At 47.5% G+C, this 121,896-nt stretch overlaps 4 protein-coding genes and 1 long non-coding RNA gene across 10 annotated transcripts in view; 2 read left to right on the forward strand and 3 right to left on the reverse strand.

Annotated features, from left to right (window-relative positions):
• The window catches only part of IA-2 (tyrosine phosphatase IA-2), a 663,183-nt gene extending 622,789 nt beyond the window's left edge, over window positions 1–40,394 (forward strand). For all 3 annotated transcript variants that reach the window (XM_070532244.1, XM_065429889.1, XM_070532245.1), the window contains 9 exons: window positions 2,491–2,638; window positions 6,656–6,729; window positions 8,122–8,199; window positions 10,982–11,101; window positions 19,327–19,493; window positions 34,426–34,479; window positions 35,657–35,721; window positions 35,809–35,882; window positions 39,279–40,394. In XM_070532244.1, coding sequence (XP_070388345.1) covers window positions 2,491–2,638; window positions 6,656–6,729; window positions 8,122–8,199; window positions 10,982–11,101; window positions 19,327–19,493; window positions 34,426–34,479; window positions 35,657–35,721; window positions 35,809–35,882; window positions 39,279–39,350 — 852 coding nt within the window. In that variant the 3' untranslated portion in view covers window positions 39,351–40,394. The remainder of the gene's footprint in view (window positions 1–2,490; window positions 2,639–6,655; window positions 6,730–8,121; window positions 8,200–10,981; window positions 11,102–19,326; window positions 19,494–34,425; window positions 34,480–35,656; window positions 35,722–35,808; window positions 35,883–39,278) is intronic.
• Window positions 40,395–50,380: 9,986 nt separating this feature from the next.
• On the reverse strand, window positions 50,381–93,859 carry LOC135900396 (uncharacterized). Of its 2 annotated transcripts, none has more exons than XM_065429887.1 (8): window positions 92,078–93,859; window positions 89,136–89,628; window positions 86,721–86,883; window positions 85,367–85,469; window positions 84,207–84,337; window positions 55,291–59,153; window positions 54,819–55,179; window positions 50,381–50,955 (listed from the first exon to the last, which is right to left on the reverse strand). In XM_065429887.1, the coding sequence occupies exons 1-8, from the start codon at window positions 92,979–92,981 to the stop codon at window positions 50,467–50,469; spliced, it is 6,507 nt and encodes a 2,168-aa protein (XP_065285959.1). In that variant the 5' UTR covers window positions 92,982–93,859; the 3' UTR covers window positions 50,381–50,466. The 2 variants fall into 2 exon arrangements, with proteins under 2 accessions (XP_065285959.1, XP_065285958.1); XM_065429886.1 differs by having other exon boundaries at window positions 85,367–85,529.
• Window positions 62,597–65,602, forward strand: LOC135900441 (uncharacterized). The gene is made up of 5 exons (XM_070532697.1): window positions 62,597–62,754; window positions 62,814–62,921; window positions 63,007–63,081; window positions 63,874–64,340; window positions 65,531–65,602. Exons 1-5 carry the CDS (start codon window positions 62,688–62,690, stop codon window positions 65,600–65,602), a joined length of 789 nt encoding a protein of 262 aa, XP_070388798.1. The 5' UTR covers window positions 62,597–62,687.
• On the reverse strand, window positions 74,064–80,366 carry LOC135900395 (uncharacterized). 2 transcript variants are annotated; one of them, XR_010563858.2, is made up of 4 exons: window positions 79,878–80,366; window positions 76,905–77,083; window positions 74,862–74,958; window positions 74,064–74,202 (listed from the first exon to the last, which is right to left on the reverse strand). It is a non-coding gene; the product is annotated as an uncharacterized lncRNA (long non-coding RNA). The 2 variants fall into 2 exon arrangements; XR_010563857.2 differs by lacking the exon at window positions 74,064–74,202 and having other exon boundaries at window positions 74,720–74,958.
• A 5,019-nt stretch (window positions 93,860–98,878) lies between the features above and the next one.
• Window positions 98,879–120,714, reverse strand: LOC135900394 (uncharacterized). Of its 2 annotated transcripts, XM_065429884.1 has the most exons (6): window positions 119,249–120,714; window positions 118,256–118,440; window positions 116,117–116,373; window positions 109,128–112,876; window positions 103,465–103,828; window positions 98,879–99,954 (listed from the first exon to the last, which is right to left on the reverse strand). In XM_065429884.1, exons 1-6 carry the CDS (start codon window positions 120,472–120,474, stop codon window positions 99,427–99,429), a joined length of 6,309 nt encoding a protein of 2,102 aa, XP_065285956.1. In that variant the 5' UTR covers window positions 120,475–120,714; the 3' UTR covers window positions 98,879–99,426. The 2 variants fall into 2 exon arrangements, with proteins under 2 accessions (XP_065285956.1, XP_070388348.1); XM_070532247.1 differs by lacking the exon at window positions 103,465–103,828 and having other exon boundaries at window positions 99,758–99,954.
• Window positions 120,715–121,896: the final 1,182 nt, after the last annotated feature.

Genomic DNA, 121,896 nt, shown 5'->3' on the forward strand with positions numbered 1-121,896 from the left:
GCGGTGCTTGGCACGCGCGGCGCCCACAGGCCTCAGAAAACAGAAAAACCCTGTTCTGTTTCTACAGCGAAGCTGCCTATGGCTATGATCCTGGAATTTCTTCGTGGCGTAACGTCGACAGAAAACAATGGCGGGCCGATCCCGTCGGCAGTGCAGGGCAGAGCAGTGGCTCATATCCCCGTAGGCTAAAAGCAGTGACTCATCAATGGCTCATACTCCCGTAAGCAAGCAAAAATGCAACGGCTCATAACACCGTAAAGCAGAGGTTACAAGCACTCTGCAGAGTGAAGCGAACAGTGCATGCATTCTTTGGAATCGCGCATGCAACATACAAAACCGCCTACATTTCTATAAAGAACAAACTCAAAACAAGCATCCGTACCGCATAACTGGCGATAAGGCGCTCCTGATAACAATGCGAAGTACGTAGCGCTTCCCGCATACGTTTCCCGATTACTTTTGCGCAAGCTGCCACCGCTACGGCAACTTGCGACGTGGGAAGTGACGCCTCCAGCCTTTCGTATATAAAAAAAAACATCGCAATCACTTTATCATACGCCAAAGAGGGTGAAGGCTAAAGCTTGCGCGCTCAAGAGACATTCATTAAATTACTTGACATTCCCATTCTAATGCGTTGTTACTTACTACTTGTTTTCGCCCACCAAAGGTCGTAGGTTCGAGTGTCTTAATTAACGCTACATTAATTAACGGTGCCTTAGTTAACTTCACCTCAACATCAAACGTAGAGGGTTCGACTTCCACATAATTTCGAGGGTTCAACTCCTACCGAAGGTCGGGGGTTCGAGGGCCTGAATTAAATCTATCTTAATTAACTCTGCCTTTTTTCGGCATGACGAGCGGCATCGGAGCGAGCAGTGGAAGAAGACGGCGACGAGCGCGTGTCTGCGCGAGACAAGCTCACGTGACTTTTTGCACCGCAGGCCGCGTTTTCCAGGCCATCGGGAGTACAAGCCACTTAAGGCTTTCGCCTTAGTAACCAGCCTAGCAACCGATTTCAATGTAGTTGCAACCTCACTATGGGCGGCAGCGTGTTGTCGAGATTACCATTACTCTCATTGCTACCATTACTCTAAAATAGCATTACTTCCATTACTCTAAAGCCATAAGACATTGCACAACTCCCTCAGCTTTCGTAATGGTGGTTTTCAACAGCTTCGCTGGACATCCGCTCTCGCAGGGCCGAAACGGCGAGTCAGTTTTTTTAACCTTAGCTTGCCGTTCGGCATGTAAATGTTTGCGGCGTGTGATTTTGAAGCCCTGTCTCCCGCTTCGAGTTCAAGACAGAGCAGAATTGTGGACAGTGTTAAGCAGATCTAGCGGCAGGATGACGTGATGACCCACACGGTTTAGACGACATCTGCAGATGGCTTGCAGCGCGGGACCTGCACCACAGAAGGTAGTGCAGGTCTGTATTCCGTATCGATGCAGCCCATAATGGTCAACTTGAAATCGACGTCGATATAGTTCCTCTGTGCGCGGTTGAAAACGCGCTGCAATGAATAGCCTACGTTGGTTATGACCGTGTATTCAACGTTGTCCAATGCGCAACCGGAAAGGCGGAAAATTGGAATATGCATTCCGACGTATAAAACAGTGCATTCTTAAAGAAAAAAATCATTTTTTTATTGCTTTACGTATTGGGCCGCACCGTTTGTTGTAACTTAGGGCGACAGTGTCCGATGCCAGAAAAACGTTTGTCAACTGGTGTCCTCTGTGAACAAATTGAAAAGTTCGGTGTAAGTAAAGTTAACAGGGAATTTCATGTATTTGCTCCCTGATACGGAGTAGCAACAAGCTATTTCAAAAGCCACGCTGCAATTTTTTAGATTCCATTACACGATATGTTTATGTAACGTCGGGCTAATGAAACAACAAAACTGACAGGAAACACGTTTTGCCTAAGAGAATGGACCATCTTGAATGCTTACCACCGCGAAGTAGTAAGTATACTCCGTGGACAACATATTTTTGAAGTCTATTTTACGGTATCTGTATGAAACGGGTCTACACGATCATATTCAATTTCATTCTGAGGTTATGCCGCATGTCTATCCGAGCGGGAAAAAAAAAACGAACCCGGCGCTGATCGACCTCCAACACGCTTTCGAAGTTTGCCAAACGGCTAACCAACCTTAGACATACTAAAGCAGCTACAAAAAGAAGCACGGTCAAGATTACTGTGGACGTGTTAGACTCAGACTTAACCTGACTAATGAAGCTAGCAGCATAGCTGCTATAAGCACGGGCTCTATAAAGATGAACTATAACATGAAATACTTCGGAAAAAAAAACGACGCATTAAGTTATAACTTCATTCCAGTCACTCCAACCAGAGGCCATCTATACCCTCTGTAGGAAGAGCAAATAGACGCTTAAGGCGCGTTCGGGTTGACGTATGAAGGTTACCGTACGTGAACAGCTTCAAAAACGAGCTGGCCCCAAAGGCTACCTTGTGATTTTGCCCCACAGTCTTACATGGAGGACCACCTCAAGTGCAAGGACCGGCTCGACCGGGAGTGGGAGGCGCTGTGCGCCTACGAGGCGGACCCCTGCTCCACGGCGATCGCCTCGCTGCCTGCCAACATGAAGAAGAACCGCTACCCGGACGTCCTCACTTGTGAGTATGCGTGCATAAGCCGCGCCTGGATTTGCTGTACATAGCGATGTAAGGCATCCTGTGTACATAGTGTATGTGATTTCGAGGAGGGTCTTGTGCATCTCTGTGAAGAAAGCTCAAAGGCACTTCCGCAAGCAAGACCAACTAGAGTAATTGCTACCAGTTTATACGTGTGGTCATTTAAAGCAATAAAATCCTCAAGAACGAGCTCACACACAAATCACGAGTGCGGAAAGGCAGCCTAAAAGCAGTGCTGTGAGTTGCTGTAATTTGTTATAGCTTGGCACCACTAAAGTACTGACTCACACGTGTGTTGCTATGCCCATTATGTTGTAGAATAGCATGAATGCCCGTATTTACTATTCTGTTGTTAGATGTCGCTATGGTAACCGGAGCTGCAAAATCGGACACACTAAGGCAGTCGAGCACGCATGCATCTCGCAATGTTGAGCTGAATTCAAGCACCTTTGATCCGTTCATTTTGACCGAGGATCGCTCACTTTTATGCACTTTTTTGACCAATGACGCGTATTGACCGTAACACTGGCTGAACTATAATAATAAATTTTACCGTACCGCGGAGCGATTAGAAAACGCTCAGTTAAATAACGTGAGTTACTCTTCTCGTATACAGCGCTGAAAAACATTACGACGACATACAACAGTGTGATCGGCAACTGGACGGGTTGCTACACTTGCATCCTGAATAAAGCAGCGTGGAATGCGCAACGCCACGGGTAGAAGAAGAAGACAGGCGTCGAGCTCAAAACTGAGGTTTTACTTAACACGGAGCGTGATTGCACATACACAACAAAGATAACAAAAGCTAGAAAACAACGGAAGTTCTGTTTTTAAGGGAACTTCTCGACTTCATCCACCATACGAAGAGCTTCCGCGGGGCGTCAACGCTGCCCAAAGCGATTTCTTGCCCGTTTTCGGAGCACCTTACAATGGGCACGGTGTGTACGACCTGTTGCTTCGGCCACGCGAGGCTGACAGAAGGCAGTGCGGTCTCCCCTTCGTCCCCGTGACAGAGAAAGAAGTCAGTGGCTGCAGCAAGGAGTCGGACGACGAGAAGACCGATGGAACGATGGTCATCAGCGCGCGCAGGCCAGACGTACGAACCGTACGCGGCTCCGCAATAGCGTGCAGTGTTAGGAACTTGATTCTCGAGAAACTGCTGGCCGCTTATATGTTCACGGATGACCGCGGACCATCCCGAAAAGCGTGGCAGCGCCGACCGCACCATTCTTGGGCGATTAGTTGCACCGAACTGCCACCGCTGCAGAGGAAAACGCTTGAGATCATTCCTCGGCACAGTCAGAACACCGCGAGCAAGAGCTGCCAAACTTGGAAGTATTGTTACGAGGCATTTGGGCGTGCACGCGACGACAAAGCAGCAGTATAGCGTGCAGCGCCAAGAAGGCGAGGTATGGAGACGCAAACGCTGCGCGTGCTCCTGGTCGGCCATCCTGTTTTAAAAGCCTCGTGTGTATCGTAAGATGGACAGTCTGATCCTTCAGGCGCGCCCGTCCCACTTTAGTGGCGGCGCTAGGCAGCATGTTTAAGCCGCAAGACGTCTCGCGTCTTTTCTCCATCGTGCACGCGGCTTCGGCGTTCAGGTCGCTGCACGAAAAGCACCGGCGCGCAGCCAATACGTGGGCGCCGGCCCCGGAGTGGCAAGCTTCTCTGCATCGCTTCCGCTGCTGATGTTGCCGTCACAGAGGCCGCTGCTCGCTAGCTGGCCCGGACGATGGCGCTAGGGTGATGCGCACCCACGTTGGTAAGCGCGCTACGCTGTTGGGCGTCGGTCGGGGGGGAGTTGGGGCGGATGGACGGGCCGGGAAAGGACGGGATTAGACGTCGTTACGCGCGGCTTTGTCCCCCCGACTCTGCTGCGTCCGGGGCAACTGCGGGATCGGAGCAGCAGCCGGGCGACAGGGTCACTGCGATCGATTCTTTTCCAGCACCGCTCACTCCGGATCCTCTTGCTTTGGCTTCGTGTACTTTCCAACTCTCGCTCTCTCTCTCTCTCTCTCTCAATTTCGCGCACTTGTTTTGTTTTTGTCTTCTTCGATTCCGTCGTGCCCATCTTCTTCGTCCGACAGACAGCTCGAGCTGCAACAGGGTCGAGCCGGCGACGAAGGGACACTCCGACTTTAGCAGAGAACAGGAGAAGTTCGGCACGTGTAAGCGACAGTTTCACCTGAAGGCTTCGTGGCGTTCGTTTTGCTCCATCGTTTATTGTTTTTTTGTTGTTTCTACAATTTAAGCTGAAAGAGAGAAAAGGAGCCCTTCAAACGGTGCCCCGCTGGCCACTGCGAAGCATTGTCGCGCCTATGGGTTTCGTTTTGTCTTGCTTCGTCTCGTTGTTGGGATGAGCATGAGAAATATTCAACCGATAAATTGTTCGTACACTCATGCTGCCTTGGAACGTTTTTTTTTTCTTGTTTGTTTTCTTTCTTTTTCTTTCGGCTGCCAGAGGAACGGCAGCACTGTGCTCGCAGTTTTCGCATTTCGAGTACAACAGGACTGAGTGACCGATCGATATCCCCAGTGGACTTCCTGTTCTTCTTTTAACCTTTCCCTCCCCTCTTCCCTTTTCCCGGTGTAGGGTAGCCAACCGGGCTCAGTCCCGGTTAACCTCTCTGCCTTTCATTTATAATTTGCTTTCTCTCTCTCGAACAACACGAAAATCTGAGCAGCTAAAGTATTCATGTTAAAATAATAAATAAAGTTTTGCATCGCCAAGTATCCTTATCCTCATTGCCTCGTAAGTATCTCCCGTCAGGTATACACGACTCTTCCGCCGATTCTGCTGGCTCGTCCAAGGCCAAATTTATCGCAAAGGAGGCATTTCTTGGTGGGTGCAATTTAAAACCCCGTTTGAGAGCACTGCTTACATATTTCGTTGAGAATAAATTATGAGCACGCGTCGTTAGCGGTGACGCCAGACAAGAAGCGTATAATTTGCCGGGGCGGAACAGTGGCGCCATCTCCCGCTGTAACAGCGAAGCATGACACGTGCCGAGTTTTTTATTATTATTATTATTATTATTATTATTATTATTATTATTATTATTATTATTGAGAAAACGGGTGAGTAATGTTCACAAATCTTGCATTAAACCTACATCCGCTACAGTATGCTACCTCCAGGCTAAATTTGAGCGCGAACGAGACAACGATTTAGCCGGAAAAGTCATGCATAACAGCTCCACCTACTTACGCTACATTCGCCAGTCTTTAATCCCTTGCCGGCGCTGTCAAATTCTAAGTTCCGACTAACTTAGATGACTTGAATCAGCCATTGCACGTGAACACTTTGTCGCGTTTTATTCTCGTCACACTCTAACAGTGGCTGGAGCTTTCGCTTTAATATTGCTTTAACTGTAGTTATTGCGTGCCTTCTATCCTATGGTTGAGCTGCTGTGTAGTATACAAATTGACGACGTGAACTTCTTTATCTCTTACGTCCTGCAGTTCTCGCTTATTTGTCTGTAATTGAAGTCGCCAGCCCTGATGCTCCATAAGACTTGGCCAAGCTGCGTCATGAGAACTTGAATGTTCAGGGCCATTTCTTTTCGCGGCAAGACGAACACGGAGGAAAAGCCTCAAGTTGCGGAATGTGGTGACTAATGTACACAGACATGACAGTCGGTACGTGAATTGCCTTGGAGAGGCCACGTGACTTTCAGTTTACATGAAATTGCCCACGGTACAGGCATGTAGTACTGCACCGTACTACATGTATATATTCACGTGCAAGGTTCGAACCCATACAACACTGGCAGTGATGAGATGTTCCAATGTTTATTCAGCGGCGTTACTTTCGTATTTTCTTGATGCGTGAACATGGTTCAGCGATATCAGCAACGCATAAAACTTGCTGTGTTTTATATTTTTCTGCGGCCACCGTGCAAATTGCGATCGTGCCTGTCTTTCCGCGACCTAGAGTACGCAAAGTATGTATTTGTACTTAACACCTCGGCATTTTCCTTTTCCACCTATTTATAGACGACCATTCACGAGTGATCCTCAACGACGTCTCCAACGCGAACGGTTCTGATTACATCAACGCCAGCACAATCGTAAGTCACTCAAATGTTATCTAACCATAACTTCGTTTACGTTAAGTTAAACTTAATAAGTATGGAGTGATCTTTAAGGACGCGTGAGTCATTCTGCTGTACATCATGTAAACATTCTCCAGTGGTTGAAATGTCGTACCTTACTAAAATCGATTAGGTGTTGTTGTAGTGATTCTCCAGCTAGATATTTTGTAATGTTTGAACAATAGAAGGAATGAAAAAAAAGCAATATCGACCACCAGTGTGTGTACCAGAAAACCATTTCAATCGCTATAACTTTCGATATGTTTTCTTTATCATACATAGTGTCAATGTCATAGTGTCAATGTCATAGTGTGTTTATGTCATAGTGTCACAGAGTCAATGCGCCGGCGGAGCTCCGTCATTTGTAAGCGTTGAGAACTTGCGCCTCTATTCGCAAAACTTATTTTGCGTAATGTATTTTCGTGATTTGCTATCACCACAGTGGTTGTCTCCTTATCGCGCCTATCTTCATCATGAGTCGAGGGTAGCACGGTCACCGGCCAATGAAGAAACGCTGCCGTGTTAGAGAAGCTTACTCAAAAGAGCTCTGCAACACCACTCGCTGACGCAGCTGTAATTCTTCTCCCTGCTATTGAGAGACAGAAAATGAGCTACCTTTAATGGCGTTTGTTGCTGCTAGTTGAATGTATTTCTCGCTGTCAGAAACGGTCTATTTTTCGACCCTCCATAAAAAAGGACAAAAGAAAAAAAAAGGCACTACAATGAGGCCTTACCAACCTGTCACCACTTTAGAGTCACCGTTATTCTAATTTCTCTTTTTTTGTTCTTTTTTTTCTTTCAGCCAGCGCGTATACACGATGTCGTGCGTGCGTCTATTATGAGAATACGCTGGATATGTATAGAAGAGCAGCAGCGCAAAATAATATTTCACACGCGGCCTAGACTGAATGACTCTGTAGCGTGCACGTCTGCACTGTACATCTCTGAGGATAACTATAGGGGCCTGTTGGTACGGCATATGTTATATTCTTGTAGCGCAAGCTGAACAAGTACAACAGAAAGGCACATCTGACACACACAGCGCTAACTTTCAACAACATATTTATTTCCCGTTCTCGTCGCTATATGTAGACCCTCGAAACGTCATACAGCGCGTGTAAACTTCACCGAAATTTTACACATGCTGTATGACGTTTCGAGGGTGTATATATAGCGACGAGAACGGGAAATAAATATGTTGTTGAAAGTTAGCGCTGTGTCAGATGTGCCTTTCTGTTCTCTTGTTAGCTTGCGCTACAACGAAATAACACTGTACGTCTCACAAGCGGAGCAGGATCACTGCTAGGCTTGTTTTTTTTCGGACACATTGCTTTCTTGTGACTTACCCGTTCGCGCATCTCCTTACAGACGGACCATGACCCACGAAACCCGGCGTACATCGCCAGCCAGGGTCCCCTGCCTCACACAACGGCTGATTTTTGGCAGGTGCGGGATGTATTCGAAATTATTGTTATCTTTTTTTTTTAGTGCATTCACTTTTCGACTCTGTTTTCTACCAGATTCCTGCAAGAGTCTGTACTGAATCTTATGTAACCTCTGGCTTACAACCTAATCATAAAAGCGAGGTCAAAAGTCACAGTGACAGCTTGACACTCCTAAGCCAGCTGCACGCCAATCACTTTCTCTTGTTTCGGTGCCCACAGTGCAAATGTAGACAAACTAGCCGTTAGGGTGCCTCAGTACGTTCAGGCCAACTAGATATAGTAAATAAGTTGTTAGCTGTTACGCTGTTTCAGAGTGATCAGTGATTCGCTTTACTTAACGCAATGTGAAGCAGCCAAGCGAAGCCCGAAGCGCCAACCTAACTTCTTGTACAGGACGCGCACAAATAATTTTGCCTATTTTGTCGTTCTCTTCGGTTCGTGGTAACAAACGTAACTTATAGAAATGCGCAACAGTAAAAAAGGGATTACCCTCCAAGTTTCATTACACTCCGCCACGACTCCGTGCACGTGACATTTTACCGCCGAGCGCGTAGTTGCGGTTTCAACCTATAGCAATGGCGCCTATATCAAGGCTTGAATGCGCAAGCACCGTGGTCACGAGTTTAATCCGCAATGTAGAACACGTGAAGACCCAAATCACCAATGCGGCTTTCCTAGTTGCTCAAACACTGGACGTGAGCGTTTCATGAGAAACGCCACTTCGGTTCCAATAAAACAAAAAAATATTTTTTCAAGGTATCGTCTCAGTTCTGAACTAATTTATTGCGACAGCAGTCACCCACCACCTCTCTCCTTCATTCCAATGCCTACAACTCTACGGGAAGATGGCGATGGCTGCGGCAGCACGACGGCACGAGAACGGCACGACGACGCATGCCGCGGCGTGACCAAATGAATGCCCCGATCGAGCATTTCACTGCCTCCGCAGTGAAATCCTGCATGAAGTATCCGTATGCCGGTTAAGCGACGTATGAACCAGCGGCACCCTGAGGCAGTTTGGCGTAACGGAATGCATCAAACTTTCTTTGGAGTCATTGACTACCATCGTGGTAACATCAAATAGCTAATGGCAGCCACCCTGAAGGACACACCACCTGGCACCCATACGCAAAACGCATACGCAAGACGCAAGACGCATACGCGTGACAGTTTTTATTGCTCGGCGATACCAAGAGAAGGGCGTTTTTAACGGAAACCGGAGGTGTTAGCCCCGGCTACAGGTGTCGCTGCTTGCTTCACGTGGGTGCGCTGGAGCGGGAGAAGAGACGAGCGTTCATACGCATGCACTAACAAGCACACAGGAACAAACGCGTCAACATAGAGCACTTACAGAGTGTACGTAAACAGACACTAAATAGACAAAAAAACGTAGCCTAGTTGCATTGATAAATTACCTTTCTGCAACACCAAATAAGGCACTCTCACCGTTAGATTAGGCTTGCTTCTAAGTCACAAAATACGCAAAAAAAAATGAAAGACGGGTGGCGACACCCCCTTCAATTTCTAGCACCGGCACACCATGACGTCACCGATTTTGACGGCCCGTCTGCTCGGGCCTAGTTTACTTGTTCCTAATGAATATAGACTATACCGTATATCAAAGGAGCCAGAAACGAAACTTAGCAAGTTTCGAGACCCAGATATGAAAAAATCAGTTTTAATACGTGGCGTCACACAGACGCGCGGGCGCTGGGATGCCGGCGTGAAAAAAAAAAAAAAACATTAACAGAAGGTAATCTTTGCTTTAGTAATGAGAATCAACGTCTAACAAGCAAATTGTCGAAAATACAGTTTTGAATGTATACTTAATCAGTATAAGCTGGCTAAGCGTTCCTCTTTAGTGTCTTATAATCTAGAAGAATATAATACGCGAATCTATAGCGCATGCCGCGAAGTAAGCGCGTAGTCGCAGCACGACGATATCCCATAGCTAGACGCGTAAGCTATGACGTATGTTCAAAGATGTTTTCGTATTGTTGTTGTGTCTGCGAAGAGCCAGCAAATGTAAGGGGCCTGCCTTGCGTCCTCGTTAATGTTTCAACATGTGGCTACATTGTTCTATTGGAAAAGTGTGTTTTAAACAAAAAGCGAGACATTTAGGCAAGCATCAGAGGAACAAACTTCTCATCAATTGTTAACTTTTTTTGAAGAACGAGATGCAAAAGTATCTGAAGGAAACGTTTATTTTTCATTTCGTTTCATTTCAAACGTTTATTTTTCAATAAAAACACTCAACGCGAAAAAAGAAATAATATATATATATAGTTAGCGATCACTTTTCTCAGTAATAGGTTGGCAACACCAGGTAGAATACTGGTATCGAGCTTCGCCCCAGGCCCCTTGTCGCGTCTTTCGGAACTTCTGCAGACAGTTCTCGTCACGTGTGACACGGAGGTGTACATTGCAACTTCTTCTGTACATTACATGTATTCTACCACTGCAGCCGGGAATTTTGCACCACTGTTGTTTTTTTCTCTCTCTCTGACACTACTTGCAAAGAACGCGAGTCCCGGAGCCAAACTTGTTCTTCGTTCCCTGTTCCTGCTCTAATCCGTCAAATAACGCTCGCCGCATATTATTTAGTGTTGGCCGAATAAATTGAGACAGAGATATCCGTACCTAAAACGAAACTCGGCAAAAAATATATATATATTTTTCTGTTGTGTTGTCTCTATATAGGCAACAGTCGTCGATGAATGGTTTATATACGTGTGCCATTATTACATATTAAACTTGCTCGAAAAAAATTTTTTTTCTCGCAGATGATCTGGGAACAAGGCAGCGTTGTGATCGTGATGCTGAGTCGCCTGATGGAGAACGGGGTCGCCATGTGCCATCGCTACTGGCCCGAGGAAGGGAGCGAAGTCTACCACACCTACGAGGTAACGATGAGAACACGCGTTTACTTCGCTACATTCTTGGTAATACTTCTAAGTATTCGTTCCTTGTACTTTCTTCTGCCCTCGTTCTGTCTCCTCTGATGCCACCCCCTGTTTAGGGTAGCAAATCAACTGTTTATCTTCGGCTAACCCTCCTTCCTTTCCCATCTTGTTTATCTGCGGCTCTTTCGCAATGTCGTGAATTTTTATGAACAGAGGTTTTGACCAAAGAGTTCACCAAAAGCGCGCCCTGTTGGACTATGTTGTAATTTTCGTTTGGCACAGTGTGGCACGAATACGGCTTGCGAGAGAGACAGAAAAGTTCCGCCGTGCTAATATTTTCTTTGTACACTGAGCGGTGTCCTCGTTCTTCCGTTGCCCGGCACGCAGCGCACTGCAACCATCATAATAAGCTAGAATAAAACTATTTTCTACGTCCAGCACATGCAGCAAAACTCTAACGGTCAAGTGCGGATTAAACTAGTTTCAGTACTTAATTAGGTGCAGTCCATCAGTGTCTGAATTTAACTTCGGAATATCTCCTCAGTGACGGCGCTGTGTTGCCTTTTCGTCTATTATACACTGTGGTTGTAAATAATTCACAGGCCCCCGTGCATACTGGAAAGGCACATTTATTTAATTAGCTGCGGTCTTCCACACACTTTGTTATTTATTGTAAAGGTGTTTATTAGTCACCAGCGTTTGGGCCGACTGTCAGAGCAGGGCACGGACTCCCAGCACGAGCGGCGTTACCCGAGCAGAAGTGCTGGAGAGGATGGCCCACTATAGCGTTCCTGTATTACAGCGAAGCTGTACATGGCTAGGGTTCCATGCGTTTTTCTTCTCCGTGAACATTAACTATCATCATCAATGGCTCATACCCACGTAAGCATTCATAGCACGTAAGCATTCATACCCACGTAAGCATTCATACTCCCATAAGCAAGCAAAAAAATGCAATGGCTCATAGCCCCGTAAGACAGAAGCTACAAGCACTCAGCAAAGTGAAGCGTACAATGCTTAAGTTTATTGAATACATTTAATGAATACATTGTTGCGCCAAAAGGAAAATAAAGACTTAGGAGGGAGAGGAAGACAGGTGAAGAAATGTTTAAATTATTTGTAATCACGCATACAACATACTGAACAGCATGTCAAAAACTGCCGTCATCAATGACTCATACCGCCGTGAGCAATGGCCCATACCCCCCGTAAGCAAGCAAAAAATACAATTAGCCATAGTCCGGTAAGGTTCATGGCTACTCGCTTTGCGTGAATTAGCTGCGATGATACTACCCCTGTTGTCGTTGTCAGTTATTTTCAATGTGGATGTGTCGGTACCGAAAAGGGAGCGATTTACGCTTTCCGCGTTGCAGACATATCGCTTGCGATGCCACACCGATTCGCTCCAACCGACCACCCAGCGGCGTACGTGCATCGATTTGACATAAAAACATGTGATTGCAGTTTCGAGTGAAATAATGACTACCGATCAAGTCAATAAATGAATGTGCATACGTTTCGTCGCGATGACCACCCATCAAGACAGTGAATGAGTTCAATCCTTTGTTCAAAATTATGTGTCGTATGCTAAACAGCTCCGCTGGTCAACCACCTTCACAGAGTGGAATGGCTCATGATTTTTTTTCGCTACAATTCTCAACGTAGCTGGTAGATTATTCATCCGGTCCCTGTGCACGTTCTCAGAAACGCGATTCCGCACGCAGCTTGCGCACAGCAGGGCGACCAAACACAGCCAATAAAGAGGTCTCGAACGAGGACCACGTCGGTTTCGTCGTTGTTGTACCAGAAACCGGCCACAACCGCGAGGTAGAAGAGCACGTTGCTCAGTTTTGCGAGGTAGACCCATTCATAGTGGGCGCTTACCCTCTCATACTTCGTCAGCCAATCCTCCACGTCGGTGTCGTCCGCGCCTCTGAAAATGGGAGGCCTGTGACGAGGCACCCAAGAGCACCTGACTGTCTGAGGAGGTGCCGACACGGATGAAGTAGGAGGTGTTTGCTTGGGTGCGTTTTTAGGCATGGTTGAGCGCAGGGTACGGGATTGAAATTCCAGGATTGACGTTGTAGGCCGAAGCACTCTTCACCGCTTGTAGAGGTGTTCACTAGTCACCAGCCTTTGGGCCGACCGTCATAGCAGGGCACGGACTCCCAGAGCAAAAACGGTGGAAAGATTGACACACTAGAAACCACCCGACAGGATGGCCCACTATAGCGTTCTTCTTCATCCCTACAATATGAATTCCTTCTCTTTTACGCAAAGCCTTTTGCAGGCCAGTCAGCTTGTGGAATGTGTTCTTCGTTTCCCTAACTGAACTTTCGAGATGAGTACTATGCAGTTTGGCTCTAAGACACACCCTCGGAAAAGTCGCACCTTTGTTTCGTCATGGCCCTCGCTCGTTTTTCACTTCGTTTGCATCGTGTCCAAAACTTTGCCCGACGCAAGAGGAACGCAACGACGTTGCTTTCGCACTCCGCCCCGCGCACGTATTTACCCTGCACAGTGGCGACAAAGCGACTTTCGCACCACCTACCCGCTTCCGGGCTTCCGCCGACTACAGAAGGCCTCAGAAAACTCGTTCGCGTGCTTGAATGCGTCTAACTAGGAAGGAAACTTCGTCAATGCGGGCAGCCGTCATCCAACTCGTCGCAGATTTCCAGCGGTGGTTTGCGGCTACACGCTGCGTTCTTCGCTCCGTACTCCTCCCTTATTTACTCGCTCCCGAGAGGCGCACGCACCACACGAGACAAGCCTTCACAGGTGGCTCGCGCGGAGGCAGCGAGCGGTTTGTCTAACAAGTAGCGATGCCGACTCGGTGTCAGGGCTGGCACAAAGCAGTCTCCAACGAAGGCCGACTGCATCGTCGCTCCACGCGACGAACGGGTTGCGGCGCCGCCCTTATTTGATCCATTCATTCGCGCCCACCCGCCCGCCCGCTCTCGGTTTGAGTGAGACGGAATGGCAAACACGCGTCGTCGGTGCCGGATTGAGAGACAGCTTGGAGCTCGCGAAACGAAACGAGCTGTATGCGCACGCGTGCGGGCTCGTCGACAAATCTCGGGCGATCCATTTCGTTATTCGTTCGTTTACATTTCAACCGCGCCTGCTGCCAAGCACCGCCCCCCCCCCCCCCCCCCAGCGTGGCTTTCTTTCTCCTTGTTTCTTGCTGGAAACTGCGCGAGTGCGTCCAGAAGCGAAAAGAAGCGGGGTGGCGGAGACGGCAGGGAGACGGGAGGGGGGGGGGGTGCAGGAGATGAGGGGGGAGTTTCGATGGGACGCTCCAATTTCTCATTAGTGTGGCCGCCGGTCCGACGTCGTTCTCGGGGACGGGCGGAATTTCAACATCATCGTTCCTACCTCTCTCGCTCTTCGCTCCACTCGCTCTCACCCTCTCTCTCTCTCTCTCTCTCTCGCAACGCGTCCCTCTCGCTCGCTTTCTCTCACCAACCTTCAGCTGTAAGCATGCGGCCTTTGCTTCATCTAAGCCTTACTTGTGCGCAGCTTCTGCTCTCCACCACATATCTTTTATGTTTCCATCGACGTTTATTTTTCCCGGCGCGCTAGTTTTGACTACCAGCGCAGCTCTCCGCTTTTTCTTTACTTTTCCCATTCTAACCCGGCTGCTATACGTTTCTCCCGCTCTCGTCACCTCCTCCTCGCCCTTACTCATCGACGGGACGAAAGGAATAAGATACCCCGCACTTTCGCCGCCAGAACGTCCACTCTCTCGCTCTCCTATGCGGGATTCCAGTTTTCTCTTTTCTTTTTTTTTTCGCGAAAAAAAAATCATGCGTGTGCAATGCAGGAGCCATCGTCTTTAATTAAGACGAACTCATAGTGGTTAAGCGCTCACACGCCGCACCAGACGGGCGGGAGATGGCGTGAAAGGCGGCTGCCACCACGAAAGCGCGCTCTACAGGACGGTGTTGAGATAGAAATTAGAAGCGAGGTACAGTGAGCGATGGAGAGAGAAGCGCTTTAATATAAAAAAAAGAAAAGAAGAGAGAGAACGGTGCGACACGAGAGAGACTCGAAGCCCGTCCGACGACGAGGAGTGAGAAGAGAGAGAGAGAAAGTGAAGCAAGAAATGAAGTTCCGGCTTAAACGACGCGTCGTACTTTAACTTTGTGTACAGAGCCATAAAAGGAGGGCATGTCCTGAATGCAGCTGTAATGACGCCAGTTTCAGGGAGGACGTACGTTTGAATAGAAAGTAACGTTTCCCGTTGGTTTGTTCCCGCCCTGATTTTCTTTTTTTTAGCTTCTTCGCTCCCACGAATGATGATGTCTTCTTCGAGCGCCGAAAGCGTATGGTTTCTAAAGAAATTTTACTCCTTCCCTTGTTTTTTTTTTTTTTGAGTGTTCTTCTTCCGCGTTGCGAGAAGTCATTTTGCTGTAGGTTTAGCAATAGCATTCACATCGCTACTACGTCAAATTAAGCGCGTCCGCAATGCCCAAAAGAAAACAAAATATCTTTGTGCTCTGGTGATCTGAAAAGAAAATATAGTTCAATTAAGCTTCCCCATTACATGCGCATTATGTGCTAAATATCCTGACTGTGAGAGTGTTAACACTGCTGTAGTTTCCGAGTGTATGGTATGTATCGCAATGCATGAAAGCTATCAAATGCGGTAGCTTGAATACGAAACTTTGTGAATTCAAGTAAGCATTGTTCGCTCGTTACCGGAAGAACGAATAGTATACGAGCAGAACAAAAGGTGTTTGTTTGTTAGTCACTGTCCCAAAGTATTCCAAATGCGTAGCATTTAAAAGCCTTCGTTGCGTTCCGATTGAAGGATACATTTCGTAGCGTTCGCGGTGAACTTCTGCTCGGCAAACCCTACCTACGCCACGTTTAGCGCGAGGTTTCTGTTTGTTTTAGTGAACTGGGCGGGCCTTCCCATAAATGACGTCACGGTTAGAGCGAACACTTGCAGAGCACTGTGTAGGAAGTTCTATTTTGACCAAGTCATGCTTCGCGGAACCATAACAGGTGCCTGACACGCAGCAAAACTAACTCATAGGCCTTCACATATGCAACTTTTCTCTTTAAACCGTGGCGTATATTCTGTCTCCTTTATTCGGCAAAACGCTACGACGCCGTTCACAGACGCGGGCGCACGCACTCTTTGTCGGCGACAGATTACATCTTGTGTGCGTTCTTCGATTTCACGTAGGCTCGCCTCTTCTATTTTTTTTTCTTTTTCCACATACGCCGAACCTTAAGACAAAATGATAACCTAGCGATTCCGCTGCTAAATGCTACCGTCTCAACAAAAAGAAAAAAGAAGCGTTAGAATGGGCACGGACACGTACGTGCTCGAAACGGAACAGCGCAATATTTCGCTCTTCCCGATTGCTCGACATAACTGGATGAAGGGGAACCAGCCCTTCAGGAGTAGGGTTTCTCGTCGTCAACTCCTAGCCCACGACCTTCCGTTTCGAGAAAGCCGCTCCAGTATACGGAGATTTCTCCTTCACCTCGCTCGAAATTTCATACGGGTCGCCCACCGCCGCACTTCGGCGAGTGCGTGAGGGGCAGCCCTGTGCGTCGCCTCCGCATTACATTTTCCTTCCGTTCTTACCTCTCCTCCTTCTTTTCCTTCCCTCTCTAATTTGTCCACTCCTTTTTTTTCTCGTCTAGCAGCAGTCTCTCGCTGCGCTAAACTTCGTCGCATGTCGTTTGTGAGGCCATGCCGCGTTCCTCCACCACCACCACCACCACGGTTTTTCAACCGCCGGAGTGTATGTGTGAGGGGGAGGGGGGGGAGGAGAGGTGGGGACGGCGTTGGCTTACCACTTCCACTCGCACCCTTGCACTTCCAACTTCCACATTTTCCTTCTTCTCGGGCTCCTTTCGTCGGGCACTCTTGTCCCCAAATTCTATTCCCTGCGTTTTTCTTCCTCTTTCCGTTTCGAAGCAATGGCACTCGTTCTCTTTTCTTTCTTTTTCTTCTCCTTTCTTCCGTTACCCACCAACCAACCCCTATGCCGCTTCGTTTCACCGCTCTGGAAGACCGTGCTCCTTCTTCTCCGCTGAGCGAGTAATTTAAATCTCGTTACTCGAGACGCCCAATGTTTCTCTTCCGGCCACTTTCTCCTCCCCTCCGTCTCTCACCTCCTCCTTTCAGCCGTTTATGTTTCTTTTCTTTCACCCTGCCTCTCTCCGTTCGTTCTCTATGCGCCAAGTTATTTGTGTTTCCCACACACTTTACATGTTCCCGCGCTTGTCAGTCGTTTATGTTTACTTTATTTCTTGCTTATTCAAATAGTCTTTCTTTTCTGCTCGCCTAAATGGATTCTACTCTCTCGAAAGAGGAACGTAAAAAAATATTAAGACGGACTTGGCGAGCTTCTTTTCAACACAACAGCGCGAATGAGGCGAGAATGTCACCGCATGAAGTAACTGTACATATGAACGCAACGATACGAAGCGTGCGCGTTGGGTTTCGTAACCGTGGTCCGCCGCGTCCAGCTTGCGAGCTTCGGGGATTGAGTAGAAATGAGGAAGGGGACATTGATTCCAGCTTTTTACCACTGCCATACTTTCGAGCGACAATGAAATATATTAATGAACCGGTTTCCACACAATGTCATAATGCCATTTTGTGCTTAAAATCTGATAAATTATCAGGGTTGGAAGTTAGCCAAAGATCGGTCGGCTGGTTGGCCTTGAGAGGCCACACTTTTGTAACCTTGGTCTACCACGTCCAGCTAGCGTGTTTCGGGCATTGAGTGGAAGTGGGGAGGACATTGATTTCAGCATTTTACCGCTGCCATACATTTGAGCGACAATAAAACATATGAATGAACTGCGTTCCACAGAATGGCCTAATTCCATTCTGTGCTTAAAACCTGATATATTGTCAGGGTTTGAAGTTAGCCAAGGATCGCTAGGCTGGCTGGCTTTGAGGGGCCATGGTAAAACCCCGAATGAGGCAGTGCAGGGTGACATGGCTTGGGCCTCTTTTGAAGTCGGGGAAGAGCACAGCAAAATTAGTTTTGGAGGAAGACTCGGGAACATGGGTGAAAATAAATGGGTGGCTAAAGTGGACGAGATTATCTAAGTGGACACAGAATGGAGGAAGAGGTCAAGAAAGCTGTCAACCAAGTTCAGGGTAATTGAAAGTGTAAATAGACAGCCAGGAGTCATGAAAAAGAGAGTGAGAGAAACATAGACAATGAAGTGGATGTAAAAAAATTGGAACAAGACCACAAGATTTACAAGAATTTCCAAAAGCGCTTGAATATAAAGTGGATGGAAGCATCAACCGATCAGCAGTCGATGTAAGGGAGAGACGTTTAGAGTACTGAGGGGGAAAAAAGTAAGGAAGAGATTGATATGACCGGATTCGTTACAGGCATAGGTAGTGGTACAAAGTAGATATAGATGTTTTGAAGAGAATAATGATAAAGGAGATGTACACAATACGCTGTAATAAGAAGCTAGTATAGCATACCTGATTAACTCGAGCATGCTCGGTGAATATTGTTACAGCCATGTTTCAATTGCGATGCCAATGAATCATCATCGTAATCATCATCATCAGGGTCGAGAGAGTGTAAGCGTGAGTTACCGAAACCCAGTGCTTTCCATCGTAGAAGTGTGATGTGGCGAGCAAGTGATTGAATCTGTTACGCATTATCTGTTCTCGAAAGTGGTATAGGCACCCGCTGTTTTCGATTATCCCAGCGCGCAGCTTCAGTTGCGCTGTCACTGCCGACAATTCCGCAATGGCTCGGCAACCATTTAAATGCAATGTCGTGTCCTTTCTCGAGAGCTTGGTGATGAGCGTGTCTCATTTCGTGCCGTAGCTGCTCGTGTAACCCATGACGTAGTTGAAACTGCGCAGTTTGTAAGGCTGCTTTTGGGAGTTGAAGAAAACGGCCCAACGATTTGATGGTTGCTGGAGCACGCGGTTGATTGCACTTGGGAGTGCCGCAGAAAGAGAGAGAGAGGAGAGGAGGGAGGGAGGAAAGGCAGGGAGGTTAACCAGCTGTTGTCGACGTGGTGGTGTGATAGTGTCTGAACTACAAAGAGGTGGCATCTGACGGAACAACCACTGGGGCGGTAGGGCTGATGGGATTGGTGGAACCATCCGTGTAAATTTCGATGCAGCTGGAACCTCTTGCGCCTTCATTGGCCAGGGCGGATGAACGAAGTGGCGCTAGTTTGTAACAACGGTCGATTTCCGCGCTCCATCGCAGGTGCACCTCGTCTCCGAACACATCTGGTGCGACGACTACCTGGTGCGCAGCTTCTACCTCAAGAACCTCAAGACCAGCGAGACCCGGACAGTGACACAGTTCCATTTCCTTTCGTGGCCAGACAACGGTATCCCGGCTTCCATCAAGGCTATCCTGGAGTTTCGAAGGTCAGAGACGCGCTCGGTGGGCTCAGTCCTCCGACGTAGCGTTTGTAATACGTGTCCAGTTTATTTTCGTTCTTACGCACCAGGTTGACGTCATATAACCTACTGTCTCTGTCGTTAGCTTGAGAGACGTCAATCGACTTTGTGTGTAAATACCTCCCGTTACGTAAAATAAATACGAACATTTCCACTTAAGGTGCGCCCTCTGAGGCCCCGACATTTTCATTATTGACAGCGTCCTACTGCGACACATTAGCAGATGAAAGATGCTCACCTAGTCTCACTCACAAACGATTGGTTACGCTACAAAGATTGCGTTTACAAAGGTGCACATGCTGTTCCCAGGCAGCACCGTGTGGTACCGGTGCAATCCCGATACACAGGAGGACCGGGTGGTCCGAGCGTACTCCGCCGGCCCTCTTATATGGGCTATTTGGTCAGCAAGTATCCGCACCGAGGCGCAGCGGTACCCTATCGGAAAAACCCACATGCGCCGTATTCAATATGTACAAATGGCGATCCCAATTTAAAAACCAGTGTGTTCACATATGAGACATGGGACGCCCCAATAAAAAAAAAAGTCACCATCACCTTCATATGCAATGCAGGAAAATTACAGGATCTCGTATAAAAGCACGTATGTTCCTGTACCATGTGCCCCAGATAGCGTTAGCCAAGCAGCTCAACGGAAAAGATGATTTCAAAAAACACTGCGCCAGATACATTTGCAAAACTTACAGGGTTTGGTCGTCACATGTCTGTCTACCGGACACCGTAGGTCTTATGATAGTATCTTGCACTGTCTTTTACAGCGAAGCTGTTAGCCTCTAGTTGGTCGGGATTTCTCGTGTCTGTCAGCAAAAAAGAAAAGAAAGAAAGAAACTGAAACGAAAAAAGTGCGCATCTCCTTTGGAATCGGGCACACGTACAACACACAGCTCAGTGTTCATTTCAATAAAGAAAATTACAAAACAAGCGTCAAAACCGCATGATGGATAATAAGGCGTCTGCAAACAATGTGAGGCACGTTACTTCTCCCCGCGTGCTTCCCGGTAAAGATTACGGTTGCATAAGCTGCTCCGGTGGGAAAGGGGCAACAGCAGCATACGAATCATTGAGTGACGTCACCAAACTTCATATATAAAAGGGAGACCTGCCTGGCAACTCATTCGGTTCACTGCAAGACCGCTATGGGTAGACTACGCAAAGACTCCCGAAGAGCAGCGTGAACACGATGAGCGTCGAAGAGTAATAAATCGCAATGCTCAACAGCGCTGTCCTGCTAAGACTAGGCATAACAATAAAACATTTCATATCCCCATCGACGGCATTTGAGCGGTTTTCTAACACCTTCGCTGGCCACCAACTTTCGCAGGGTCGGGATGGCGATTCAATCTTTAAACGTTCTTTATTTTTTGAGTTGAACAGCTTGGCTAAAATTAGTTGGGACACTCTATACAGGGTGTCCCACGTAACTTGAACCAAGAATTTAAAAATGAAAGGCGCGTAGGAAGTGAATTGAACCGAACGCATACTATTCCCAATAACTTATAATAACTCAGACATTTTTGTTTTGTTTTTCCCATAACTCATAATTAATTAGGTTGATTAACCCAATTTATCTTTCATTATTGGCTAGGACCCCAAGTATGATACGCAGATTTGTAGAGCACCTTCAGAAACCGCCCATCGAGTTGTTTCCTTTACGATATGTCTCACGTAGTCGTGTTTTCCGGGTCGCAAAGAAAGCCCCGCGAAATTGAAGAAAGTCGCGTGAGGGAGCGCTTGCACAGTGGTATCCTGCTGCTCTCGAGCGTGCGTTCGGTGAACAAGGTCGGCTGCATCGTGACTGGCGACGGGGAAGCGGCAGGGCATTCTCTATCTCCTCGGCAGCGCTCGACCATCAACATGCATTTTTGGCCGTCATCCTACGGGACCCAAACTTGCTCACCGAACGAACGCTTGAGAGCAGCACGATACCACTGCGCAAGCGCCCCGTCACGTGTTCTTTTTTTTTTCATATTGCGCGGGCTTTCTTTGCAACCCGGAAAAAACGACTACGTGAGACGTATCGTAAAGGAAACAACTCCATCGGTGGTTTCTGAAGGTGCCCTATAAATATGCGTGTCATACTTGGGGTCCTCAGCCAATAAATAATAAGTTGGGTAATTAAATGTAAATAATTAGTGAGTTATAGGGGAAACAAAAATTGTTTGAGTTACTATATGATATTGCGAATAGTATGCGTTCGGTTCAATTCGCTTGAGTCGCGCCTTTCATTTTTAAGTTCTTCGCTCAAATTATGTGGGACACCCTATATATCATACGGGGTATGGCCCATGTATGGGACATGCCCCATATGTTATATGGAATCATATGGCCCATCCTCATATAGTTAGGGGATTATATCTGCCGAATGTAATCTTTGATCCTATAATATATGGGAACATACAGAGGTTTTGTTTGTTGTACCCATATATTCCTTTATGGGACATGGAACTTATCGGGTATATGATTCTTTTTTTCTCGATAGGGTGCCGGATATGACGTAAGGAAGCATACGGGCTTTTATATTGGGTCCCCGTGTGTTCATGTTAGACTATTGGACACGGGGCATACAGGTTTCTTGGATAGGGTGGCCCATGTGACATATGGTAACATGTTTTTATGTGGGATCCATACATGCTTATATAGGATTATTGGACACGGGTCAAATGCGTTTCTTTCTTCGATAGGATGTTCAAATACGTGCTACATATATTGAAGGAATTACGCGGAATCGTGCCCCATGGCAGCTTGCTTTCTACGTGCTGGCTTCCAGAACCCCAGTTATTGCTGAAGTGCATTCTCTGATCGCTTTGTGAAAACGCCTCCGGGCGAAAATGTGAGAAACCAAGAAAGTGCTCTCAATGACAAAGCACGTGGCTTTCAGCGTGTTGCTACAGAAGACGGTGCTTCTTTCTTAAAAACGAATGTAGAGAATTTTCCCGAGTATCCTGGCGCCGAATGGCACGTCACCGATGCATTTTAGCGGCAGTCGCTTTTCAACGAGGCGTCACTCGCCAATTCACCAGCGTGTTGTTACGTGCGATAAGTGCTTACGTGTGCGTTTGCACGCCAGAGCTCTTGAACTGTATGGGTGCATTCACATTTTATGCTTCCTCGTGTCACGTCAACTCACGCTTGCTACCTCAACACTGTTGACATGTTCGCTCATATATCACTTACCACTGTTCCCACTTCATTCGCAAGTGTTCGCCCTTGAATGATTTTCTCTTTTTTCGCCTTGAAATGTCAATGCTGTATGAGCGTGTTTCTTGTCGTGCTGGTATCTGATGCTTGTTGTCAAACCATTGTCGCGAGTGTGCTGCCTTCCGATTTGCCAATTTATGTTTAACGTGAAACCGTTTTACGTCTTTTTGGGCTGCTATCATTGTTTGCCCAGAAGAGCTAAATCAGTAATGCGACGAAAACATGAGAGGGTGAATTCTACCTTTAAACAAACTTAGTGAGCTCCATACCGGCACTTGGGTGCACTGTGTGATTAATATTAGCGACCACTCGGATATTGCACGCTGAATTAGTCAAGCGTCGATAACAGCCGATGGAAGATTTACATGTTCTGCCGAACCTTAGATTCAGCATCCTGTCAGGGCGGATAGAACAGCTGCAGGGGAGTGATATGCATCACGCTGCATCTCGCGGGACTCAAAAATAGTCATGCGTGCATATTTTTTTAATCTCATGTTGTTCAGTATAAATTATTTCGATCACGCACCTGTAGCATTCCTTTAATGACAGCGCCCCGTCGATACCGAGTTCCGTCGATGCACAAATAATAAAATTTCCTAACTTCTGCCAATTGGCCACTGTAAAAATAATGCCTTAACCCGAGTAGTCAGAATACTTGGCAGAAGATGCTGCTCTATAGAGTAATCAAATTCTCTCAAGGTGCTACACCCATAGTTATATTATTATTATTTTTGGGTCAGCAATATTGGCTTTTTAGTTTAGCTGACATTCCAGCACATTGCCAGATAAGGAAACCTCCCCGGAATTCTGAAAATCTTCAGTGTGCATGGGGACATGAGTTTCCCTCGATATACATTATGACACACTTCCTTTCCGTGATATCGTTTCGTACTTCAAAGGCAGTTTGCTCGAAACAGAGAACCCCGGCATTCACATTTTTCATGTGTCACACGTGTCGTCTGCTCACTGTTCTGAAGCTTACGCCAGAAAATACTGGTCGAGTCATAAGTTTGCTGTCACACTTTTCCACTAAGTTGAACAAAGTCTACTTTTTCTTTGTTTATTTTTCTATATAATAAGAAGAACCGGGGTAGCCGAGCATTCTGTAGCTCAATATCTGGGCGGCAACCGATTTATACCAAAGCAGAAATTAAGCAGTCGTTAAGCAACGCTTGTGCTTGCCGCCTCCTCTGTCGCTGTTCTCCCTCTGCGTTGGAATGCTCAAGGCACATATGTGCTTCCTTATTTGGCACATGAAGTTCACACAGGGCTGTCCGCAGGTCGTAGTCGAAGCATTTTAGCCTTTTAGAACTGAGGTTGAACAGTGCGAATATGACAAGGAGACGAGGAAACAAATACCACAGACAGCGCTTGTCTGTGGTATTTGTTTCCTCGCGTTCTTGCCTTATTGGCGCTCTTCGACCCCGGCTCTAAATATGAACCAACTAGCCCCCATCGAGATCTTACTAATGCATTTTAGTTTATTACAACGTGTCTTGTTACGGTTTACTTATCACTTTTTTTCGTTTTTTTTCTCTTTTCGGAAACAATGCTCAGAAGCATCTCTCGGCGGAAAAAATATGAAAGCACAGAGAAACACTTAACATCAGGCTTACCCAGAGCATTCGGATGTCGGGTGGGTTGCGAGCCTCGGCCGTGAAAAGAGAGAGAGGGAGAAATCGGTGAGGGGGAACGAAAGCTCCCTCGAAGAAAGATGCCACGTCCGCCAATAGTTGCGGCGGTTCCCTCCAGCAGCAGCAGTGCAAGAAAGCAATGCAGGTTCCACGGATGCCAGAAAATAACAAGCGCGAGTACTCGCCATTCTCGTGAAAGCGCCGTCTTTTCTGGCTGGCATAAGCTCCGGTCGGCGTAACAGGCATGTAGGCGGGCTGGTCGGACGGTCGGTCGGTCGGTCTGCCGGAGCGAGCGCACGCGCTATTTTCTGTTCGAGAGCGCAGTCATTAATGAAAGGCCAATTCCGCTCGCATTAGCGCGAACCTCCCCACACAGACTCGTTGGCGAAACTTCGCTGCTCGTTCCTGCAGGGACCGCTCTACAAGAAAGCAGAAGAAGAAGAAGAAGAAAGCTGGAAAGATTAGAAGAAAGAAAAATTGGGCGTGCTGGAGCCATTTAAGAGGAGAAGCAAAAAAACGCCGGCGCCGCGGCGGCATTCGGATATAGCGAGGACTGGGCCAGCGCAACAGGCAGCGAAGGCGCGTAGCATGAGCGGCGGCGAGCAATCCTCGTTTCTAAATCGACGCTAATGAGGTCTGCTGCGCTTGTAATGAGTGCTCGCGCGCGCTTTCAGCGGCAGCGGAAGCGCTACTACTGCTCGCCTATGCGTTTGTGCGCGTCGAGCGGCCGGGCGAGCCAGCGAGAGCGCCCTGAGCCTGCGCTGCCGCCGGCGCTCGCCCGCCTGCTGTTTTTAAGGCACTTAAGGCATCTTTGAACTGTGCCCGGGGATTAACATATCTCATTCATTTTGGAAGCACCCGGGAGAAATGTTGTCATGGCGACAGACGATTCGCCGCGGCTACCTTTTATTCCGTCGTCTTTCTCCCTCTCTCTCTCCCTCTCTCTCTCCCTCTCTCTCTCTCTCACACACACACACACAACACACACTCTCTCTCTCTTCATCTGCGTGCTTTGCCCGCACAGAGCGTGCGTCCTCTTACAGGAACAAGCAAAGTGCGGAGCCAACATTTCTCCTCTCTCTCTCTGTATCTCGCTCAAGCTTGCGTGTTTGAAAACTGCGAGATTAAGTTCCGGCGCGCGCGCGCGCGAGGGCCGGTGAAGGTGGGGCTCGGTGGCCCGCGATAAACGAACCAAGTACCGGAAATATGATTAATCGCGATGCATAAATTATCGAGGCTGTGCGAGTGGTTCGTTAAAAAACCTTGCGGCTCTTTCACGTGCTCTTGTCAATAAAAGCTGCGCTGTGTGATTATCACCAGCGAGTGTAGCGCGCACTGGCTGTTGTTACGTTGTAAAAGCGAGCACCACCCCCTTCTCACGCTCCCCCCCCCCTCCGCTGCATTTATGCTGATCGCTCCCATACTTATTTTAGTTAACTGGTCTTAATCGGCATTTTATTTGCACTTAGAACAGTTGGCGAGGGCTCACTAGGAGAAGTCCACTTCCCACTTTCTAGAGGTCGTTAGTGGTGGAATATTATCGCAGTGCAGGGTTATCGCATTAAACGTGTGCAACGTAGTGGAAATATATCAAACTGTGATTAGGTGATCAAGATGTGTCAAGTTGCCTTGGGCCGTTGGTTCTATTAGAGTGGGAGTAGCTTTATAACGAGTCATTCGGGGACTCACTCCTTCACGCTTTCAGCGCTATAATACCAGATTGCTAATACTACCTTGCCAATAGCATGAGAATAATAACAATATGTGTTTCCAGCCTTTAACGAAATTAACGCACCCTGTTCGATTTACTGATAAATCACGAGATATACGATCAACAAGAATCGTATAGGTTACGTATTTCGAACACACACTTCACGTAGTATTTGCCGCAGCGGTTGGTTCAGAAGAACCGTTTAAGAGAAAAATTACGTCAATACATTACATGGCATTGTTCTTTCTATTTACAAAATCTCGAAGTGCTGTACATGACGTAAGCATGACATTTCTTTCAATTTTATGTGTATGGTACCACTAGGCCCGTCACCTGACATGCAGAGCCGACTCCTGTAAAGCGTGTTGCGCCTTTATTGAAGGTATATCAAGGCAGAGCCAACGACCAGGCTGAAAGAAGAAAAGGCCTTGATTGCACAGGAAAATGGGGCTTCTGAAGAACGTCCAGAGCTAAAGGAGAATTGTATAACGACAGCATAAGAAACCCTTCTCCGCTCCCGCCTACAACCACAAGCGCACGCACAAGCGCGCGCACACACACACAAAGACGCATGCACACACGCACGCACACACGCACGCAAAGTGCTTTCGTTATATCGTGTGCTTTTTTTTACTATCAAGCACTAACAACTGGTCCGAATGACTTGTTTAGTGACACACGTTTTCATATAAAACTACACGCACAACAATTTCACCAAAGCACCTTTACCGCTCTTCCACTAGAGTTCTGATTGTTTCCTTACCCTTCTTTCGGCACGCATTCATCACGCTTTCAATTTGTTATAATGTTTCTCTTCGTGCCGCTGCTCCGTTTTCTTAATCCATCCGCGCGCGCGCGGCGATTGTTTCGTTTCCGTTGAGAATGAGGCGGCGGAAAGACAAAAAGAATCGTTCAACGAAATCCTGCTCCCTTCACTGGTATCCTTTCTTTATGCCTTTTTCTGATCCGCAAATGTCGAGGAAAAAGAGATTAACAAATTCCGCTTCCCGCCGGCACTGCCCGCTTTATCTGTCTCCGCATTTGTTCTCTTTCTTCTTTCTTTCTCACTTTTTCCTTTCTTTTCTTTCGCTTCTCGCGTGCGCCTCACCGCTCGCAACGTTTCCCGAGAGTTAGAACAGCAACTCGCGCGAAAGAGCAAGAGGAAGAGGAGAAAGAGAAGGAGGAGGAAAAGGCGCAAAAGGGGGCGGGGGGGGGGGGTGGAGTCTGGTTAAGAGCAAATAATTTTCAGCCTCTTGAAACGCGGTCGCGTTTGTTTCTGCAATCTTTTCTCTCTTTCTTTCCGACAAATTTTGGAATCCTCCTCTCCTGGCTCCTTCTACAACTTCATTTCCTTTCATCTCTTCGTTCTCGCTGTCTTTCCCAGGCCAGCTTTACCCGCCGACGCGACGGAAGACGACGCGCTGCAGTGAGAGAAATTAACATCGAGGAAAACGTCTGCGGTGTATTCGGGACAGACAGCTGCTACAAAGAAACGATGATTAACGAATGTTGCACCCGAAAGATTTGGTTCTCTTTGTTCCTTGTTCTTCTCCCTTCCTTGCAATCTGCTACTTCTCTTTCTATTTCTTTGTTGAAGCTTTTCGTTCTGTTTGATTCGTTCTCCCCGCGCCGTACTGCTCGCTTTTTGCGCTGGAGCTGCGTTTATCTCGAGCATGCGTAGTACCTTTCTTTTTTTTCTTCCTCCTTCCTACGCGTCTTGCTGCGGTGCCGTCGCGGCTTGCAGCAGCACCGGAACTACCCGCGCCGGCGAGCCACGATTCATCCTCTCGCGCAGTGTGCACGCGTTGCCGCTGTGCGGAGTTCTCACAGCCTCGTTCCTTCTTACTCCTGTTCTCTCCCACACGTTCGGGTCGGGTACGCGTGTAAAAGAGGGAGAGGGGGGAAGCACGCTGGCTCCTGCGCAAACAAGAGCACTTAAGTGCGCGGATTTTCGTCGCCGACAAAAGGTTTATGCTTAATTCCGAATTCAATCTTATTCCCTTCCTCCTTATCCTCCCCCTTCCACACACACCTCCTCCTCCTCCTCCTCATCCTCCTCCTCCTCCTCCTGCTCCTCCTCCGTCTTACTCATCTCGCGCCGTCCGTCGGTCCCGCTGTACGGTTGCGCTGAGTGCTTGTTGTTTCTTTTGTTCTTGCTTCGCTCGCAGCGGCTCGCTCGCTTGCGACTCCCGATTCGAGCGTTCTTTGCCTCTCGTGAGTGCGCGAAACGCAACGTTCGTGTGTTTCTGTGGATGTGAACGCAACGCGTTGCGACTATACGCGCCGTCGTCAGCGGGCGCGCGACTGAAGCGACAAAGCGAAACCATTGCGTCGGTCCGTGCTTCTTGGTGGTGAAGCATAGTAGGAGAAAGGGCTTGAGCGAGACGAGGCGGAGAGGGGGGCGTGGAGGGGGGAAGGAATGCGGAGGCGGCTTCGACCGTGCAAGCTCGGTGACCAGCCTGCTGCCGGCACGCTCTTCAGCAAAAGATCGCTTGCCTGTATAATTAATTAGGGGATTTTACGCGCTAGCTCCGTCAAGCGATTTCGCGCAACGGCGCGAATGCGCTGACTACTGCGTGATTGCGTACTTCTCTCTTCGTTATTCTTTTTTTTTTTCGCGAACGCGTTGGCTCATTGAGGCGGTGTTCTGTGACAGCTGTACTTACGATATGCGACGGGAAAAAGCGTTGCGTTCGGCGCCGTCGCGCAAATTGTGTGCGCTGCAAGACGACTAGTAAGTTTTTATTCACCGAAACGCTGAGCATGTGCACTTCGCGCTCGCGCGACTGTTGCATGGAGCACAAAAAAAAAGAAAGAAAGGAGTACGAGGGGCGGGTCTTCCGTCAAGCCTTCTTCGTAGCTTTTCCCGCGACGATCCCCTTTCGTGCCTGACTGGGCAGCAGCTGCGTCGTATATATTACACAGATTTGCCCGTGCGCCGAGCACGGGAAAATGACGCCTTAATAAAGATCTCGTTGCGCTCTGCTTTGTCGTTCTATTGTGATGAAGCCGTCTGCGAAGCGCGAGCGTTTCGATTGCAGGAATTCAGTTTTGGCGTACTGTACCTTGTAAATTTCTTTTTTTTTCATTTGTTTGTTTGTTTGTTTGTTCTGCTTAGTTCTGCTTTGTTTGTTTGTTTCTTTGTTTGCTTGCTTGTCTGTTTTTCTGCTTTCTTTGTTTTTACCTGGATAGCTGTATGCTCTGTTCCCTCTAGCTCACTCGTTTGCTGAAAGTTTCGCCGTTAAAAAGGACGCTGAACTTGTCTGACATCCGTTATTCCAATTCGCTTTTTGTTGTGAACAGTCAAGCCATTCTGCTTGAGGAATGTCACGCGTCTTAAACAGTCAGTTTGTGCATTCACTGATGGGTGGAACCAATACCATAGGGCTCTGGGTGGATTGGAAGCGGTATAAGTTTTCCCAGCAACGAAAGCTTCCAGCTGAGGATGCCTCGAAAAACTGTATACCCTATTTGGCTTCGCTGGGACGAGCTCAGAAATGATTAGTAACAGCGCAGACATCTCGATGGGTGCAGTTATCAGATAACTGCGCAATGCGTGTCGTCGTGCGGTTCGCGCAACTTGTGAAAGAGGAGTGCAATCGCTTCACATTTACAAACGACTCACCAAAGAACAGTCGACCTACTATTTTTCCTGTTCCTTCTCCCATGCGCTATTGATACACTCGGGTACAACATCTACCAGCCAGCCCCATGTCAACACATTTTTTTTAAAAACCTTGTTCTTTTTCTTGTACTTTTCATGTACCTTCCCCCCCCCCCCCCCCCCCGCTTTTTTTCTTTATCTGCTGCTTTCGGCTTTCACGTTCTCGTTTCAAGCAAGGGGGATCATTTGTCTTTCTTTTTGTTTGTGCGTGGTGGTAACAGCAAAACATAATTTGACCCAGTAGAGAGGTGCGTTGAACGAAAGCAATACGCACATCGTTAAGCGGTCCTACGCGTTACCGTTTATGTTGTGATTGCTACTATTGTGTTTGTGTACGGTAACACGACGCTGTCTAGATATTGTGTGATCGAAAGCAAAATGTTGGTATTCTACGTATGTCAAAACTATGCCTTTCTGTGAGCATGTAAAGCTGTGTATCCCGTATTCTGTATCTATGAAACGTCGCTTCTTATTTGATTGTTGCTGGTTTCATGAAAAGACTCTTGTAGTATGACCTTCCTGAGAAATGGAAGAATTTACCTAGTCCTTTTTTTTCTCGTGTGCTTTTTTTTTATGTTTTCCGTTGCGGTGTTTCCAAGGCACGCCGATTAGACCTTTCTTCGAAAGTTCTCGCCCAACAGATCGTGTCACCGGATCTGATTACGTGTTGTGAATTGGGTTTATATCATGCACTTGCATTGCCATTACATCGGACACAATAAGGAACGCCAGGAGCTGTCGTCCTCTTTGCCCAAACATTTCAACTGAAATAATTTTCACTTATGCCCTACCACGCACACGGCTTTATGGTAATTCTACGGTCGTATTCTGGATCGATCGTTCTATAGAACTTTTTTTTTTCACTTTTTCGTGAAGTCTTGTCTAAAGTGAGGTCACACTGAAGCAGCGGGCATACTGTCAATCCACTGGACAAATACATGACCGGGGACTGACGCTGTTGGAGGGTATGCCGTTTTTTTCATCGCACCCACTTCGGCTGACTTATGCGACTAACACGTAGTGATAGAAATCTTGCAGAAACTGATCGATCCAGAATACCGTTCAACGTTCATACCTGCAGTGGTCCGGTAACTTCATAGAGGGGTATACTAAGGAAGCACAGTAAATCAGTATTGGCTGGCAAACTATTCTTTCAATACTTTATTTTCGCTAATATTGGGGCAGGGTGGTTGGTTTCCAGAAGAGAAAATGTTTCTATTTCTGGAACTTCGCACCGAAAACTTAGTGTCGGTACGTCACTGTGATGTCAGAGACTTTAAAGTATTTTATCATATCTTTGGCCGTTGTGGCGCTGGGAAAGTTCCCGCAGCTTGCAAATTTCTATCTATGACTCCTCTAGAGACAAAATTCGGGCCTATCTTACCGATGAAAATTGGCCAAATATAGTTCGCCTTGGGCTACGTGCATACACCCTTTCATTCTTAAACTGTCACAAACTTTTCTGTTCACTCTCTCTCTTTAGGCATTCGTGGATGCCATGAAATCCATGAGTACGAGCAAATACTTTGAAATCCGTGACGCCACATTGACGTGCCAGCGACGGTGTTTCGACGCGAACTTAAAAAAAGAAAATGAAACTTTGGCCTTCATACTTTTTTCTCTGATAATCAACTTGTTACCGCGAAATTAAAACAAAGGAACTATGTTTTGAAAGAATAATTTATCAGTCCAGACTGTGTGTCGCTTTAGGCTGCACATCTCCACACAAGTGGCGAGGTTCGTTTAACTGAACCAAAGCTTGATCAGTGTTCTGACTGAACAGTATAGGATGCACTGTGTAACCATCTGGTACGTGAACGCTGCGCTCTCGTGTCATCACGCGCTGTTGTCGACGCGAGCGCCCGCGTAACTTTCTTTATTTTCCGTCCCTCTGTGCTTTCTCTATGCCTGTCCCTGTCTCTCACGCTGAACCTTTTTCCTACTGGGCCGGTGCCCGTTCTGTCGTCTCCGGCGGACGGTGACGCGGCGTCGGTTCTTCCTTCTGCTGCGGGAGGCCTCGCCCGACTCCTCTTTCCCCTCCGTTGCGTTCATCATTTTTGTGATTGGTGCAATTGTTCACCGTGCGAATTGCATAGTCACAAAAGTGATGGGTGCGGCGGAGGAGAGCCACCGCAAGCGCCTACTCTCTGCGCCTCCTTCTTCTACTTCTTCTTCTGCTTCTACGGCCTGGCTGCAACACACTACGTGTGGAAGACGGAGCCCGCGTGTTTCTTGCTTTCTTGTTATTTCCTCCACTCAATTGTGTGCCCTGCTTTCGAACCTGTTGTAAGCCCTCCCTTCACTTTCGTGCACCGTTTCCTTCTTCCTGTTACCTATCTTTTCGTATCATTTCTTTATATCTTTCTCACCTGTTCTCAATCACCTTTATTTCTCTCTCTCTCTCTCTCTCTCTCTATATATATATATATATATATATATATATATATAATATGAGTCTCTCATTCTGTTGTTTTCTCCTTTACCATATCATGGCATTCCCTTTCTGAGGTATGCCACTTTGCGCTCCCCAAGTGTGTACGGTTTGTTGGTTCCTTGAAGACCGACATCAGCTTGGAAAGTTTGTGATGAAACTGTCGAGTGCAACCTGTAATACCCAATGCATATGTTATCTTTGCCTCCAGTCTCCGAAAATGTGAATCAATTTCTTGGTGTACATGTGAACTATGTGTAGAATATGTAACTTGAGAGCACGGTGCTGATATCTAGTATCTAGATGTGCCATCTGGCTTAGTACATCTCACTTTGCAACGTACGTACGCATAAACGCGTAAGTGTGCTTCTATGTTTTTTAGAGGGTAATCAGGAGTGCTAGCGTAGCTCTTTTATACGTAATCACCAGAAGAGACAGGAAATGAGAACGCGAAAGAAAAAAACCGTTACAGCACTACCCTGCCTCTGTTAATCTTTCGCTTTGTTTTTGTAGCTTTATGCTAAAGACATGTTTCAGACCTTTACGAAAGTGACGGCTGGGAAAAGAACAGAGTAATGCTGGCACCCGTTCTCAACGTGGCTGGTGTTGTCGTTAAGAGGGTTGTGATTTTTTTTTAAATCTTTTACTGTGAGTGCTCTATGAAGATAACGAAGGGGACTAACAGCCTCACATATCTGTATGGCTCTATGTTGTGCCCTGTATAGTAATTTATTATCCGGCTACTCGGCTGTGACGTTAGGCGGGATGATTTATTCACGCGTGCCTGAACTGGTGCACTGCAACTGATTGTATTAAATTGTCGCGTCATTTCCCTCTTTGCAGGTGCTACCGCTTGGCTTGACTGTGTGTATGTCTTAACATTCAGATCTCTTAACTGTGTGCTGGGAGCTACTTAACTGTATGAAGTGTCCTATGTTGTCCAATGTATGTTATCTAGCGTTTCGTGACGGGAAACAAGATGTGCGTGATTTTCCCGTGCACATACATGAATCGGAGCTTCTATGTTACTTTAGGGTGCGAGAATGTGACCCCTACAGCTTGCGCATAACTTCTTTACGAGATACCATTCATCATCAGAAGCTCGCTCCATATTGTGGGAAAGGGTCGAGAAATTGCAACCTGCTGCGCCTAATTCATTTACATGCTAAGTTGCAGGTATTCAACACACCATGGAAGTTCCACCATGTTCATTGTAGGACAATTCGATGCATCTCGGTGGTAAAAAAATTATAGCGCAGCTGGACAAATAGAATATATCTTTTAATACTGTCGATATGTACAAACTTTCCCTTCAGTAATCGTGTTTTTTTTATACAATGGGCCTTATGTCTTGTGTGTCTTGTGTATCTCGATATTCCCCTGAAAAGAGTACTTGATACCTATTTTCGAAGATTTAGGCACACTACCACGTGTCGCTCGCACGCTAAAACGCTCACACTCTGCGAATGCGCAGGTTGCTAGACGTTTATACAGTATTTTAATTCGATACTAAAGTTGTTCTCCCAAGGGTGAACCTAGAGTCGTAGATATTATCGTGACATCACAGCACTGAGCTTTTCATCTCGCTCCCGAATGGCACCTGCGGCGATAGCGAGACTGGATCGAGCCAACGTATCATGACGTCATGAGAAATCCACCAAGTGGGAACCGAAACCGCAACAGCTCCCGCATTCACACAAACACACACAAAAAAAACGGGGAGGCCTTACGCTAGATTTCTCCTTAAGGAGCAAATACCGGGCCACTCCTGATGCGGGACCTAGATTCCTCCGTAAGGAACAAATACCGGGCCACTCCCGATGCGGGACAAATCATTACTGAAGGCTACTGGTGGTTGCGTAAGAGCAGTTTCGAACAAATAGCTTTGTAAATTCGCCTTCTGGTTAGTAGAAGGAAGCATTATAGTAACTAACTTTAGACGCTCCGACGACTGTCAATATTTTTTTTTTAGGCTTTAGAGTACTCGTGTGTTCATTAGGCGCGAGAAAATGACAAGTTGAAAATGTCGTGTCAATACTTCTTCAATACTTCGTCAGCCACATTGCTATGGCAGTTAGCGCCCGCATCCCATCTGTTTCTAGTGTTTTGTCTAGCTGCGCTATACTTCAGTACTGATGTTAGACTCCATCTCGTTCCTCAAAACTCCACTCGAAAGTGCGTGTTTACACGGTGACAGTACTGGTGCAGCGACAATATATTCCTGTGGGTGTTGCTCAATGCAGGAAGGTGAACAAGTCGTATCGTGGACGCTCGTGCCCCATTGTCGTTCACTGCAGGTAAGAACTCGCATGCTGCACGCAACTAATTGCATTGACCGCGGAGTTCACGACGGGAGAGACAATGCGAAAATGTCATATTCGCGCTTTCCACGTTACGAGGCATTCCATGCGTTTTCTTCTCTTTTTTTACCGCGACAGCAGTTAAAAGCTTTGAACTGGGTTTTCTGTATCCACACACCTCTTACGTTACGCTGATGATGATGGCCATCCTCGTCATCGGAAGAATACCTTGTCCACGCCACAAAGATTTGAAATGATAAATATACGGCAATGCGCATTTAGGAAACTTGGGCGAACTAATCCCTGCGCTGCTGTTCTACTCGCTATTACGTAGAGTTACGTTAGCAAACCGAAGGGGGTCTGTGTCTCCCTGATGTTTCTTTTTCTATATGATTTCCTTTCTGTTTGCTTGCATTCACCTGCATAACAGCATGTACCAACTCTTGCAACAAGACACTCTTATGAACTTGTTCTACACCAGTTCTAACCAGCCGTGGTTGCTCAGTGGCTATGGTGTTAGGCTGCTGAGCACGAGGTCGCGGGATCAAATCCCGGCCACGGCGGCCTCATTTCGATGGGGGCGAAAACACCCGTGTACATAGATTTAGGTGCACGTTAAAGAACCCCAGGTGGTCAAAATTTTCGGGATCATCCACTACCGCGTGCCTCACAATCAGGAAGTGGTTTTGGCTCGTAAAGCCCCATAATTTAATTTTTTACACCAGTTCTACCGCCTTCATTCTACTCGAGTTGTTTAGAACTTCGCACAACTCCTCCTCAGGCAATCAAGCATTTCCTCTCAAATAGAAGCTTTAAAAGAAACCCCTTTGTGGGGTATGTAATCCCTAACGGCATTCAGGCCTTTGTCGCACTTCTCGACAAGCATCATACATCCCCTTCGTCCCAGTCACATTGCTGCGTCGACGTCTCACACTGTGCATCCTCGTGATTTGGCGTTTGCATTGCGGCATAGCTTGTGAACGGTGTAATGCATAAGCATGAAACGTTGCACGAGGTTACTCTTTGCACAGGTTGAAAACAATATAACAATTACACGCATCGCATTTAGATGCGCGTAATTTCCTTGACCGCTTCGCGCGAGTGCCGTTCCACATAGATTTCAACAAATGCGTTGGATCTGCTGAATTTTTATACTTATTTTCTTCACTTGCAGTGACGGCATCGGAAGAACGGGGACCTACTGCCTGATCGACATGGTCCTGAACCGAATGGCCAAAGGTAAGAAATATTTTTTTTCCCAGTGGACTTATTGTTGCGGGCACCTCTCGTGGATGCACATTTTGACGCGATTTGTCTTGCCAACAGGAGCAAAGGAAATCGACATCGCAGCCACTCTGGAGCACATGCGTGACCAACGAGCCGGTATGGTAAAAACCAAGGTAAGTTGCATCTTTTTTTTTTCTTTTTTGTGGTGCATTTGACAAACAAACAAGTCCACACAATGTTAAAGCAATAATTTCAAACTTGAGAACCTTACACCTCCAGAGCGCATTAGTGTTGTCGAAAAATGTCAAGAACAAGGTGTTGTATAAGAAATACAGAATTTCTTTTCTACTTTTCTTTTAGCATTGTTTTTATCATGTTAAACAAAAGGTCGGGAAGCCAGACCTGAAGCAGTGCCTTCCTGGTGTTTCTTCCGCCTCCTGTCATTCGCAAGTGTAATTAAACTTTCCTTACATGCGCATCAAGTGTACAGTCGCCTTCACAATTAACCAGAACATTGCTTAAGCGTAATTTTGCCTCTCCATTGGAGGGTGCTGGAGAATTATGGCTAGGTGCCCTGAATGTGCTATAGCTTAATTTGTCCTACTTCCAATGTGTCCTACTTCCAAAGCACTCGATGTTTGCTCATTACAGCACGCATTGGTTAAAGTTATGCTTTCATCGTTGTTCGGGCTAAGTCTGATGGCATGCGTTCGCATAGGACGCGAAGCAGCAGCAATAACCTGCTAATTAAGAAGACGTTGGTGACAGTATTATGGCAAGCAAAATTTATAATCCTGAGAAATCGGAGCTCTGTACAAATGGTGACAGTTGCCACTTTTGTTGGTCCTTAAGTGCATGTCGCGCTCTAAGCGTTGACGGCGTGTCTGGCAACCTGTACTGCGAGTCATGTTCTGAAATTCGAAATTCACGGTTAAGTTATCGCACATAGCCGCGTACAGCCACAAAATGTAAAGCTTTTGTGAACCGACAATGCAGAGTCCATGTTTGAATTCCTGGAAGGGAAGCTCTTGGCTGAGAGGTGGGCTCAACCTGACCTGTATCATTTCCAAATGATGAAGCTTTGACGCAGTGCTGACGCCAGCGTCAGCAACTACGCAACTTTGACGTCGTGTTGAAAAGAATAAAATGCGAAAGGAGTCGTTACAAAACATCGCCCATTTTTGGTTTTTGCCTCTCACACATAAAATTATGTTTTGTTCTTTTTCTGTTTCATTTTTACGTACCAATGCGACTCGACTCTTGATGTTTTGCGCTCAATTACTGCTGTAGGCAGCAGCTTGCGCTTCCTCGAATTACAATGCACGAAGAAAAATCGGTTTGTTTCGTAAAGGGATGCCCGAATGAAGGGCTCACCAACGCCTTTTCCCATCGTCTGGCACTTTGCGCAAGCTGCAGAGAATATGGAAAAGCTGAAATTTTAATAAAGGCCTTGCTAGAAGCAGCGATTGCGGCCTCTTACAAAGCTGTGGTAGAAGCCATAGATATAGCGATGGTCAAACACAGCGTCGGTTTCTTGGAAATCCGTTGACCGAGCTGGCGCCGCAGATCCCCGCTGAGCGCGCATCTCTCCTCCTCACGTGATAACGCTTCTGCAAATGGCGAGTTCATCCGAAAGCGCGCGATTTCCTTCTCTCACTACTATTTGGCGCTCAGCCAGTGAACTCTCACTTTGTTTCCTTCACACTCTTCCCTTCCCTAACCACGTTCCTCACACACCTTCCGACTCCTGCATCATTTTCCCTCTCACGCTCCATTCACAAGCCACTCACTGCTTTTCACTTAACGCACTCTCTCACCCCTTTCACCACATTCTCTATCACACTTAACGCTTGGCACTACACCCTCTCCAGCTATAGACCCTTTTCACTGCGATCCCGTGGGCGCCGCCATGTTCGATCACGTGTTGAGCGTCCGTTACTTGCCTTAGCTTCCTCCGCTGCCTCTGTATTTATAATGAACGCACATGACGCCCGAATGAGGCTCAGCAAACCTTTGTTTCGGCAGATATCGTAGACGGTTACTGTGTGGACTGCACGAAGCTTTGGCCACAGCATCATAGGACTTGTCGAAAGCGCTTTTGCAGCTCATTTCACCTTGTCCAATGGCGATAGCAGCGTGTAGGATGATTGTACTCGAAGGGGGACTCGAAATGTATTCCAAGCTGTCCAAACTCTCCGCTTCTCGACTAAATCAGGATCAGTGTATTTTGTTCTTCGTTCTTTATTTCCCAATTAATTTAAAGCAGCAGCTTGTAATGTTTCTGACTCAGTAATGTTCTTCCGTGTGGTCACTATCTGTAGAATAATCAATTGCTCATCTAGTTGGCCTGATTGCTGATTGCTGAGTTTTGTTGCGCAAGTTTTTCTCGTCAACAAGGTCACTATCTGATTGTTTATTTCCTGCCTGATCGATCGTGGATGTGCTCAGTTCTTGCCGCGCACAAGGCACGGTAGTTAAATGTTCTGTACTTTGTTGTAGCTTGTAGCAAAGACGTATTATCGGTGTAGTCGCTCGCTCACTCTGTGGGCTGTCACAAAGCATTCATCTTCGAAATATCTGCGCTGTCGGTGTAGTCGCCGTCACCTATGCTTAGGCGCGTTGATTTAAGAGCGCGCTCTTTCACTTATTCTCGATACGTGCGCGATGCCGTAGGCATAAGCTCGGGTGTGACTTGGGGTGGATGTGTGTAGATGAAACTTACTGTGCCAGGAAGCGGCGCTGTTCCCTTTGTCACTGTGTAACGAGTTGTCTTGCCGACGTTCTAGCGTTGACGTTCTTGCTTTTGAGGTTAGCGATACAGCGCGGCCAGATGGGAGAATATTTTTATCCTCGAGGAAAAACGCGCGTCGCGAAAAGTCGGCAACACAGGCAGTCCTTGTGTATAGCGGCGGTCTGTGAGCTTGGCCACACAGATTAATTACATTCTTTCATACTGCATTCACTATTTTTGCAGTCAACTAATGCACATGTCTTCCCTCTGCCGTTCCACATTTTTGCAGTGATGATGAGGCACACTCAAGCAGAGAAGTGGTAATGACATCGCATTCGCATGTTTTCGGTCTATTCTATCTATTCGCCATCTTGTTCCTCTCTACTCCACGAGAACGGTCTGTATGGTCAGAACCGCTACTGACCATGCGCGTTGGAAGAACGTGTGTTGAAATATTGAACTGTTGCAAAGTAGCTAACGGTTAGAAACTAAATAATACGCAAGTCCGGCATAATGCACCTAAAGTACGAACTCCCTTTAAAACGAAGCTTTTCTTTTTTGAAAACGCTCCCGGATTTTCCTGACCGTGTCTGCTGCTGCTTTTCTGAGGAATGGCTCATTAAAAGAAATTAATTACGCGCGCGCTTGTGGGATCAAACCTCAGTCATCCATCGCAGCAAACCTTGATGCTCTAACCACTAGGCCATAATCGCATATTTCCAATGCTGCTACAAGCCACTGCTTCTTCGAACACGCCTTTCACTTTCGTCCTACGACCGATTCCTCTGAAAGACGGATCAACCGTTCTTTTTTCTTTTTTTTTTACTTGTTACTGCAGGCCCAGTTCGAATTCGTCCTGATGGCCATAGCCGAAGAAGTGCACGCCATCTTGAAGGCGCTCTCACACTGAGACGCCTGTCCCCACCCCGGCACGCACGAGGACCGGCACCAGCGGATTCCGCACCAGTCCCAGACGATCACCTCACTCGTTGCAAGCCTGGTGACGTGCCTCCCCTCTTCGACTGAAGGACGAATGTCGACGCGCTGATTTGATAGGCGTGTCTTTGTCTGCTTCCTTGTACTTCTGCTCTGTTCGTGATCTCTAGGTTTCAAGAGACGGCGCTGCAGCGACGTGATATCTTGTATTTCTCTTTGTCGTACGCTGGTCCGCACTCTGCGTTCGCAGAGTACGGTGCAGTGTGATGCGGCTGTCATTTACGTCGCCTGCTCTTTTGATGCCTTTTCCATTTTGTACTGCTTTACTAGCGTGGACGAGGCTTCACCACCGCTTCAGAGCTAACGACGAAATATTCCCAGGTGTTTAAGATACCTGGTAACTTGTAGAAAATATGGGTCATCTGCAAGTAAATTTAGCAAATTTCAAATCATCGCAACTTGCGTTGTCGCGCTACGCCCACTGTCGTCGTGAAAGAAATAGCAGTGGCTCACAGAAGGGCCATTTAACGAAGTCTGCATATGATGTCGCTTCCAAATGCGCGTGTACTTATGACGCTCCAAAGTATTTGAATGCGAAAAACCGTTTAAAGGCTTTGTCCACAATGTGGCCTGCTTCTATGCCTTGTTTGATCAATTATTAATTTGAAACATAATTTGCGCGCAGTCATGAACCCACAATTTCGTTTCTGACGCCTCTATTCACGCTGGGCACGCCAAAGAGCTCTCTAAACTCTGGGCCACTTGCCTAACTACTGCGGCGGCGGAAATGACTTGGTTGACGCCGCAGTACTGGGCAAATATCATATTTGTTCGTTGTCTTGTTTCTTCCCTCCCTCGCTATTAACTTTCTAAAGTTAAACTTGGTGCTCGGGGCACAAATTCATCTCTTTGCACGAGTAGTTTTTCTCTGTTTCTGCTGCTATATCTTTCTCACTTTCGAAAGCACGTTGTATTGCCAGAAAGCTTTCATTTACGCCCACCTATATCCTCGCGTTGAGAGGCAGACAAAGTTGAGAGGCAGACAAAGTTGTACGAACGTTGCGAGAACGTAAAATAGACGAAACGTGACACCGCACACGCTACGGCCCGACAGACAGGCAGGTTGGTCGGTGCTCACCGTTGTAGGTGGTGTTCAAACCCCACGCCCAAAACGGTGGATTAAAATAGAGAATCTTAAACGTCGTGCTTTCGCAGGCCGCATTCGGTGGAAGATATTGCCAGAGCGAGAAACACGCCACATGCGTTGGTTTTTCTGAACACCACTTATTCGAGAAAGCCTCCGAGACTCGTGAACGAGTGTGTGCACGGATGGCGTCGAATCGGGAGAAGCCAGCCGGCGCCGCGCGTTTCAGCCGCCAACTTCGCGTCTCCTTTGTCCTCCTGAATTTGTTTTCTTTCTTCTCCACAGCAGACGTCCGCATTTGAACAATCGCGACATGTGTGTGTGTGTGTGTGTGTGTGTGTGTAAATCTCAAGACGGGAACCTGAGGCATTCGCTCGGGGAACGCCCGCCGTGTCAGCCGATGTTGTACTGTGAGCGCCTTCACGCACATGCATATTTCGCCGTCGCTGCGATTCTCCTGCGTATGCAGTCCACCTGTGTTCAACTTTCCGAAGGAGTCGACCAAGCGTTTATTGGTGTGTAACGTACTTACCCAAAGCCAGGTCCCCCTAGCACAACTCCCCACCCCCAGCCGTTTGTTTTCCCGCTCTCTTGATCTCGCACTTTCCCCCCGTTCCACTACTAGCCAAATTTACGTAGCTTTGAGAACTGGACATATTTGTACTCGTATTGCGCAGCAACCGACCAACAAGAAAAACAAAAAATACAAAAAAAACATGAATGCTGTAAACACGTGTGTCTGTAGTGTGTATACTTAGTGTTGCGTGTACAAACCCAGCTCTCTCGGAGCGTTTCCAGGAGTCGTTGTATATGTCTCATGATTACTAAGTATTCAATTTCCCATGCTTGAAGGAAAGAAAAAAAAAGAAAGAAACAGTTGGACGCTGACATAAATGTACGTAACGCATATATTTGCTGATGTACAAACTATTTTGGAGCACCCTAGTGAAAAAGAAAAAAAAAGGACTATTTTTGGCCCCCTCCGGGGCGCTTGTCGGGTGTGGATATGCGTCATGCCTCTGTTAGTGCTGCTGTGTGCGCGTGAGTGTTTCTGTTAAAAAAATAGAAAACACAAAATGTGTTTTTACTCCCAAAGTCTCGTGCGGAGTTTGACGCTGCACGCGGGGAGCAAGGTGAACATGTGATGCAGAGTTTTATCGAGCGTTGTCATTCTGGAACGTAGCTTGTAGGAATACTTGCGGGGTTACATAGAGAGAGAAATCTAAGCTATCTTGACTGTTGAGACGTTTCTGAGAGATTTCAAACGAAGGATAGTGATTCAGGCACGTGAGGACGCATAAAAGAAGGCATTCTAACAATGCCTGTAAGAATCCGACCAGGCAGAGCCAATGAAGTTACTACTGTCCAAATAATGCAGCGGAAGAACACTGTGCATTAATATCAAAAATGACGTAAACAGAAGAACATGGAAGACAAAAGGCATTGTAGTCACTTTAGTATCTTGCCAGGTTTTTCCAGCTGATGGTTAGCTTAAAAATGTAAGCAACATGGACAGCTCTTTGTCTTTGAAAGGCGCCCTCAGTGACGATAATCGCTAAAGAATAATTTAATCGTAATCGCAGGCTATCGCTGCAAGTGAAGAACTCTCGTGAGAACATCCGCTTCAATCGAATGGAGATTTTGTCTTGTTGGTATGCATAACGTTATGCACAAATGTCAAATTTATAAGCTCTGCTTAACCGAAGAAAACGCATTGCAAGTTTGCCACTGGGCGTTCGAGACGTCTTCCCTCGGATACGAAAGCGGGTTAACGTTTGCTTCGCTTGTTTAGTTGTTGAATGCACTTCTTAAGCACATCACCTGAATGTCACATAAAGCAGTTTATATTTACCTCGAGAGAACTATACTCACGAAGCGGGCAGCGAGCCGAAGTCGGACATCTTTTTGTTTCCTAAGTGTACTAGCGCACCATTAACGAACAAAGTTTGCTTCGTTGCAGCTGAATTTGCATACTTTCAACATCTCGCAGCATATCAGCAGACAGGAAGCTTCCCGTCACAAATTGTCTCGACAAAAATTTTTCTTTTCGTGCGACAGCACTGCATTGTCGTCTACCTAATGAAGGAAATGCACATTTTTTTCGTCCTGAAGAAGAACGGCAAATGAACAGCTGAACGAGGTCTGGGCAAGTGCCAACGTCTTATCAAACAGCGCAGTTACCGGTGAGCTGTCGACAGGTTAGCCAACACTGTAGTTCGAAGCGTTTCCTCAGTCTTTGCTCCCTGCCGTCAATGAATAAAACGGCAACCCACTTGAGGCTATGGTAAAACGAAAAAAAGAAAGAACGGAACTAGACGCCGACATCACGTCGACATCGTGCAACCTTAATCGGACAAGTCGGTCCATGTACTCGCGCTCGTTTCTATGCATACGGCCACGGTCACTCTTGACGTCATAGCTCGTGCAGCTACGTAATGCAACACTACCATGCTGTCATAGCAGGGCCGTGTCAGCCAAGTACGTCCGTTTCGAAAACGAGTGGCTGCGCTTGCTTCGGCGATGGTGCGAAGCCGCCAACCCGAGGAGACTTCCCTCACATAATCGGGTGCGTCAAGTCTGACGGTTGCCGTAGGCATGATCTATCACTCTTAATCGGGCCCGATATAATCAAAACGAAACTCTTCTGTTCGCGCAGTAGAGAGTGAATTTTAAGAACAAGAAAAAAAATGAAGAAAACGAAACTGTGTGCAATGATGAATCCGACACTTGTTCCATCGTAGCACTGTCGAAACGTCCTCACCCCATAGACCCTCCCACATATTACCCTTCAATAAAAGCTAACCTCATAAGCTTTGCGTGTCTTTCTCAATTTCTCTTTTTTTTCTTTTTTTTATCCCTCAGGCGAGGAATGTCTTGGCCTCGCCAAGGAATGTCATGAATGATGAGTGGAATGTCATCGGGAAAACGGCGCGTCAGAATTCAGTTACGTGGTTGCGGGCGTCGGCTTCGTATGACTGCGCACTGATCCTCCTGGTGGCCGCATTGCGTATTGCAAGCGGTCGTGCCCAAGCGACGTCGACTGCAAAACAATAGCAAAATATCTAGACTGGTGCGTAATGCTGCTATCAAAGGTCATGGAATCGTTTCCCGGCCTTGCCTCACGTAACCTTTCGAACTCGCTCGTCATACGAGAGAAACGACTCGGAAAATGAAGAGTTGATGCAGCCGCTCGTGTCCGCGGAACTGCTGCTGCGCTGAAAACTGTAGACCTCGTCCAACAATATTTATTGGTTTTAATAGTTAATATGCGCGTCACCCATTGAGCCTACATGGCACTCGTAGTATGACGAAAGAAAGAAGATATCTCGTGTCCATTCTCATAACTCCTACCCCGGTGAGTGGATACGCCATAGCCGAGAATCAGAACTCCGAGAGACATTGCACGTTCCTCGACAGCTTTCCAAGAGCTATCTGAGGAGCGCGTCGGTAGCGGCTTCTCTGTACCTGATTCCTCTTCGTTTTCTGTAACCGATTACTCAACTGAAGAATTGTAAAGGTACGGAGTGCGAGGGTGTTGCTAATGACTTGATAAAAAGTTGTATATCTAATGCAAAGCAGTTTGTTCGACTGGGAAATACCGCATCTGAGATGCTTACACTACAGCAAGGTGTCCTAGAAGGTTCAAAGTTCGGTCCGTTATTATTTCTAGTTTACGTGGATGATATTACATAATTACCAAGTTCCCAAAACATAGCGATATATGCAGATGATACAAATGTGTTCTTTACAGCCGATAACAACAGAATTGCAGCGGTGTGTAAATGAATATACATCTTTGTTATCTGACTGGTTGATGACCAGCAAACTCCGGCTGAACGCAAATAAAACAACCTATATGATACTTAAGGCTCTGAAAAAAAGAATTGAGGGCAGAATACTAGTAAAATTTAACAACTTCATTATCAAACAGGTGAAAAAACAGAAAGTTCGGGCATTACATTTTAGTGAATAATTATCGTGGAACACACATGTAAATTTCATTTGCAGTGAATTATCAAAAAATATTGGCGTAATAAACAGAATTGCACACCTGACCCCTCTATGGCTGAAACAACAACTGTATAATGCGCTTATTCCTTCAAAACTTTGCTACGGAATATTCGGATGGTACTACCAACCACCAGAACAAATTACACGAAATTGATAACCTTACAAAAAACAGTTATTCGCCTATATGCAAATAACTATGGTTGTTTTTCACAACTAAGAACAGCGCCATCGTTCCAAAAAACATGACGTGCTCCGTGCGGACAGTATGGCAGAGAGAAACCCAAGTGCAGAATGTATTGAACGTAACCTCCCCGCATACTTTTTGTGACGCAGCACACAGCACACACAACGAAAACAAGGACCAATTACGGGAAACACACATTTGTCTATCAGTATACAAAAATAATGAACAGATACAGTGAACCTGTATCCTTGAATACTGATTTATGGACATTTAAAACAGAAATAAGAGAATGGTTAAATAGTGAACACGTGCGCTTTAAAATTGAAAATCTGCCACAAATTACCCTTAATTTCTTTTCAGGATCCACACGATATCACTTCACGTAATATTTTTCTTTATTTTTGCGTTTTTTTTATTCATACATTTATATTTGAATGCATCCATGTCCGATTTTCCAATTTCTTTTCTTTTTCATTTTGTTTTGTATTATTTAGCACCCAATTGGGATGTGCTGTTTTTCTTTGTGCGCACGCTGTTCTTTTATAATGCTCTACAGATTGGAAAACGTTTATTTTTACAAAAGAAAGTTATTTGTATGAGTTTAGAACATAATTAGAATCTCACATGTTCATTTGTACTTCGCCGTGATCTACATTGCATTATATGAATTGACGGCGTTTGAATACAATGACAACGAACATTATTCCTATAATTTTTTTCAGCAATCAAGTCTGTTGTAATTTGCAAAATTGTGTATATGTGTCTCATCTGCTGTCAAACTTGTCGCTTACAGGGGCCGAGACCTTTGTCAGGCATAATCTATGTCTTTAGTCTCCGCCTGCCTCGTTTGAATGAACGAGAGATAAAATTCAATTCAATCCAATCCAATGCATGAGAGCCAGACGTTTGATAGACGAGAAAGGGTGAAAGGCGGACTGAAAAAGCGTTCCTTTCAACTGCTAGTGACGCTAAGCAAGCGGCAGGCGCATAAACAAGCAAAGCAAGAATTAAGATGACTGGCGAGCCCCCGTTGATCGCATAAGAAGCAACCACGGTGACCGGAAATGTGAAAAAAGAAAGTGCACGTGGTCCCATCATTGAAGATGCACAGGCTATTGAAGGTGCCGGCTATCTCGGACCACGGGCATTGTCCACGCAACCCACAGTGCACCATTCAAGCGCTGTATAGAAAACGCTGCACTCATATATGAACGTGCAATATGTGCAAGGTCGATTCTAATGGGTCGCGAAGCTTCGGGCGAAACGCGGTCCATAACATATTGTCATCGACGTTAACAAGGGCTGTTATGGTGTAATGCGCCGAACACATCATCATCATCAGCATCATCATCAGCAGCATCAGCATCATCATGTGAGCAGCGACTGAAGCTTGACTGTACTCGCGAAATTTCGTGCAGGCCAGAACAACTACTGTATCCGAAATGTCAGCGTAAAATTTATAAAGGGACGCAACTTACGTACGTTAACGGCAGCTAATTCTCGGCGCTTTCGAAAATGACATATCTCCCGTTGTTTTTGTTTTTGTTTTAACCTGCAAATTCCCCGCGTAATGGTGGAAATATTTTATAGTGCAGGAAAAGAGGGAACATACACTGTTAATGTTTTATTTATTTAAAACAAGACCTTATAATAAAAAGTAAAATTGCTAATCAATTTAGATAATGCAAAAGGGTAGAAAGTTGGGCGAGTTGGTACGGTAACATAACCTTGGATTGTAGCGCGAAGTGACATGACAGGAGACCAGAAGCAGTCTAGACGCAGGCTAGAAGCGCTCATCCTGTCTGCTTCTAGTCTCTGTCGCGTCACTTCGCGCTACAATCCAAGGTTATGTTACAATTCATATAGATGTGGCTAGCAAAAAAAAGCGACAAATCTGGTTCACTTTAATAATAAATATCTCTTTTCCAGCACCCGCTCAAAGGAGAAAATGACACGAAAATTGCGTCCACCCTTTATAGCTTTTTCTTCTTTTTGTTTAAGTAGCTGTCGACGCCATAGTTACGATACGAAGTCTCGATTCCTCGAGAGCACCGCTGATGAATAATTACAGCACGTTTTCAACGGCCTGCCCAAAACGGTCGTCAAGCGCTGCGCCGCATCGGACGTGAAGAAGGTTACTGCTCGCGTCGTCGAAAGCGGAGGTGGCGGGGTGCTGTGGTTGAAGGCCACACAATGAACGTGTCGCCAAAAGCTGCCCAACTGACCCCTCAGATTGTTCGTTTCTCTTGAAAACGCAGGGGGACGCTACCGCCCCACGAAGAAAAGATTTACTCAAGCCCCCATCAAGATAACCTGAAAACAAAAAAAATAGAGAAGCGGAATGCCGGAATAATGAAACATAGTGCACTTTGGGACCGCAATGTGTGCGAGTTGGTGCGTGTAATGTGGAAAGGAGTCATGGTGTCAGCGCTAGCGTTCGAAAATGCCTTTCTGTGCCTAAAGTCGGATATACTGTCTGGGTTAGAAGTTAACCAAAAATTGGTGGGCCTGTTGGCTTTGGGTGCCCACGCAAAAAAAAACTACAAAGGAGGCAGTGCAAGGGCACATGGGTTGGGCCTCGTTTTAAGTCAGAGAAGCGCAGGACAAAGTTTGTTTTGAAGAAAGACTCAGGAACATGAATTGAAATGAATGGGCGGATAAAGTGGACGACTATCTCTACCTGAATAGCGTGGACAGAGAATGGATAATTGAAAGCGTAAATAGACAACAACCAGGAGTCAGTAAAAGAGAGAGTAAGAGAAACAAACAATGAAGTGGATGCAAACAGAAAATTGAAATAAGAAAAACCATGAGATTTACAAGAATTGCAAGAAAGAACATAGGGAAAATTTGTACGATAACAGAAAGGGCGCTCCCTTGCTATTTTAGGCTAGAGCTGATTGCCTGAGGACAAACGCATACCGGAAAAAATATTAACAAGACGAGGCATGTTTCTGTTGCAGCAAGATTTCGGACACCACTCAGCACATCCTAATGGAACGCGAAGAGATTCACCCACCGACTCCCGTAGGTAGCGTTCACTTTCCAAAAGCGCTTGAATTTAAAGTGGATGGAAGCGTCAACCGATCAGCAAGCGATATAAGCAAGAAACGTTTATAGTAGTGACGGCAAGAAAAAAAAACAAGAAAGAGATTGATACGGTACAAGGTAGCTGGAGAAGATCAATGATACAAGAATGCTAGAGGGTAAAGTAATGATAGCATACCTGAATAACTTAAGCAGGCTAGGTGACGATTTGTCCCCGCGCCGTTTCAAGAGGAATGGCAATAAATCATCATCATCATCATCATAATAATCATGTCGAGTACTGGATGGTAGGCACCACGGCCGCACTGTGTCTGTGTACTCGTCAGTGGTATGTGGTATCACGAGACTGCCACAACAGGTTTCGGTGACCTAATAGGCAACCGTTCTTCACGTCCGAATTAAGCTGCGCTTCTCTTGGCCCACGTTTTCAAATGGTCGTATTAAAAGCTAACGTAATTATTTGCTGCGCTCTAGAGGAATCTAGACATAACGCAATTTCTGGGTCGAGGGCTATCTAATAAAGAAATAAAAGCAGGACGAAACATCTCATCACGACGTACTCCTTTAAAAAAAAAGTAAACGGTGTTCACGCCACTGTCATTGCAATGCAATGCACCTCTTGCGGCTCTTGTAGTGCGTAGAAGAGTGCGCTCGTAAGATTCACCTTCTACTACACGCCCTCCTCGCACGTTGCGTCGTTTTGCTCGTCGACGTTTCCTTGAATTGTCGGGGCATCGTGTATGCGATATTTTGACATCGTGGGTCTACATGTCCAGCAGTGTCCAGTCAGTAGTGGTGAATTACAGCCGCCAGATAGCTTTTCACTTAGCCGCCTTCGTGCGACTTTGCTGGCTGACCGGCTTGGCGTCCAACGATGCGACCACCACTCAACACTTAAATCCTTCCTTTGGCCCGCAGGGAAGCGATTTCCCGTGCACGGGTGCGACTGTGACACCTATGCGGCTGGCGTTCCGCTGCATCGCTTCCCGCACTAAAATCTCGAAACGCCCCTCGAGTGGAGTTGCGGGACAATTAAAGCTACTAACAGGTGTTTGTTCCTAGCACTATTGATTCTATCAACTGACTACACATAACTGCAGCGAACCGTAAAAGAAAAAAATGGCTGCGGCTTAGCTAAGGTTAAGCCCAGGATGCGAAGCATACTAGCCTTTATTTTAGTTGTTGAACCACGATTTAGCCTGGTGAACTGCTGTTGCTTGGCTATATTTGGTTCGGCTAGACGAAGAAAGAACTCATGCGTTACTCTGCTTCGCCTTCAAGAGTGGTACGCGACAGCGTTCCCGTCGACCCGCCAAGGGCTGTAAGACAATGGGCTACGGCGCAGCGACTACGCGCCCCGCATTGGACGCGGTGAGCGTCGAGCAACGCAGCGTTCGGCGCGGCAACGAAATGTGCGCCTGAGCAAGCGACGCACGCCTGAGCCTTAGAAACAGCTCGTTTCTAAGGCAACACCGCATTCACTAGAGGCGCTTTTGTACTGCTTTGAAGCATCGTACTCGTGGCTCAGTGGTAGCGTCTCCGTCTCACACTCCGGAGACCCTGGTTCGATTCCCACCCAGCCCATCTTGCAAGAGTTGAGCCAAAGCCACCTAGAAAATCAGTCTCTGTAGCATGCCGCAACCTTCGCTTCTCATTCCAATTAACGAGCAGCTCTGTCTCCAGGAGGCATCTCACCTCGTGAGTGTCTAGCAGAGGCAAGCGCAGCTGCTTATATACCGCCGCGACGCCGCGAGCGACGGCGCAAGTTGGAGCCCCGTTTCTTCTCTGTCGTGACGTCACGGTGTCACGTGGTATTGAAGGCGACACCGCCGCGCCTGAGGAGCTGGGTTGAGCTCTCGTAATATGCTTCGCATAAAAAAACTGGCTGTGGCTTAGCTAAGGTTAAGCCCAGGATGCGAAGCATACTAGCCTTTATTTTACCGCGACAGCGTTTAGGAGCTCGTGTCGCAGAAAAGCCGGTGTCGTCGGCTCAGGCGTGCGGCGCTTGCTCAGGCGCACATTTCGTTGTCGCGCCGAACGCTGCGTTGCTCGACGCTCACCGCGTCCGATGCGGGGCGCGTAGTCGCTGCGCCGTAGCAAAGCCACCTAGAAACAGTCTCTGTAGCACGCCGCAACCTTCGCTTCTCATTCCAACGAGCAGCTCTGCCTCCAGGAGGCATCTCACCTCGTGAGTGTCTAGCAGAGGCAAGCGCAGCTGCTTATATACCGCCGCGACGCCGCGAGCGACGGCGCGAGTTGGAGCCCCGTTTCTCCTCTGTCGTGACGTCACGGTGTCACGTGGTATTCAAGGCGACACCGCCGCGCCTGAGGAGCTGGGTTGAGCTCTCGTAATATGCTTCGCATAAAAATGTTTTCACAAAATGGAGAACGCGCGCGGCGTTAGTGCACTATCGCGAGACAGGCTGACGTATAACCTTCCTTAGAACTAGAAACCACATTTCAAACATCCACATTTTAAACTTTCTAGCAAGTTCTTTAAACATAGGTGGCAGAGTGCAGTTGGGAACGTTATACGTTCCCGAAAGATACATTTATTCGAATACGGTTGTCGCGGCATCGCTTATCGCTTATGATGACTGAAAACGAGTGAACCGTGAAATCTGCAACCGACTGTACAAGGGTCCAGACGGCCGCAGTTAAAAATTAGCGCGGAAGAGCGAGCACCTGCATTTTAGCGAACATCTAAGGTCTCGAGACGGTAGACGTTAACCCGTCATGGTGCAAACGCGCGCTGTCGCCAGCCGTTACGGTCGTTGACGGGACGTCCAAGACGCCACCGAGAAACTCGGACGGAATGTCCGCGTTCAGGCCGCGTTGTGCCAGCCGTCTCCTATAATTGGGCGGCGACGCCCGCAAGTACCAGCGGACGGTGTCACAACGCGAGCCGTCGGGTGCCACCATGGGCGGCCGTCTTCCGCGCCCACGATTCCCGTCAGAGAAGTTGCATTGGAACGCCTGGGCGAACTGAGGTAGGTGGCGCAGCGGTAGGTTGACCCGGTACTCGGGCGGCAGGCGCTGCCAGGCTTTAAATTGACGCGACCTGTAGGGCTTGTCGCTGCGCTCGCAGTTGTCGAGGGCGTAGTAGAGGAAGAAAAGCTGCTCCGACGTGACGTGCGCCAGCGGCTGCAACCTGAAATCCACCTTCCACACGCGCTCCACGTTCAGTAGTTCCTGCAGCACAGAGACCCGAGTTCCCCAATGAACCGACTACCTCAAGTTTACGTTACAATATACACTCAATTGCCATGCTCGCCGACTCCAACGTCATCGTCGCTGCGCTTTAGCGCTGCCCGACATATATGTATACGAACCCCGTAACACGTTGTATCACAACAACCGATGTGTGTCACTTTAAAATTCACGTGTATCGACTACGTCTCGGCCGTGACGTCGATGAAAATGTTGGGATGCGGACGTTGACGTCGCCAAGAGACGGCCGTTGCATAAGGTACGCAGATGAATTCGCGCACGACCAGAGCTGACCCAAAGCCGCATTGGACCAGCACTGTAAACCTTTACAAATTGACAAGAACGCGATATGCACTCTAAATAAATTGCTGACTCTCCCGCAATCAAGAGTAGATGTAAGGGTAAAATGGTAATCGGCAAAGCAGATTGGATGGAGTGGTACTATAGCCACAATCTCAAAATGGGTGTAATGCATGCTCGAAACGGCACACCACACCACACCGCACCACGCCATACTATGCACTGGTCCATACACTCTAAGCAAAGTTTGAGTCGTATCTTGCCACACAACGATAAACGTCACGTCTTGTCCGCATTTCCTTTCTTTAACGCTGCAAGCCCGCTACTTCCTAATAACGAACGCCATGCGCGTTATCAGCATGACATAGCATTGCCAACAGGAAAGTAGCAAGCGCGGTGTTTTCAAGAAAGGAAACGCAAGCAAGGCAGATGATTATTGTTGTGTGGCAGATATACACCCCAAAGGGGTGTAAACGTTTTTAGAGTGTATCAACGCGGCTCAGACAGAAGAAGAAAACCGGCTGATAGCGGCACGACAGGCAGCGAAAGACGCCAGGGACACCGAGCGTACTGCCCAGCTGGAAGAAGAAAAGCGCCTGACGGAGGCACGACCAAACGCTTCAGCAAATCTCGATTCTTGCACCGTCATCTCGACGCAAGAGCTCACGGGTTGAGCCACCACTGCACCACTGAGCAAATGGCTGGCTTCACAGAGCTTTCGCTTGCCGAGGCTGGCTGCTTGACGTAATGCTTTCTCCTAACTTTTAAGGCGAAAGCCTTTCTAGGCGCATGGTAAAGTTTGTGTCAGCAAACCTGACCGCCGGAGTGTTGTCCGCCGAAGCATCATCACGCCATGCACTCTTAAAACGGTTGCACTCTTTGGGGTGTATATTTGTCCCACAACAATAATCGTCATCTGCCTTGCTTGCGTTTCTTTTCTTGAAACTCGGCGCTCGCTACTTTCCTGTCGAGAATGCTGCGTCACACTGATAACGCTCATGCCGTTCGTGACTGGGAAGTACCGGGCTCGCAGCGTTAAAGAAAGGAAACGCGGGCAAGACAGATGGCGATTATTGTTGTGGGACAAGATACGCCCCAAAGGTTGTAAAATTTTCCAACACACTCTTAGAAAAATTTACACCCTTTGGGGCGTATCCTGTCCCACAACAATAATCGTCATCCGAGCTGCCCGTGTTTCCTTTCTTTAACGCTGCGAGCACGGTACTTTCCAGTCACGAATGGCTTGCGCCTTATCAGTGTGACGCAGCATTCTCGACAGGAAAGTAGCGAGCGCCGAGTTTTCAGGAAAAGAAACGCAAGCAAGGCAGATGACGATTACTGTTGTGGGACAAATATACACCCCAAAGGGTGCAACCGTGTTAAGAGTGTATGAAGACATTAAACACAGATTAAAGAATGAAAAATGCTTGATAGTGACAGTTAGTGAATGATAACGTTATAATAGTGATTGGTGGAGATCAATAATGACTAGTAATGACTAATAATGACTGCTAATGAGATGTAATGACGACTAATGACTCCGAAATGACCAGTATGTCTAACGACGGCTTGTAATTACCACAATTGATTAGAAATGACTAAACATGTCTAGTAATGAGTAGCAATGACTAATTAATACTAATGACTTGTAATGATTACGAATGACTACGAAATGACCAATATGTTTAACGACGGCTTGTAATGACCACAATCGATCACAAATGACTAAAAATGCTCATTAGTGAGCAGCAATGACTGCAAACTGCAAACGAACGAACGAACTGCAAATAAAGCGAAATGTCACTTGTGAGATCGAACAACTGCAGCGCTTTGAAAATTATCGAGGTTGCTGCCTACACCAAACTGACTTCCTCAAAATTTTCTACCATGTATGAATTATTCTTGATCGTTTTCCTTAATGTTCTTTAAACAATAGCTTAAATTACCTTCTGCGCTTGCGATTCAACAGTCGGCACTTTAAAAGAAAAAAAAAACCCGCTTTTCAAAAATGGTACGAGATCTCAAGATTGTGATTTTGGTATGTTGCTAGAAGCGACAAATGGTGGTGCATGTGTGCGTCCTGGGATAAAATGGGGGCGAGACATTCGTTTCAGACAAGCCTTTTGAGGAATTTGGATCTTTTTTGAGGAACTTGTTATTTACGCTCCGAAGAAAGTAATTGAACCAGTCGCTGGGTCTCTAAAGACGCAGCCGTTTAAACTGACACAAACTCACTAAACTTAGCGACTTACTCGAGAAGTTGTGGTTGCGAAACACTGGTGCGAAAGTGCAAACATAAAGATCACTTCATACTGAAAGCACAAAGCAGTTTTCATACGTTTTTCAGTAAATGCATGTCCTGAGCGCTTAGTCAGGGTCCATGTTTTGCGCTCGAGTGTATGTAATTTATGGCGAAGCATCGCGAACAATAGTTGCCTCAATAATGACTCTAATATTATTTCCCCACAGCGTAGTTCGTCCTAAAAAGTTCACGAAGAAATTCCACTGAAGTTTTCTAAGTATGCGTAAGCATTGTCCCACTTGCTCATTTCCACGCAGCCTGACGTCATTATCCAGCTTGATCCGATCATTATAAACACTCATCAACCCTTATCGGTCGTTATCAACCTCATCGGACTACATCGTACCCTTATCAAACCTTATCGATTGTTACCAAGCTTATCATATTCGAATCGATTCTTATCAACCCTTATCGGTGGTTGTCAGCCTTATTACAACCAATCCCATTCTTATCAACATTTATCAGGCTTGGTTGGTCCGACCTTTATCAACATTTATCTGTGCTTATTAAATAAACCCTATCAGAGTTGCTCCGACCATTATAAGCCCTTATCGCTCTTTAACACTTTATCCATCCGCATCGAACCATTAACTGTGATGAGTCCCATATAACCCCTCATCACTAATCCTTATCAACTCATTGACGTCTTATCTGTCAGTGTTGAGCGATGTGAAGCGCGTGAGCCCTGAGAAACCGGTGGCATTTCGTTCGGTGAAGGAACGTCCCAATGGAAGGCGCATCCCGCGACCACCGAAACGGATCGGGGATGTGGCGTGTATGGCATTAAATTTTCGCAAAGTCAGAATTTTTCTGATGTCTACAATGTTCCCAAGTCGGCTTTGCATGTAGTCCTAGATATGGATTTTATTCCATCATCACCAAATATTTCAACAAAGCCTTCTTAGAAGGTGATCTCCTCTGACATTTGTTTTATACCGCCGTTACAACACATTCATATGGTTCAGATATGTTCACCTTCTGCAAGCGTGGGAGTCTATTAGCGGGTAAGACATTCGGCTTGTGAGCGTAGGGTCGCAGTTTCGAAACTCACCACCACTTACCTTTTCATTGTAGTGATTCGTCTTACGTGACAGACGGGTGGACGGTCGGGTTTCGTCATTGGGTCAGTATTGAAATGCTTACGCATTTCTAAACATTTTACGATTGCCGTATATACTGAACACGCTAGCCCGTAAGCATTTGCCCAGCTATAAAAGGGCGATGCAGGCGCGCACTTAATTACCTTGAAGGCGGCATAGGCGAGAGCCAGCGCAGAGCTCTGTGCCAGGAGGGGATAGCGTGCCTCGGCAGCCCGTAGCGCAACGTCACCCACGCCGAGCCGCAGCTCGCGGGGCATGGCCATCCAGTCCGCTTCCAGGCATTCGAGAAGCTGGGCTAGACGGCTGGCCGAACGTCCGTTCAACACCTCGAGCGCCTCACTGTAACTGTTGCTGTCCCAGCGCTCGTAGACGAGCGGCAGTAGTCCTACGTAGAGGCGCACTGCCGAACGCGACGCCTGGTAAACGGGCAGAGTGCTGTTAGCCGGTAGCGCATCACCCACGAGTCCCACGGGCAGGTACACCGCTTGCTGTGCAACGCTGTACCTGCGGCACACGTTGTACGCAGAGTGACTGTTCAACATGCCGATCCGTCGAACCAAAACACAAAATTTGTAGCACACAGCTGTTACTCTCAGAAATATGCAGTCGCCTCACCTGCTGCGCATGTCAAGCGTGTAACCGTAGTCCCGGGGTCTGGTAGGCTTCCCGATTTGCCGAAGCCGCCAGCGTTGATACATGCCGGCGACGTGAACGAACAGACTGATCGAGCTGCGACCTCGGAATTCGGCCAGCTGTGGTTGGGGGCAGTGGTTCTCCTTCAACGAGGAAGCGGCGAAAAATCGTGCCACGCGAAACCGCCGCACCACGTTGTTGAACACGCTGACACTCCTCTCAGTCATCCACGCGAGGCGCGGCAGGTTGCGGTAAAATAGATCTTCGAGCTTTCCGATCCATATCCGACTCGCCGTGTACGCTCCCGTGGCGACCTGCTGCATGGCCTGAGCTTTGGATACGCACGCCGGCTGCACGCTCTCCACCAGTCGGAGACACAGAAGCCAGTCCTTGTCGCGGCTGAGCACACGGCCTGCATGTTCGCTTCCAGCGAGCCGCTGAAGATCTGTCATCCGATCGCGATTTAGGAGCGGTGAAAAGTGAACCACGAGGCGGAAGCCCAAGTAGTTTAGAAACGCGATGACGCTTGCAGTGGACGTGAAAGCTTGGAGTCGTTCGATCGGGCGCAAGTTCCTCAGCACGACTGTCGTATCAGCGACGACGTCGCGTTCGAAAACTGCATTCAGAAATACACCAATGTCCCTGTTGGAATCAACAAACTCGTCAAACCTCCACACGAGCACCTCCCATATGGCGCTGTCGTCCACAATGTCAGCTAGATGCTGAGCGACCGAAATTACCTGCGAGATTAGGCTTTCCGCTTCACCCAACCATCCAAATTCTTCGGCTGCTTCCAAAACAGCTGATCTAATCGTTTCTAAGACTTCAGCGTTCGCGTAATCTTCCTTGATATGCAGGCGTCGTGGGTAGCTAAGTTCGATAGTACGATTCGGGCGGCCATGCTGCACGCCTATGGTGACATCCAGGATTGATACGATACCGTACTTGCGAATCAGTGTTCCAGCCAAGTGCCAAATATCGTCAGACTTTAGATGAGTGCCATTGTAAGGCCAGACACGTATGGGCAACGTCGCAAAGACTTCCTCTCGTAGAAAGGCCGAAGAATTTCCCGTCGGCTTAAGGCAAGCCTCGTACAACAGTCGAGTCAGGCCGACGTCGAAGTTGCGCTCATCTCGGATGTAGTTGCTCAAGGCCGCCGCTATTGTCTCCTCAAGCAAGACGTCAGTGGAAATTGCGACGCCTTGACCGAAATCTCGAAGTGGAGTCTTTAGTTCCCAACTACTGCAAACGTATTGGTAAAAATTCTCGCAGGGCGATAGCTGTCGGTTAATATATCGCCTCAGGCGCTCCCCTTCGTCAATGCACCGATCTGTAGAGCAGATGTAAACATTCGAAGGCACTTCGTCCGGCCTCCGCGCTGCCGTCACTGTTGACGGCAGTGACGGCTTGGCCGTCACTGCCGTCGGAAACGTGAGCGGTGTTCTTGGCGGATCGGAATTCTCCGTAGAGTGCTCGCTCTGGTACCCCGGACCGACTATGAAGTAAACGACCAAAATCCAAATTAGGCACACCAGACCGATGAATATAGCTAACCGGCTCTCCGGATACAAAGTGTACTTCCAGCTCGCAGGGGCCTGTTGTTTGCGGATCTCGGCATCAGGTGCAGCTTCAGCTACCTGTGGTGGTAACGCAGGCTCGGGCTCGCCGCCAGCGTTTCCCTCATTGTCTTCTTCCGAAGCAGCTTCGTCTACTGGTGCAGCGCCATCTATATCACCTGGCTTGTCATTCTCATTAGTACTCTGTTCGGCGCTTTCCTGAGCACTCTGCTCAGCGCTCTCTTTGACAGCCTCGTCGTCTTTAGCATCGGGGATATTTTTCCCAGATGATTCTTTCCTCTCCGCATCATCGTCTTGCTGCTTTGACGGAGCATCGGGAGCGAATGACTCATATTTTGACGATTTCTCAGTCACGCTGTTTGCCTTGCCGGTAGTGCTGATGCTCACGTCACTGCGATTCTCTGATTGTTTAAGAAGCGACAGCCACTCATCCGGCAAGACATACGTTTCGTCTTCATCGCGGCTTTCGTTTCGTTCGAGGTCTTGCGTCAAGTCTTTGTCTGCTTTAGCTTTCTTACTTTTCTCCGACGCTGAAGACTGCGTTGAACCCCGTTCTTTCTGCGACACAGAGGCTGGTTGTTCCTGACCTCCTCGCTCCGATTTCCCTGCTGAACGCTGGCTCGGTGCAACACTGGGCCTTTTTGAGATCTTGGTCGGTTGTTCATCACGTTCTATTGTCATGGTCATATATTCTTCTTCTCCATCACCAGCCACAGCCTTACCCGCGCCACCTCCTGCCGGTGCTATAGACGGTCGCTTTGAGGCCGGTTTTTGAGGCACTTGCTGCCACTTTGACTTGATTTCAGTCGCTTCCCCATTAAAATCCCCGAAAGTGTCAGGTCCTGTTGGTGCTAAAGATGACCGTTTTGAAGCTGTCTTGTGAGCCTCGCGCTGCTTTGAGTTTTGGTACAGGGACAATGAAGTCGAAAATGACGAACCACCCTGGGTGCACCTCCTCATCTTCCGTAGCTCCGCGTTAGCGGTTGTCTTTAATGGTGGACGCTTTGGTATCTGCCGAACTTCAGATTGCCAAGTGTCCACTTCCTGGGATCTGGTGCTGATGGCCGAGACACTAGGTTGCGGGCGTCTAACCGCACGGTCAAGCTCGCCTTGACTTCTTCCGACACGAAAAACAGGCGACAAGGGTCGAGCTTGGTAGAGCTTTTCCTGACCGTTTGGCGACGTAAGCAGTAAGTATAAATCCGATTCCGACTGCGCCTTGGTATCCGTGGTTATCTGCGGCTGAACGCCTGCTGCAATTGGCGCCACTGGCGTCGCAAGCTGCGCTGAGAGTTGTGGCTGCAGCAGAGGAGGGGCAGCAGTGCACACGTGCGTGCAACTCATTGTCACGGGTGCCGGAATGTATTCACATACGGCAGTAGCCCGGTGCAGTGGACACGCTTCAAGGGTCCGCGAGCGGGCGATTACTGGAGGGCCAAAGCCGTGGGGGGCCAGCAATGTCCTGCGTTGCCGGCACTCGCGCGGTCTCGCTGCCACGCAAGTAGGAGCCGTATGAGCAATGGAGCGGCTCCCGCGCGTCGACCCGTGATGACATTCGTGGCATCGTCTGCGGGCACGGAAAGCGGCGCTGGAAGGACGGCAGATCGAGCACGTTGAAGCCTGTTCGATAAGCCGACGTTTGGTTTGCTTATGTACAAGCGCCAAGTTGGTGCTTTTGGCGGATGTCGATTCGTTAGCTTGTACCAACGATGGGCGTTTCCCAGGATGCTTGCATTCGAGCTTCTTGACACAGCCGGAAGTGGGTTCGTTTGTCTGTACCGATGCATGGCATTTCCGAGACGAGCAACCTCCGAGCTTCTGTACCGTCGACCCTCGGCGCATCTCTACGCTGACTTCGGGATTGGCCAAGGAAGCACGCCTCTTCTCCGTAACCGATGTGCGACGACTAGCGGGAGTCCTTTCTTGTTCCTGGACTGCTGACGCCCGGCGAAGCTGGCTAAGTAGTGGCCGCACTGATGATCGTCTACGTTGCATCGAAAGTTCACTGGGTGCCATTGAAGGGCGCCTGCTGATTGTTTTCGCTTCCTTATACGACCAGGCAAACGGTTGCTTTTTTTTGGAAGATGTCTCAGCAGCGTCTTTTACCGTGGGTCCCAGGGACCCAGCCCCAAGCAGTTGGCTAACAGTCCTTCCCCACTTCAGTGAGAAGTCCAGATCTTCGGGTATGCTTGGAAACTGGAACCAGGGGTAGGTCTTCATCGACGTCGGGGATTTGCGGTGGTCGTCTGCAGTTGTACTCCCAAGCGGCTGTCAATAAAGCAGTAAAGCGCGCTTTCTTAGGAAAATTTCTCTGTGAGTAAGCATGATGCCGAACGTAAAACTTTATAATAGTGCTACAACAATGAAGCGAAGCATATGTAGCCGTATCCTTCCGAAAGACAGGCCCGAAAAAGAAGTAAAAATTTTGCCAGTGTCGAAACTATTGCTTTTTGGCCGCAAACTTCGAATTTCTGTGCTGTAACGTGAAATTATTTTCGCTTCGACGCATGTGCCATCGCAGTCAGTCTGACTCACCAGGCATCGAATCAGCCTGCTTCATTCTACAGGGAAGTGGCTGCCTCAATTTCAATTTATAAATGCACATGAAATAAGTCTTTAAAGGGAAGCTGTATTTGCAAAAGACGCTTTTTTGTTCAGTTAAATGGACACTCCAGGCGCATTTGTGCCATCGTCGTCGCCGTCGTTGTGAGGTTCCGTATAAAGTCCAAGGGCTATAACATCGTCGCTGCACACCCCACGCTGTATGTGCGAATGGAAGTGTGCGAGAGGAGCCGACGATGGGCGGGGGAGGGGCTCAATCTTGTCCGCGCGACAGGGACGGAAGCTAAGAGGAAGCGCGCCGTCTTCCGCCTCGCGCTAGGCACCCAACGTTGCGAGGCAACGGGGGGAGGGAGGGGAGTGGCATTCTACTCCAGCTGCAGCTGCGCATGTGGCGGCTGCGCGTGGTCGTGCGGCCTTGGAAGTAGAGAGTTTTAAACCCCGTATGCAGAGATGCAACTTAAGTCGAAGCACATGCTTGACTTGATCCGAGTGACGCCTATCGGGAACGCGCCGAAGGAAACGCAGTGAGCGTCTTTGGGCACGTTAACGCCAGGCGTCATCTAAATCAAGTCAAGCATGTGCTTCGACTTAAGTTGCATCTCTGCATACGGGGGTTAGTATAGGGGACGCAAGCGGCTTCCGTACGCAAGAACTAGGGGCGACGGTACTGCGCATGCGCCCATGCTGACGTGGGGGTCTGTGCATGTGCATAACCATCGCCCCTAGTTCTTGCTTACGCAAGCCGCTTGCGTCCCCTAAACTAAAGCTCTCTAGTGTCTTGAGAGCGGTCTGCGTTGGGGGAAGGGTCTAGGTGCGTCGGCGGCTCGTAATTTTGTGCGTGCTGTGTTTTCTCGGCGCTCATTTCGCGTTGAAGCAATAGACAGCATTAAGATCACTTCGCTCACTGCTGCTGCTCGCGGTTCCTCGCGCTAGCGTTTTGGAAGCGAGTGTCCGCGGTCATCGAGGGGGGGTGTTCGTGTTTGCTGTGCGTGCTGACACCGTGTTTGTTAATTTAGTTAGCAAGCGAATGTTTACAAGTTGATGCGGCCGATAGAGGTACTATCCTTAGTTAGTGCAGCTGTCTGCTAATTTGCTGTTGCAATGGATGCTTCCCCTTTTCGGCGAAACTGCGACTTTTTACAGCGAAGCTCTATATAGCTACTTTCCGGCGGTGGTCGATGTCCGTCCGCCTACACGTCGCGTCGACATGAAAAAATTTCCGTCTCCAGTTTGTTGCGAATGCTCTGTAGCTCTCGATCTAATATAGGTATCTTGGAAAAAATTATATTGAATTTGGCCGCTAAAGTGAATTTATAATTATGTCGAGTTTAATTTACTTGTCATGATTAGTTATTTCACAGTGAAGTTGCAAACGTGACAGACTTCCCGTCTGCTGTCAATACATGGCCGTCTACGCGGAGGGAGGATGGTTACAGAGAACAGCTGTGCCTCTTGTTTTATCAAAACTATCCCGAAACAAATTGCAGACAATTAGCCGCTAAGACGACTCTAACATTACGCCGAGTTTCATCTACTTCTCGTAATTACGTAGTTCACAGTTAAGTCGTAAATATTGTGGAATTCCCGTCTGCCATGCGGCGGTACTTGCTCACGTCACTACTTCTTAAAAGAATAAGAATAAACCACTCCGCACTCAAAAGATGTATTCGTTGTATGTGTCCTTCAATAATAATAATAATAATAATAATAATAATACATAGATGCGTCGATTGAGAATACACCACATCTTCGCTGCTCGTCCTTCTTAACAAAGTGGAAGGCCGATGAATTTTTCTTTCAGTCAATCAATCAATATTTCTTTACACGTTAACAGAAAAAGCCCAATTTCATTCGAAAGGCGCAGCATTTATTACGTTAGCAAATTAACAGTTAAGTATGTGAGGTAATAGTCGTGACACGCACTGTCACAACGCTGGTGCGATGAGGAGCGGCAGCTGCACTGAGCGAACGCTTCGTGCTGCCTGTACCTTCGACGCGTCTCCGAAGTTTGAGATTACGCAACCTCCAATCCTCGGCGCGTGAGAATACAACGCTCACAAAGCCACCAGCTATCTAGGTTCACCCTTACGTTTCACCCGCCGCAGGTTACCGCCAAAAAGGGCGCGCGTGGTTCCTGCTCAGCCACACCCTGCGCAGCAACGGTCGGACCATTTCGGAAATCGCAGCGCCGCGAGAAAACCTAGCGGGCGCGCGACGCATTATGGGAAAAGTGAGCGCGCGCCGACCAACCGCCCGCCCCTCTTGGCTGCCTCCTGCGTTCGCTGCTGCGGTGTGTGTGTGTGCGCGTGCTTTGTTTGGTTAGAGATTGTGTACTTTTTGGTGGTGGGCGCTTGCAGGTGCGTTATATTAACTGTTACGTGCCTGTGGGTTACTTAGTGAGCTCAGCCACTACTGCGCGTGATGTCGTCGAAGTGCCGAGGCGGCGGTCAGACTTGTTGTGTGCCTGGTTGCGACAACAACACGCTGAAAGACAAGAACGTTTCATTTCACGCGTTCCCTGCAAATGAAAAAGAAAAAATGGCTGTGGCTTAGGTAAGGTTAAGCCCAGGATGCGAAGCATACTAGCCTTTATTTTAGTTGTTGAACCACTGTTTAGCCTGGTGAACTGCTGTTGCTTGGCTATATTTGGTTCGGCTAGACGAAGAAACAACTCATGCATTACTGCTTCGCCTTCAAGAGTGGAACGCGACAGCGTTCCCGTCGACCCGCCAAGGGATGTAAGACAATGGGCTACAGGGCAGCGACTACGCGCCCCGCATTGGACGCGGTGAGCGTCGAGCAAAGCAGCGTTCGGCGCGGCAACGAAATGTGCGCCTGAGCAAGAGACGCACGCCTTAGAAACAGCTCGTTTCTAAGGCAACACCGCATTCACTAGAGGCGCTTTTGTACCGCTTTGAAGCATCGTACTCGTGGCTCAGTGGTAGCGTCTCCGTCCCACACTCCGGAGACCCTGGTTCGATTCCCACCCAGCCCGTCTTGCAAGAGTTGAGCCAAAGCCACTTCTCCTCTGTCGTGACGTCACGGTGTCACGTGGTTTCAAGGCGACACCGCCGCGCCTGAGGAGCTGGGTTGAGCTCTCGTAATATGCTTCGCATAAAAAAGGAGTGGGTGAGAAGAATCAACCGCCAAGGAAGTGCTGGTCGCTTCTCTTTGTGGCAACCTTCTAAGCACCACCGGATATGCGGAGCTCACTTCAACGCAAGTGGACGCCGTGGTTATATGGACCGGCTGCCAACAATTTTCCCCCACAAGGTCATCAATCAACTATCTCCTTCCTTTAATACCAGTAAGTATATATGTTCAGACGGTTATTGCATGTAATCATAACTTCCAAATCTTTTCCAGTCGCGAAACGCAAGAAGACGAGCTCCCAAACTGCCTCTGCCAGCCCGGCGCTCCTTCTGAACGAGTTGGATATCGGCTGCGTAGTTGTCGTGCCCCAATGCGATCAACGTAAGAGACGCTTTAACTGTGCCATCTTTCTTCTGAGGCTTCGGCTTTGTGTGTACGCATTTTCACGAAAGTGTATTATACGCAGAAAGCGACGTTGTTTCCCAGGAGGCCACCCAGCTGACATTCGGTGCACCGGCTTCGCCTCGCACGGAAACGGAAGGTTGGTGAGAATTCAAAATTCTCGCTTTCTGCATTCCACTATGAAAACTTATTTTTCGCATTTAACGGACCCCTATCGCGCCCAGGATGCCGGGGTCCACGGGTGCTGTGGCGACCGGTATATTAATAGCGAGCGACTTCCTTATCTAGTGAAAACTGACGAAATTTCTTCCCGCGAAGCCAGTTTTTCGCAAGCTTTTGCAACTAGCCATGGGAAGTCTGCATGTTAGGAGTGGCAGAACCGCATGTGTTCTGTGACGTAAATGTCATCAGTGATTTGTACCGTCCATGTGTTAGTACTTCAGCGAGTTTTCTGATAAACGTGGTACCTCTTCCACCAGTGCACGCATTGTGAAACTTACCCATTTCGTTTCTTTCACCTCGATATTATTCCCTTTACCCCAGCTTGGAAAAATGACTCAAAAGTCAGGCTATCCAAATGTAGTGCAAATATGGCGGAACAATGCACTGGTAGCACAAGCTGCAATGTCGTCGAACTGCATGCTCAGGAGGGGCACAGACAGCTCATGAGGTTTACGAGTATAAATGGATAGCATTAATCTGGGCTTGCTGGTTGGTAAGCTGCTTGCGCAGGTGGACCAGTGGAGTGAAAGAGCGCTGGGCTCTATGGCTTTGGCATCCTGGTTCTTTGTTGTCTGTATATCAATGTAAGCCGAGAGCAAAGGTTCAGCACACACATTGTGGGCTGAAGTGACTATTTAAAACCCTGAAATCTGCATTAAAGTAGGGCCTAACCGTTCGCAAATCAATAAGTAGTTCATTTTTTTTTTAGGTGCCGACCACTCGTACTCCATGGGGCCTCCAGACGCAGCATCTGCTGCCACACTAAGAAAAGTCAACCACCTTCTCGAAGTCTGTGGAAAACTCGAGCATGAAAACAGCTTGCTCCGCAAAGACAAATCTGTGCTCCAGAAAGAGGTTGAGGATCTGAAGGCTCAGTTGCACGATATGAAAGTTCAGGCGCTTAAAGAGAAGCTGAAGCTAAAAAATCCTGTCTCTAAAGTTCACGATTTTGTTTCAGATGAGAAACGACTCATGTTTTATACGGGGTTTAACTCCTTCAAAAAATTTGATGCGTTTGTAGAACATGTTGAAGGCATGTACGAGGCACTGAAAACGGGTGCTGGCAGGCCACCAGCACTGACAATGAAAGAACAGCTCATTGCAGTGCTTTGCAGGCTCAGGGTTGGGTTACTCGAACAGGATTTGGCATATCGCCTGAAAGTGTCTGTGTCGACCGTGAGTGCCATGTATACATTTTGGGTTAATTTTTTGTTTGAAATGCTAATCCAGATACCAATGTGGCCATCCCGTAACACAGTGGACCTGTTCATGCCAGACAATTTTAAAGAATTGTACCCATCTACACGCATTGTACTAGACTGCACAGAAATTTTTATCGAGAACCCGTCTGACTACAATACACAAAGCGACACTTTCAGCTCGTATAAAGGACACAACACCGCAAAAGGGCTCATTGGCATCACTCCGAACGGCTTCGTTTCTTTCGTATCTAATCTTGCTCCTGGAAGACTTTCTGATCGAGAACTCACAAGACACAGTGGCCTGTACGAGTTGCTCGAGAAAGGGGACAGTGTAATGGCGGATAGAGGATTCCTCATTGAAGATGACCTCCGTCAGCTTGGAGTCGAATTAAACATGCCACCTATGTTGAATGGCCGCTCGCAGTTGTCACTGGCAGAGGAGTTAGCAACACGGCAGATAGCCAGTTTGCGAATTCATGTTGAGCGTGTCATCAGGGAAGTTAAAAACTTCAGAATACTCCGTGCTGTTTTTCCGAATGTTATGGCAGAGAAGCTGAACAAGATATGGAAAATTTGTTGTTATCTCAATAATTTCATGCGTGAGCCCATTCTAAACAGATGAGCGATGGTGGTGTTTTTAATGTTTTGTACGTTGTGCATGATCTACTGTAAAGCAGGGGTGCTCAAACTTTTTAGCCTTTTCAGTTGAAGAAAGACTAACCTCATTTGGCTAAAATGGAGTCGGCTCCTACCATATTTCATTTCTATTTTGGCCAGCTTCGGTCACGGAGCCTGTATTGAAAATATTTGCTTTATGGGGGTTTAACGTCCCAAAGCGACTTACACTATGAGGGACGCCGTAGTGAAGGGCCCCGGAGATTTCGACCACCTGGATTTCTTTAACGGGCAGTGACATCGCACAGTACACGGGCCTCTAGAATTTTGCCTCCATTGAAATTCGACCGCTGCGACCGAGACTTGAAAAGGTGTTGGCCGGATAATGTAAAAGGGGTACGCAAGCTGCACAGCACCTGAACAAATACTTAAATTCAGTTATGACTGGCTGTATAGTGAGATAGCAGTAAGCGGCTAGAGCATTAGTCCCAAAATAACTGGCTAAGGCGGATGAAGACATGCATGAACATAGGTGCTTGGCGATTCTAGGAAGTGTTCCAAGAAACCCAAGAGTTCCACAAAACGCAGTTTGAGAATCCCTGCTGCAGTGCAAGACATTGAACTTGCGTTAAAGTACACTACTTCATGTACAGCAGACTAGAGCAGCATTTCTTGCTCTGCTGAAGTAAGCCTGAAGTCACTGTACAGGCTATATAGCGCTGCAATGCCTTATTTCTGTGTCGGTGTTGTGCAAATGATTCGAGCATAGAATGTGGCAGTACTATATGTGAGTCATGACTAAAAACCAAATCACCAGTCTCATTGCTGAGCTACACGGACAAGTTGGAAAGTTGGTGTTTGCAGCCATTGTCTTTTCTACCACAGATTTTCTTTCCTAACTTTTTGGAGTGAAATCTGTAAAGTGAATTTCACTTTGTCATTTTTACATGTGTTAGTGACGCGCTCATGTTTCAAAAAATTGTGATATGTATATGGATTGTATATTTGTGTACTGTATATTTAAAACAATTTGTATATGTATGCGAGTATTTCATGGCAATGAAATTTGAGACCTTTATTACAAACTCTCATGTAATGTCCTGCATGGAATTCTTGAGGAAGAACTTATGAAATAACTGCTATCGCACTCAGTATCAGTATGCAATACTCGAGATGCGGTAGGTTCGAGCTTGGTCGTCAAAGCAGTGCGAGCCCAGTGCAGCTCGAAACTTGGGCATTAGCCCCTCAGAGCAGAGATGAAGTATGCTCAATGTGCACCTTGGGCACTCTCTATGACGGCACATTGATTACTGTAAAGCATAAACCTTTGTTGGTTCACTCCACGTATGTTACAAGTCGTACCGAGTGCAAGAGTACCTACACTAAGGAGAACACACTTTTCACTTCGCAAAGATTTTGCTTGCAACTTTCAATGCGGTTTCCTTACAGAGACCAATGTGAAGTCACTATCACCATCAAGTATAGGAAATGTTGAAGTGTGTAGCTGCCCAGATTCCTGTGTCCAAGAGTGCGTTATGTATGTGTTCAATGACAAGGCAGCAAGACGTGTGGTGCTTGATTTACTTTTTACACACCGATTAGTTGCACACACATTTAAATAGGTGGTGGCAGCACATACGCGTGACCATAACGATATTACACAGAAAAACACTTTCTTCATGGAGACTAATGCAATACAACATATTTAAAAACCAAATATATGTAAGATGAACACATGCCAAAGCATGTTATGAGTCCGAGCATCTTTGTCCTGCAGACCAATGTGACTTAACTAAGTCGTTGATATTCACACACAAGCACAGTGCTCTTGGTAGTTCTTGAAACATTCCAGAAGCCGTGGCAGCATTTGTGAAATCCAAAGCGAGCTGTCAAAAGTGATCCTCTGAAGAGTGCAGTTTGTGCCGTTATCAACCACAAAGTCACACCAGGAGAGTCCAGTCAAAGCCATTTGCCCCTGGACCTGGTAAAAGTACTTGTGGGTCGGTTTAAGAACTCCATTCTTCAGGTAGGATGCCGTATTCACAGCATTTTCTAATTCATCACCCCGTTCCTTGGCAGCTGAGAGGGTCTTAACTTCAAGGAGACCAAAATCTCCTCCCTCCTGTACAACACGGTCTGGCGTTGCACCAAGAACAGGGACACCAGGGTTGACGCACAACCCACAACAGTAAATCCTAACTGGGACCTCTCTCTTCTCTATGTAACGCTGCACGGCTGCAGCTTCATTCCTTAAACCATCAGCCATGTATTTGGTCTGCATCTGGCTAGACCCAAACAGCCTCTTGAAAAACTTCTCGTCAGCTGGCTTCTTCCGTGACACCACATCTCCGAAGTGTGAAGCAGTCAGGCGCTTGGATCTCTCGAAGCTCCATGTTGTAGAGCCGCTTGCTCAAGGGCCCATGAGTCTTCTAAAGTAAGCTCACAGGAGCCGAACTTGTATCCAGCGGGCACATGCTCAACCCACAGGGCTTGCACCGGTAACCTGATTGGCATCTGGCTAAGAGCATCCTCGTGATGTGCTCTTTTCACTGCTACGGGCAGAAAGTGGTTGTCCTCCAGCGTCTTGCATAGCATGGCGTTTGGAATATTTTTCTGTGTCTGATACATTCTCTTAATATGGTCTTCTGTCACTGTCAGAGAAACTGTGGTTTCTCGAGTCAGATGCCTGCCAGCTTTCATTGGCATATGTTTCACAAAACGTAGTTGTGAGAACTCGCGTGAGTGCATGTTGGCCTTCTTAGCGCCAGTACCCCATGCTCTGGGTTTGTCTGTACACGACTGTGTGTCTCGCACGTAGGCTGCCCCAGAGCGCTTCAAGTCTAGTACAAACCATAGTAAGGCAGCTACATGTTTACAAACACCTGCAGCTCCAGCCCGGCAGTTGCAGGTTCCTTCAACCACAGTTCCATTTGACGAGAGCACAGCAGCAGTGTTATATAATTTTGCCAAAGAGAACGATGCCTCCACGGTTGCTTTAAGAAAAGTGGAACTGTCAGCCTTGCAAATAAGAACATTGTGAACCTTATCTGCTTTAAACATCCTGTATCCGCTTATAGTATGCTTCTGAGCACTATGTGCATTCTGATGTGCCAAGATTTCTTGCTCTGAGAAACCATCCGGCACGTCTTTTAACTGCTTTGTCCATGGTCCTTTCGGTAACCTTGCTTGAAGAGGATGAGTATTTTCAATGGCTCGTAGTGGTTCCTGCAACATGGGTATAAGCAAGCGTCAAAATGTTTTCTTCGGCACTCCACATATGAACAGAGCATGGAAGCATACACAGCTGATCATGGGATCATCAATGCGATCTTGAAATAAAAGAGTATTCATTCATTGTGTCTTGGTCACTTGTGGCAAGCATGCTTGAAAAGCAACGCTGAACCTGTTTCGTTCACTATGCGCGGTCGTGAAGAATGTTGCACAAGGACGGGCTCCGTAAGCCACTAGCTAACTTAAAACTCTGAGGCCGCCCTAGTACAAGGTACTGGCGCGTTCAATACTTTTCAGGCTAGCCAAAACATCCGCCGCAGTTTTTTTAGACCGCGTTCGCGTTACTTGTAGCCACCGAGGCACGTTCATATTTTGGGTGCGTCTATCTGCACTCCACGGTAGTCAGTAATGTACACCGCGACCGAGGTAGTACGAGCTGTCAAACAAACAGCAACTGCTATCTATACCGCAATGCTATGCTCAGCTATATACACTGAATGTAACAGTACTAATAGAAGAGCTTGTTGGTTCTACTTCGTACTTGCTGCGTGCTATTCAAACAACACTATAGGCAAGAAAATTCGCTGGCACAAGCTAAGCGCCAACTCAGCTACTTATTTCTTGCAAGATGTACATTACTGAACGTATGCGCTGCCCGTTCCTTTCGACGATATGCTTGTTTCAGACTCGTCCGTAGATTAAATAGCCCGATGTAACCAAAAGACTGAATGGGCAGTGCTCGATAACGAGGTATTTTGCTGAAATACAGCACATAAATTCTCACAAGAGGGTGTCGCACTGTTGCAACAAACATGAATGTACTGTACGCTACGTACTACGCCTGCCGCCGGAACAGCCGCACAAACTTCGAAGGTTTGCGACGGGCGACTAGTAAATAAATGCACTGTTCGCGCGTGCTCACCAACAAAACACGCCTGCTAGCCGTAGGATCGCGCTCGTGCCTTCAGTAGCATAGCTATAAAACGCTGACAAAGGTGTTGCTATGCAACGCAAGCTCCGAGCGCGAGACACTGGCACATGTGCGCGCTTCACGTGCGAAAATACTCGCTTCGCGCTCGTAGCGTCGGCTGCATAACCACAAGAAAGTTGTACGGCAATGTAAAGATCACTTGCGCGGCGAAAACATGCAACAAAACTATTACTAGCACTCCAAAAAACTTTTTTTTTTACCTGTGGTTGCGCAACGTCCATGTCGTACCGCTTCTGCGCCGGATCCTGCCCGCCAAGATCGCTCACAATTCCCAGCCTGCTTTGCGGCGGTCGCGTAGGGGGCGCGCGCAACTTTCCGAAATTAGAGTCACTAGAAAAAATTTCAGAGTACCGCATTTGTTTTCCCCGCGCCGCCGCCGCGTTCATTGGCCCAACCGTACCATGTGACCTCCGGGGTGCCATATACCTTCCAAGCGCCGGGCGGGCCGCCTGAGTTAAAGCGCAGGCAGCGCAGGTTCCCTACGTTTGTTATTTGTGTTCAGATTGTAGCGCTCGCGTTTGACTAAAGAAATCATGCCTGGTTGCTGTGCCTTCGGATGCAGCAACCGAACCGAGTCTGGAAAGACTTTTTTCTCGATTCCGATTGGAAAAAATGACCGAGAGCGTCGTTCTGCTTGGCTACATAGAATCGGCCGGGATAACTTCAAGCCTACAAAAAACACCCGTGTGTGCGAGGTAAGTGCACCTTGCTTGTGCTTCTCGGCGCTGTTTTAGAAGATATTTAAGCGAAGTGCACGCGGTTTTAGCGATGCTACGAAAATAGGAGTTCATTGTAGGGATCGTTCGCGCCTTGCACGCTTGACGCGGGTACGCTTTTGTTGCTCAACACACGTGGTTATTCCGTGCTCGTGGCACGCGAAGGCACACTTGTCGCGCGAGAATTCCGCGTCCTCACGTGCACCAGGTACTCGCATGATTTCCCCGCGCACGTGAGCACGCTCTCGCTTCGAGTCACTCGACCCATATGGCACTTGTTTTTCGCAAATTGTGACGATCGCAGTCAATAAAAACATGGTCAGTGCATGTCGTGCGTCCACATAACGGCTGCTTTCTGTGCAGTTGTGTTGGCACTGGTAGAAAAATAGAAATGGGTTGAATATTAGCAATCCTTGAAGCTGCGTGTTTGCGGTCACGTGCGCGTTTACATCCCAATTGAGCTATTTTAATTTTCACTGTGTAAACTTGTAAACCTTGATAACTTTATAACGTATTCTTCGTCTCTTTAGTTGGGTCTTTCAACTTATTATTACAGCTATCTTCCATGTTTTTTTTCTTATTTCACATGTCTCGAACAGCTTCATTCAATAAAGCCCTGGCAGCCGCCTTGGGCAGCCAGCGTTACTGTGACCAGCATCACACTCCTAACCATACAACAAACATTTGCAGGACCACTTTTGTGCTGAAGACTTTGAGAAGCCTAGAGTGGATGGGAAGAAGAGGCTAAAGTATAAAGCTGTGCCAAGCATTTTTGCACACCGTGTGCCAAAGAAAACCAGAAAGCCACCATTCGCCCGTCTTCCTAGTTCGCCAGCAAACAACTTGGCTGAAGAGGCTGAACCTGAAGGGGAAAACTTGCTAATAGGTAATTTTTCCTCAAATGAAACTTTTTTTCATACATACACTGCAGCAGTGCTTTGTTGGTCGGTTATCATGTAGCCACATATAATGCAAAATGGATGATTTCGTACCTGAATGTATACTGGCATTGATCTTGTAACTTTTTAATGATTTGAATCGGTGCCTGATACTGTGACCAAACAGAGAAACCTCAACTATTTCATTGGCACTGCTCTTTTAAGTGTAGCACTTACAAGTAATGTGGTTGCATGTCTGGGCACAAAAAGTGTTTGAAACGAAAAAATCACTATGAAAACTTTTGCAGCTGCTGACAGCACAGCAGATGGTCTGGACTCTTCAAAAGAGCAACAGGAGCATACTGGATCTGCTGATGTGGCAACAGAAGTGCCAAAAACCTCAGATGTTCAAGAGGATGCATCTCCCAACATGTTCAATGAAGCTGACACACTGAAGCGCCAACTTAACTTGGAAAGAAAAAAGCGTGCGAGGGTGGAAATGGAGTGTGACGCCCTGAGAAGATCATTTAGTGGACTGCTTGCAGAAGATCAGCTCCGTGTCCTGCAAAAGGGAACAATGAGAGGGTCATCATGGACTCAGAAGACAATTCAGGAGTCTCTGAAGGTCCGACTTGCCTGTGGGGGAAGAGGATATGAATACCTGAGAGGTAATGGGTGGCCGCTCCCTGCTGAACGCACTCTTCAAAAACATATTGAAGATATCAAGTTTACCCCAGGTATGCAGTAATGTTTGCAGCTCCATAATAAACATTTTCCACATTGCAGGTGCGACTCAAGACTAGCTACTGACTTCACTGATGATCACATAGCAAGCATAGCTAGAAATATTGGGCGGCAGCAGGAGGCTTGCACTCATCTTTTTAGATAAGATTTTATAAAGGCTCTGATAGTGACAAGCGAGGTTGTTTGAAACGACTGGGCTGAAGCTTGTACTTTTGAATTTCAAAGAAAAGTAGCCGTGATCATTCCAGGACGCATGTTTGTTAGCAAAGATACACTCTAACTATGCTTTCTGCAATACCCTTGGGCTAGTGTTAAAGCTATCAAACATAATAAAAGGCTCTTTTCTTGTCATTCTAGGTATTCTTGAGGAAGTGTTTCCACCTTTAGCATCAAAAGTGGCAACATTCAACTCTGAAGAGCGTTATGCAGTCCTAATGTTGGACGAAATCCAACTGACGCCTGGTTTGGACTATGATATTACAACACGCTCTGTCATCGGTAAGGCTTCATCAAAAACAAATGTGGTCTGCCGTTTACATATCAGGCAGCGTAGTTCTCTTGCAGCTAAAACCAATGCAGTAATGAGCACTGGCATGTGATACTTAATTTAGCGATGTGAAAAAAATTAATGCAACTAATTTAACTGCTCTAATTTGAATATCTAAGCGTTAATGACTAAATGTGTGTGCATAGGTACACACAGAAAGCCATTCAAGCATCCTTGGGATATCTTATATTTATGTAGTTTTCGATGAAACCTGTTATACCTTATAAACAAAGTTATCAAAGTGGTGTCCAACTTAACTCACTTAAGCTTGGCACATGACAGGCTTAGATGCTTATGTGCTACTAAACCCAGCACAGCAACATCATTTGTTTTTCTATTTTTGATGCTTTCCTGTGCTAATAAAGCACACTGCATGCTTACTTTATGATATATACTGGACAGCTCTGCACTGCTATGCCCCAAATAAGCATTCTTGAATTATCCCTCAGGCCGCCCTACTCTCCCCTCCTCGGACCCAAGTGCAGAGCCTGTACTGGCGACACATGCTTTGGTTTTTATGCTTGGCGGAATTGCATCAAGATGGAAGCAGACCGTCGCATATCATTTCACAGGTAAGTAGCAGTTGAAAGTTAGTGTTAAGTGAATTTTTGCACGTAAAGTTGGGAACAACACAATGTTTTCATTTTTCTTATGCGCATAACTGCAGAGACTGTTTGGCCAATTCCTGAAGAATTGCGTGCCAGTGATGTGTAACACAGAGTGGCAACATTCCTCCTAGAATCTTTACTGAACTGCCTACTTTTTCTTGGATGGTAGCGAGCTAATGCATAGGGGAGGCTTACAGAAAATGCAGTTGGTGTCGGTTAAGACCACCTAGGGTCACAGGCAATGACAATCCACAGAATAAAGCTGAAATGAGTTGTCAGTACTGTGTAGAATGCTACGTAGCTATATGTAGTGATGACCATTGGTGACACGCTGTCGTCGCTTGCTTGCTAAACCTCCTAAGCGGCTGACGAGTGAAAGAATGTAGCATAAAAAATGAAGCAAGGCGGTTATCGACTTGGCTTTGCGCCTTGCCATGTTGGCTGTGCGCCAGCCAAGTGTGGAGCGGGTGAGAGGCACCACTAATAGAAGCATAATGCAATAAATACAGCATCAGTATGCATATCCCAATGAGTGAAATGTGCAAAATAAATGAAAGGTTTCAGCATTTTGTTTTCATTTCAGGTGAATCCTTTGATGCAGCAAAGGTACTGGACTTGCTATTTGAAATCATCAGGCGCAGTGAAAGCATCGGTCTAGCAGTGGACTGCATTACTTCAGACATGGGTGGAGGAAATCAAGCCATCTGGAAGCTGCATGGAATCATGGCCACAAAGTATGGTCGTCCAAGGACCAGCTGTCCCCATCCATGTGGAAACGACCGTAGCCTCCATTTCCTTGCGGACGCACCCCACCTGCTCAAGAACTTGCGCGGGCACCTGGTTCGGCAACAAAGAATCCTTCTAGACGACGACACGGTGCGGAATAACAAGTTGCCATCCAATGAGGTAAGTTGCCGAGTCTCACACCATCTTACATTGCTGTTCACAACGTAGCGTGCACAATGGAGTTTAATTATTTGGAAAATGTTGTAACTTTTGCTTCTGCAATGAAGATTATTTACTTCAGTGTGAAGCATCTATAGGATTCAGCTTAAATAAATACAAATATGGTTTTACAGTTTCATTTATTTATTCATATAACTCAAGAGTCCCTTTTTGAGGGCATTACATGAGAGGCAGGCACCTGTAAACATACACTATGCTACATTAGCCTACACATGCAAAATGACAATGATCATTTGCTGCTTCTGCAGGTCTCCATGAAGTACCTAGAGCAGCTATGTGAGATCGACGAGAAGCATAGCCTGAAGCTTGCTCCACGCCTGAAGTCAAAGCATTTAAATCCCAGCCATTATGAAAAAATGAATGTAGGCACAGCATATGCTGTATTTAACCATGCAGTAGCATCTGCCCTACGGCTTCTGGTCGAGCAGGGCAAAATGGACGAAGAGGCCCTTACGACAGCATGGTTCGTGGACCAGGTGTTCAAGTGGTTTTCCCTCATGACATCTCGGACGCCAACCATGGCGTTGAGCGACCTCTGCCCTGAAAAGGGAAAGGAAGCTGTGACCTTCCTGACTGACTTCATGGAGGTCTTCAGGAACCTCCGCATCATTGACAAAGGAAAGACGAATGCAGCATGGAAGCCTGTCCAGGCCGGCATAATAATAACGACTACAACTGCACTGAACTTACGCAAACTGTATGTGCAAAGCAAGACTCTGAAATTTCTGCTGTTGAGTCGCCTCTGCCAAGACGCGCTCGAGAACCTATTTAGCACAATAAGAGTTAAGACGCCCGTACCCAGGGCACGAGAATTCAAGTATACCTTAAGAGTCATTGTCCTGGCACAATTCTTCAAGCCAAGCAGGCATGGCTCTTACGACATTGATGACTCTGTTCAGCTAACAGATTTTCTTTCCTCCCGACCTGATTTGGCTGAAGAACTAGATAACATAAATATGCCAGAGGAAGTAGGAGACCTTGAGCCTGAAGAACAACAGTCTCTACAGTATGTCGCTGGTTATGTGGCACGCAACATCATGAAAAAGCACAAGCTCTGTGAGAGTTGCACAACTTTATTGGTTCAGCCGGCAAAGAATGAAAACAGGTTTTTGGCACTCAAGAACTACATTCCAGACAAGCAATCTCTTTGCACACCATCCGAAAATATTATGCACCTCACTGAGTGTGTGGAGACATACTTCAGGGTGAATGAAGAGTCTCTTGTCATGGGGAAAGTCAACGTTGATCAGGTCAGAACCCTCATTGCAGCCGTGGAGCCCACGTTCACTGTCTTTCCTGCATGTCACAATGTTGCAGACAAAGTTGTGCATGAATTTTTGTTGTGTAGGCTGCGCTTTGCACTGCGTGCAAAAAATGAAATGCTGCAAAAGAAAGCAGCACAAAACTCTAAGTGCGGATCAAAAAGTGTTGGCATGCGTGCAGCTATTTCAAACGTGAAGTGAGCTGTAACTTTATGCTTCAAGAGCTAGACCATTCTTAAATTCTGTGTCCATATCAATATGCTGTTGCACTGTACTAAGAGTTGACAGTGGGTTACCATTATTCCACATTTTGTATGTCTCAGGCTGAAAAGGCCGACATGTTTTTGTAATATGGGCTTGATACACTGTCTTTAGTACCCTTAAAGGACTATAGACGACAAATTTTTGCTTGCATGTTTTCTTGTTTCAAACGATGTGTTAGACATTCGTATACATGGAGCAGCCTGTGGTATTGGCGTACAACCGCTAAATAATTAACAATTTAATTTCTTCATGACGCTATTCCAGTTTCACCGAACGACGACTGTGATGTCAAGTTGATGTTTTCGTCACGTGATTTTGTAGAAAAACTAATATAATCGCTGACAGGTCATTTTTTGTCATTCCAGGTCTTGGAAAAGGTTGGATTAAATGTTGCAGTAAATTATAACTACACATCAATGATTGTTAGTTTTTTTTAGTGGATCACGTGACCAACACATGAGCTTGACATCAGTCGTTCGTCGATGAAACAGAAACAGCATGAGAGAAGAAAATCCATTATAAATTATTTAGCACTGTAGGCAAATACTGCCCGGTAACCCATGTATTCTATTTTGTAACGCATCGTTTGACACAAGAAAACACAGAACAATATTAGGTGTTCATAGTCCTCTACTAACAACTACCATGTATGTTTGGTGTGAATTTTGTCACATATGATATTCCATGCTGAGTTCAGCCTCCAGAGTCAGGCAAAGAAGACATTATTCCAGTTTGCAATATTTAATTATTTTTTTCTGGCTTATTTATTTTGGACTCTTGGCTCATCACTGCAAGCTGGTTCCGCTTTTTTTAAAACCTGACCAAGTCTGTGTTAGGGGAGTCGGATGGCACAGATATTGAATGCCTGCGGCTCTTTGTCTAGTCTCTCTTAGCCATTCCACTAATGCTTAATTTGCTGCACTATGGGGGAAAAAATTGCCTGCTGGAGTTTTGTGCACTTAACCCAGTTTGTGCTGTTTATGGTTGCTCTTATGTTTTTGTGTGTAGAAGCTGTATGCATGGTACAGAATTTTTAAAATTTATTCAAGCAGTTTGATGCGTTTTAAATGTTCTTGGATTGCATTGTTTAGGAGGGTTGTAAGCACACATTCATACTTGTGTGGTGGTTGATGCTGCATATAAGACCATCGTGCAAAATGTCGAGTGTATTTGAGCAGCTGTTCTAGTCCGTGCTTAGGATGAGAGTACTGGCCGACTCGGCTTATTATGGCTTGTATGTAAGGCTTTGCAGCTTCAAAAGCTATTTTCTGTATTCCGCAGAAGGATGAAATCAGACTTTGCTGTGGTTTTAAGGAGATAGTGTGCAATCGGTGTTTTCTGGTGTTCATGCTCCTGCAGTTTCATTGTCATATATACAAAATTCATTTTGTTTTTGTTCGTACACGCTAATGGTGTTGCTATTTGAGAGTTGGTACTTTTAAATGGTGTTGTCAGTACTGGGTAGTTGTTATCTTTGTGTTGTACAGCAAACTCCACTTGCTGTTCAAGATGACTGCAGGGGTGATAGGTGTTTCTAGTCTTGCATGTGCTGTTTGCAGCGCTTCTACTTTGTTTATTTTCCACACTAGTGGTGTCAGCCTCCAGTGTGTTCCGTAGGTGAAACAAACGTGTTTGCTTCTGGAGGTGAGGTCAGTGATGTATACTTTTTGAATGACTGTTTGCTTGGAACATGCGGATGAAGAGGAGCTGGCTCACCTGCATATTTGCTAGGAAACAAGGCTTGTGGGGCAGGTTCTGGCACCAGTCACCAGCGCCCGTTCTTATGAGTTGTAAGAGGGTTCCTTTCTTGTGTAGTGCTGTGCCTTCCCAGTGGTGCCAGATGAGGACCTCCGTGTGCTCCGTTGGCTACCTGTGTCTCTGTCGGTGCCATTCAGCTGCAGAGTAATGCAGAGTAGTTAATTTATGACAAGGTAGACAATTTCATAGCTCAAACTGTATCTGCTGATCCCGTGGGCTTTTTGAAAGCTTTTCACAGATAGCAAAGCATCCTCTGAAGTGCCATCAAAAATTAATGTATGAAAGAAATGCAGTTGCTGCCACCATAACTACTATTTATTCTTTAGTCAATGATTACCCCCCTTAGCCCGAGGGCGCAACAGCAGGGGCATTCGCTTCACCTCACTGCCATTGTGATGATTGGCGCTGCAACTGAAACTTGTTTGCTAGCACAGTAATTACAGATTGTGATACATTCCAAGCAACGCACACATTGAAGCTTAGTTAAAGCTATGTTTATAAATCCGAAAAAAGAAATAATAAAGTTCATTAGGCTTCAGAACTTGTAGCTTCCGTACATGATGGATGTTGCAGGCAGTTTGTTAGTCGCAAGGAGCAAAACTAAGCCATTCTTAATTTCTACTTCAGGTGTACCTACACTTCCAAGTCTCTTCAGCATAAGCACATTTGCCTTATGTGCCATAAAGAGAAAAAAAGAGCATTATAACTCACTTACGTGCACTTTGTTTTTAGGTGCCAAAGTGTCTTAGTCTGCCCATTTTTTAAGTTTGCATGGTGTGCCTGCTTCATGATCACATTTGACAGGGAGACTTTACTCGGAAATACAGGATGATGAAGGAAAGACGGGATGAGCTTGAATTGACAACAGCATTAAGGAAAGCAATGTGTGCGCCCAGCCACTACACTTAAACAGGAATGATGTTTTGTGATTACATGAAAAAATTTGTATCACAGCAAAAACCACCAAAAGCAAAGAAGGTGAAAGCTTCATACTTGTAGCAAAATTAAAAACAAGATTAAAGCCTCACCTTAAAACGTAAAAAAACTATATTATCTAGAATTAAGTAACCTAAGTGCTCTTTGAAGAAAATCAACACCAGATATATCAGTGACATGCGTCTCTTCTGAACCTGTGAATGAGAGGCGCCTCAAGAATCTCCCTAGCTAACTTGTCTTTTAATCGTCCTAAGACTTCTGTGTTTCTGTACAGCAGATAAAAACTACAAGCTTTACAGTGCAAACAGACATACTGAGCATTATTTTTGTTAAGTGAAGCACCATGTTCTCTTCGTCAGTTGTTTAGGAAACGACCAGTTTGCCCTATATGAACAGACCTACAGCTCAGAGATATCTTGCAAACCATGAGTGCTGCACATTCAATAAGCTTGGTGGTATGCTTCATATCACAAACCAGTTTTTTCACCATACTTCAGCTGAAAAGTGTGTAAAGGCTTGACAACTTGTGCGGGAAGTGGGAGCGTGTGAAGATTACGCCTGTGCTGAATTTTTCTGCTACCATTTGGGAACAGAGAGATATGGTGAAAGCAGGGCAAAATCTGAAATTCCTTTTTCTGCTGTTCTTTTGTGGCACTGAGGACAGTGGGTCATCTATACTCTCTGCACAATTTCTGAAACAGGCTTTCTGCATCATCGGTGAGCACCGACATGTTGGTCTCCTTGGGTATGCCTCTGAAATAAAAGCTTTCTTTGTCTGTTTGCATTTGTGCCATCCTTCTTTCCCCGTCCTTTGTTTATTCGGCAGGTATCTCTGTAAAAATTATTGCCAACTAGCCCAAAGTTCGACTTTGTTCATGACTAAAGCCGTAGGCTTGTGGTCGGGAAAATGAAAGTGCAATGTATATGTTATATATGTCAATAAATGTGTGCAAGGTGGCTATCGCTTACCGCACACAAAGCACTCATATTGTTTACTGCCTTGCTTTCATTGAATGTGCGATTTGTACCTGGATGTACATTACAAATGAAACTGACCTATACACATGACATTTAAGAAAATATTACCCAACACTGCATGCATGTAATATCAAGTAACTCATCTTTTGATTTATTTTCCTTTGGTCACCTACACACAAGACTGCAGAATCTGACACATTGCAGTCCTTTCTTAAAATTTGGTCAATAGGAGGCCCTTGATACTTCCTTTTTTACACTTATCCTTTGCTCATTCATACATACGCATTTTGAGCCTGAAACCAACGGCCAGGTGATATTCAAAACGCATGCTTCAAATTTTGAGCTTGTAAGCCGAGCGCATGCAATGAACTGAAGTCAACATACATATGTTTTATGTTGAAATGCTACGGTGCATACCCAAATAATGCTGTGCTTGATGCATAACAAGAAATACAAAACAACAGAACACCCAGTAGCTTTAGTTTCACTCTGTCACTATGCATGTCACATAAACCGCTCTAAAAGCACAATAATTTTATACATCGCCCATGCAACTTAGAAAAAAAAGTGCTGCGTCATCAGCGGGCGTTCCTGCCTTTTTTTTTACACGCAGCAATTCCTGGTAGTCTAAGAAAACAGTCATAAATCAGTTGAGAAGAGCAGCCGCTCATGAACGCACTAGACAGCCGCGTTCATAAACCGCAATGTAGCAAACTCTCGCTCATTATCAGTGTACAGAAGTACATATAAGCTGCTGTAATCACACAAATGGCTCATATTGGCCTTCCTCAAGATTTAGTGCGCAAAATGGTCATCGCAGTTGGTTTTTACGCCTGCTGTGCACAGATCGTCTTACGATCACGGCCAAGCACCGATGCGCACACGGCAGTCGCAATGTGTCGTGCGTATACGGCGGACGAAGTCGCCCGGCAGAGTCGAGAACGCGCGGTATCGGATTACAAACTAAATTAAATGTATCCGATTTAGCTTGTGAAATTACACAGTGAACGTACGTACCTGTGACACTGTCGGGTGTTTCGTCCTGCTTGGAAACATTCAGTAGAAGCCGACGGCGGTCCTCGATATTCATGCCCAAAAGCACAAGCTTGCCTCATTGCGGCTCGAAGTGACGAAACGTTTTCTTCGTAGCTTGCTCCGCGGAAGGGAAAAAAAAACGCGTGCATAAGCTCGCGATAGCAGCGCTAAGCTGCTGCCCGCAATCGTAGCACAGTTCCAGGTGTAAACACGATCGGCGTGCAAAACAACCACCGGCTGGATAACATCGCCAAAATAACATGTCCTTTTCGTTCTTGGCAACCATTATCTCCGGGCACAAAGTATTTGTACTTCAGTAAACACTCAACCCGATATGTCGCCGAATATCAAGCTCTTCCAACACAGCGGCCTTCCCGCGACGCAGTCGGCTTGGAAGGTGTATGGCGGTGGCCGCTCAGTGTTGCCAGTCAAATCCCGACCTTTGCGGTACTCTGAAATTTTTTCTAGTGACTCTATCCGAAATGGTCCAATGGTCCACCGCACTCACTTCTCTACCTTCCCCCTCCCCCAACGTAGTGCGCGCTCAGCCCCCTCCCCCCTTTTTCGGGCTCAACAGTGGGTGAGCGGGAAGACGGCGTCCGTCGAGCCACCATCCTTCTCGGCTGACTCTCTCACTCTTGCCCTCACACCTAAAGATACGGCGCCGCGCTGAGTGATAGGTTGTTATCGCGAAACACGTCATAATTGTCAATATTATGATCGCTCTTCGACTTGATATGGACAATAACGGCAGTGGCGACGACGACGATGATGGCGTGAATTCGCCTGGAATGCCCCTGTAATTGCTAACGTAGTTATACCATCATAGGGTACCTATTAAGAAGGAGGTACCATAGCACATGGCTGATAGGCGAACTCTTGTTAGAAATTAGTGGAGATAAATACAAAAAAATGACAACAAAGTATTTTTACATAGTTGTAAGAACAAAACCACGGCAAATATACCTGATTAATACGCACCATAAAAATATCAGCACAGTGAACGTCGCAAAAATTTAAAAAGAAACATAACGAAAAAAATACGCATTAGTTGCACCGTCCAACAGTGAAGAATAAATGAAAGAAGTTCTTTCTTAAACGCTCGTAAAGATAACAATTGCTCAATACTTCAAGCTGCGTTATTCTGGAATTGAACAGCCGCACAAATAGCTGTATTTATTGCCGCAGTGCGTACTAATCATAATAAAAAATTGTTCCAGGCAAGCCTGTAGTAGAGTACCAATTTTAGACTTATAACAAAATTATGCCGCGTGGCAAACCAAGCGCAAAAAAAAGGAGAGAAAAATTTCACTTATTATTTGAGCGCATCGTACACTTATAATATACCATATTGTTGAAGCAACGATTGTGTACTGGTGAACGGTGGACTAAATGTTAGCATGTGAATGGCTTTGTTTCGAAATCGTTTATGTTAGATAGGTAAGTATTCGCCAATGAAGTTATACTGCTGTGGTTGAGCTCGTAGTACACGCCGAATAAAGTAGGGAAATTGAAACATAGTCAGGCTTTAATTCTTCTACCGTGAGCTATCATCTGCTTTACATAAATAATGTGGTGGTCGTAACTAAAGTGGGCGTCAAGAACAACCGCCAGTAATGTGCACTAAGGAGTACTAAGAAGGTGGTCGCAATTGATAGTAATGACAGGCGTAGGTGAGGGAGGATTCCGACTCGAATTGAAAGCAACGAACTGTATTTTATTTAGATTAATCGTTACACCGTTATCTTCGCACCAGTCGCGAATATTTCTGAGATCAGTGGCCAGTAGGCTAGTTAAGGTATTTATGGACTATAGTTGTATCATCTGCACATCAGAAAGATTATTTATACATTAAGCTCGCCCCCACTAAGGACTTTAATATAAAATGTGCTGTAAAAGTGTATGAGAAATAATTGGGCTGTAATATATTTTAGTGCTCAATAGGTACTGTGAGTCTTTTAGCATGAGTCTTACAGCGAGAGTAAGCTTTGTAAGCCCGAAAGAAAAGTTAAAGAAAATGCGCGGCCACGTTTCCATTCAACTTCACCACTTACCTCTTACATCATAGACTATTGACACCGCTTGATCAGTGCTAACTCCTCGTTAATTGATAAGAAAGTTATACAGTGCTTTGAAAAGCATGCAAGCGCTCAAGCTGGCCGCTCATGGACACTTCCCTTGCGTAAAAAGGGTCGAAATATGCGAAAACGCCGTTGAAATTTCAATCGTGATGCTGGCGTCATCGGCTGCGCAAGTTGGGTGCGACATGCAAGAAGAAAAGCTCGCAATTCATTTTCTGCGCTAGCTATCATCCTTTTTCTCTTTTTATGCGAAGCATATTACGAGAGCTCAACCCAGCTCCTCAGGCGCGGCGGTGTCGCCTTGAAACCACGTGACACCGTGACGTCACGACAGAGGAGAAGTGGCTTTGGCTCAACTCTTGCAAGACGGGCTGGGTGGGAATCGAACCAGGGTCTCCGGAGTGTGGGACGGAGACGCTACCACTGAGCCACGAGTACGATGCTTCAAAGCGGTACAAAAGCGCCTCTAGTGAATGCGGTGTTGCCTTAGAAACGAGCTGTTTCTAAGGCGTGCGTCTCTTGCTCAGGCGCACATTTCGTTGCCGCGCCGAACGCTGCTTTGCTCGACGCTCACCGCGTCCAATGCGGGGCGCGTAGTCGCTGCCCTGTAGCCCATTGTCTTACACCCCTTGGCGGGTCGACGGGAACGCTGTCGCGTTCCACTCTTGAAGGCGAAGCAGTAATGCATGAGTAGTTTCTCCGTCTAGCCGAACCAAATATAACCAAGCAACAGCAGTTCACCAGGCCAAACAGTGGTTCAACAACTAAAATAAAGGCTAGTATGCTTCGCATCCTAGGCTTAACCTTACCTAAGCCACAGCCATTTTTTTTAACCAAGTGCGTTCTGCGGAAAATTGCGATGTGGAGGACAATTTTTCAAATCGTTGAAGTTGTCAACTAGAAAATAGTGAAAGGCAGTGCAAAAGCAACCTTGCAGCCTGACCTTGCCGAGCGTTCGACCTCACTGTAACTACCCCTGACGGAAATGCGGGTATCACGTGTCTGAACCAAGCATGATCTGTGAGGGATGCGGTATAGTGGGACACTCCGGCTTAATTAGGTCGAGAGGTCGAAATCGAGAACGCCGACCTCACTCGCAGGCTTTGTGGAAGGCACCTATACCTCACCTCACTTTCAGAGCTCGAGATCAAATTAGGTTTCAGAAAGACGTCGGGATACCGGAACCTCATGAAGCCAGATTTGTTTCTCCACGCTCGGCACCTATTCCTACGTACTGTCCTAGACAAAAGTTCAACTACGCCACTACGTGAATGAGCGTTGCTAAGCAGTGGTTGCGCCGCATTTCGTCCGTGAAACTCGAAGCGCAGTGTAGTTGGGGAAAGCAGTGAACGAACTGTGCTTCCTTCTGCGAAGCTTATGTGCCGAGATAAAGCAACGGGAGGCCACTTTTACTTTCTGCGAGTCGGTTGCACTCACGATAGAAGTAACTTCGTTTCTTCCGACCAAGTCTGCACTTTTATGCGCAGGTCCATGTGGGTTGCTCTCTGTCGCAACATTGGAATGGAGTATAGCAAGTTTTACATCAATGCACTGGCTCTCTCTCTCTCTCTTTGCGTATGTTGCATGCTGTTTGCTCAACTGCTCCATTCGCAATCTCCCGCGCACAGTTCCTCGCAGTCAATAGAGACTTTTAGCGTGTCCGGTATTCCGGCAAGTGCGGCCATTTGCCGGTATAGCGGGGGCGTAAACGTGAGCTGCCAAATTGGTGGCGCCAGCTGGTGGTGCAAAGCTCAACCACACAAACACAGAGCTAATTACTATATTCTGCTTAGCTGCTGGTGTAAATATTCGACAGTGGCGTAATCGTGTTCACAATTACGCCGCTGCCAAAAATTTGCACCACTAGCGAAGCAGGATATAGTTGGTTACTGCAGTTTTAGCTCTGTGTTTGTCTGGTTGAACTCAACGCTACCAGGCGCCTGCAGCGATCTAGCTACGCCCCCGCAAATCCGGTAATCCGCCCATACCACTCCCGTTTACCGGAATAGCGGACAGGCTAAAAGTCTCTAATGACGTCTTCTCCTACGCATGCAGGCATAAATCACCGCAATGTAATGACGTTAGCAGAAGGCGAGCTAGACTCGAGTTCGCGCCGCCACCGGAATGCGACTGAATAATTTCGCTCGCTACACGACGAGAGCAACCCGCCCGAACCCGCGCATAAACAGCGGAACTGCGGTCACCTCGGCGTGACTGTTTCGTGACTCACCCGTTGGTTGCCACCCTTCGTGGACTGTTGATGGCCTCGTTCATTGCTGCCTTGCTGGGGACCCATTGGCCGCTGTTGAGACGGCGTGGTCCACTGGGGAGGGACGGCGATAGGCGGCGCACCGCGTGGCCCTGAAACGAGCGAAGGTCGCCCGCGGTCACGTCGTGGAATGAAAGCTTAATCGAAAAAGAAAAACCCGTGACTCGAGTTCGTCTTTTCACTGACGTCTCGTTTGTGGACCCTACGTCTCCCAATTAATATCGTACTGCTCATTTATCACTTTTGAAACGCAGCAAGGCGGCACCGATTCGTCGAAAGTTCAACACAAGTGAGGACATGAGAGGATCACAAATTATGACGACTCAGACCGGTGCTGAAAGGCCGTCTAAGAGAATATTAAATGTGTAGAAATGTTCTCTATATGAAGCCGATGTAAAGTCGAGATAATATTTTTTAATATACATACGGTACACAAAAGAAGCTGCACAGGTAATCTAGCAACGTGAAGAAATGTAATGGAATGCGTTGTAGAAATAAAAACAATAACGTGTATTTGTAGGTGCCTTATAGTGAGCGACCAGAAGCAGGAAGATCTGCAATGAAATATGTCACACAAGGAATTGTGCCAGTCACGGTGCTATACCGCCATGACTGGCAGAATCTTTCGCGAAAATGCGTTTAGAACAATACAGCATGCTTCTGTTCGGCCACATTCGGGCGCTGTTAATGTCACGCTTACCTCTTGGGAGTCCGCATTCACAGATTTTTCAACTCACAAGCGCTTTTTGCCAACGGCCACCCGTCTTGGCTAATAAAACCTTCATCACCATTTGCTGGCACATGCCCTCACAAACAGTTTCAGTATAACAATTCTGTTGCGAATATACGGCCTTTGGTTTACAAGTTGATTATTATTATTATTATTATTATTATTATTATTATTATTATTATTATTATTATTATTATTATTATTAAACTATGGTTGAACTCAAGTTATGCCTATTACACGTAATAATGTGCTTCAAGTATTCCGCGATGCCTAGCGCGGAAAAGCATTATTGCATTCCGCTGTCTGTCGCAAGTTAGTATTCCATCTTTAACGCGATGGCCACGCCAGTCTATTCAATGAGCGATCACAGATGGGAACAACTCGTGCTTGCCGTAGCCGAGTAGGTCAGCAAGCGGGCCAATGGTTGTAGCGGAAGCACTTTGCTGCAGGCCATAGGGTGGGAACGGGCCCCCTAGCGGCGGTTGCTGCTGCATCTGCGTCGAGTACCACGAAGAGGCTATTTGTCCCGGAGCTGGTGGCACCACATACGTCGGCTGGAATCGCGAACGGCATTGCATTGCAAAATTAGAGAGAGAGAGAGAGACAGAGAGAGAGAGAGAGGGAGGGAGAGAGAGAGAGAGAGAGAGAGAGAGAGAGAGAGAGAGAGAGACTTCTCGACAGGGTAGAGGAAAGCCTGCTGACCACATCCTGTCTGGCGGAATCGGCAGACACCTTCAAGAGTGACCATGAAGCTAAAAAAAAAACTCTGTAAACTCCCTCCAAACTCTAAGCACGTCGAGTAAGGACGCTGAGCGCGAAAAAAGTCCGCTGCGCCTGCCACGTCTAGCGCTGCATGCTGTCTAAGCTGAACATTAGTGCTAAACAGAACTTCAGTGCTGTGAACTGTGTACGCGTACGGCCGCCACTGAGGGATGGAGTCTCGAACACACACTGTACAAAAGCCTGAAAGTGCCTGTGAAGAAGGCCAGACGCGGCCGCTCAACAGGCCGAGTGTAGGTACGTGTTAAAGAACCCCAGTTAGTCAAAATTTCTCGGGAGCGCCCACTGTGACGTGTCTAAAGGAGATCACGGTATTGGCGCTTAAAATAGCGAAATTTAATTAATTTTTCAGCAGGCCGAGTGGCTTGGAGGTCGACAGACAAGCGCGGCTCGCTTACGAGCGCGTAAATAAATATTGCGCACCGCCCAGCAGGGGCGGACCGACAGAGGTGTCGAACGAATTTCGTTGCTGCGCGCGAACGGAACGATATTGAAGTATTGGGTAAGGACATATTCAGTACTCTGGAAAGGAAGTATCAATACTCACGCTCTTTTTTGCTCTGCACTGACTGCATGCACGACGATGTTCCCAGAAAGCAGTACTCTACAGTGCGCGGAGTGCTCCTGCGCTCGAGATTCGAGAGATGCCGGCGCGGAAGAACAAGCGGGGCGTACGAGCACGGGGCGTGCGTACACCAAAGCCACCTAGATGGGACAAGGCCTGTGCACTCTGCTTATGACGTCATGCTACTAAGGTCGTCTGCCGTAGAATGTAATGGGAATGGTGCAGAGTACGCCGCGGTGATATTGACGTCACCGCTTTCGTCACACCGGGCTTCGCAATGGCACGTTAGGCCCCAGTTGCACGATGTCCTGAAGCAGAGTGCACAGGCCTTGTCGCCGCGGTCTCACGTATACGCGCGAGTTTATCTGAGAGGACACGATGCCGGCTAGACCAGTCGAACCTGCATGCCGGGGTTCCAAGGGTCCGCTGGCCGTTGGCTTGAAGATCCGTCAGGCGGCGCTGACGGCCATGGCTGCAGCGGACGTGACTGTGGCGTGTTCTGCCACCAGGCGTTGGGCCACGGGTATAAAGGACTCGGGAAATCTGGTGGCGAACCGTACGGTCTGCGTAAACCGAATATCATATTCCCTCGTTGAGTAAGTCCGTATTAATAATTCACTGCATAATTAACGGCAACGACGGGCGTTGCAATATAGCCGCCTCATTTCTGGTTGCCTCTATAGGTCGCGGCTACGTCGACCTTGTCTGAGCAGTTAGACACTACGCCCACCATCCATTTGTGCTGCTTGTTCCATGCGATCTATCGTTCTTACGCTACAGGAAACAAGCCTACCTGTATTGGTGGCCTATAAGGTGCAATAAGCCTCACTGACTCAATCCTGACTGTCTGAAATAAACATCAACTTGATTGCTGAGCGGTTACAGCTCTCTTTACGATATGTGGATATTGCAGTGTAATGTCCTTTTTGGCACACCTTTTTCATATGCCACATCGCTCATGCAACGAAACAAGATGCACGACATGTTGCCATATACAGCAGGTGAATATTGCAGCCGAACTGTTTCTGCATTGCCCCGTATTTTCGTTAACAAGGAGCGTGTCTCGCGCATGCACCGATTTTCAAATTGATGTGAACACACCGCGGTAGCGCACTGTCTATGGAGTTCTGCTTAGCCCGAGGTCTCGGGTTCGATTCCTAGCCATGGCAGCTGCATTTAAATGGAGGGAAAATGCAAAGACGCTCGTGTACTTTGATTTGGGTGCACGTTGAGGATAGGTTGCCAAAGTGTGGAGCCCTCCGTTACGGCATCATTCATAACCAACTGTGAACTTCTGGGACGTTAACCAGCACAAGTTAATTAATAATTCGAAAGCATTATATGGGTTATGAAGCGGAAAATTCGGTGGCGTGGCCGGAGATGGTACAAAAAGTCACGTGGTCCTAGTCAATCAACGGGAGGCGCGCGCCGTGTGGGCCGCTGGTTTTCTTGATGCACCACCAGATGGCGCGCACCTCCGGCATGTGAAAGCGGCGGCGCCGGCCATGCGGGGGAATGAAAAAAAAGATCCAGAAAGCTTGCCTTCGAACATAGCGTTCGCCACGAGTATTTCCCGGTAAAGATTACGGTTGCATAAGCTGCAGTTGCCGGGAAGCGGCAAATGTGGGGCCGGTTTATACAAAGCGCCGCGCACCGCGCTGCTGCCTGTCAGTGTGGCGAGTTCTGTCGTGTGGTCCGATGGATGAAGCTTCGACTTCGTCTTCTCAGTCAGTAGCTGCGCCCGGCTCCTTTGGACGTCCACGCAAATACTCGAATGAGGCCGAGCCGTCATCGGAGAGACGTCGCAACGCTTTCGCATTCATCCACGTGGGATACCTGAGGGCCCTTGAATTTTTTTAAAAATCAGGGTATCGAACAATAGCTGAATCAAAAACTGAAAAAAAAACGCTAGTTTCCTTGTTTCTCGAACCGAAACTGCACCGGGAGGTTACAATGTTTTCACTCCGGAGTGAAACTAAAATGAAGAAATGACGGCTTCCAGTTCAGGTTGGACAGCTTTTCTGGGGCTTTTAATCCACACCTTGCCTGCACTTGTGGCTCAAATATGCTATCTCAATTGTAAGTACGCACCATTTCCCAGTGATTTTTTTTTAAGTAGCAGCACCGTTACTACGGTTTTTATGGTACTGCGATAAGGGGCAGACTATAGGCATTGTGGTAACGCGACAGTATTTGAATAGCGTCCCACGCGCGGACTCGCCAAGCTGGGACGCACGCAAAGTACCTGAAGCAGTGGAGCACGTACACTTGTTGCTTGTATGACTGAAGGGCAGGTATTGATCTCCTTCAGATGTTGCGACCACACTCGCACCAATAATACGGATACCACCATGTGGTTTTTGTCGTTGTGTTAGACTGCAATATCTACTGGATCAGTCCAGGAAAACGGTTATCGCGGTTAATTCCCCAAAAAGCTAAAATCTTTTAATGGCGCGCTGGGCGTGCGGATGTAACGCGGTACGCAAGCGTTGACGGGAGAGGGAAAGAGAACAACGTTCGGTGGTGTGTAAGCGGCGGTCGCGCGTGTTGGATTGCGTGTATGCATATATATATAGTTGGAGACGCGGGATCGGCGATGCTGCAACGGTGGAACGGTAACAATATAACGACTGGACATGCAACGAATTTCTTTCCAACATGGTGCGACAAATGGGGATGTTAAGGCGAGGGAACCTAGCGCGTCTGAAGAAAATACCAACGTTATAGCATTAGAGGTAAGGGTTTCAGTAATGGGACAAAACGCGCGCGCTTACCGAGTCCAAAACTGAAAAAGGTCAACAGCGTATACACTCACGTAGGAAACGGCGGTGACCCTCCAGCGAGTATCGGCGAGTGCACGGGACACAGCGGGTGCGGAGGCATCGGCCGCGCAAACTGCGGGCCCTGCTGCTCGCCCAGCGCCGCACCTGCGGGTCTCCTCGTCTCCGCGTACCGGTAGTGGCGCACCGTCGACCGCGGTGGTGCCGCGCTTGTCGTGGCGGTGACGGCGAAGTGCACCGGGGCCCGCGCGGCAGATGATGCCGGTGCCGACGGGGCGGATGGCGCCGGTGCAGGCCCTGCGGACGGCGCCTTTGCTGGCGGACCACCGTCGATGGCCTGCGAGGTCGAAGGACGACGTCCGCCACCCCCCAGCAACTCGACCGCCTCCGACGTGGCGGTTTCTTCGACGCACACGGAAGTACGGCGCTTGTCACCGTCCTTGGTGGTCTTCTTGCGGTAGGTCCTCTTGATCACGCTCTTGCCGTTCAAGACCTTCGAGTCCTTCGATTCCTGGTCCTTCTTGTCTCCTGCGTGCGTTTAACGGGAAAAAACCGCTGCAGAGTTCCACTTTAGTCTTTAGATTTGTCCTGTTGCAGTGTCCTGTTGCTCTCCTTTCCTCTTTCCTTTTTGCTCCCCTCCTTCCTATCTTCTATTTCTGTGTTGCTGTCACCTCCCTTCAGAAGAGTAGGCAGGCGTTGTGCCCCTTCCGGTGGCAGTAGCCAGCCTGCTCCTCGCTTTCCCTTTCCTAATACTTGTGTATATGTGTATATGTGTTCAAAACAAATAATAATAATACCTGCTTGCGCTGAAAACTCACTATCGGACTCCCTGCGCTCTGTGTGCGCGCTATGTGATTGAAGACACAAAAAAAATGTGAAGAGAAAGGCACTAATGAAAACCCTGAGCTGTCAAGTGCTTTGCGCGAAATTTGCTTTTCGCTGCCGCATTTCAAGCACATGCGTTAAATGACCCGCACCCCGGCTCAATTCCTTCCCCACGCAATACACTGCACTTCAACGGTCACATCCTTTCGACGTTTACATTCGTTAGGCCTTATGCGTTGTGCAGTGGACACGAAACTTACTCCACGCAAGCTTCGGGCATCGATGCAGTTCCTCAACGCTATTTGGGCACGGCGATTTAACCCCACATAGCCTGAAGACGATTTCACATCAAATAAAATTAAAATACCTCATTCACATGTATCTCTGGCCATGATGAGTATATCGGTATGAAGAAAACAGGGAAATTATAATTGATTAAAAATTTGTTAGTATGGGAGTTAATTATTAATCCATTCAGCGAACTATCCACAACTGTGAGCTCCTTCCAGCATATTCAAAACGCTAGTATGGGCTCTACATTGGTTTTCCAGCGCTTCGATAAGAGTTCTCGGGTATCAAATTCAGTGCACTGAAAATGACACGTTGGGCTTTGTGGGGTTAAACACACTTCCGTCTGGTCTCTCGCACCATGACGGTGCTCTTTAGCTGCCTGGCGATTGGTATAATCCAATGCGAAGGAACCAGGTTAGACGTTCGACAAATGCATCGCTCTGGAGCTCGGCGCGAGTTGGACATCACCGCATTCGGTGTATACGACAGCTAGAGCCGCCTCATGCGGACGTCCGCGCGCTACACCTCTGCCCTCGAGTTTCGCTTCCTCGTTGCCTTAATGTGCATTACGTCAGCGTCACCGCGCGCGCCACTCACACCAAGATTATGGTGCTCATCGAGTCAAGAAAACTACCCTCGACCCCGATTTCCCAGCGTGAAGCATTTTCTCGTAGTTGTTTTTCTACTGAAGTACTATAGCGCCAAACAGACGACACAAGAAGAAGAGACACAGACGAGCACAGACGAGACACAGTAAGCGCTCGTCTGTGTCTCTTCTTCTTGTGTCGTCTGTTTGGCGCTATAGTACTTCAGTAATATGCACCAACTAGCCCAACAAAAAGTTCGGTTGTTTTTCCAGTCATGCAATGATAACCCCGTTAAGATACACGCGCAGAAAAATCCGCGCATCATACACTACACGCATGTCACGCAAAAAGAAAGGAAAGAAAGAAAAGAAAAACACAGGCAAAGGCCACTGACCCAAATTGCCTCAACCGCTTACGCATCATTCACTGCTGAAATAACGTCATGTTGAAGCCTTATATCCTCGCACTTGACATGAAGAGACATCCAAATACGAAGATACCAAAAAAAAATTGTACAAGTTTTGCTTTACGGAAATACGAAAGGATAATAATAATAATATTTGGGGTTTTACGTGCCAAAACCACTTTCTGATTATGAGGCACGCCGTAGTGGAGGACTCCGGAAATTTTGACCACCTGGGGTTCTTTAACGTGCACCTAAATCTAAGCACACGGGTGTTTTCGCATTTCGCCCCCATCGAAATGCGGCCGCCGTGGCCGGGATTCGATCCCGCGACCTCGTGCTCAGCAGCCCAACACCATAGCCACTGAGCAACCACGGCGGGTAAATACGAAAGGAAATGGGTACTGAAGAGAATGATCAGTCCTTCTTGCAAAAACACGTTTTAGACGCATATCGAGGCGATGAGATCATACTAATGGCACTCGAGTCAATAGCAAAGTGGGCGACAAGGACGCAGTCTATCTACCATATTTTGAGTGGGGAATCGGATTGCAAGAACGGAAGTTGCAGCAACGATAACGAAGCTTGGGGCCACAAAACTATAGGCGCAACTTCTCACATGCAGTTCAGCAGGGATCTTGGGCAACACATAAAGAAAACAGAAATTGAATGCGGCACTTCATTGATTGGCCGCATTCTTTCCCTTTTGTGCAAGTTATGCTGAATACTTAGGGCATATTAGGGTACTATAGCGCAAATTGAGAAGAGAGTCCGACATCGTGAACGTATTCAGTTTATTTATCAAACGGATTGGCGAATCGTACGAAAGAAACCGTTTCATAATAGCTGCGATAAACATGCTTTCACTCACGCGCCACTGAGCTTGTCGCCGCGGCGCCTTCGCCCTCTCCTGGCACCGCAGGCGTCTCGGCAGCCTTTTGAACTGTGCAGTAGTTCACTCTGTAGTCGCCGTAGGCTGCGCAGGGAGCGAAGTCAAAGTTGCCCTCGTGGACGTTCTTCTCGCATAGACTGCACACCGGAGACGGGTAGGCTTGCACGGGCTCCAGAGGAGACACCGTTCCGGCCGATTTGTCTTCGTCAGTCCGGCGGTCCTTTTCGTCTCGGTGTCGTCGTCCATCGGCCTTGCCCGTCTTCTTGATCTTCGTCTTACCAGACTTGGCGCCATCGCCGACATCTTTGTCTCCGCCCTTGGGGCTTCGCGGGCCGGCGCGCTTCTTGGAGGCGGCTCCCTTACCGCCCTTTGGCGCCCCTATAGATCCATGTCGGCTGCTTCGCCGACTGCCACGACGTTTGTTGCCTTCCGAGCCCAGCTTTACAGACGGTGAGGACGTCGACGTCGAGCTGTCTGAGGAGCTGCGGTAGTTCTTGCTGTGCCGACGCCGGCGCGTCTTCATAGCAGAGCCGATCAAACCAGCGGACGAGCGCCTGCGCTTCACCTTCTCGATGATGCGGTCCGCGTCCCTCGTGATGGCATCCACGTCGAAAGGGGTGAGCGCTGTCAGCGCCTCCGGCTCGAACAGCTTCTCGCCCTTGATCATGCGGTCGATCATGTCGTAGTCGCTCTTGTTCTCCAAGTTCACGCCGCGAAAGAGCTTCTCGACGACCGGGTCCTCCACGACTGGCGGTGACCCCATGGAATCATCGGCGAAGCCTTCCTCCTCGATGCAACAGAAGCTCCCGATTGCGGCCGACCAGGGGCTACAGCGCCGATCAGCGCCACGGAGAGACGGCAATGAAGCACTGCGACGGGCCATTGTCTACTGTTGCCGAGCAGGTTCGTGAGAAAGTGGGCCCGACGCTTTCCTCTTCGAGCTCCTTGGGCGTACGCCGTAGTGGTCTCGCGGACAAGGCAGATCGCAGCTCGGACGCTTCTTGACAGCCGGTACGAAGAGGAATCGAGCGATCCTTCGCCGATGCTCGAGCACGCTCGCGATATGCAAGGGGCATGCGCGCGCGGGCAGCAGTCAGCTTCGGCTTCTTTTCCAGAACGCCACCGTCACGTTTTTGGTACCTTAATGAATATGAATTTTTGAAAAACAGTGGGGCAAGAAAGCTAGTTTGCCGCAAAGAAATATTTCCATTTCTTCATTTTTTTCCTTTCTTGCTGTTTTTTTTTCTACCGCCCGCTTCTTGGCTTACGTTACCCGTAGTTTGCACGTGTCGTTGTTGCACGAAAACAACGGTCCCTTTGTGAAACAGGGAAAGAACACAATCATTTTGTTTAACGCTTTGTCGAATACTTCACAGGCTCTCATATATTTCCGTGGAAGCTGTAGAGTAAGAATGAAATTTATGAAATTTGGTCGCAGCCGCAGAATCGCGTACTTAGTAGCTGTCCCGTCTAGCCAAAGTGGGTAAAAGCACAATTTACGTTTATCGTACCATCGCCATTACGTAGGTTTTGCTGTAGCAGCACTTAGTAAGTAGAAACGGAACGTGCATATATCAGGGCCTGCCTGTTAGGCCATTGTCCTCGCGCCGCCTTGTCGTCGCTGTGTTGTAGTCGTAACGTGATCTCTTCATCATGATATGATATGATATGATATGTTTATTCTGACAATCATGCACAAGTTTTCTCGCCGGACGGTGGTCAAAAGGCAAATAAAGGCCTCAAAAAGCGCCGACTACTCAGAAGTCCGACCAGCCTTCCGAACGCTATGTATATATATATATATATATATATATATATATATATATATATATATATATATATATATATATATATATATATATATATATATATATATATATATATATATATATATATACATTTGATAACAGTTGCACTTGAAGAAACTTTCTGTGACCTCAAGAATGGTTCACTGAAGAGCGGTGTTATATGAGTGTCTGCAAGACCTCGTAGTAGGAGACAGTTCAATTACACAGCCTTAAGCCTTCTCGCACCACCAAGAATCTGGCGTCTCTCGGTGATGTAATCTTCCTTCGTGTATTTGTCGTATACTTTGTAATCACCAATACTGCTTCGCCTTTCCGGAGAACTTGCAGGCTCTCTCTTTCTCTCTTTCCTTTCCTTTCTTTTTTTTTTTACTCTGAGTCCAAGTATAAGCGCTGCTGCGCATGACTGATCTGATTCTGATTTCGAGTGAATCGGGCTTGGCCTCACTTCGGTTACCGAGTGAGTTAAACACGGTGTCCCAAATATCATGCACTACGTCTTTAAAAAGATCAAATGCGTTACTCGAAGAAAACCTAGTGCCTATCGTTTCCAGTACAGCGGAGTAGCCACCAGTAATTTCTTCGTTACTGAGATTTATTTAGGTAATTGTTAATAATTACCTAACTCGAGAAGTACTATCCTAGTTATCAAAGTGTTAATGAGGCATTTGTAGGCATACCCCCAAATGACATCTAACTGTGGAGTTTTCACGACCCACTAAAATAGCGTAATAATTTTTTTTCCGGCTGGTAAGAAAACCCCATGAAATTTGTAATGTTGAATTCCTATCTGGTAATTTCAAGCCAATATGGCAGTCCCTGCAGTCAAACGTTAGCCTGCTCATGCACCGGTTCTAATTCCGTGCCGGAAAAGAAAGCCCTGGTGTTGTCCTCGTATGATGCTAAATGTGGTGTGTGGCACATTTACGATGACACTTAGATAAATAAGAAAAACGAAGTGGCCCAAGAACTGACTCCAGAGGAACGCCACACGTTATATGGCCCATTCTAAATTTGAAATCGTTAATGACAGTGTACTGAACGCAATTTTCAGAGTACCTTATAACCAGATTTAAAGCGGCACCTCTAATCCCACGTTAATACAATTTTTCTAATATATCACGCTTTACCGACTCAAATGCGCTAGAGAAATAAAGGAGCAAGCCTAAAGTGAATAATTTGGGCTCAAACGTATCAAGGATTTTATCTTCTGTTTCCAATAAGGTCGTTTCAGTATATTTTTGTTTTTGAAAGCCATACGGGTGCTTTGTTATGGCGTTGGTCTCTTGAAAAAACTTGGAAAACCGAGAATCAATGGCCTGCTGAAAAACTTTTGAGCATATCGCAAAACTGAGATTGGCTGGTAATTTCTAAGGACGCTTTTGTCCCTTTCTTTAAAAATTGCTGTCATCCTTGCGATCTTTAGTCGATCGGGAAACGTTCCAGATGCTAAGAATTAAGTTTAACATGTGATAGTGCCCTACGATCGATACGTAAAATCGCTTTTATAGGTTGATCCTTTATTTCATCTATACCACATGCGCAACCATTATTTATTTTGTTTTCTTCGCCCTGACCTGTGACGAAGAAAAAAAGTCCGCCTGCCAATGGCTCCCTCTTTAAGAAGCTTCGGCCAGATGCTGCAAACCGCACATGAAAACCAAAAATAAAGAAGTCACCGCCCGAGCATTCCGTACAGATGGTTAACCAGTGAATCTGAAACGTGCGACCTCGGCGTTTATCACTGGGTTAATCCCGATGGTTCAATAAATGACGGCTCGGTAGGCTGCCGGATCCTCGGTACGCAGTTGCTGCTTGCGCTCGGCTGCACGAGCCTGTTCTTGTGCCTGGGATGCAGCATCGGCACCGCGTAGACGAGCTCCTTCCCGGTTCTGCTACACAGCGTTCCTCATCGAAAGCTGCCTGCTCCTCGGGAGTACGTAACGCGTGGCCTGCTCCTTTCAGAGTCGGCGATGATAGTGATCTAAAGAAAAGAAAGACGCTTGATTCAGCAACCCATGAGGGAGAACGGCGAAGCGTCGTCAGGCGATAGGGAGCGGGAAGTGAAAGATGATAAAGAAAGAGGGAGGATGTGGCCTAATAGACTCCGCAATGCGCGACAATCGGCAGTCAGTAAAGTGGCCAGCGTTGTAGTGGGCGCTTACAGGGTGTCTATTCCCAGTGGAATTGACACACTCCAGCAGGCTTCGCAGCGCAGGAGCCGGGGATGCACCGGGAACAGCAGGTCAGTCTCTGTGGCCGCTGGAAGGCCGTGGCGTCTGTAAGTCTTGATCATATGGGGCGTTCCTGTGCCAAGGATGGGCAGGCACAGAGAGTTTCGGGGTCCCCGCACCTCTTGCAGGCAGGTGATGTGGCGCCGCCCTTGGCGTACAGCCTGCCCGCGGTCCAGGTGCAGCCAGTCCGCAAGCGCCGGACCGTGCAACGGTCTCTTCTGGAGAGACCGTTCTCTGGAAGCGGCTTGGGGGCCGTGCCACTAGCCACACGGAGGTGCGGGCGAATGGAGGTGAGCAGGCACCGTAGCCGATATGTCGTGTAGTCCGAAGCCGCTACCGGGACTACATCATGGTGGGTAGCTTAGGCGTAGGTATCCGCCTCTTTGTTACCGGCTACTCCGACATGTGAGGGCAGATGTGGAAGGATATTGCGATTCCGGCGGTGGCTAGAGCCGTTAACTTTCGGAGTCGGAGAGAAACTGTTGTGCACGCGCTCGGCTGTGACGAAGAGCAACGACGTAACTACTGGCGCAGCCAATCGCGCGCCGGTCTGTACGTTTTTTTTTTCGCGCATGCGCATGGGGTTGCGCCGGAGGAGTTTTCGGCGTACAGGCGATGGACGGTCGAGTCGGCTACCTGTATACAGCTGCGCTGTAAAAATTCCTATAGGAACTATCTCAGGATGACTGCCGACGTTAATGCGATTAGCATAGAAACAATATATATCAACACACCGTATCGCATCTGCCAAAACGCGTCGTATAGAAAGCGTGCACTGCAGCCGAGCTCCTCTTTCGCGCTTCTCTCTGGACACGCTGCGCCCTCTAGCATCGCCGCCGCGAAGTCCGCGCATGACGCGTGCCGGTACATATAGTCAGACAAGATTGTCTGAATATTATCACGTACCTTTCAGGCTTGTCATCTGTGCTGGTGACGTTCGAATGAAGAGTGTTGTCGCTCGTAAAAACTCGCGCGCAAACCTACCGCGATGCGAGCATCCTACCCACGATGGGCCCATCGTATCAGGCAGGACAACTAGCGCTGTCTCTCGCGATAGTTGAGCGCGTGTCCCTTGACAGCCTGTACATACTGCCCACACATAGGAGATGCTCTCTTTTTTTATTGATCACCACCAGTGCTCACACACGATGATTTTGTTGGGCTGATTGCTTTTTGATCATGCGGGGCACGAGTCCGCCTCAGTAAATGTTTGTCTCGCCTCGAGCTCGTCTTCTGAGTTACCGGTGTCTAGCATCCCTCGTGGCACTAGATATGACGCGGGTTCTATTCTGCCCAACGGCGAAAAATTTTTAAGGATATTCCTGCCATTGAAGATCAGCACATGCCCGGGGGCACATGCCGAGTAGGCCAAATTTTTTACAAAGAGGTCAATTGAAGAAACGCACATAACCGGTCGCACATACGCAGTGACCCAAGTTGGCGTCAAGGAGGTTCATGGAACGAATTCACATAACCACATACGCACATACGCAGTGACCCAAGTTGGTGCAAAAGAGGTTTATTGAAGAGTGGCACATTCCCAATGACGCATATACCCATACCCATGGTGGGGCTTTTGCCTCCGAGTCCGTGGTGGCGGGCGTAAGCACAAAGTTAGGCCGTTGGGAATTATCGACGGCGAGCGCGGCAGCCTGTTGAGGACACAACATTGTTGCGATGTTATCATTCCCACGCATGACATGTTTCGAGGGCAGTTCGCCGAAACCATCAGCTAGAGCTACCGTCGGTGAACACTAAGGAGGCGTCGGGAAACGTGAGTGAATCCCCCCCTAAATGTATACCCACATCAATTTTGCCTGGTTATTTCTACATTTTGTAACATTTGCGATTATTAGTGTCAATCGATCAATACCTACTAATGTCTTTCTTTCTTCTACGTGACGAGGAAGCCTTGCAGATCCCACAGCAACATGTCATGTTCTGCTCTATTTCGCGGCTTCCGTACTGGTTCTCACTAACACGGTTACCTGCACCGCCATGAAAAAGTTCATTTGCGCATCCCACTGATTTATTTTTAATAAAGCTAGTTATTTGTTTAAGAGTTACTTTTTTTACAGGCATCATTAATGTTCTTTTAAACCGGCTGACTAAGCAAAATATATTTTTACTCATGGTTGCTTTCTCTTACATATATTATTTTTTTATTTGACCCTCTAATTTTTATGAAAGTAACCCGACTTTTCGTAATTAGGAACCACTCGCTTATAAGGACTTCTTCTTCATCATCAAAAACGACAACAAGGCGACGTCTACTGTGAGAGCTATCGAGAACCTGTGCTGGACCCGATACCCCATGGGAGTTTAAGTGTGCAACTAAAATGTGCTGCTGTCATCTCGTAGAGCTGCCACAAAATTTGCCGGACATCCTGAATTATGAGAGGCGCACGCCTATACCGACGTTAAAGGGACACTAAAGCGAAACAATAAATCAGTTTAGACTAATGAAGCATTGTTTGAGAACCCTGCGGGCAGTCAATTAAAAAAATAGTTTGAATATTAGATGAGAAAATGAAGGTCCAAGTATCAGTATTTGAATTTCGCGCAGAAACCCCAGCGCTGGTACATAGTTGCGATTTCAAACATACATACATACTTGCGATTTCAAATTGCACATTTCACACCAGGTTAAAGTGTAAACTTTAACCCGCAGAAAACTGTGTTCAGCAGGTGAGCAACGTCTAGCGCTGGTAAATAATAAAAGCAACGTCAAGCCAAGCTGCTGCCTGTTATATCACACCACATCAAATTTTATAGCCAAAGTACAAATACAAACAGAATTTTCTGCTTTGCGTAAATACATTGGGGTTCCTCACCACCCAGACAACCAGTAGCAAAATGAAAATAAACATCAATTGTATGCGAACTGAACATGAATGCGAAAGTTCACATACGAACAATTCGACAAAGCGCGATTGTCATTAAGCACAACTTCAGCACAACATTAAGCACACAATCGCGCGAAAGGTATACGAAAACACCGGTTGACTAAAATGCAGTGCAGTAGATTAGTCCTCAGTGCCCTAAGATTTTCAGGTCTCGACAAATACACGTAGGCTCCGAAGGGTAACAAATGTCGACGCACTATATACGTTGTGAAGAATACGATTTGACGCAAGTGCTCCGGTAGCGGGAAGTGTCCCCGCATGTGTGACCAGTAAACACTCGCAGAAAGAAGCACTCCATCGCTGGCATAAGTATGTAGGCCCACCTGACCGACGAAACCGCAACATTCGCCAAGGCGAGCTTCAGCGAGCAACACCACGCAGCCCTAAGGGCTCCGTCTTCTGGCGGCCGCATCGTCCTCGCCGGGGTCAGGGCGTCCAGCTATCATCCAAGCCCTCCCGGGAAACGACAGCACGGGTGCGTCCTCACCAGCGACGTCGGCTGGCGCACCAGAGTCCTTTTTACCACCGAATGATTTCGCCCGGACCCGAGCGAGCCGTCTGTACCAGCTCGCCCCTCCGGGTACCGCGCTCGAGTTCCAGCGCATCACGTCGCAGCGCGATCGTTCGGGCGCCACCATGTGTTGCCGTTGTCCCTCTGCCGCCGACGGGGCGTACGAGTCGCCGCATCGAAAAGCATGGGCGAATTGAGGCAGGTGTCGCAACGGCAAGTTAACACGGTGCTCGGCGGGCAAGCGTCCCCGCGTGCGAAACTGCATCGCCTGGAAGGTCTCGTCTGTGGAATCGCAGTTGTCCAGCGCGTAGTACATGAAGAACAGCTGCTCGGAAGAAACGTGGCTCAAAGACTGCAGCCTGAAGTCCACCCGCTGATGGTGCTTGGCGCGCAACAGCTCCTGCGTGCAGTGGATCGGACACTTAGGGTGCGACCTTGTACGCGTTCCACAATAGAACGGAGGCCGTTCGTTCCACCGAGCCAAATACGATTCGTCAATTTGAACCGTGCCGAACGCCATGACGTCAATTGTGACGTGATATCTGCTGTCAATCATTCCGTGTCGTCTGCTATCGGACGAACGGAACGGAACATACCGCCTATTTCATGACGGAAAGAACGAACCACCTCCATTCTATTTTGGAACGCGTACAAGATCGCACCCTAATTAGTGTCTAGACTTTTTTTTTTGCCCGCAGTAGTGGCGTATAGTGGCTTTGGCGTTGCGATACTAAGCCTAAGGGCGTGGGATTGAATGCTGGCAGCGGCGGCCGCATTTCGGTGAGGGGTGAAATGCAAGAACGCCCGAGTATCCTGCATTGAGTGCACGGTAAACAACACCAGGGGGTCAAACTTAATCCGGAGTGCCCCACTACGGCGTGTCTCATAATCACATCGTGCTTTGGAGCCTAAAACCCCAGCATTTTTTTTTATTTTACACCTTCATTTTTTAAAGAACTACAGATGTAAATTCCCATTCTTAGACGGGACCAAGCCTGCGACACTTTTCGATACAACACTTCGCTAGGAACCTGCATTTCAATGTCAAAATTTTGCTCAATATGCCGTATTAAGCTAAAGCTCCCAAACTTTTGGGGCCCATTCGGTGAGCTGCTTTTAGTTACGCAGTAGAGAACAGTATTAGACAGCCTCTCGCTTCACGCTTGCGTCTGGCAGCGTCACAATGACGGAATAAGATAAGATGAGAGCGGGAGCGGAATGGATGCTTACTGAAGAAATAATCGCGCTATTATAGTCTCGTATAGTAGCGCATACTTAACTGAGTTGTGGTTAGCAACGTACTAAACAACGCTGACTGACTACTGATTGCATCTAGACGTAAAATTCACGCGTTTGAACTTCATGCTAGTTGTGATGGCTTACAAACGATGCCAGAGAACACGAAGGGCAAAGAACACCCGCAAGGCAATCATCACGAGGCGCTCACGAAGCGCCTAGGGGTTGTCAAGGCGCTTCGGCAATTACGAGGGCGAATCAGGAAGTCTTTGCCCCGATCGCTTTTTTTTTTTTAGCAATAAAAGCCGCTGTAAATGTGAAGTCAGCATATACATTCCCAGCGGTGGACCTTTCTTGAACCGGCCAAGCCTTATCCAGTAGGCCAAGCCTTATCTGCCAGTAGTCCCGCGGCACGGCGCTACTGTTAGTTGTTGAAGATGGCGGTTGTCATTCACACGTCCACGGCGTATGAGCAACGAAGTGTGATTCGTTTTCCATGGAGCAAGGGACGAACACCCATCGAAATTCACAAGGAAATGCAGCCCACGTATGGGAAAAGGTGTCTCGCTTTGAGAAGTGGAAGGTGCTGGTGTTGCGAGTTCGCAAAAGGCCGATGAAGCCAAGACAGCAGTCCGCCGATGGTTCCACAGTCAGCCGGATGAATTAAACTACAGGGGCATCTCAAATTCAGTGCTGCGATGAGACAAATGTTTGAACCGGTGTGGGAACTATGTAGAAAAATAGTGTAAGGCACGTAGAATAGTACGTTATATAATGTAATTACCTGTATGTACCTTATTTTGGTTAATAAATACTAGGGGCAACGACTTTGATTAGCCCTCACAATTGAGATCGTCTTAGCGCCTTGTTCTCACTCGTGTTCTCTGTTAACCCATTTGTAAGCCACAATGAGTTAACAAGCTCTCAACGCGGTTTGACTATAGTTATGACATCGTTTCAGTAATGACATGCCACGAATGCTTTCGCTGGATTCACGAGGCGAACCTGAGTCTACGGATTAGCATCACGTGGCTCAGTTGGCACAGAGGAGCTATTCGTTGAAGTTAGGCCGTGCGTGTCACGCTCGCCAGCACATTAAATCATTGATTTGGAGTGTCATGTGCATCCAGCTACAGGAGGCGCTCGGGATCGTCGTGGAACCCCACGAAGAGAGGTGCTTCGCCCTTCTGAAACTTCGTATGGTGGCGAGATGAAAGAAATCGAAAGTTTGCGACAGGATTGTTTTAAAATGCGTTTAAGAAAACAACATTTTGAAGATGCTCCAGGCGTTGCAACAATGACAATATTAGGCCTTCAGCCATGGCAATCTTGGTGTTGTCTGTGTCGGGAAGTCTCGTGTTGCCAAAACATTTTTACGCTATCTGTTCATGCGAGCCGGTCAATAGACATGTTAGCGAAGGCGGCCGGCCAATGGCAAACAGAAATTACGAGCGTAAACAAAGTTTGTGACTTTGTGAATTCAGAATGAGGTTCAAATAACTTAGGTTGTCGTTTTTTTTTATTGCAATTTTAGGGTAACCGCAGCAGCAGCCACTTAATTAAGCTCGCTGTAGAGCAAATACATCTCCCATTGCGACTCAAATGCGTCTGTTCTTCAACAGAACTCGCATTCTCTCTCAAATTCCTTAACATCATAGCTCCATCTAATTTAGCTACTTCAATCGATTGCATTTTCCTTCCCTTAACAGGCATTATGTAACTATAACACGTCACCGTGTTCATTGATTCTAAGCAATGCACTAGCTTTTCCAGCTTCACTACATCGTCGTAATCTCAACTCAGATATATTATATTTGACTTTTAGCCCTAATTAACACTGAAAACAATATAATATTAATTTCCATTGGTTGTTGCACAGTCGGTTAAGTTTCTTCAAGCTTCTTCGTTTGTTTCCAAGTATCGACCGTATATGTTTTCGCAGGCTTTATGATTATATGTTTTTCACAGAGGTCGGTAAAATACCGTTCGAGTCCACAGGTTGTATACAGCCCGATCCAGTTAGGATCGCATGCACATGTCAGTTGCCTAATTTACAAAGCTCATTGTCCGTCACACCTGTTTGACTCTGGCCAACAGCCCTCCATATTAACATGTCCAACACCGCATTTGACTAATGCATCTTGTAGCGGACTGATTGCAGAGCGGAATCTTCGCACGGCACGCTTGATTATCTGACAGTGCGAGCGACTGTCAGATTTGGGGAAACTGAAAATGTACGAAGTTCTAATAGCTGAGACATCGAAGATGCTGATGGAATTCCGCTCACGTGAAGCGAGACATTTTTCGATTGCGTGTACGCTTCGTTGGTGAGGCCAGCCCGTGTCACAAATCGCAGCGCCCAAAACCCTCTTTCGGATCGCATCGAGGTAACGAAGCGAAGAAGCTTTCTTTTTGTTTCAGGGGGGGGGGGGGGGGAATGGGGTTATCTGTTCTTCCGTGAGAGCGAAACCACCTAGAAATGCCAAGTGCTGATTATGGCGGCCGTATAGCAGTTAAGCTGTCTGCCTTCACGAGGCGTTCGCGGCACCCGCGGCAGGAAACGCGTCTTCCACGCACTACACCCTCCCTTCTACCTCCGCCACCCCCCACCCCCCCTCAGGGCCCTGCGTGCCAAGAAACGCGGTGCACGCGCGCGTGACCCCACAACACTCACTTCAAATGCGCTGTAAGCAAGAGCCAGCGCCGCGGTCTGTGCCAACAACGGGTAGCGATCCTCGGCAGTCACTCGGATCACAGGAACCCAAGATGGGAACGACAAGCTCGACACAGTCCGAAAGTCGGAAGCAAGGCATTCGAGAAGCCGGTCCAGGCTGCGACGTGACGGATCGTTCAGAACCCACGGCGCTTCCGAGTCCGGCAGGTTGCTGTCCCACTGCTCGTACGCGACTGGCAGCAGCCCCTCGTAGTACCGCACTGCCGTGCGCGCGGCGTGGAAGGCGAGCAGCTGGCCCTTCGCCACCGCAGAGCTGTTAATCAAGCCCACTGGAACGTACACAGCCTGGAGAGCATCGCTGTACCTGCGCGAACCGTGCGGACCGGCGGCCTCAAGCGACGTGAAAATAACAGGATGACGTATTTAAGAGCTTTAAAACAGCGCAATCGGATGAGCTTAAACGTATATACATATGCCGAAGGGTGTAGGATATCGTTATAGTGGCTATGTTGGCGACATTCTGTGAAGTTGCGTTCAAATAAAGCGTGCAAAACCTTCATTGCGATGGCTGTACACCACTTCTCTGCTGCAGTAAACACAGCAGTAGCGACACATTAATCGCGAAGTTGTTTCTTAAACGGATATACAGAAAACAATTAACCGATGATTATGATACTCCGTAAAACTGGTGTTTTAATTTTGCGACATATTAGGGATACGAATCAACTTGTAGAAATGAACTGACGATAGAATCCTCCGATGTGGGCGGCGTCCCTAGTCCATGATGCCGCGGGCCCGAGCCGATAGCCAAGGACAATAATTTTGAGGGAAACATGCATGCATGTACAGTTACAGAGCACTCTTTATTTTCTACACATACTCTTTATTCGCGAAACACTGATCTCTCTCTCCGCTGAGCTTCTGCTTCTGAACGCCAGGAACCTGTGGTTCCTGGCGTCGGCGTCGCTGAGCCTCTGCTCGGCCAGCTCGTTTAGAAGCAGCGGCAGACGGACCACTTCCACCGGTTGCGTCGCTCATTGTTAAGAGAGCGCCGCGTGGCTGGCGGCGGACAACGTGTTGTGCGCCACATTGCCTTGATGCGCGGGCACGTTTCGCAGCAGTCGCCGCAAACAGACCTCTGCTCATGCACCGCTTTGCTTCCAATTATGGTATCGGCGGGCGCGCTCACCGCACATCTCACCCATGAAGTCATCAGCGAACGGACAAAGGCGCTATCATTGTCATTCATCCTCCGCTGCGCTCCACGTTCGCTCTCTTTCATCCTCCCCTGCGCCAATAGATCCTTCGCTCGGTTACGCCGACCGCAACGACGACGACGACGCTCAACGTACAAACAGTCGCTTAAGAGTAGCGCTCTAAACAATTTGCGCATAAAACAAAGAATTCCAATGCATCTTGAATGAGTACGAAATCTCGCTATCACGCTGGTTCTCGTGTTAATGTATTCAGATTATTAAAGCACAGGTCTACGCTGGTATGCGTCTACAGACCACGAAAAAAGACAAAGAAAATTATGCGGATCTCATGCACTATGACAATCGGCGGACGTGAGACTTATATGATGTAGATGCTTAATTACTCTAATGATGAACGAGTCGGCGTTATGAAATATTGCATTGATGTCGCTACTTTGTAACGTTATGTATTGAAACCATTTCTACGGTGTATGTTGATGCTATTTTGGTGTCATGCATGTGACAACTTTGCTTGTATTGAAGCGATATTAACGTACGAACATTGAACGAAGTCAGTATTATCGTTCCTGCTTCATATTCAAGCACATGCCTACCAGCGACGGCTTCCGTTGAACTCTCGCTATAAAGACGCTGTAGGCCTCGTGGTGCACTTAAATTTGCAAATATATAGGTAGTGCGTTGCAAAAATATGAAACCTAGCGCTTGACGTTCACCGCGTCTGAACCCCTTGCAAAGACATGATCAGTTGAACATCCCAATCAAGCAGTTGGAATGTGTCCATTAAGGTCGCATTGAATTATACGACCACCAATTTTGACGGGCAAACCTGCACCACAAGGCAAATGCTTCCTCTCCAAATTCATCTACGCTAACGTCACAGCTATTCTACGTTGTTTCCCACTTCACACCACAGCAATAAGGGCTGCGACCACGTTATGTCTACGACTAGGTCTGAGTCGCCCTCTGCGTGGCCCAATACGTTTACTCGGCGAGACATTGACGCAAAACTCAGAGATAGAGGCATTTAAACTTGGTCCACATGCTACACCTGTAAGCAACTATAATGTCGTGTCAGGATCGGTTTACCTACGCATTTGGCTGCACTGCCTGCAGAACCGGCTCGCTTTACAAACCACTATAAAACTTTTGACAGATATTGTACAGTATTGGTGTCGGAATCAACCCACCAAGTCACCATGGTTGATTACATAGGATCCGCGATTTGATTACGCCATCTCCGGGATGGGCCCTGAGTTTCTTTTTACACTGTCTCCACTATTGGCCCAATCTACCCTACAAGAAACCAAGCAGCCACTGCAATAACAACAAACAGAGGGTTTGCTAATATATTGTCTCCGGAACAAGCTCAGATTTGTTGCACAGTCTCTCGGATCGGCCCCAGTTTTTTTTTTTTTACATTGTCTCCAGTAGCTGGCACAGTTTACCTGGCGAGAAACCAAGCAACAGCAGAAACAATAACAACAAACAAAAGTTTTGCTGTTATATCGCTTCTGGTATTGGCACAGCTTTGACTACATAAATCTCCGGGATTGGCATTTCTTCAGTATTTACCCAGTTTACACGGCAAGTAACCAAGGAGCAGCAGCAACAGCAAACAGAAGGTTTACTCTATTGTACCCGGAATACCCCCAGCTTTGATTGCATCATCCCCGGGATCAGTCCAGTCTACTACTGCACTGTCCCCGGCCCAAAAGTTGGCCCACTTTTCTTGCAGAGAAGCCCAACCTCGACAAAACCATGGGGAGGCAGGCAAAGAAGGCTACACTTTACAAAACGCCGGAACACCTTATTTCCTCCGCACCCCGTAGTTTGTGTGATCGGCTGCTGCCAAACTGAAAACAAAGGGTCATCAAAACTAATATTTTCTGCGCGTTACGCAAGGCGAAGGCAACTTACTCCAAGTGTGTTAGACATGCATGCGTAACCATTTTGCTGCTATCACAGCGACCAATGCAGCGTCGCTTACCGACTATTCATATACAAAGCTCCTCTTATAAAAGCGAAAGAAGCTGGCAGTACTCAATGTCCTAAATTACATTTTTTACGAGGTATTACTTCGCTGTGTCCAGGAGATGGTGAGAAAACTATGAACTGCTACTGCTAACGTAAGCACTAAATATGACAATACTTGCACATGTTTCTCTTCCGAAGTTATATCTGCATTTCTGCAATGGACAAATGAAGGCTTAGTAGCCTATCGCATTATGCCAGATAAGCTCATCTGTTTTCTATTAAAAAGCGATTAACAAGCCCAGGCCAGAGTCGTCACCACTTACTTTAACGTCGCGAGGAGCTGCTGCAAGAATTCTAAATTGGCGTCGCTGACTGTCGTTTGCTTACGCGCCATTTTCCAGCCTACATAGCTTACACAATCGCTTGAAGTCACGTATATGGTGTTTCATGAAAACATTGAAGATTAACCTAACGCATCTGCATTATTGTTTATTTAAAAGTTGCAATACGCCTAAATTGGTACTTAAGCAGTGCTCAATGCTAACGCGAATCAAACCGTCAAGCCATTCCAGGCACCTTTCGTTTTCAAACTGAAAACCTTTTCCAAGAACCTTGTTACCTTCTGAGAAAGTGGGGAAAAGTTCAAGATCATGGGTTCACAAGACACCTCACGCAATTACGATAGAAAAAACAAACAAAACGAATATTCAGTCCACAACAACGTAACGTTGGGCTAGTTGATCAGTAGAGATGAACGCGTCTTTTTTTTTTTCATTTCCGTTGTTCTCCGTTCGTTTCCTCCATGCCGTGCATGTCACGCCCAGCACGTTCCTTTCTGAATATTTAATCCACGCTTAGAAACAAAAAGCAAGCATTTGCTCGTTAACGTTGTGTTTCAACAAAGGAAGTATAACTTATGCTACCGAATAAAGAGGAATCATTGGTTCTCAGCATTCTCTCCCTGCTGAGATTTCTGCGACGGGGGTACAAAAGAAAGAAGTACTCAAATTAGCCCCACGGCACCCACTACACTCTGGCATCCGCTGTGACTTCGCTACTGAGAAAGGTACCCGTCTCTGGCGGAGTTTCGCAGCGTGGCATTCCTGCCCTCGACACCGAACTACTGGACTTCAGTCTGCGAACATTACGTAGTCATAGGTGCGCAGTTGTATCGCATTCGTGGGTGTTGGCGCCGACAGGTGGGGTTAGGTTTAAAGGTGCCCTCAGTAGGTCGCACGGTAAATTTTGGTTACACACTGGAAATTACAAGGCGCACCCTAGGCAGATGTTTTACCAAGTAATTTTTCAAATTGGTTTATTATTAGAGGAGATAAAAAATTGGAATGTCACGTCATCATGCGGCCAGTAGTCGAGCTTCACTGCCAATGTACATGTTCTCTTCTGGCTCTACTATAGCGTTAGCAAGCGACTTTTTTTGCATGCTTTCTCCCATATACCGAACTCGAGGAATCACGTCATGTTCACGTGATCAGCATCGCCTGCCGAATTCAGAAGCACAGAAGACCGATACTGCAACCATTACATCGCGGGCGCTTTCCCCCACAATGGCGTGCCTCATAATCAGGTCGTACTTCCGGCGTGTAACACCCCGGAAAATATTTAAAATGAGCGAACACGTACGTTATCATACGTAAAAATGTGGGCCTTTCCCTAATATAGTGCAGTCTGATAAATGTAAGCCGATCTCAAACATAGTGCGGTGTGAAAACGTGTGCCGATCCCGAAGATAACGCAATCTTAAATTTTAAGAGTCCGACGCTCCTCTTACTCGCCTCACGCGAGGGGTGACGCGATAGAGTTCCAAGTGCAGTGGCTCCGTCCGTGTGTCACCCCCAACTCGTTCAGGAATACTCTGTCTTTCATCGACTTCAACTAGAGGCTGAATCGCCTTTCAACCTTTTCTCTCTTGTTTTTTTTTTTCTGCACAGTGCCCTCGCAGTCGCGGCATCGTTCGTGCCGCACTGAAATATTTACTAAGTCACGCGCCGTGGTCTGTGACATTGCAGGCAGTGCCTTTTTGCGTAGAGGCATTTGTGCGTGTGACCTTGACTGTCTGGTTGGAAGGGCGACTCCCTCGAGAGGAAGGGCGCGGCGCTGGCTTTTGTTTGAAAATTTCAGCTTTTCTCGCACCGTGCATCACTTCAGTAATATGCAGGCAGGATCGTCACCGCGCGATCTGTATATCGCGCCCGTCCGTTTGCAATGTCCAAACCTGGTGAGGTGTCCTTCAATTTAACATCCCTTTAAGAGCACAAAACAAGAAACAATGCGCTCGTTTTCTTTCCTCTTTTTTTGCATGCTGTTGTCAGTGCCACGACCATAAAGAATGGCGAGTCACAGGCTCTAGGGTCCCAATTGTCGAAACGACGAAAGGCTTTAGAACCATAACAAACGGGCGAACACAACGAGAATTACAAACAAGAGACGCTAAGCTAACGCGCTAGCACTAACCTGCTGTGCATGTCGAAGACGTGCCCGGCATCGATAGGCCTGGATGGTTTCTTGATTTGGCGCAACCGTTCACGTTGGTACTCTCCTGCGGCGCGCACGAACGTCCGCAACGAGCTGCCTTCGTCCAGGGTCTTGAGCGGCCGATGCGTGCACAGCTTCCATGACGCTGCGTCGACGGCGCGCTCAATGCGCACCCTCTCAAACTTATCGCCAATCGTCTTGAGGCTTTGTTCGGTCATCCAAGCGACGCGGGGCAGGTGTCTGTAGAAGCTGTCCTCCAGTTCAATCAACCAAAGACGACTGGTCGCGGATATGCCTGCAGCGGCCTGCTGCATGGCCAGAGCTTTCCCGAGGCACGCCGGCTGTACTCTCTCCACAGCTCGCATACACAAAAGCCAATTCATTTCCGCAGGTAGGATGCGGCCCGCGAGTTCTAGGCTGAGGACGCTTCGGAGGCTTGCTGCGCGATTCGAATTAAAGAGCGCCGCAAAACTTACGATAATGCGGAAGCCAAGGTAGTTCATGAAAGCCGCAACACTCTCAGTGGATATCAGGGCTGGCAACTGGTCGGTAAGTAAACGCGGTTCCCTCAGTGCCACAATAATGTCGCTCCTCAAGTCGTTTCCGAAGACGGATTCGATAAATGTGCGCGTGTTGACGGTGACGTCCTTGTATTCAGTGAAGAGCACTTGCCGCGCTGTCACGTTGCCTGCTAGGGTCGCCAAGGTCGCAGCCACCGACATGACCTGCGAGACCAAGCTGTCGGCGTCACCTGAACTTTCCAACTCCCGCGCTGCCTCGAGAACTGCGTCCCGCAAAGTGTCGACTGCGCCGAGCGAATAGTCCTCAGTGCGTAGGTAGCGTGGGTAACTCAATTCTACCGTAGGCGCTGCCGTCCTGCCGGGTTTGACGCCCAAAGAAACTTCAAGAATGGTGACGACACCGAATCTGCGAATGAGCAAGCCCGCCATGCGCCAAATGTCGGATGACTGCAAAGAGTTGCCTTTGTAGGGCCACCTTTTGATGGGTAGCGTGGCGAAGACTTCTTTTTGTAGATCCACCAACGGGTCGCCCGCAGGCCGTGAGCATTTGCTGTACAGGGCTCTTACCAGGGCGACGTCTCTGTGGTTCTCGTCGAGGACGTAGTCGCGCAAGACGGAAGCCAGATATTCTTGCAGCAATGTGTCCACAGAACTGAAAGCTCCACCACCAGACGGTAGCACGGGAGTCGCTCGCTGCGTTTCACAAACATAGCGGTAAAAATTCTCACATGGCGAGTACTCCCTGTTCATGTGTTCTCTGAGACGGTGACCCTCCTGAACGCAGATACTCGAAGAGCAGACGCTAATTTCAGGTGACAGTTCAGTAGTCGACGTTGATGCGGTTTGGTGGTGTAATTCAACTGGTATCGTATAGCTCAAGGTAGGGAAGTGCAGTGCGACCGCTCCAGCTGGGAGCTCCGTGTATTCAGTTTTCTCATCACGTCGAGTTAATGTGAAAATGACGATGATCCACACGATGCACGCGATGCTCACAAGCAAGGCGAAATTAATCTCCGTGCACAAAGGCCGCTTTTCAACCTCGGGTCGCTCCTCAAGAATTACGTCAGACGGTCGGCGCGAAGTCAACCGAACGTCTATGCTACTGCCTGTTCCAGTTTGTTGTGGTGGCTCTGCCGCTGGAGTAAGCTCGGTGCCTTCTTTGGTCGACTCTTGACTTTCAAGTCCAGAGGCCTGTTCCGCAGACACTTTCCCTGTTTTCTCCACTGCAGCGTGTGGCTCCTCTCGTGGGGAATCCGATGATGATAGTTCGAACAGAGGCACTTGGAGTGTCCCGGTACCAAGTCTCTCCGTTCGCGCACTTGAATCGTCTGGCGACTCCATTTCAACTTGCCCAGCAGACTTCCTTCTCAAACCCGCGACTGCAGATGCACGTCTTGAGGTTGGTCCAAGTTCCGACGTGTCTTCACGCCCCTTGAGGTTGCCTAACTCTGATCTGTCGAGAAAACGCCGTCCGGTAGCTAGGCTCGGTTTCCTCGATGAGCGCGATGCGCGCCTACTGGTTTTATGTGACCGCTTGTCGAGATCATCCGCATCGACTGAACTGTGTAGCGCGGACTTAAACATTGCATCTGGTTCAGTGGCGACGGAGGCGCGCTTTGATGGCGCGGATTTTCGCTTAGTTACGAAGGTCAGTTGCTCGCCAGCTTCTACGAGATCCTCTTCTCGCTCCGTGTCTTGTTTATCTGAATATACAACAGATGCCCTAGAAGCGCGTTTAGGCGGCTCTCTCGAAACCTTTTGCGACCTATTAGCTGTCAAAGCCTTCCCTGCAGCTTGTGTGCTCTTCATCCAACTTTTTCTTGATGAGAGAACGCGTCGACGGTCATCCCTTTTCTTCTTCATAGCTTCCGCGTTTTGCGCCTCGGATTCCCACGTGCTAACTACTGCGGACGCAGCTGGCATGGTCAATGCACCACAATACGGCTGCCTGCCTGCAGTCTCAAGCACACCTTGGACGCTCGGCAATCGAAGGACAGGCGAAATGTGTCGAGCATGGTAGACTACATCCTGGCCGCTCTTAGACGGTAAAATAAGGTACATGTCTTCGTCCGACTGTTTCTGCTCAGTTGCTTGCGGTTGAAATGGACCGCCGCCAAGGGGCGCCGTAGTCATCAGCGATGGTACTGGGATAGGGTACAGCGTCGGCGATGCAGAACATTGGTGCGTTATTCGTACTTCCACGGGAACCGTAATGGGACTGTGGGAACACGATGCGCGGGCTGCCATTGCGCATGCGTGAGGCACCCCTGACTGCGTGGTATATCTCCTGTTGTTGATCAACTGTTTTGCCAGGCCGGCGCCGTGAGCGTGGCACTCTTGTAGCGATGTCGCAACTCGAGGTATACACGGCATGCTCCAACTTCTGCTCATCTGTCCACAGCAGCTTCCATGGCAGCAGGCATGGAAGGGCACTGTTTCCTGACAACAACAGCAACATGAATTTATTGATGGGGTCCTGGTGAGGCTGTTTGTGTTTGGTCGTGCGGAAGCCGAACAGCCGCAACGGTGTTTTGCGTTGCGATCTACGGTCGCTGTTGGACGTGAGCAGGAAGCACGATCACGTGATAAGTGAACATGTGGCCGCTCACTCATTGAGTTTCCCGAAAAGCTGCCTCGATTGCCTTTGAGGGACTTCCAGCTTCCAGCACTCGATCTCCGACGAGCCCATTGGCTTCTCCCTGCTTCTTTAACATTTGCCGATGATCTTCGCCGCATATCACGCTCTCCGTTCAAAGAACCTCTACGACGAGTACGCAGGACCTTTACTGCTCCTTGAACACTCGCTGATGACCGGCGCCGCATATCACGCTGTGCACTCACAGACGCTCTGCGACGAGTACGCAAGTCTGTCGCTTCTTGAACATTCACCGATGACCTGCGCCGCCCCGTCTCATGCCGTCCGCTCATCGAAGCTCGCCTTATGAATGCCTTAACATCAGTGGCACTTGTGGAAGCGCGTCTACGTTGGGGTTTGGCTCCCTGCCAAGACCAGAAAAACGCATCACTTCCTCGGACCGTAGGCTTGGCGACGCTCTGCGGCTTAGGTATGGTCTCGAAGGACTCGGTAACAGTTCTTCCCCATTTAGAACCAATTCCAAGATCGCTCAGGACGCTAGGAATCTGAAGCCAATCGTGGGTCCGTGCCGATGGAGACCCACTCGTACCGAGGCCCTCAGGCGATAGCTGCTGAAAAGAGATATTGATTTTGTGTGAAAATTATGATAGAAACATGTGCAAATTCGTTGCGCAAGACTAACTTTTCTTTTGAAAAGCTTCTATTTTCCAATAAATGGGTGCTGTAGACCTTTTGCATAATGCCGAGAACCCTCCCGCCTGCATCAGATTCACGCCACCATCGTGAAGGATAGACATGCAGGCGAGCGCCCGACGCGCGTAGAAAGTTTGCAAGCTGAGCGTACTCTGCATGCTACAGGTCTCATTGAGTTTGATGCGGTGTACGTACTGGAACACGGCATGTCCACCGCACGACAAGGTCCTGCGAACGCAAGCTTGGTTCCCCGCAACAAATCTTGGCGTGCCCTAGAATTTGCCCCACAAAGGCATCATTGACGGCTACAAAGAGAAAGTACAACTTTTGTTGGTTCTTACGTCATTACGGTTTATGGAAGCAAATCAAGAAGGGCGGCATGTTGCGATATATTGTGTACTGGTGTAGAAATCCTGTGCGAGCATCATCTACCACTGCAGTGGCCTCCCAAACGTAGAGTATTCGACCACATGATCGAGCCAGCTTGTCGCGGCCACCTTTATCCCGGTGTATCATCCTCGCCTAGAAAAAAAATAACGTGAGTGTTGCCACCTACGCGACTTTAGGCTAGTGACACAGCTCATTACTACGGTGTACTGTAGCTCATTAGTCTCAAGAACACTGCACACATTCTTTTAAATGTACGGTACGTCTGACGGGCGAATCAAAGCTGCTGCATTGAGTGTTACAATTAGTGTGAAATACGGATTAACGATTGGCACCGCCACGAAGCTGTCCAGTTTACAGGTGAATTCGGTGCCTAATTGAAAGCCGTACGGAAATTTACGCCCGCATGTATACTTTACGGCTGGAACTGTACAGTGTACACGTAGACAAACTGATCGCATAGGCATGCATGCAGCTGCAGGTCGGCATGTCGAATTTCAGTGACGGAACGCTGGAGAAACAGGACAAAGCATGCATGGACGCAGCAGGGCGAATAACCGGCTACTGGGGTCCGGTCGTGTCTATTCCTCACAATGTTGGCTGAAAACTAGCGTCGCTAGCGTCGGCTGACTGCAGCCACAGGGCTGTCATTATGACGTAAATCACTATCCTAGAGTAGCGAGTGCAAGAACGCTGTCCATTGAAAGAATTGCATTAGCTAAGAGAAGTTTTCAAGGCGAAAGCCTTATATCTCTACGTTTCAAGGTGGCGTTGTGAGGTAGAGAAAATATAACGTGACCCAAAGAAGGCCAGAAGCGAACCAAAGTATGTCCAGCCGTGTATAAGAGAGGATTAATGATTAGCAAAGTTAATTAATGATTTGTTAGTGAATGGATTAAAATATATAGAGGTGGATTAGGATGAATTAAGGCCAATTAAGATGGATTAAGGCCAATTAAGGTGCATTAGAGTGGAATAAAGCGTACTAAGGTCGATTAAGTGGGATTAAAGTAGATTAGCGGGTATTAGGCTTGCTTAAGGTGTATTAAGGATTAAGGTGGTTTAGGGTGATTAAGGTGGATTAAGGTGAATTATAATATGCTTTACAAGGCTTTCGCCTTCGCTTCTTAGGCTATAGCTAAGGACACGTGGGACTGTTTGAACACAGACCCAGTAATGGAAAGACAACGTGAACGTGGCAGTATTGCTTTGCGGTATTTATTTTAACCGTCACCATCGTGTTCTGGCTTACGACATCTGGGGCTCATATTGCGTATTAGCCGGAATCATTCATATCTCAAGACCTGTTCGAACTCGTAAACATGTGCAGTATTCGCACACACATACACACACGCACACACACACATGCAAGGAAACGCGCGCGCACACACACACACACGCACACACACACTCACACACACACACACACACACACACACACGCACGCACACACAAAACGACAGCTGTGACAACAACACACAGCACTTGAGAACCAAAACATTCGAAGCACAAACTCCTTAGCACAACTTTCACGCTGAACAGATTGTATGGGGATTGCACACTTTGCAAAGATTCCAAGAGTCAGAACGTACCGAGGATAATTTTTTTTGGCCGGGGAGGGGGGGGGGAGCCTACTCCAAAGTAACTTTTCTATACAAATGAGTCGCGGGTCTACTTTTACGAGTACAACGTTAACAATTCCCACCGCTAGCTATATATAAAGGCATGTAAACCCGCAAAACAGAAATAAAGTAAGGTGTATCTCACAAGTACGCCTGTGATATACACTTTTGCTTTACTTGGCAAGCCAGGAACCACATCAAATTGACTCGCGCAGGAAAGAAACACGGGAAGGACACAGCCAAGAACAAGTAAACAAGCGAAAGCGTAAAATGAGGACTTCTAATGGTGTTTTTAGTGAGCTCTGGGGGAATTACAGTGAAAGATATATTTGCGGAACAATCACAGTTCTCGTGGGTCCCTTCTTTACTGCTCTAAAGTGAAAGGCCAAAGCCCATAGAGTTTAATACAATAGTCATTAGACGGAGCTCTGGCCATAACATCTACGGCAGCTGCAATGAGAGCGGTTGAGCCAGAAAGAGAATTATGGGAAGTGCACGGATCTGCCTAAACTTCGTTCTTCCGGCTTCACATGCCTTCGTGGCTTTGTAAACTCGTCATTTTCAACAATGTACTAGGCAGAAAATAATTACATAAACATTATTAAAATTGTGCGACCACAGGACTCGAACACAGGACTTCTAGGCACAGACGCCCGATATTGAAGCCATTACGCCACGGTCGCATGCATCGACAAGTGACATATAACGCCCTTATGAATTTATCGCCGGCGCGCCAGTGCCTTAAGACGCTAGGTGCGTGTCGATCTCAGATGGTTCTCAGTCTTTCTCAGATGGTTCCTCTGGCGAAGACAACTTTTTGCTGCTGTCGCCATATCCTCACCTGTTGCCAGTACAATTTTGCCACAACTTAAGTGTGCGAGGAACGCGGGATATATATATATATATATATATATATATATATATATATATATATATATATATATATATATCTGCGTGTTGTAGCCTCTGAAAGCATCCGAGAACGACAAGGTGTTGTCTAAAGTGACACTGCTTCTTTGTCGCTGAGCGCCTAAATATAGACACTTCTTCGTCCTTGCGCATATTGAAAAACGTTCCCAAGCACGCTATAGGACACCTATGTTAAAGAAAATGCATGGATCTAAAATCCACGAAGGCTCTATCACTAACCCGTTGGAGACCACTCTGCGGGAACTGTGCATGACAAAGGTTCCCGTCACCCTGGTGGCCGTGGGATTCCAGAAGCAGCTGCTCGAATGGCGCACTCCACTGGGATGCCGGCGGAGCGCCCTGCACAGCTGCAAACGGCGGGAGTGCATTGGACACCATCCCGCCACTCCAGCTGTATCCCGCGGCGGTGGCACCGTCCCAGCTCACCATTGGAGGCTGCTGTGCGGGGTACCACGCGCCTTCCGCGACCGGTCCTCCTGCGATCGCATTCTACTCCGTTTAACACTTGTTTCATTGTGTAGCAGGCATGCAGCGCCGAGGAAGACATGTACGCAAGTCGTGCGGTCACAGAAGTCTCACATCGCGCGTTTCGCATTGCACTTGTTTGTTATCTGCGACGCTTTCTTCTGAATACCTATTCATCGCATATTACAACTGTAAAGCTTGGGGACCCAACTTTATGTCATATTGCGCATTGTTCGTGCATCTCTACACGTTCAGTACTATATGTTTACGCATTGAGCGCAAGCGGTACGCTGTTGCCGCTTGTCCCAGAAACGTGTCACTCGTTCGACGGTAGATGGGTTCAGATGTGCGACACCACCAATGCAATAATTACGATATATTTTCGGATCTAAACTATGAGGCTTACTGTTACATCGATTTACAGGACGTATACCTATATATTTCGTTTCATATGTGGCGCTCTATTTTCTGGCCGCGAATGCAAACAGCGAGAGAAGTTTCTCTACATCCTTCATAGAGTTGCCTATAGTATGCAGGTAACCAAGTGTAAGGACTCACGCAGCACGAGGAAGGTTAGTTTCCTTATTCCTGTATTGCATTAGAAACAGCATGGCCTCGAAGAGCAAGGATTTAAGCAGATAATCTCTGACTTAGGCCGACATCAAGACAAAATCTCATGTGTAGGTAAATAGTTCCCATTAGTGATTGTGGGAGAACACCTGCAACATATGCCCCTTTCTGTTGTGATTTCCGTGGTGTCGCTATGTACTTGGCTCGGTATGCACCTGTAAGTATATGCAACAGGCAAAATTGTTTGTTGAAATTCGCTTGGCCCAGATCGAATACGTAAGGTTCTCTCCACCACGAGCGCTGAAAAGAATCCTAATTAGATGCATCATGAACAACCTTAGAGCTACAAAAGTAGCTATAAAAACATCAAGGGATGTAAAAGGTAACAAAGTGTAGGTAACAAACTAGAGCAAAATAATGCTTTGCATGCCCACATACAGAACAGGGACAGGTCAGGGATTAAATTACATAAACTTGGCACTTGGTAAAAAAAAAAAGATGTCTTGCAAGCAGTCAGTGTGATCAAAAGTAACGACAACATTACTTTATCCATGCTGACTGATCGCGGATTGTTAAAGAAAAGTGATGTCGAAGGGACACTAAAGAAGGAGAGTAAATCAGTTATGATTGGCGTAGGCAGTTCTTACAAATCTCCATCTGCGTTTATTTGGAAGGAAAAAGTATATTATTAGTGGAGAAAATAAACATCGAATTTCCCCTTTTCATAATTTCACGCATAAACCGCACCGCCAGTGTTGGTCAGTGTGACGTTATATTCATCTATTTCAATGTATTTTCTTGTATCTATGCCACGTCTTGCTCAAAATAGTACTCAACATTTGCTCCGTTCAATCTCTGATTCATATGCAAGGCTATGCAATCCATCTGAGTCGATAAACCATAACCAATCCATAAAACGTTGCTCCCTATGCTATGAACAGATACAGCTGTATACACGTTAACTCTGTAGTCCCAGGTAGATGTTGCCAAAAGTGCTGCTTGACAACACCACGGTAAACAGGGGTACCCATTCAAGGAGGTTTATATACTAAACTTTACCCAGCTCAACGATGATTGCACTACCCCATAACCTCTGAGATCTTGGAGGTTGTAGTTATTCGGATCCCTTAGCAGTAGTAGCCGCGCGTTAGTGCTGCTCCCTGTGGGCATATGCTGCTGTATGCAACCTCCACACATGCGCCAACGAAGCTTCATACTCGTAGTAGAACGGTCGCGGTACGACGTTACTGCTGAAATTGCGTTGATTAATGTCTACGTGCTCGTTACTGCACCTTCTGTATGGTAGAGTTAAATTTAACGCACCGTAAAATTGGTATTCGGTAACAGTGGAACCTCCTGAAGGAGGGTAAAGGAGCTCCCCAAAGTGCTGTGGCTGTTGTTGCTCCCATGTCCAAGGAGCCGCGTAGCTGTTGGCGGAGTAGTACGTCGGTGCCGGTAGAGTCGGTCCCAGCTGAGGCGGGCTGTGACTTCTGTGCGACAGGTGATTTCTGATGGCGAGGCAGTTTAAGACCAACGTATCACAAAATTGATTTAAAGTAATGTTAAGTTGACCACAAACAATGTATGTTTTTTTTTATCCTTATTCTTCATAATTTACCAATTGCTGTGAACGTTATTTGAAATCTAGTTTACATACGTATTACCCTAAACGAAATGCTGAAATACCGGAGACGTAGCAGTGGAGAAAATCACTGCGTATTTTATACTAGACAGCAGACATAATCCCGAATTTGAACGTGCGCGTGCCCTGGCTGAATAGTTGTAGCTCCTTCTCAAGTTTCGAGGTTACAATTGCTTGATAGCTTCCACAAGGTGCACACTTTCAGTGAGACGGTCACGGCAAAACACAAAGCGAACGAAGCATCCATAGCCCTGTAGCGCGCATGTTTTCTGTCGCTCGTCCTGTCGCGGTACTTCGTTATTTCTCCCAAAGCGCAGCACCACTTTGGCTCCTCGAGCAGTGCGCGTTGTGATGCGCACTGCTCGGAGATGCCAAAATGAGAAGTTGAGCACGGTTAGATGGCGGTTGGTGGACCACTGCATTCTCCACGGGCGCGTCACAGCTTTCACCGAGCTAAGAAAAACAAAATGGAAGGGCACTCTTTTCTTTCTCTCTAGCTGCAGACCTATCGAACTCATTCGAAGCTTTATTGCGCAAGGAATAAAAGCGTCAGGCGACACCACTTTACGTACAAATCGTAATAAAGGTTTACTAATACTTATCGCAGGGTCCGTTTAATAGAATTCGCACCCTTGGCCTCAGATACATTTCTGCAACTGCCGCGGTATACTCACGCGGAATGCGGTATGTGTCCGCCGCCACTCTGCGGGGAGTGAACGGGACATAGGGGGTGCGGACGCCATGGCTGCCCCGCACCGCCGTATCCCGACTGCACCGTCTCAGTGTATCGGAACTGTTTCACCGGTGTCGAAGGATCTACAAAGACGAAACCGGTAACCGTGGATGGAGCTGGCTCGCGTAAGGGAGAGCACGCCTCCTTTTCTGACATCACTGCCGCTTCCGATGCAGTAATCTCGACGGTCGGGGACGCAGGCCGCTCGTCACCGCTCTTGTCAACTCTTCTGCCCCAGCTACCCTCGGTCACCTTTTTGGCCGACCGTGGCCGCCGTGGCCGCGACTTCGAAGGAGAATGCTCCCCATCCCCTATTGCCATCGGCACCGCTATATCACCGGCCCGCTCCTCTCCAGGTGTCGCAGTCGTCGTAATCACGTGACAGACTCGCTTGTACGTCGGCGTCGTCCCTGTGTCCCCTTGATCTGTCCTTGCGAAGGGCGCAACATTTGCGACAGCAGCCTGTTGGTGCCGTTCGCAAGCGCTCATCGATGGGTACCAATGGTGGGTATGAGCAGGCGGTGACAGCGACGGCGGTGAAAGCTCTTGCGGTGGCAACGTCGCTGCGACCGCATTGACCTTGCGACGACGCCTCTCCTTCTCACCACGACGGTGCTTTGACCCGTCCCCTTTCCCTGATGTCTTGCCTTTGCCGGAACGAGTGGCCTTGCCGACGCTTCGACCCTTGCTCTGTGAGGCCGGAGACCTGGCCCGACTCCGTCGCTGCCTAATTTGTGATCCGTTGTTTTCGATATCTGCAGAGGGAGGACAGCGGCTTGCCCATTCGCATCTTGCCAGTGACAGGTTGCTCCCATTTCCGGAGATCCGAATCATATACGAGTTCTGCGGTGAATCAGCGACGCCTGCCAAGGTGTTCTCCCCACGATTTGAGCGCCATACCGTCGGGAGCTTTGGGGAAGTCGACTTTTTGCCCTTTAGCCTGCGCTCCATAATGCCACAGTATTTCCGGTCGTCTCGGTTACCCTCGCCGAATATCTCTATCACAGCGGGATCTTCGATGATGGGTGGTGCACCCATCGAGCTCTCGGCGTAACCAGCGGCACCGTCATCCTCCTCTGAAAATAGTTCAACGATTGCAGTACCTGAGGTTCCACTCCGCTCGGCAGATTCAACACATGCGCTCCTACTGCGGCAAGGCTTGAACATGGTCTTCAGGCGAGCGGTGTGCGCGCAACGTTCAAGGGGCTGTATTGGAGCACTCCGACGATTTGGAAAGGCCCAACTAGCGTCGTAGCAGCTGCGTAACGCCGCTCGAGAGTAAACGCAATGTCCTCCTCCTCACCGATAAGTTGAGCTGACTCCTGGTTCCTAGGCAACGAAGTCAAACAGATGATATTTGCTTGATTGCTTGCTTTCTATCTAATATCGGCTGAATCCTGCCAGAAATTTGTTCTTCTGCTTCGTCGTCGCTTTTATGCGTGAAACGGGAAATGATGATGATGGTGATGTCGACGATTTTCTTTAAATGTGACACAATCAAGCTGTAATTGGGTAGGCCAAGTGTCAGAAAGCTGACAATAATTTAAACAAAGTAATGCGGAATACAGTAGTCTGCCTTGCAACAAGAAGTGAAAAACGAAAACTATATTTACGGGAAAGAAAAGGAATGTGGGAAAAGGTATCTCACATATTTCACCATAGGGGGGTATTGACTTTGGTATTATCTAGGGTAAGAAAATAAATCGTGGAAATAATATGGTAGTAAATAAATAAAACAGTTAAGATTTCATCCGTAACACGAAGCAATGGCGGAGAAGCTAGTGAAATATAATGCATAGTACATGATAGACTGTTTCGTGCGGTGTTTGTTGGCTTGGACATTCGCAGGTGCGAGCCAGCAATCCTCATTTGAGAAGTTAAAGAAGTTTGGGTCGTATTCGTTTGTGAATGTTGCGTCTCCCGGTAATTTACCACTTTTCTTCCTCCTCTTATCTATCCAGACTTTAGCCAATAGTCTCTGCCAAAACAACTCTTTAATTTCTTTCTGCTAGATTCATTCTGTTTTTATCAGATTCATGTTTGGAATACCCCATTAATAGTCATCACGCTATCCCTGAGAAAAGTAACACGACGTCAGCGCCACCCAGCAAACATAAAAAGGAAGTGGAGTTCTAGAAGAAGACTAATTAAGGCGAAGTAGAGGCACTCAGTCATTGTCATTACATGAACACCGAGCAAAATACGTCTTTCCCCGGCATTTTTTTTCTAAACCTCTTTCATCCATTTTGTGCAATCCATCCAATTCTTGCCGTATCTCCCACGGTGGTTAGGCGCGACTTTTGCAGAGGAATAACAACATATAGAAGAAGCAACTGTTTTTAATGAGGAAGGAGCAATTCATCACTTCTTTCTATCTTGTCGTCGCTTTGCGGCTGCAAGAAAAAAGAATATTGGAACTACGTGTTTAATGACGGCGTGGACTTAACAGAGCATGTTATTCTTTCGTTTTGGGCCTCTTTGGGATTCAGCCACATAAGTGTTTGTTAACCTGTCCAAGAATTTTCTATTTTGTCCGGCTGAACGCCGCGTTAAATTTGTGTCCATTTCGGCTCTTTCTTTTTTTACGTT

This window comes from Dermacentor albipictus, chromosome 1, assembly GCF_038994185.2.
Source record: "Dermacentor albipictus isolate Rhodes 1998 colony chromosome 1, USDA_Dalb.pri_finalv2, whole genome shotgun sequence".
NCBI classification, from domain to species: Eukaryota; Metazoa; Arthropoda; class Arachnida; order Ixodida; family Ixodidae; genus Dermacentor; species Dermacentor albipictus.

Coding starts and splice junctions, on each gene's coding strand:
- LOC135900441 (XM_070532697.1), top strand. CDS start 62,688: ATGGACCGGCTGCCAACAATTTTCCCCCACAAGGTCATCAATCAACTA. Junction 62,755..62,813: donor ATCTCCTTCCTTTAATACCA/GTAAGTATATAT, acceptor AATCTTTTCCAG/TCGCGAAACGCAAGAAGACG. Junction 63,082..63,873: donor GCCTCGCACGGAAACGGAAG/GTTGGTGAGAAT, acceptor TTTTTTTTTTAG/GTGCCGACCACTCGTACTCC.
- LOC135900396 (XM_065429886.1), bottom strand. CDS start 92,981: ATGGCCCGTCGCAGTGCTTCATTGCCGTCTCTCCGTGGCGCTGATCGG. Junction 86,884..89,135: donor GGGTCACCGCCGTTTCCTAC/GTGAGTGTATAC, acceptor CGGTTTACGCAG/ACCGTACGGTTCGCCACCAG. Junction 50,956..54,818: donor TCGCCTATGCCGCCTTCAAG/GTAATTAAGTGC, acceptor TCTGTGCTGCAG/GAACTACTGAACGTGGAGCG.
- LOC135900394 (XM_065429884.1), bottom strand. CDS start 120,474: ATGTTCAAGCCTTGCCGCAGTAGGAGCGCATGTGTTGAATCTGCCGAG. Junction 118,441..119,248: donor GGACACATACCGCATTCCGC/GTGAGTATACCG, acceptor CCTCGCCATCAG/AAATCACCTGTCGCACAGAA. Junction 116,374..118,255: donor TACCGAATACCAATTTTACG/GTGCGTTAAATT, acceptor ATGCGATCGCAG/GAGGACCGGTCGCGGAAGGC.